Consider the following 142,884-nt stretch of genomic DNA (forward strand, 5'->3'; position numbering starts at 1 on the left):
ACCTAAGTGGCTTAATATCATATTCTTAACTTCTTAGAGAGTGGGCTATTGAGAGGGAGAGAAGTGGGTAGCCTATCATTGCATGTTTATCACTCCTATCACTCTTATTTTCTTCCTTACTCTTGATTTCCTTGTTTTCTTTGTTTTTCTTATTTTGTTTTCTATGTTTTCTCTCTTGTTCATTGTTTACTATGCACATCTATGGCTTTTTATACTGCCTGCCATAACAAAATTTACCATTTTTACCCCTTAACTACTTTTGGTCCGTTGTAGGTGTCCTTCCTGGATTGCCCACTGATCTATCGGTTGCCCAGCCACCACCACTACGCTATGTTAGCTGTGCCGTGCCTCATTCGCAGACAAAAGTAGTTTCTGTTTTGTTTTCTACTTCCTTTTGCACTCTCATTCGGATAAAGGTTGAGTTTCTCTCTTACCAACTCCTATAGCATGCACCTAGCGATTCTAACTCATGTTTACCTCTTTTGGGTGGTATGTCATCCCAACAAGACATTTTCCCCAAAAGAGCTTGAGTAGGAACCCCAAAATAGGCTTCCCCCTTCTCCCCACCGCCAAACTACACCCTCTCTTACCTTAGACCCGTGACCCACCTCCCCCGTATTGGTTGGATACAGGTAGGTGGTGCTTAAGCCTTATGCGTGCTCCACTTCCATATGAGTCCATTTCTTTTCTAGCGTTCATGCGTTTGTCATTGCCTACAGATTTGTCTAACTCTGCTGCACGTTCTAGTGCTTGTTTAACTCTTGTGGCATGGATGAGTTCTTGGTTCTTCATTCCTTGCATCTCATTTCTCCTTTGGGATGAGCATTGCCTAGGTGTGGGCTTTTTCTTCTTTAATTTGGCCCATGTCTCCTTTCACTTCTGGTCTGTGGGCTAGCTGGTGCTCCTACCGTGCCACTGCATTGTTCCTACTATGATGTTGTTTACCCTTGTTTACTGTACCACTTCTGGGCTTGCGAGCTGAAGTGTCTGCCATGCCAGTTTCATATGTTATTCCTTCCTTTAGTTTACACTGCCTAGTATTCCTGTTGGGTCAGTCCATATAACATCTTGGGTTTCCCCTACCCATTCTATTCATTGGGCATCCTCAACCCGTTTCATTCTTTGGGGCATCCTTAGCCCATTTCATTCTTTCCCATTTCTTACATTTCCATGGGCTTTTGCTAAATCTTTTAAGCTTCCTTGGCCTAATTACCACATCCTTTACTTTTGGGTTTATTGGCCTTTGAACCAATCTCATTTACTAATTCCTTTATTTGGGCTCCACCGGCCCGATTTTGCTTTCTTTCTATTCTTATGATTCTCATAGGCTTATTACTTCATTCTTTGGAGCCCCCCTGATCCCTTTTGCTTTCTTTGGGGTCTTTTTACTATTTTGTAGACCTATGGACCATTATTCCTACCATTCTAGTCCAATGGTTTTTACTTTGCTATTTTCTTTTTTTATCTCTTTCATATTGTTGGGTTTCTTCTGCCATTGGGCCCTTTTGCCAAAAATGGGCATCAACAATAAGTATATAGTATATTGTGTTAGTTTATCTTTTTATATTTGATTGTAAATGATTTGGGTTATCACTTCTTTATCCCAAATATATATTTTGGAACTATATATTATTTTGTAAACTAATATAAAAATTTGTTTGGGTCTTTGTGCAGGAAAGCGAAATAAAAATGAAGGATGCTCATATTGCAAGCTTGGAGAATTGTCTGAAGGAAGTCAAGGGTGGTGACACTAAAACGTGTAGAAGTCTCTTTGAATAATGTGTAAGTCAACTGTTAGGACATATGTGATTCACTTGTTAGGAATATATGTCACTATTTTATGTAATTGACTAATTTTTTGACAAAATGCACTTTACTCGTAATTGGGTAGATCTAGGATGTGTTTAATACTTCAAGAAATTGTGTTTCAAGATCAAGTGTTAAAGTCATACAAATCTGTCCAAGATTCAAGCTGAAGAAGTGTTATTCATTAAAACTCGACAGTTAACTCGACAGCTAGCTATCTATCGAGACTTGTAGAGCTGTTCAGCCCCGTGGCTCAACAGTAGCTCGACAGATAGGGTATCTGTCGAGGTTTATGAAAAACAGAATTCCAATTCTGTTTTGACTCTAATCCGTGATTATGTGTTTGGGTCTTCTTTTCTTACAACTCTAGACATATAAAAGGATTATTTTAAAGGCCGTCAAAGTGTTTACAAGATACACAAGTGTTGAGCAAAGTTTATTCAAGCAAATTGTGACCGGAGACAGAATTTGCCCTAGTTTATCTTTCTTGTGAAGAAGTTGTTGTGTTTGTGCATCGTAGGTTTTGTGACCAAGCATCTTCTTGATCTTCATCATTGGGATGAACTGAAGAACTTTGCAGCCAACAACCTTCTCTAGTGGGTGATTGAAGTCGCGTACTGGGATCCATGCAATTGGTTAGTCACATACTTGGGAGCCGTGCATCAAAAGGAGAAATTGTCACTACAGAACAAGTTCAATTGGATATTGGGGTAAGGGTTCAACTGTAGATTAGTATAAGGTACTAGGATTCCTTTACTTGTAATCGCTTGTTGTGATAATATTAGAATTTCGGGAGTAGTGATCTGAAAATCAACTAGTGGGGTTTTTGTCGTGTTGGTTTTCCCCATTCGTAAACAAATCACGGTATCAAATTTATTTTCCACTGCATACTTAGTTTATTGGTGATTTGTTTATGCTACCACGCATTTGCATGTTAATTAACTTAATTAATTCACTTGGCTAAATTAATTGATTAATTTATCACAAGGGGTCAATTCGTTTTTAGTCTATCATCAACAAATGATTAATTGTTGTTTTAAATATTACGGTCTTATTAAACAAGCAAAGATATTTCTTTTCTCGAAAAATAGGTTAATGAAACTTGAATTAAGATTAAAAGACTATTTTGAAATAAGCGTTTCAAGGATTATGTTTATTATGTTACTCCTCCATTTTCTTTGTTGGATGTATTAGCTTTTGATTACGCTAGTGACAGTGCACCTACTGTTTCTGTAAATCTTGAAACTGCTGTATCTTTTGATACCCGTTCCCTTGCGGGTTAGTTTGCAATAGACTCTTGGTTTAATAAAAAAAAAAAAGAAAAAGAAATAAGCGTTTGCATGTGACATTCAAATATTTTTGTGACTTTTGTCCTTCGGATAACAAAAAAAGTAAGATTTTTTATTTGCTTTTTAAAATAAAAATGAAGCAAGAAGCTAGCACCACCCCATTTCCTTATTCATGTTACAATTTACATGCATATTTCTGGGGAGAGGTACTATGTCCACAACATTTTCACAACAAATCATAGATGGTTAATTGTTATTGGTTCAAATTTGAACCTAACACTAAGATTACTTTTTTACTCCAACAACAACAACCAGTAACAACTTGTCATTTAGGATTTGTTATAAAAATATTGTGGACATATCATTTCTCTATTTCTAGGATATTTCCATGTAGTTTCAATTCATACATAAATTTTTAAAATGTTTTTACAAGTTAGTGTAAAGAAATTTATTGAATTTATTAGGTTTTTTCTATCACAAACATTGTTGCTATAAATTTTTTTATCTATTGCTAGGTTGGAAAAACCTAGCATTTGGTCTAGGCAAATATTGGATGGAAGGAAATCGTGCAGCAATGATGATATTCGCCATTTCTATTTTAATGCTCACATACAAACAGGCTACTAATCCCTCCAACGGCCTCTAGTAAACAAGGGAGAAATTTGCTTATCTAGTGTGGACACCACACGATAGCACATCTATGGAGATTCTCTTTATCATTTATGTTATCCTTACTTGAGTTTATTTTTAGTATTGGATTAGTATTTGAGGTTGTTAGGATTATTAGATTAGTATTTGAGATTGTTTAGGAGTTGTTTAGGAGAGTTTATCCTTATCATTGTGATTCTTGGAAGCTGCATATAAAGCTCCAGATGATTTCCTTTGTATTTTTAGACGATGATTATTATTATTAAGATTATTTTGTAGAAATTGCATTGTGTTTGATTGGTGGTGAATCCAAACACCTTAGGTGGGAAGCCTAGGGTTCTACTGTAGGACTAATCTAGGTGGGAAGCCTAAGTTGTCCTACATCAACTTGGTATCAGAGACCAATTTGATCTATCAAATTTTAGCAACTCAAAATCTATAGTTCTTTCGACCACTGTCAGTCCAGCATCACTATGAACTCCTTTCAAGCCAAACTAAACTCTACAGCCCAACCAGCAGTACAACCCACGATCATCAACACTCCAAGCATGCCTCACAAGATCTTTGCAATTACCACCAATCAAGCCTCATAAACAAAGAACCCAAATTCCACCATGTAACCCAAAAGATCTTGGTCTATTTGTTTAGTTTCCTTTGAAGCCTTAAGTTTCTTTTAGCTTAATTTTCCATCTCTAGTGTTTTAAGTTGTAGTTGTTCTTGATTACTGTTATTTAAATTAATTAAAAAAAAAAAAAGTCAAGTAAAGTCCAAAAGCAGGCAGAAATCACAAGAATGTTCCACTTCCACCACATGCGAGGAACCACAAGCCCAATTTCATCATTTTTCAGTAGCAAGCCCACCATCCAGTAAGCCCAGATTGTTAAGTCAACCCAACCAAGGTCTGGACTTTCCTATCTTAATGAATTAAATCTCACTTTCAAGTTAATATCAATATGTGTGCGTTTGGTTCCACTTTTGGAGCCCAAAGCACGTGTTTCTAAGCCCAAAACCTAAAATGTATGTTTGATAAATTTTTGCCATTACGCATTATCAAAAAGTGGCTTTCCCAAGTATGAAGGACTATGAGCCTGTTTTGTTGGGCAATTTGGCTGAGCAAATGCACTTTTTTTCTTTTTGTTTTTTGGTTGTTGATGAAAACGCTAATTATATCTTACTATGTAACTAACCTGTTTTGGTTTTATATCTTGGCATCAAGTGTTGATCTCACGCTTTTAAGTATAAAATCATTTACTATAGATTATACCATCTATATCTTACAAAAATGTGACATTGATTTGTTTTTTTATTTTATTTTATATAATCACAAACATGACATTAAGTGTGTGTTTAGCATTGGTTTAAAATGCCAACTTTTTTCACTATTCAACTTATTTTTGCTATCATTCATGGGTCCAATTACAATTTTTCGGTACTATTTGTGGATATCATTGTATTATTTCAACTACTTTTACTTTATTTACAGTACTTTAAGCAAAAAGTCTAAATAAGTTATTCCCAAACAAATATTAAATGGATGGTCAAGTACCAAATTGCCAATACTTGTATTTTAAATTTAATTAAAATTTGAGTTTCTCTTCTTCTTTTTCCTTTTTATTTGTAAGTTTGATCATATATTGAACAACAATTATATCTATATATATTTTTTTAGTTTTTTAATCTTTTATTTCAAACTTTTATTTACTGAGATTATATTATTATGTGATGGTACTTGGGGATGGTCATGGGTTCTTTAATTCTACGAAGACTCTTTTCATCTCAGGCAATATGGCCCAAAGTTGTGCTACAAAATTACTGGATATATCATCAATAAAGCCCATAACTCAGTAGGTTGCCATCTCTGGGATCCAAGCTCCAGCCCAGGATGAGTTCTCTTTGATAATATCATTTCCATCTTTGGGATTAATGGAAATCTAAAACATATTCAACAGGGACTAGGGAGTGGGCTTCGTTACAGGACCTTCTTAGAATGCTTTTAACATACATAAGACTAGATGCCATTCTAAGGCCCACCATTCAAAAGCCCAATAAAATGAACTCCCAAGAAATGGGGGAAAAAAACCTCTCAACTCCCTAAGTATTGAAATACCAGCTAGTATCTTAGAAATATTTTTTTGTCACTTGGGATTTGGCTAAAACCATAAAGCTAGGTCTTTAGTTTCAATTTGTACTAAAAGAAAGAAAGATATACTTCTAAAAAAAAACAAAGGCCTTAAATGATATGACATCACCTACAGGCTTCAAATCTAATTGGCACATATCTTATCTCCAATTCTTGTATTATTGGTTCGATCTCTACCTTCTCCTTAAACTATGTTAGTTTTTTCTTCCAATAATAATAGTGGATATCCCATCGAGGTACTTGGATGTTGGTCTCACCAATCTAAGACATGACGTAAACTCGAAAATCCCAGATTTAATCTAGCAAATGATTGATCTATGAGATTTTCAAGGTATCTCATGCATAGGGAATGAGAACAATTTTAGCAAAGCTTAGGACACCACTCCATTATATAACCACACCCCCCCCCCCCCCCCCACAACAACCAAAAAAAAAAAAAATGTAATAGTGGTTTATACACTAATCAATGACCCTTCAGTTTATTGACATCTCCACCCTTGTAATGGACTAATGAGAATAGTTTTAGGCTTGATCTTGGTGTCGTAGCTTAGCCTTTAAAATAAAGGTTATACAGTGAGGATTTCTTTTTACTTTTAAATCCCTCTTCTCCTGTAATTCGAATGTAACTAAACTATGCCATGATTTGTCAGCTTAAGAGCTTCTTTCAATTTGATTTGTAATGTCTTTTTTTTTTTTTTTTTTTTTTTTTGGTGGGGGCAAAAGATACCTAACAGGCAGATGAATCAAACGAAAAGAATGGCTGAACTGAAACATGGCACTACTTCTACATCCCAGCATGTCCCAGCAACAAAGAAAACATTAATGGGCCATGCATGTTGGGCCCATGATGAAAATACTAGAAGTCTAGAATAGCTTGAGGTTTCTCATCAAATCAAGCTACCCCAATTCCCTTTCCTAGTGAAAATCCAGCAGCTATGAACTTGTGTAGCTTTTAGATTCCTAAGCTACAAAAGCCCATCAAGGAGATTCCATTTTCCTGTTCCTTCTTTCCTCTTTCAAATATAGTCAACAACATTCTCATTATCATCTTTTGTGCAAATTGTATAGCTTTGGCCCCTCCCTCTCAATGAAATTTTTGGTTGGTCTAAAATATCCAATATCTTTTTTTTTTTTTCCTACTCTTTTCAGATAATTAAACCATATGTTGGATTTTTAAATACAAAAGGGCTTTCCTTTTGGTTCACAAAGGTATCAATGTTTGAGACATTTAATATATATATATATATATATATATATATATATAGCTAGTATTAATAATAAGTAGCATAAGTAAACTGTACCCCACATTTGATAGCAGCATATGAGCAAAAAAGTGTGGCTGGTCGCTTCCAATTTTTTGTTCCTTTGAAGTATATATGCTCATTTTCTACAAGCCTCCATCCATATCAACCTTAAAATAGTTGTCAAATTTGCAATCATTCAATACAATGAACGATTTGCAAATGATTTATTATAATAGCAAACGTGCCCTACAAATCACTAATTGTATTATTGGAAATCTGACGCTTATATTTTGGAAAATTGGTATGGTATGTGTGTTCTGTGTATGTGATTCTTTTATCACAATTTTTGATCTTTGATTTGTGCCAAATTCCAATTTTCTCGAATTATCGATTATTTCAATTTAATCATTACAGTTTCAGAAACACCTTAATAGTCAATGCTACTCTTACCAAGCCTTGCTGTCACTATATGAATCGCAATTATTAGATCTGTTGGCAATTTTGTTTTAACATTTATAATATTTGGCATAATATGTTATTACATAGAATTTTTCAACATCGAAACATATAGCTAGAAACACATTACACATTGAGGACCACAATGTGTCTATTTTTAATTAAAATTAATTGGTTGGTTATCACAGTCACAAGTTATGTTCAAATCTTAGATTCCCTTCTAAAAAAACATGAAATTAAGACTAACTATTAATCACTTCTCTTAATCTTCAAAAAAATTAGAGTTTTGTATATCGAATATGACATTTTTTTTTTCAGTTGGTGGGTTACATTTTGATATTATAGGACTAACAAGTGACCTAGAACTTGCTAGGCCGACTTTCTAAGAATATGTGTACAAAAAAATTTGTCACGTTATTTGCAAAGTAGTGGTCAAGTAGAAAGGTAGAGTTACAATAATATTAAATTGAAGTGTTTTTAGAATTCCAATGACTGTTGATTTGGAAACAAAACTGATATGGCATTTTTTTTTATAGATGCGGTAGAATTGTAGAAATATTACTTATAGACATATAGTTTAAGGTCCAAAATATCATAATTAGTTCTAAAATATTAAAACTTTAGTGAAAGCAATAAAATATAACTAGGTAATAATTGATCTTGATCTCAACACATTAAACAATTCCTTTACATATTCTTAAAAAAAAAACAATTCCTTTACATCACCTATACATTTTTTTATAAGCAAATGAGTCAATGAGTTAGAGGACACTTAAGAAACATGGAAATTTACTAAACAGGTTGGGAGAATCTGAGGTCCCACTTATCTCAAGAGGCAAACTACATAAGCAAAGTTTATTTAGCACTAGTTTTTTTGTCAGCAAGACCCGTTAAACCTAAGTCAAAAAAATATAATATTTCTAACTAGGACATAAATAATTCCCCACTTACACTATCCCTTAGCACAAGAAAAACTATTAACTCCGAAATTTAATATATTCATTTATTTAAATAAATCCTTAATCTTGGTCACCTCACACAATTACAATTATGGTGTTTATTATATATATAAAAACAATAACGCAATCACGAAGATTGCGAGCAAACTAGAGTCTATCAAACAACAACAAAATAAACTAAAATTTATACATATAATTTAGTTTAGTTTAGTGATGAGCTCAAACCAGATTTATAATTCAAAACAAAATTAATAAATTAATCTTAAATTTGAAGACTCAACTAGTTTAGAAATTCTATGCACACTACACTAAAATAAGTCTATTATATTAAATGATAATACAACAAAATTAGTATAGTGATATTAAACATAATATCACATCTACAAATAAAAAGTCATTGCAATAGTAACTTAAAAGTAGGAAATTATTACATTAATAATAATTAGTTGTAATAACTTATAATTTTCAGATGCAATTAAGGCTTTAATACAAAATTGCATTAAGAAATTTTTTTTTGCAATAACTTAAATTGAAGAAATCGTTGTCATAAATTGATACTAATTATTTTGCAATCTATTACAATGAAAAATTCAAAATGATATATATATATATATATATATATATATATATATATATATATATCATTGCAATAACTAAATATCAATTATTTTACAATCTATGTAATGAAAAATATGAAACAATTATTTATTACAATGAAGATATCGTTGCAATAACTTGGCCCAAATTATTTTTGTCAATTATTTGCAATCTATTACAATAAAATTTGTGAAATAATAGCTTATTGTTATAAGATATTCGAAACATTAAAATTTTTTTTTGCAAGAACAAATAAATTATTACATCAAAATTATTATTAAAATATTTAAAGTTTATTGTAACAAAATTTTATGTAGCACAAACCTATTATCTCAAATTTTATTTCAATACTTATCATAAACAATTGTAATGACTCAAGTTATTGCAACGGTTTTTTTTCATGTAATAAACATTTTTTTGTTGAATGACCCTTGGACTCGAAGAAAAATGTTCACCATTTTTATAAGCCAAATTACATGCATGCATGAGAACCCTTGTGAATCAAGACCAGGGAAATGACACATGCAAATGCAATGAACCCATGACTCAAGAACTATAGAGAGAGAGAGTGTGTGAGCGTGTGTTTTTGTGCAGATAGGGGCAGGTGAGAGGAAGAGATACAAGTGCAGAAGCAGCCAAAAGAAATTAAAGCAAAAGAGAAAAGAGATGAGGTGGTAAGTTTTGGTCCATATACATTTTAGGTGACCTTACGAAGGGATTGGTGACTGGTGAGGAATGTGATTTTTTTCTTTTTTTTCCTCTCTCTCTAAAATGTGATGGGGAAGAAGGATAAAGCACAAGAATCCAAAACTGTTCCTAGTTGTTGACCTAACGCCAATGCTTCCAATGCCCACTGTGGGCTGCAATAATAATAATAGTAAAGTTCCCCCAAAGTAGCCCTTTGATTGTGATGTTCATCGACAGTGACACCCGCACAAGATGCCAAATGCTTCTTAAGCTTCATGACCCAAATAATTTCCAATATTTTCAACCAAAAAAGAAAGGCAAATGTTAACAAGATGTGGATCTCTTTTAATAAAAAAAATTAGATAAGTAAAAGAAGAATAAAAAAAAACATAAAAATGGCCCTAACGTCTATTTTATTTTGTTTTTTTTTTTTTTTATGAAGTTGGTCCTACAACCTATAAAGTTGTCAAAAAAATAACACAAAGCTATAAAAAAAAAAAAAAAAAAGACAAAGCTGCTATTAAGGACAAAAAGTTGTTGTTAACAGGTACCTTACACTAACCATTAATACAAACCAAAAAGAAAAGCAAATGCTATATACAATAGTGTCCGTGGAATAGCTTATCTAGTTTTTTTTTTTTTTTTTTTTTTGAAAATGTGTTAAAATATATTTGTATCTTGAAAAAATTTGAAAAAGTGAAAAATGCGGGAAAATGTGAGGTTTTAAAAAACTGTACATAAGAACTAAAAACTAGTGTCTGTTTGGGACAAGCTGAAAATTTCAACTTATTTGCAATTTTATATTATTTTTGTTACTATTCATGGGTTTTACTTCACTTTTTGGTACATTCATAGTTCCCACTATACGGTTCAGTTAACTTTTACCTTTATCTATAGTATTTTCAGTAAAAAAATTTCAGTTTCAACTAAATAAGTTGTTCCCAAATAGGTTCTTAGAGTTTTAAATGAGCTAAATTATTTATGAATAATTTGGGTTTGATTAAAAAAATAAAGCTTATTTATGTTTATGTATTTAACAATAAATCAAGTTCAAGCTAAGCTCAAACAAAAAAATTAATTAAATTTTACAAGGTGGGAAGTAAATTATTTTACATATCTGAATCAAAATCATGAGCATTGTTAACTAAATGGTAAGCCTGCAATAAAAAATAGCTAAAATCTTTCTCTATTTTTTTTAATTCATATCAAATTAACCTTGTTAATGCAAGATTTATCATAATAATGTGATGTGCATATAATACCCTAATAGTCAAAAATACAAAAAGAGAACAATATTATTGACTATATATATATATATATATATATATATATATATATATATATACACACACATACATGTGTGTGTAAAACTAAATAATAAATAAATAAAAAGAGTTCTTCGAAACGGTCAATTGCGTGGCACAAACAGTACCACCTTTATATAAGACAATAGAGATAGCAAAGCCATTCTCTTTTTTCTTTTTTTTTCTTTTTTCTTTTTATATATATTTATGGGAATAACAAAGCCATTCTTACTTAACAGTGCATACAAATCCTTTGTTTGGTTTGTATATGACATCTTATGCGCTGTTTGGATTTATAATTTCCATAACTCATAACTCTGTTTTCATCACTCATAATTCAAAATATGTGGGTCACATAGCTGAGAAGTGTGTTTAGCATCATAACTCATTTTTTATTTCCATTACTCAATTCTCTTATTTTTGAATGATGAGTTATGGAAACTGAAAACACATTTTAGGTGTTTTCAGTTTCCATAACTCTGTTTTCAATAGCATTTTTATAATTAAACATACAACAAGAAACCCACTAGCCGCAACTTTTGACTTACTCTCCTTTTTTCTTTTTTTCTTTCTTCTCCACTTTTCTTTCTTCTTTCTCTGTTCTTCCATTCGGTCTTTCTTTCTTTCTTTCTTTCTTTCTTTCTTCCTTTTTGCCTTTCTCATCTCAGTCTCATAAAAAAAAAAAAAAAAAAAAATCAAGAAATAGGGTTGAAGGGGTGCGTTGCTTGAATTGGTCTGAGTTCGGTGGGTTGCTTGAATTGATGGGTTGCTTGAACTAGTGGGTTACTTGAATCGGTCTAAGTTCAGTGTTGAAGGACGGTTTGAATTTCGGTCTTGAATCGGTGGGTTGCTTGTCGATTTGGGTGTGGGTTTTTTCTTTTTTTTTTTTTTTTTTTTTTTTTTTTTTTTTTTTCCACTAGGTAGCTTCTGAACTTGATATGTTGAACTTAAAGGTAAAATTGCTGGGCACAAGAAAAGCATAGATGATGTGAGTGAAATATGATGTGTTTATAGCTGAAGGTGGGAGATTATCTAATGCCCGTGAAGGATAATAACCAGTTTTGACCAATGGATGTGATGCTGACACATTCGGTGGAGATGAACACAGAGAATACTATAGAAAGGAAGTACACAAAGTTGAAGCTTGCCATGGTTCAGCGAGTTTAGGTATTGGGAGTTGAAGGAAAATAAATAAATAAAAGAAAGTAAAAGCTGACCAAGTGACAGGTATGGGCCTACAAACAGTTGAAAAATATTGGGTGATGATAAGTTGGGTGCCAAATAGACTTTGTGTAGAGTGATGGGGTATTTTAATTGATAAGTGATGAGTGACGAAAATTGAGTGAGGAGTGATGAGTAATGAAAAATAAAAATCCAAACAGCCCCCTTAGTGTAACACCTTTTTTTTCTTAGTAAAATCAGTTTACACACGCACACACAAAGATTAAATCCTATATTATTATAATCTTATTAGCATTATATTCATATTTTTTTTATAATCTCGTTAGCATTATATTCATATTAATCAAGTATTATATGTAAATTAATGTTTTTTTTAATATTTTAAAGGTGAGAAAGTGAAATTTATCGAAATTATCATGTAATACTGTATCACCAAAATTTATTTGCTATTATCCAAGCATGCGTTATAATTATATCTAGCATACCATCATCATACATTCCAAATTACACGTGCATAATATAATAATAATTGTAAGGACACGCTTCCTTTGCGGCCCAATAATGTTGTTGGGCTCGCACACGAAAGATCCCTCACAATATGATTTGTAGAGAGTGGGCTAGAAAAGTTTGGGTTTGGTCATGAGGCGATGTTCCGGTCCTGATTTTAGAGGAAGTCCTGTAGAAAGAGGAGTTGGGTTTGAATATCTAAACCCTGTTGCGTCGCATTCTGTGGGATTGGGCTCCTCGGACTTGACCCGAGGACCATTGCGGTTTTCCCTGGTTACCCGACGGCGGGTCTTTTTTATGATCTGCATGTGTTATTAGGATGTTTCCACCCATGGAGCCCTTTTGTCTGGAGGTGAGATCCCCCCCCCCCCCTACCAGACTCACTTGCTTCTTCTTTTATACTAGCCTGTGTTCGCTGTCCTTCGTCCACGTGTAGGGTCAACCTTTACGAGACTGACCTTTGTCCCATCAGTCCCATCCCAGAATTGTTGGGGATGGTTGATAAAGCTGAAGAATACGGCTCTATCAGGGGCAGGGCATTAAATGGCAATGAGAGCAGCTTTCCCGGATATTCTTAGATTCCCTTTTCAGTTTGGCCCTATACCAATTTTACCCCTCTTTTCCGGTTGGATTCTGGATCTGCCGAGAACTGAACTGTCCTTGGCTGCCTCCCAAAATTGTTTTGTGCTCTGTATTGTAGAGCTTGGGCCACAGCTCTCCTCGGCTTGGGCCTTCGGATTTTCCAGGAGCAACTGGGCCTGGCCCTTAAATTATTGGGCCCCACAATAATAATCACACATCATGTAATAAGGTGCATAATTAATCTCATATAAAAATGCACCGTATAATTCAATTACATTGTTCTTATTATTGCATATGAAATTATGTTCTAGAAGCATATAGTTTATTATCCCATTTTACCACATTAAAGTTAGTTCACAAATTTTCCAATTGACCTTTTTATGTCTCTAAATCTACTAAAAAAAATATTAGAGTGCGACCAAAAATGTGAATTTCATACTTTCTTTGCGTAAGAACACATTAATGTGGCTTCTCTTTTTATTTTTTTAATTTTTTTTCTCTCTCTACATTTTAATAATATTCCATATTTTTTTTTTGAATAAAACTTAGGTACAATACCTTCGATTCTCTTTTTTAAGATTCAGTTATGTGGTTACTGTTGGAGCATTAATTTTAATATTAAATAATTAAAATGAATAAATGTTACAACATAAATGTAAAGATGTGGAAGTGAATATGGGAGATGAGAAGTTAGTGAAAATGTTTAATCCCACATTGAAAAGGAGAGAGACTATTTTATTCTTTTTAATTGTGGTGATTAATAGACTAGCATGAATTATCTCAGATATTGGGCTAGATACGTGCGTAAGGGAGAGGTGAAGGATGGAGGTATTGGAATTGGAAATGAATCAGCCTCTTGTATCCTCCTAAAAAACAGTACCTAAATATTATACCTAAGTCTTGTTTTTTTTTTTTTTTAATTACTTTTCAAAATTAACAAAAATAATAGACCGCCAACAAAAAACTTTAAAATTCTGAATTTTATAATCCATATGCATAGGAACATATTTGTTCAGCAATCCACAATTTTTTACAAAAGCTTATCATTGTTCATAATTTTTAATCATTTATAAAAAATATATATATTATTTAAAATCTTAGCGCGTGACAAAAATTCAGGAAAAGTGCAAAATTTATCCTTTTTGTGCACTGGACAGGAGCATATTAGAAAATAGCTTTACAATTTTATTTCCATAATTTTATGTAATTTTCCAAAAAAAATAATAGTGAAATTTATTATATATTTTCAAGGGAATATAAAAACAAAACACTGGTTTCTCTCAACTCTCAGAGTAGGGTGACCCAACTAGGAGGTCCATGGAGCACCCCACATATTACACGTTGAGACCAAAAACTATAAAAATTATTTTTTAATTCTATGGAGCAAAATGGTGTAAATATTACACCAAACGGAGGTCCCACGCACTCTAGGTTGCAAGTGGGTATTGTACGTGCAAGGGTTTTAAGCAAAACCCTATTGTGTTGACTCACCTTTCCAACTTTACATCTCACTCAGCCACTGTATAAATCTCCATTTTACATAATTTTTGCGGCATTGGAGAGCTTGTTCAACATACCATAATTTAATATAAAGAATCAAACCAAATTATACCAATTTGAGATAGATATTATAGCTAAAAACGCCTAGCTAGGTACTTGCAAGTTTCAAAACAATAAATTCATACATACCTCTAAGAACTTGTATTTATAAATCATGCCATCATGACCTAATTAAATAGTTATTGTTCATGGTGATACTTGCTTCTAGAGCAAGGCACATGAAATCCGTAGCTTACAAACCCTCACTAGATAAGAAGAATTATTGAGAGAGACATAAGGAAGAGATCTATTTTATATATATATATATATATATAAGCTACACTAAATGAGTAATGAGGTGAAATGTTACTCTTTTCATCTCCTAATTGGTGCAAATAGTTGGGCTAGGTCAAGCCCATAAACAGGGGTACATGGCCTAGTCGTTTTCACACCATTTCATATCAGTTTCCAAGCAAAATTTTATAGAAGTCATATTCTCCATGTTCACTTGCTCAAAGATGGAGAGGTCGTTTGTAAATTGTAGACGAGTGATTGTAATACCATATCTAGAATACAAAAGGGCTCTCGTTTATAAAAATCAAGAAGAATATATTGAGAACTACAAGTACAACATAGAAAATGTAGATCCATTTACTTTTGGAAGCTTGAAGCATTTCATTATTCGAATGAAAAAAGTTCCATTCCATGTGGTTATAGGCCTTTTCCATTTCTTGGTCAATTACACTATTTTCCCAAATATTCCTTCTAGGAATGAAAGTGTTTTGCCATGTAATTGTTCATAACTATTTTTGACCTATTTTTCAGTGGCTCCAAAATGTCTTTATAAGTCACATTACACATGCTTATCAATTTGTACTAATGTATTGAAGCATTCCCTCATTATTAGGGATTATCAAGATGAATATGTGATTTGCTTCTTTTAGAATGTAGTCTCTAGTCTCTTCTAAGGAGATTGCCTATATATATAGTCAAACCTGAGATAAAATCTAAATTCTCAATTTAGAATTTTACACCATGTTTTTTTTTTTTTTGAGTCAAGTGAGTTCTTGGATTCAAAATTCGAAAAGATTATCAATAGTTTTGCTTCACAATCCCTAAAAACCTCCAAATTCTCTCTCTCAAACTCGTTGATCTCTAAAGTGATTTTTTTTACCTACCTCACACTTATCTACAAAGGTTGTCTATCTTTCCATGAAACACAAAAAATATTTCTCCCTCTCTTACCTCTTTCGAGTGTTAAAGGTCTCTAATGCACTAAATTTCTATTCTATTTTAAGTCATAACACATTACTGTTGCTAATAGAATAAGAAAGTCTTCGAAAAGCCAAAACACAACTCAAGTATTTAATTTTACAGAAAAGAGACACGAGCTAACTAAACTACTTCAATTCGACATACTTCATCTCTCTCTTTAAAAAAAAATATATATATATATATATATATATTAATAACATTTAACAAATTTTGTGTATTGCATGACTTACAAGCTAGTAAAATTTAAAGAAATAAATTGTAATAACATTCAATTTGGGGGTCTTTTCTTTGATTGGTTTCATATTGAAACGAGTTAGGATTTATTTGATTTCCTCCTCAATCACGCGGGCTAAAAGAAAATCAATACCACTCTGCAAAAAATGAGACAAAAAGTGGTTTATTTTTTGAAAATGAGTCATAACATTCTTTTGCATTTGACTAAACTTCTTTACTTAGACCAAAAAAATAAATAGTAAATAAGTTTCTTTTTTTTTTTTTCCAAATAAACTAATTTATTTATTTAAATTATTTTACTCTCAAGCTATCAATAAATAATGACCCGATTGCAAGATATTTTTGAAAAATATGCACTTATTATTGTTAAATTATTATTTATATATAAAAAACGTGGACTGTACAATTCTCTGCAATAATTTTCCTTTGCGATACTATTATTGAAGTACGAATTTGTACCTTGTGTTGGCAAAATATCAAATTTTAGTTTTTCCTTTTATCAAAAAAAAAAAAAACATAAATGAAGAGTTTAACGCGTACCTTACACTGTAGTACTGTACATGTACAAGCTCTCATTTTGGCATTTTCTTTCTTTGGCTCCCACTCTCACCTTTTGAAACCAACATCAAAATTCGTGATTTACGGTTTTCTTTTAAACGCGTGGCCAAAACAAATAACATACGATAAGTCAGGTATTGCTCCTCTCCTCTGTCATGGGAAGGATCCTTTGTGAGAACATGTGTCACCATTCTTATCCAAACAACAAAAACATGTGTCACCATTAGAAAACACATTTTGCATCAAGTTTACCCTCCGTTTGGAACAGTTTATTTGACTGAGGTTGAAAATTTGTTGCTAAAATTGAGTACAATAAAACTATATAGTAAAAGAAGCTATCTTTTTCTCAGCATATCTCAAATGCAACTTTAAAGTTTAAAATTGTCGAAGCTATTACCAATATATTATAAAAAATATATATTGTAAATTGATGTGATTATAATTGCGATTTATAACACATTAACAATATAAATAAATAAATAAATACAAAATTACTTTTATGTTATTAATTACATGTCAATTTGTAATATATTTCTGTCAAGTTTAATTGCACTTGTTTCATTTTATGTGGACCATAAGTTTTAATTTAATACCTTAAAAGTTGTGAAAATTTTACCTATGCTTACTTTAATTTCTTTCAATTTAACATAATCATGCAAGAGTAATGTTACTTTCACAAATTATTTTATAATATTTTTACAAAATGTTGATGTGGTCAATCTCTTATTGGTTTTCATTTAGACACACTATTAATATCACTTTTTCATTTACTAATAATCACTTACCATATCAACAATTTGTAAATTTTTTTGTAAAATTGTTTGTATCTTTAACATTATTTATCTTGCAATGTTTGATATCATTTTAAAATTTTAAGAGGAAAAAGCTCAAGTATAATTTCTTTTCGATTGTTTGATAGTTACAATGGCAATGGAAGAATTTGAAATCTAAACGTTTTCATTAAAAAAGTTGTTGGTTAAGTACTGTACTTTAAGTTTTCTATTTAACTTCAATAATGTGACTGTATAATCAATGCAACACATCTTATTGTAAAGATAACTAAATTCAACCAAATTATTTATTAATCAATATAACTAGGCAATTTCACTTATTTATTCAACCAATCTGATATATAAATTGTAAGGAATTTCACTTAAAATTTGCTCTTATCATTAGAAAATTCACTTAAATTTTTCTCTTTTTGAAATAACCAAGCGAGTGAGATATTTATTTATTTTTAGAATAAAATAATATGTTTTTATTAATATTAAGACAAACATGCACCTTTTGGTTTTTTTAGTAAAAACATTCAAAATTTAAATCTCTCACCCCAACTATATATATAAAAGAAAAAAATATATTTGTTTAGCCCAATGGGAAAAAAAGTATATGTTTAGCAAATACAAGACACTTGCTACTAGCCTACCTGCCTAAAGATAAAATTAGCCCATGTAAAATCATTTGTCATATTTTGAGAAGAAAATCTATAGGCACAACAATTTTAACAAAAAATTTCACAACCATATATGACAAATTGTTAATATTACCTAAAAAAAATAATATAAGTGGTGGGTTCTAGATAAGAATCAATAAAAACTTGATAACTCTATTGTTATGAATTATTTTTTTTTGGTGACATTTTTGTATTGAGAGAGAGAGAGAGAGAGAGAGAGAGCCTAATTTTTAATGAATTGAGAATAAGTTGCCCATAAAAGTCAGTCAAAATGTCACAATAGCATTGTTTACCAAAATATGTATTAATCTACTGCTGTTTCGAAAATATATACCACTTTTTTGGTACTTGAGTTTGAAAAACTCGAGTTTTTCATGATGCTCGAATTTCATGGAAAAATTTTTCAACAATTTTGAAAATAATTTTTTCAAAAAACTGCATACTCAAGTTTTAAAAAGGTGGATAAATCCTTAAATATTTTTAAAATAGTAATAAATTGATATATATTTTAATAAACAGTCATATTTGGACATTTTAGCCCATAAAAGTCTACTTATAACTAGCTTGGCTTTGTCTATACTTCATAGCTCTTGGTATGATAGACAAATGACAAGGGAAGAGACACAGAACAGTGAACACCCTCTATTAATGGAACTGAAATCTGAACTTTGTGGGTAAAAAGAGGAAAGGAAAGAAGCATGAGAGAGTAAGCAGCAGTAGGGTACAATTTTACATGCTTTTGTATTGTCTGATAAGATGTTAACATTAGGCAAGCAAAGTGACTCGTATTCCCATGTGTGATGATGCTTGATGCGCCACTTTGCCTTTGGCCTTTCACTTATAACAGAAATGTACTGCCAGAGTTTTACTGAGCGTCCTTGGCGTTTGGCTTATTTTAGGATTTGATTAGATCCCCATAATTGAATTAAAGTCAATGAAAAGAAACATTTAAAAAAAAAAAAAATTTCTTACAACTTTATTTGTTGGGTAGTGTTCAAGTTCGACAGCAATAGGCTAAGAGAGAATTTAAAGGTTGCTAAAATATATAGTTTTTAATCATTTAAAATATTATTTTATTTATTTTAACATATAATTTTAATTATAATACACTTAATATTAAATATTTTATTTTAACATTTAACGTACTAAAATAATATAAATAATACAATAAAATAATATACCTAACATAATAAATAACAATCACAATCATCAATACATTAAAATACTATTTTTTTTAAAACCTCACATTATTTTATTTTATTTTTTAAGTTTAAACTACAGTGAGCTGCTAGTGAGCTCAAACTCAAAATTTTTATTTTTTATTTTTTGAGTTTAGCTTCTTTGCTATAGAAATAGTTTTAGGAAATTGGTTGCTAAATTGACTTTGTAGTCAATTTAGCAACCTTGCAACCTTACTGGGATGCTCTAATCAACTAAATGATTGAGTCTAAGATTTTCCTTTCATGTAATTTATTTTTGACATCATGCAGTTTTCGGTATCTTATTTATTTAAATATAAGAAAAAAAGCATTAAGTTAGTTTGTCTTCAAAAAATTGTAGGTTATTTGTTTATTTGGTAAAATGTGAGACATCAGATGGATTTAAGCAAAAAGCTGTTGTTAAATGGACAACCACCTGTGTTAAAATTTACTAAGAATTAAAACTGAAACAAGTTTATCATTATATAGACGAAATGTTTAGCACATTTAACCCTGTAATTGTAAAAGTAAAAAAATAGTCAGGCTTTAAGTGAGATTCAAAGAAAGGATTCCATGCAAAGATACCATAAACTTGAATGGCCTTGGTCCTAAGTCATGCTCTTTTGTATGATGAAAATTAACCTAGGATCAACTTAATTTTCTCTTTGTGTTGGTTGATGTTAACAAAATTATATCATGAAGTAAATTTAAAAAACAAACACACACACACACATATATATACATATTAGACAAAGTTTAGTGACAAAATTGGCATTACTTAATAAAATAAACATGACTATATATTTTGAAAATCTAACTGTTAAATTGCCTGTTATTTACGCTCTTAATACACATGTTAAATTTTGTATCAATCATATATTATTTACTATATAAACTATAAATTATATTTTATGCATAATTTTAAATTTCAAAAACTTGCTATTTAAACAATTTATTGATGACATAACTATTGATCTTTAATTTTCTAGAAATTTCGCAAGCATGAAGGATATATGAAAAAGATGTAATCCAGTAGTAGATTTGTCAAAATTTACCTCTAATAAAAAGATAACGAGTAAGGTTGTAGCCTTAGGTTACAACTAATTTTGTAACTAAATTTTGTCCATATATATATATACACACACGCATACATACACACAAAATTTCTCTCAAAACTAATTTATAGGAAAGTTCCTATAAATCTGTTCATAATTTAAATAACATTACTTAATTAATAATATTACTTGTATTCCAAGTTTTTGTGCGATACTGTTGGGAGTTTTTCTTGGACACGTACTTGTATTGTATTGCATTATGTGCACAAAATGCAAGCCTTTAAATAATAATTATATGACTTGTTTAAACCAATTAATAAATCATATATTCAAAACATATAGGTTTATGATGTTTTGAATATATGATTTATGTAGGTTTATGATGTTCTTTTTTTTAATCCAAAACTCTAGATTAATAATAACACAACGGTGTCATATGATGGCTTTTTCCTCAATAATATATAGAGGGGCCTTAATGTCAATCTATTATGTTAAAAGGGTAAAAAAAAAAAAAAGTTAAAATGATGGTATAATTTTAATAAGGATCTTTCATGACATTCCAAAATCCAAAAGAATAAGAACCAAACAAGTTACCCCAAGTCCCACAATTACATTACAAAAAAAACAATAGGTACAAACAAAACTGGCTCTCCCTTTCAAACGGTATTTCCGTAGAATAAAGCCACAAGCAAGGTTACAACTGTCATTCACCTAAGCATCTGACGGACTCCGTTTGTCCTCACGTGCCCTGGCGTCGGCCGCACGCACTGAAATCTCCTGTTTTGTCCCCTCCGTTCCCTATTCTTTTTTTTTTTTTTTTTTTTTTTTTTTTTTTTTCTCACCAATAATAATAATAATTATAATAACAATAATTTTAGCCATGGCCCAAAATACAGTTGTCATCTCTAGACTTAAATGTAATTTTAATAATTTTCTTTATTTTGGTTTTTTAAATTTATTAATCTTGCTACGTGGCTAATTGAGAATTATTTTGTTTTGTCAATGGTATAAAATATTTTGTGTTTCGTTTGACTTGTCCTGTCTCAATCTACTCCGCACAAATTTCTTTGCCTTGAGGATTATATGATAGAGATAAGTTTTTGTTCACTCGCCTTGTTTCATTCTTAGTGACGAATGATATATATATATATATATATATATATTCTATAAAAAAAATTTCGGTTACTGTTCACCCTAAAAACACTTTTCATATGCCTTGATACACTGTTTATGTCCCATGAACAATGCACCAAGTGCTGATCCCAAAAAAAAAAAAAAAAAAAGGGGCTGAGACACAAAATGTCCAAACGTGGACTTGATCCAAACGCTCACTTAATATAAATATTATGAGTAGGAAGGATTTTTCTTTATGTTATTTTATGTGTAAGAATTGTAATTTTTTTTTTGCTTTAAATAATATTCTATTTATATAAAAAATATTGATAAAATAAAAACCAAATTTATTAGATTTTTTTATTAATTATTAATTTTTGATAAAACTTATTTAAAGTATATACCTTAAGAAATTAAGATTTAAAAAAAAATCTTACATAAGTAAATAAAAGACTAGGTTTGAGAATTAAGATAAATTAATTCCACTAGCTTCTTTGGCTTAATAAAAAACACTCAATAAAAGTGCAAATATATTTAGAAAAAAAAGAGAGAAGAAATTAAATTGAGTCAATGGACAAAGGTTAAAAAAATTTATTATTTAAAATTATGAAATTAATTTTCATTTAAAAAACTATTTTTTTCAGAGACACAATTAAATTTGGACCAAATAGTTTTAGTAATTTCTTTTTTAAAAGTTTAATTAGTGCTTCAAAAAAGGAAAAAAAACCAAAAAACAAAAAAGGAAAAAGCTATACTTAGAAAAAATAAGTAATTATAGTTTACATAGGTGGGTCCCAACGCCACAGTTTTCTTTCGGCCGCTCACTCACTTTGTCCTCTCTCTCGTCTCCATTCGCCTATGTTGTACGTTAGCATTTGTCTAACGTGCACCATATATTCTTATCATTCACCCCCAACCCCACATACACACACACACACACACTCACACAACACTCTCCCTGCGTGCGTGTGTGTGTGTGTCTCTCTCTCTCTGTGTCTGTCTGTTTTATTGCACCCAGAGATTTAACATTATCTTATAAAAGAAAGAAAAAAACACTGAGATTAGGAGCTATAGTTGTTTGTGAGGTAATGGGTTAAGCAAGTGATCTTAGTGAAAGAGAGAGACATATATATAATATATATAAAAGTAGATATAAGATTAAAGGGTCGGTTTGGTTGCTTGTTTCTGTTTAGCTTTTGGTGTTTTGAAATATGTGACGCTTTTTGTGAAGTGGGTTTGCTTTGATTCTCTCGAAGGATCTATAACTTGGGGTGTTTCTCTGTGGTTTTGCTGTTTTGAAAACTTTTTGTAGTGTTTTTGAGTTAAAGGACAAGTTTTGATGGCTGGGAGTAATGAAGTTAACCTCAATGAGTCCAAGGTAATTTTCTGAATTCATATTTTGATTATCACTTTGATTGTTTTGATTGCATCTGTGTTGTTGTAGTCACAGTTTTGATGATCATGTGTCTTAAAATGGGAAGCTTTTCTGTTGGGTTTGTTGGAATATCGGATTCTGGGACTTTGATTTTTGTTCTTGGGAAGTTGAATGTTGTTTTTACTAAGTTTAGGTTGGGCTTAGAGCTGTTATGTGTGGGTCTTTGACATAAGAAATGGTATTTGTTCTTGAAAGTCAGATTTTTTGTGGCTTTGAACATTAAATTTGCATTTGTTATGGACTTATTGTATTTGTTTTACTATTACTAGTTTATCTCCGTGGTTCTTGGTGATGGGTTTATGATTTTGTTTGTAGAAAGTTGGAATATTTTTCTTCATGGACTTTTGCTTAGGCTTTGGAGCAGTTCCTTTTGTGTTTGATGGGATTTCAAATTCAATTTAGTTTTTGTTTTTAGTTGGATTAGGTTCTGAGCTATGGGTTTTTGAGGTAGTGATTTTGTTCCTCAAATTTCATTATATGTTAGACTGCTGCTTTAGCTAAGGTCTACAGAACATCGTTTGATCTGACAAAGAGAATACTCTGACAAATAACTTTGTGCTCTTTTGCTGCCAATCTAGCCTTTTGATGTCAAAAATCAATTCATTTTTCAATCTATTGTGTTTAATAACTGCCAATCTTGGCTAAAAGTTAGTTTGATGTATTTAATGGGGGATTTGTTGCAGTTGGGGATATATCCTATTGTTGTTCATGTGACTCTTGACTCTGAAATTTTGATGTTTTTAACATTTTTTTGTTCTTTTTCATGGTCTCTATAGATGGTTGTACCTTTGAATACATGGGTGCTCATCTCCAACTTCAAGTTAGCTTACAATCTTCTACGTCGCCCTGATGGCACCTTTAACCGGCACTTAGCAGAATTCCTTGATCGGAAAGTTCCGGCCAATGCAAAGCCTGTTGATGGCGTATTCTCATTTGATGTTGTTTTAGACCGGAGTACTGGCCTCTATATCCGGATCTATAGACTAGCCCATGGCGAAGAACCTCAGTTGAATATTGCTGATCTTGAGAAGCCTGTGACTGCTGAGGTTGTCCCAGTCATAGTATTCTTTCATGGTGGAAGCTTTGCTCACTCCTCTGCAAACAGTGCTATATATGATGCTCTATGTCGCAGGCTAGTGGGCATTTGTAAAGCTGTTGTGGTCTCTGTGAATTATCGCCGTGCACCTGAAAATAGGTACCCATGTGCTTATGATGATGGATGGGCAGCTCTTAAGTGGGTTAGTTCAAGGTCATGGCTGCAAAGTAAGGACTCAAAAGTTCATATATACTTGGCCGGAGATAGTTCTGGTGGTAACATTGTCCATCATGTTGCTTTACGGGCAGTAGAATCAGACATTGAAGTATTGGGCAATATATTGCTCAACCCTATGTTTGGTGGGCTAGAGAGAACTGAATCTGAGACGCGATTAGATGGGAAATACTTTGTTACTACCCGAGACCGAGATTGGTATTGGAGAGCATATCTCCCTGAAGGGGAAGATAGAGACCACCCAGCATGTAACCCATTTGGTCCTAAGGGTAAAAGTCTGGAAGGAATTAAGTTCCCAAAGAGCCTTGTTGTGGTGGCTAGCTTGGACCTTATTCAGGACTGGCAGTTGGCTTATGCTAAGGGGCTTGAGAAGGCTGGCCAAGTGGTGAAACTTCTATATCTGGAGCAGGCAACAATTGGGTTTTACTTGTTGCCTAATAACAACCACTTCTATACTGTCATGGATGAGATAAATAACTTTGTGTGTTCTGACTGTTAATAGACTTAACTTTACCTACAGGCAGCCATATGTAACAAATGCTTGACATTCCAGTTGGGGGTACTTAAGTGGTTGTGTGCAGTATATAAGATTGTGTAGTAATACTACTTACCGTTTTATTCATCGTGGTATTAGGATTCTGCTTCTTGGGTCTGGTTATCTTCTTTGTATGTGGATGCTGGGCTTGATTGTTGGGTGCAGAGGTATGGTTCAGCATGTAGCTCGACCTGAATGTTTTTTTGTGGTGGAAATCCTATTGTCTGGACTTTGATGGTATTGGTTTGATGAAGTTTTCATGGCGGCAGGAGCCACCTGACTAAGTTTAGCAGACCCACCAAATTTAAGATCACCCATTCTGGCTTCTGGCAATGAAAGGGAGAGGACAGGAGTGTAGGGGTATACATTTGGTGGCCGATCAATCGGGGATCGGTGCCTAGCTAATGTTATATATAGATATATATTTATATCTAATCTTATAAACATGGATGGGAAAACATCCGTGGTATTGTGATCCTGTATGTTAATATATATGTTCTAGTTTATATAAAGTGTTTGCTTGTTACTATTTCTTCTTTGTCAGAGTTTGCTTATTTGCTGTTTCCTCTGTCATTTAATTCTTTCCTTTCCCTATCATTTTTGGGTTGTTCTCTATGTTTGTGTTCATGTTTCACAGTGTACTTGGCAACTGTAAATAGAATGCTTTTATAAAAATTGATAATGCTCGACTTAAGCTTCCCTATGTATGCTCCTTGAATATTTTGTCGAATGTTATGAAAACGTGAATTATGTACTCGTCCATCCTTTAGCAATGTGCTTGTGTGGGGAACAAGATATGGGGACCTAAGAGTAAGACTAGGTTGAGTTAATTTACTTAATTCAAGCTTTTGCTGTGTGGTAGGAAAATTTTAGACCTATACAGAGGGTTTTGGGAGCTTTTTCGTTAGCATTATTACATGAATGAGGTGATTTGCTGATGTTTTGCTGATTACTTGATGGAACTGATAATGGAGCATATAAATCCCCGATACATTCTGGCGATAAGATGGTGCATTGTATATGTGATAAGAGTTGTGTAGTAAAAAGGCTGAAATGAAAACATGGCCTCGTGTTTTCAACAAGAAGAAAAACCGTACTGTCACTAATTCACTGTCCTAAACCACAGTTAAAACCCTATTCATATTTGCAGGGAATCTCTTTATTTGGGTCACCACAGAATTAAATTTCCAGAGAGTGAAAGAAGCATGGAATTGGTGAGACATCCAATGTTAAAAAGTTAAAACCAGTACTGGCAGCTCCTAGGTCTCATATAAGCAGCTGGCACCATTGGATGTAAGTAGAGGGGGCTCATGTTTCATATGCCAGGACAGAAATGGGAATAGAATCCTAGCTGCCTGTTTCAGCTAGGATGTTAATTCTAAGACCAATGCCATATCTGGCTCTTAAGAGAGACCATTTTGATTATGCTTTCCAAAGGGTTCCAATCAGCATTGGTGTTGTCCAGTTCTACAAGTGTGAACTTTGTATAGGCAACAGATCTTGTGATTGGTCAAGAGCAACTGTTATCAAGGATACATAATTTCTTGGAAGCAGACTGAGATCTGTTTGTATTAAGAATAGTGGATGGGAGGATACTGGTTGAATCAATGCACTATGTGAAAGTGGCTTCATATTTTCAACCTCCATGAATATTTCCTGGCCAAGTTAATGATGGCCTATGCCTTGTGGTGTTCTTTTGTTTTTGTTTTGATTCTGATAGTTTATATTATAATCTTCAAGCATAGGCCTAACTATTGGTGCTTATTGGTAGCAGTATCAAAAAATGAAGAAAATTAAAAAGAAGCATGATTAGGTGAAATATTTGATATCAAGGAGCATAAGTTTGACTGCTCATAGAAATATTGAAGTTTAGAAACGAATTCAATGAGCCATATCACATGAGACAATGAATTTGCTTATACTTAATATTTATATTTCTCCTATTTGGGTCATCAATTATATTTTGCTTTGTTTGCAAGTTTTCTTACAGGGCTTCTAATTAAGTTTAATTTTGCTTTGTTCAATCTTGGCTTGATTATTGACTAGTCCACACAAGTTTAAACTTGATCTTTCTTTATTAACTTAACAAACATAAATAAAACTGAATCTGTGTTAAGGTTTCAAGCTGCTAGTAAAGACCCTGACTCATTTGCAGCTCAAATGAAAAATGGAAGGTGCTTGTAGGTTTTATTTTATTTTGAAGAACTGACTAAAGGGCATTATTATATAGGGTGATATAAAAGATCTAATGTCTTATGTCTAAAATAATTAAGAGTGTGGCTTTCATTAGGTCCAAATATGGAGCAGGAACTGAGTGTTTTAACCAAAGATTAATGAATGAAGGCTTTGTTTATTGATTCAAATAGCTGTTCACGTAGGAATCCTACACAAAGAATAACAGTTCAAAACCAAAAGGGTATCCATACAATTTGATTAATGAATGGAAGCAAACTCATCTAATATTATTCTTGCCATTGATCTGATTGATTTAACCTTTGTTAATCAATGAATCCCTGTTCTAAATGAGTAATTTTGAGCTTGGGATGCTAGATAAATACAAAAGTTGGCTTGCTTTGAAAGAGAAATACTCAATATAGAGGTGGTTGGGATTTGGATGTTTCTAAGGGGCCACATGAGAACTAACCCTTTAAGCTGTTGGGATTTGCTTTCACAATGATAAAAAGAATATTAGTATAATGGTAACAAACAGCTAAGCTTTTGACAAAGACATGCAGCCCTATTTAATGAACTTGTGAGGTCCATTTTATTTATTTTTACTTGAAGCACATTGTCGAGTGATTCATGTTAACTTTCCAACCATAGAAACAATGGAAACTTGCTCAACTTTTTCTCAAAAAAAGAAAAGAAACAATGGAAACGACATTTAGGTAAATGTCTGAGAAAAAAGAGAAAAAAAAGAAGAAGCAATGAAGTACTCTTTGTTACAAAAATGTAGAGGCCGAAATTTTCAACTAATTATGAATTGTCGTCTCATAGTTAATGCATTACATTTATGATGCTAACTCCAAAGCCTCAGATGAAATAGGACGATACCTATAATTAATATTATGTTTAGTTTTTAAAAAAGGTATATTTAAAGGTTAATAGAATTAACAAAGTATTCACTTGTTTAATTTTAAAGTCAGTCAAGAGTTTTGTAGATCAATTGACACATTTTAGTATTTCCAACAGAGATATCTAGAGCAATCTTCATTGTAACTATTAAATTATTCACCAAAAAAAAACATTTAAAGTCACCTTATTTGATTTAATATATACCTTTAATGTTTTACTTATGTAAGGTACAATTTATTCAAACGCCACTTATTAAAATGTATTACACTTTTAAGTTTTAATGATAAGCTAAATAAGTCACAAAATTTAAGCCATATCATATGGACACTTAAGTGTCCCTAAATAGATCTTTAGGTCTATCTCTGTCACTACGATTATCTCAAATATTGGAACTCTACTAGAATCACATTCCTGGGCATCCAAGATCTTCTAATCTGTTTCTTTCTATATTAGCTGTTTTTATGTTAGTGTTCATCATTGTTTTGTCTTCCTAATAAAAATTATGAGCTATCAGATGAGACTGAAATTGGCTGAACCAAGTCCAATTAGGTCATATGTTTTACATAAAAGAAAAAAAATAAAAAAATTGGGTCATATCATATGTGGTTTGCCTGGCCGAAAACAGAGCTTGGGACTGAGGGCTGATATCATATACCTTACTTTTTTGGTCTAGCTGGCTGTGTTCAAATTTCTACCTTCTGTCCAAGTTGCATTGCTTGTCATGCATTTATTGCATTAATTAATTTTTTGGTATTTGATACTTTAGTTGTTTTAATTATTTAGTATTTTAACCTACAGAAACCAATGCATTTGTGAATTAATAAACAAGAAAACAAAAAACCAGCTGGAAGGTAGAGCATATAGTTTTGTAATATGTTAAACGAGAAGAGGAAATTGAGCCACATCATATGGTAATGACTAATTAATTTGAGCCTTTATAAGTTAGAATAATGCCATAACAAAAATTGGATGAAACATAAATGTGACAGTTGAATTGACAACATAGCTGTATTCCCCTTTTCTTTATTAGTAAGGAAAATGAGGACATATTTTTGAATTCATTGCATGGTAAGGAAAAATGCTTATATAGTCTTAGCATATAATGTAATGGTGTTACATTTTTTTACATTTATAATAAATTTTATTATAAATTTAATAAGTAAACTCCACTATTATTATACGAAAAGAGAACACTATTTACCATGTTATTCATATCTAAAAATTAGTCGGTGAAGAACAATGAATTTACAATTATATAGGATATTTTTTTTTTTTTTTGATGGGATATCTTTATATAGCTGTCGGTACTCTGTCAGTAACTCAGTACTACAATTTGACAATTTGTATGCATATTCAGACCTTTTTTTCCTTCTTCTTTTTTATGCAATGAATATTTTTACCATTAATGGTCATTGCAGAAAGTAGAAGCTATAATCTTGGCACCATATAGTCTATAGTCTATGCTCTATATGCCTATTACGTCTGTTCCAAGATAACCAAGATGTGATGGTGGAAATCCCAGATTAAAAATATTTCTTTTTTAAAAGAGAAGTTGAAAAAACACCCAAATCACTTTTACAAAATGGCCACGTACATTTATTATAAACTATATTTTATATAAATAATATTTTTATATTATTTTTTTAATATTCTTTTATCTCTACTGTTTCTTTTTCTTAATCTCCTTCTTCTTTCTTCTTCTCTCTCTCATGGTCAAATTAACACTCTATCACAAGCACCACAACCATCAAAACCCACAAACACCACCGATCTCCGTTGACTCACAAGCGAGTAGGTATATGGTGTATGCCGGGTCACTCACAAACTAGCGGATCCCACACATTGTGGGGCCCGCCTATGTGTGAGAGGCCCGGCATATATGCCGAGTACAACATATAATTTTCATCTACAAGCACCTATCTACACTGCCAGTATCGATCCACATCATCGATCCACATGCAGCGACGACGATGAAGAAATCGCCTCTCAAATCCACGATCCACAATCACCGATCAATGATCCACAATCAAAGCATCACAAGCACCATTCCAGTCGACCCACAGCCACAAGTTCACAAAAATGCTCTTTCTATCTCTATCTCTGTTGGTGTGTCCGTGCATGGGTGTGGATGTGTTTGATTTTTGATTGATTTTGTGGTGTGACTGTGTGGGTTTGTTTAATTTTTGGTTGATTTTGTGGTGTGTCCAAGTTGTGGTGGTGGTGGTGGTTGGCGGTGCTAGGTTGCAGTGGTGGTATTTGGTGGTGTTGAGTTGCGATGATGTGGGTGGTGGTGTTGGGTCTGTGTGGTTGGTGGTGGGGGTTATCAGTTGGAGAGAGAGAGAGAGAGAGAGAGAGAGAGAGAGAGAGAGAGGGGGGGGGGGAGAGTTACTGTAGCACTTGTGTATTTATGCACAATTTTACACATATTGATGTGAGTATTTTTTTGATCAAAATGTGTAAAATGAACCCTTTTTTTGTATTTTACAAGATTTTGCTGGTTGCTCTAAAAGATCCATTGGATTCTTGTGGATTTCCCCCCCATATGTTAAAATACTTATGCAGCCTGCATTTCCCAAAGTGAAAACATAATTATGATTTCAGCATCAATCAGAAGACAAAATCTTTTCAGATTAGACAAGATTACACGCACAAAATAGCATCATTAATCCATAAGTAGATTAGTTCAATTTAAAAACTTGCCTACACATTAAAAGAAAAGAAAAGAAGGGATGACTGAAACCAGTTAAAAGAAAAGAAAAAAAAGAAGAGATTGAACCAGTTACTCAGTTTGCAACAATAGCAACAAATGCTGTAATAGAGGTATAATGGTATTGCCAAAATTTATTGTTCACAAACTGCTCTGCTTATGTGTCTCAGCTACAATGGGTAATTATACAATGGAACGAATGACTTAAGAACGATGGTTAAGATGCATTATGCTTAATTAAATAATATTTTTATACAATTTTCAAAAAATAAAGTCAAACTCTATATATATATCCAAAAAATACACAATGAATTTGTTCTTGTAAGTCAATAAATCCTATGTTATGTAGCAAGCTATTACTTGTAAACAAAAAAGTAACTTCAATAATAGGCCCAAATTAAAACCAAGAATAGAATTAACTTGTGCCCTTAAAAACTCATTAACAAGATCCTATATAATACACTGAAAGTACAATAAATGAATACCACAATAAATGCATATGCATATTTGAATTTCACTTATTAAATTTATAAGAAGACCCACTATTCATGTAAGATACACATTTTTTTTATTATTATAGAGTTTTAACTTCTGACGTCCGCTCTTAATAATTGTGCTATTTATCATCAGAATAAGATATTAATTAGTTTTTTATGTAAGCAGTGAGCTAACCGAAACCCACAACATGCGCATTTTTATGGTACTTTCGGGAGCATTTTATAATTTTCCCACCACAATAATCTACCACTTATTAGCTCAAGTCTTTTGCCTTCATCTTCTCATTATTTATTTTATGTTTATTGGTAAGTTAATAAGTTACACAAGCTTAGCAAGCTTACAACTTCACCCTCTTTCTCTTACACATCAAACAACAGTCAAGCTCTAAACCTGCCAAATAACACCCACTGGAAATGCACTAACAACAACACAAGCAGATATGTACAAGATCAGCAGCAGCAAACTCAGATGAGAAAAAAAAGAAAAGAAAAAAGAATATAAGCCTTTGTAATAAAAGAAGGCTAAAAATCCAAATTAAACCCGCAAGTTTAAGTGAATTGTCATTTTCGTCCAAGTTTAATTTTTGCTATTTAGTCCTTACAAAGAACATATCTATCAAATTGGTTGATCTGTCCATCTAAAAGATTGCTATTAAGTCCAATAAAACGACATCGTATCTCTTATGTGAATAGTATCAATTTTATAAATGGCAATGGATAGAATGCAAACTTGAATGTTAAAGTTTAAGAGCTAAAATGAAAATCCACCAAAAAGTTAAAAAGGGTGTAATTTGGATTTCCACCTAAAAAGAACTTTAATTAGAGGTTCCAACTATATTCCATATGACTAAAGTCCATCTTTGATCTTCCGTAAATCAAGAAATACACCCCTCCAGTTCAATCAAATCATAAGACAAAATCCATATTGCAGCATTCATTAACATATATATAACAGTGAAAACAATTTTGACAGCATCCATCTTTATGGCAACGTATTATCAACACCTTTTTATTCCTGCACAACAGTTACACTCTTGTGCTAAAAAACATGGTCCTCCAACGTCTGTCATTATTCTTCCCCCCAACCCCACAAAGAAAACACAGACAAGACATAGACTGTATGAAAAGATAATTGAAAGAATTCAAGAGAATCGCGACCAATTGTGTACCTGAAGTGCAAGCTGTCTGATACCTGAGACATCTGTATTCTCTAAAATACCATAGTTTTGTGTCACACATCATAGTTTGCATGGCTGTAGCCATAAAAGCATATATATCAACACTAGATAAAAAGATGAAGATTTTTCACCAAATTTTAAGTAATTTTTTTTGGGTGAATGAGAAAGTTATTATTAATGGAAAGCTCCAAGAGCACAGACACATGCAACAAAAGCAACCGCAACACCAACAACTGCACCAAGGGTACAAAACACTCCTAACAGAACAAAATTTTAAGTTTCATTATAACAATCCTAGATTTTCTTATTGGATATGTATTATAACAATCCCAACTAATTGTATACCAGGACAATTTCTCTATATGCCTAACCTAGAATCTCTTTACTTTCATTGCTAACCAATAAAAGTAATTGCATCATACGTATATTGTAAATAACACCACTTACTGACCCAAAAAAAGGCATCAAGAAGGATATCTAACCAATTGTAACATTAAAAATTTGAAACTTGAATAATCCAACTCAAAGAACTGACCAGTAGCTTAAGATAATGTAGCCTCCTCTTTTATAATCATGCATATAATGGCATATTACATTTGAACAGACCAAATTTCTAGCATGCGTTTTTCCGTTTTCTTGTTAATATTTCTCACACAGCCAAGGAGCAGGAGAGCAGTGAAGAATAATAGACAATATAACCTCAAAAGAAAGCATAATATGGAGAGCAGATGCTAACATTATAAGAAAGTAACATATAAACTGATAAGAGGTTGTTTCATATATCGAAAAAGCAGTAAACGATTTGCCAAGATAGTAATTTCTACTGCTTTAAGAGACACTTTATTATCATAAGTAGTCTGAAAGTACCCAAATGACATTAAGTTTTCTCGTCAACTGGACTTGATTAGTTGATCCAAGATACAAAAGCATCTTGTCCCAATAACAGAAGACCAAAACTTGAACCGTTTGGCATTCAGCGTCCTCTTGCAACATAAGCAACAGATGCTGCAGCAAAAATTGTAGTTGCAGAAGAAACTACAGTCCAGAAACTCTTCCTCTTATTTGCATTTGCCACAGAGTTCTGTAGAAACTCAACCTGTTTCTTCGTATCCTCCACGATCTTCTCCTTGTTTTTGAAAGCATTCGTAATGGCATCCAACTCTGCCGCATATGGCTCAATTTCTTCCTCTAGCTTCTGCCCATTGATAATCACTTCTTCCTTACCATCTCTATCATCTCTTGAATCACACACCAATGCCGCAGTGCTCTTCACCATACTCAATGCCCGCTCTGAATTAATGCTTGCTGATTCCATTTTAGCCTTTAACTCATCGATTCCGTGTTGGGCCTCAACAAGGCTCTTGTGCACCAAATCCTTTTCCTTCACAGTACCTTCAATCCTCTGCTCCATCTGTGAAACCACTACCTCCATGTTTTTCACTTTCTTTTTCTCCTCATCTAAACCCATTTGCACCTGATCCCTCTCAAGCGCAACTCGATTGTAAGCATCCTTATAGTGACCAATTTCAGACACTAATTGTTTGTTTTTCTCTTCTTCATTTCTACAAGACTCCTGTAATGTAGAAATTACATCCCTGAGTTTACCAGCCTCCATATTCAGCACAACAATCTCACTCTCTCGGCTAAGCTTCACTTCCTCAATCTCATTCTTCTCTCGAATCAAATCCCCAATCCTTTGCTGCCTATCCTCTGATACCTTACTAGTGCTATCCAAAACCCTCTGAATAGAATCCCTCTCATCTTTCAACTTCTCAATATTTTGTTGCTTCTCCCTCTTCTCTTCCACCAACAAATCAATCTCCATCACCATCTCCTTTTCCTTATCCTTAGCCTCCTCAATCCTCTTCTCCAACTCCAAAACCTTAGCGCGCAAAACTTCCTCCTCCCTCTGCATTTGCATTATGAACTCATTCAATTCCCCAACCTCCTTCTCCAATTCACCAATCTTCACTTCTTTCACACTTCTCTGCCTCTCAACTTCACCCTTTTCCCTCTCAACACCATCAATCTCCCTCCTCAATCCCTCAATCAACCTCGCCGACACCTCCAATTTCCTCTGAACTGATTCTTTCTCCCTCTTAACCACCTCAACCGCCTTTTCTATCTCCGCCTTCTCCACCATTAGTCCTTCACATTTTCCTTTCAGTTTCCCAACCTCTTCCTCAATCTTCCTCTCTTTTTTCTCCTTCTCAACCACTTTTCCTCTCAACCCATTTCTCTCCTCAACCAGACCATCAATCTCAGTCTTAAGCAAATCCCTCTCTCGGCACACTCGGCTCAACTTATCTCTCTCATTTTCAAGACTAGCCCTGACCTCATTGACCTCTTTCTTCAAAAACCCAATCTCAGCCTCTCTCTCACACTTCAATTTCTCAACCTCAGCCTTCTCTCTCACCAACCCATCAAACCCAACACCCATTTCACCCATCTGGGTCTCCCAAAAAGCACAAACCACAACCTTCTCCAACTCCAACCCAATACTCTCATCACTGGCCTGAGTCAACTCAGCCTCAAGCACATTCTTATCCATTACAGACCGAGTTAACTCGGATTCCAAAGCCTCCTTGGCCTGCTCCAAGGACTCAACCTGCTGTCTGCGCTCAAAGGTTTCTTTGAGGAGCAGAGAGTTGAGTGACTTCAAGCTCTGCACCTTTTCAGTAGTGGAGTCATCCTTGGGTTTGGGTTGGGATTGATTTTGGCTTTGGATTTGGTTTTGATTAGGTGGGGCTTCTTCTTGGGAGTCTTTGGGTTGATGGGTCACTTTCTTTTTGGCCATTTTCTGAGGCTGTGGTGAAAGGAAAATGGGATTGAAGATTTGAGGATTAGGGTTTTGCTAGGGCTTATATGGTGGAGACCTGAGATGTAAATATATATGTGGATTATTAGAGACAGTGATGTGTGTGTTTTTAGAGGAAGAGAGTGGTGTAGTGGGGAGTGGAGAACCTTTTTTTGAGAATTCAAATTTTTGGGGCCCACAGTGTGACTATTTTTTGGAATTTTAAGAGGTCTTTGGAAACTGAAAAGGGTGGGCGATTTTGTTGGTTGGGCTTTTTTTACTTATTTTTTTGAAAGGTTGGTTGGTTGGGCTTGTTGTGGGGCAATTTGATTTGTGTGGCTCTTTGTAGAGTAGCAGATGGAGTGCTTTTTAATTTTTACTGGGTATCTACTGGAATAAGTTAATGTACCATTGCCTTAAGAAATAATTTTTTTTTTAATTTTTATTAAAAAAAACTATTAAAAGCAATAGTTTTTATTTTTTATACTTTTTATGAGAGTGGTATTATTTTTTTTTTTTAAATAGTCTATTAGAGCATTAGCATTGGAAAATGCTAATGCTATATCTAAGGGAAATTTAGCATTTGTAACTTTAAAATCATCTACATCAAGAAATGGCAAAGGTAAGTATTGTAAAATTTTTGCAATACTTGCTACAGTGCAATTCTAAAGATAGAATTGCACTGTAGCAGTATTGTATAAAAAAAAATAATATTTTATCTCTACTCTCTTTCCTCTGTCTCTCATCTCTCTCATTTTGTCTGTGCCCTTCTCTCTCTCTCGTCTCTGCTCTCCGTCTTCTCTCTCGTTTTTGCTCTCAATCTGCTCTCTCATCGCTCTCATTTTTTTGAATGGATTTGGTCCGTGGCTCCAGTGATGTTTTTTTTGAATGGGTTTGCTCTCTCGTCTCTGCTCTCCATCTTCTCTCTCGTCTCTGCTGTCTCATCTCTCTCATTTTTTTTGAATGGATTTGCTCCGATGGCTTCGGTGATGATTTTATTGGATGGGTTTGCTCCGGTGGCTCCGGTGATGATGTTTTTTTGAATAGGTTTGAATGGGTTTGCTCCGGTAATGATTTTATTTGAATGGGTTTGAATGGGTTTGCTTCGGTGATGATTTTTTTGAATGGGTTTGCTCCGGTGGCTCCGGTGATGATGTTTTTTGAATGGGTTTGCTCCGGTTTTTGATCAGTGGCCTGGGTTTCAAATCAGCGGTGTGGATTGGTTGATCGGCGGCGTGGATCGGTGGCCTGGCCTGAGTTTTTGATCGGTGGCCCGGTTTTTGAATGGGTTTGTGTTTGTGTGTGTGGCTTGGCTTTGTTGCTGGGTTGTGTTTGTGCGTGGCTTTGTTGCTGGTTTGATGTTTGTGTTTGTGTGTGTGTGGGTGTGGTGATGGGTTTGGATAGGTTAATCGTTGTATAATGGGTGTGTGTTGTGTGTTGAACCGGTGCTGGGAGAGAGGAATAAAAATGGCTGTTGACCCAGGAAAATGAGCTGAACGGTTGGGAAGAAATAATAAAGAATGGGTTAAAAAATAATATTTTAATAAAAATAGAGTTTTGGGATGTGGAGAAATTGTAAAATGGTATGGTATATTGATAAAGTGGTGTTTTAGAATGGTAAAATAGAATAGCATTGGAATTTTCCAATGCTAATGCTCTACAAAGGAAAATTATTGAATATTTCAGGAATACCATAAATGGGTATTAATTAACTTTTCCTTTATATTATACGAGTGATAAAAAATTAATAGTTAATTTTTTTTCAAAAAAATAACTATGTTAATTTTTTTTTAAAAAATTGAAACAAAAACCAAAAAGCAAAAAGTTAAAAAATTTTGGCCAAAAATAAAAACTTGGTGGGCTCTCCCAAAAGGGATAGTACAGTATAAGTATTGAGTTCAGTGGCAAAAATAGCCCATTACCATCAATTTTGAAACTAATTTGCTCAGAAACACTGTTTCCGAACTATATAGCAATGTACCACTTTTTCGGGTACTCGAGCTTGGTGAGCTCGAGTACTATGTTTTTTTAATCCACCTGGCACCGTGACATGGAAATAAGGAATTAAAAAAATAGCTTGGTACCCGAGCTCAGGAAGCTCGAGTACCAGAAAAGCCCGTTGTCCCCCTGTTACCCACAAACCAAACCATTTGTTAGAGTGCTACCCACACTTACACTTTCTCAAACTCCCTCTCAATCTCAGATATCACTTTCTCAAACTCCCTCTCAATCTCGCCATCACTTTTTCAATCTCCCTCTCAATCACGCTATCATCTTCCTCACGCTCTCATTCTGAGTCTCGTTCTTGTTCTTGCTCTCGGTCTCGCTCGCGGTCTCCCTCTCAGTCTCGCCGGTCTCGCTCGCGGTCTCCTTCTCAGTCTCGCCGGTCTCGCTCGCGGTCTCCCTCTCAGTCTCGCGCTCGCTCGCACTGTCACTGTCGGTCTGCATCTTCAGTTTGGATTCACCAGGTATGTCTCCTTATCTCAATATTTGTTTCAGCATTGGGTATTTGTGGGTCTTTGTGGGTATTTGTGGGTATATGTGGGTCTTTGTGGGTATTTGTAGAGGAGATGCTGTAAATGTTATTTTGTAGTTACAGAACCATTCTCTGGAGCCAGATTGGAGCATTGGGTATACTTAATCGTAGATTTTTGGTTTCAAAATTATCTTTCCATTATAGCTTATACAAATTGAACATTTACTCTACACTGACAAGAAGAGGCTTATGATACATGTGTCAATAAGCCAACTTATATTGAGGGTAAACCTTAACTAGGAAGTGACCTATGTGTGATTTGTGTTAATTTTCACTTGATTTTAGTAGTGTTTAAATTTAAAAATGCATATAGTTTTACAGACTGGGATTGGGTCCAGTGCTCTAGTGCATTGGATCCAAGCTTTGACCCTAGTTTTACTAAGATTCAACATGAAGTCCAAGATGCTAATGATGTAAGATAACGCTTTTTTTTTTGGAAGCAGACACGTGAATTGTGATTTGTGAGTTAGGGCCATATTTGTCTCTTAAGTCATAAACATGTACTGGAGCTGAAATGCTGAACTCTGGATTAGCAACTCAGTAAGCTCAAACAAGAAGAGTTGTTCAATTCATATTTGGAAACTCTCTAACCTAGAGAATGGTGTTGAAAAGTAATTCAATTGTTAGTATAAGATTCTATAAAATATAAAATTTTTATTTGACATATATTAGAGCAGTTCGTCCCTATATAACATAAATGTTTTGTTCATGCTGTCTCATAAAAAGCTATGAGTGATACCGAAACAGTGAGAATAATACTTTAGGAGTTTGTTGCAAATTAACAAAATTTGACATGGTTCTGCCCCATTCTAATTTCCTGGTAGGGCTGATTATATGCGATGGAAGGAATGGAAATATTCTTTACTTGTCTCAAATGTTATAGAGAGATGAGGAATGTTTATATTTGATTAAATTGCACTTTGTTTCTTAAAGTACGTGGTCATTTTGTTTTGTCTCTAAAGCTTAAAGTTTAAACATTTAGATTTTGGATCCGAAAAGTATAATACGCTTTGATATGCGTCCCTTTGTCAATACCCGTTGTTGGGGCCGTTGTTAAATTCCTACTAAGCTGAAAACAATGTAGTTTTGATGTACAGTATTAAACCACATCCTGTAAACTATGCTGTTTTGAGCACATAAAAATTATATTATATTTTTATTTTCCTAGTAAATTACTATTTTTTTGGTTTGTATTTTTATTTATTTAAATTTTCTCTCTATACCCATTGAATCCATACCCATCCATCCACAATTATTGCCACCAACCTCCATCAATGCCACCAGTCAAGTGTTGAAGAAACCCATCTTAGCAGCCTTGAATCCCATCAAAACATCTCTATAATCAGCTTTCAAGACTCTTAAGAAAGAGAATGATCATTGCATTATGTATAAGCAAGTTTGTTAGGTTTCTTTTTCTTGAAAACGAGTCCTCTATTTGTACTTGAGGCCCTTGGCAGTTAGGTGAGAGACTGACAATTGTTCATTTCACGTGTTTCTCTTCTTGGGCTTAAATGACAATTGCCATGGAGTTAAATGTTGTTTGTAATGGTTTCTGTTGGGGTTAAAATAATTCTGAAGTGGGATGAAATAGAGGCACAGTAAGAAACGTACAACTGAAAAGGTGTAGGTGATGTGGTGCCCCCAGTAAAAATAATTGAAAACTAGGACTAATGCTAGGCATAGTAATACTCGAATAGTTGAGGGCAGGGTGGAGCAATTCCCTCAACGTAGTTAAGGGCCTTGAGCAATTTTTGAAACACACATCTGTAAAAGCGACACATGGCATTGATGCAGTTAACTTTGGAATAATTGCCTCAAAGAAGTTGTAAGAAGTTTACTGAGAATAGTTGAAAATTTGGAAAGTGTCATTAACAATTAGCAAGGAAACACATGGAAGGCATAAATTGATAAATGATAATAACCGCTGAAATCTTAAGTATTAATAGAGGCATATTCTACAGAAAATAACACCGCGAATACACTAAAAAATTTGTTGAGATCATTTGTACTTAGTTTTGTAGGAGATATTGTAGTTCTTAGGAGTAGTGAAGAATTTATGTTTGTAAGTGCTTTCTGTGAACTTTGTGATCAAGTTTAATTAAGTTAGTTTCTTGTATCTAGTTGCTGTGCTTGCTTTCAATTAGTTTGGTTTTAGAATGATGACTAGTATATGGTTTATGTAGTTTACTTTGAATTGAATTAGTTTGTTTACTTATATTTCACTTCAAGCCAATTTATTTCGAATTAGATTACTTCAAATCCATTGCATTGGAAATAACTTAGATATCGGTACTTAGTTTCTTAGAAATTGTAGTCATTCTAGTCTTTGTCTTTCATTGTTACTTGCATTACAACAAGGGTCCTCTTAAATGAGGTGTTTCCAAACCTCAAACTCTAATCCACAAAGTTAGATCTCATTTCATGCCAAAATTTTGTCCAAATGGCCAATTTAGGCTTCTGACTTTTGACAAAGACAAAAATATTAGGTATATAGTGTACCTATTTATGTACCAGAACGGAATATTCTGGTTAGAATGGAATGAAAGTCAAAATATTACTGATAAATGCAAAACAAATAGATGGAAAAAACTCGAAGGGTCCTCCCTAACCCCCAATTGATTCGAGAGAAAGGCCGCCCTGTCTCAACACGAATCAGGAATGAGATGGACGAGGGTGGGAGACGGCCGAGAACCACACCGTGGAAGGAGGGGGGGAGGAAGGTGCAATGCGGGTTGTGTGACCAAGAGGGGCATAACCGAAGAACATGTCCTAAGCGGAATGAGGTACCGACAAGTGGTGGTGTCGCAGATTAGGTATGCTAATTTTAAACCGTGGCATTCTTCTAAATGCAACTTGAAACAAAATGCATGCTATATGCCATTCAATTATGTATTTTTATAACTTAAGAAAGATTGGAAAAAATTTGAAGGACTAACTATGACATATATCGTTAAAATATCATCGTTGCTTGTGTACATGTGGTTCATTCCAATTCCAAAGTTTTGGGACTAAGACTTTCTCTTCTTATGCTTGGTGTTGATGACTGCATTATTTCTAGTGTTGATTTTGTATGTGTTGGATCATTATGTGTAAAATGCTAATGCCCATTTCTTACAAGTGTTTTTCAATCGTATCATCCATTGGATTGAAACAAAAAATAGGATATGATGTGAATGAAGTGATAAGTATTCAAATTCAGCATGCTGAAGTCCCTATTTTTGCAAAATATTTCAACAATTGATGGTATTCTAATCAACTCATTTTCCCATTTATCAAGTGCTGTCATTTATCTACGACATTGTTAAAAAAAGTTGAAAAAAGTAGGACTTGTTTTGATTTTGTGTAATTATTAGAATGAACTTCCAGATACTAATACTATAGTCTATTTGTTTGATATTACATCATGAGCATGACTACTACGTTGCTGATTTTTCAAAGTATTGTTGTTTTCCAAAGGATGCTTCTTCACATCGTCTGGAGGCTTCAGGAGTTATGAACACCCCCTTAATGAGGTGAAGCCTGTGCCAAGGGTGGAAATTTCTGGTCAAGTGTGTGGTGTAACTTTCACCGTGGATGAAGAGTCGAAGAGGGAAAATGTCGGCATGCCAGGAGTTGGAAGTGCTGCCAACTGCTCATCTAACTACTAATATTGTTATAGTTTCCTTTTATGGCATGGCTATCATTATTAGTGGGCCTTGCCTTTGATCTCCTTTTTGTTATCAAACTACTCTCATCTTGAAAGGCTTGAAATGCTTTTATGGGTGCTTAGTTTTATACCCTTTTTAGTACTACCAAAGACATGATTTTATGTTGCTGTACATGTTGCGTAATGTCAAACTAAGCCAGGATCTCAAGTTTGATACAAGCAATAATATGATTGCTCTCCAAGACTGATCAATGGTAGATTTCTATTTGATATTTTTGTCCATTTCTATCGCTTCTTGAATTAGGCTTTGATGATGATAATAATTTCGGTCACATTCTTGATGATAATCAGGGCAGCTAAAGCTTTTCAATGCTTTCCTATTGGTCTGATTCATGATTTACAACTTTAAAGTAAATCATCACATGACGGATAAATACTGAAAGACACAAAAAGAAAAACTGAAAGAAGATACGAAACCATTCTAATTAATTCTCGCCAATTCACAAAAAAAAAAGAGAATTACCCATGTACTGAGCTTGGTGGACTCGGGTACTAATCTGACAGTCATTTTTTATCTGTTCTGAAATTTGGGTAATTCCGGAGTAGGCAGATTCGTACCCGAGCTTCGTGAACTCGGGTACTAATCTGCCTAGTTATTTTCAGTTGTCCCAAAGTAAGTTCAGGAAAGAGGCAGGTTGGTACCCGAGCTTGATGAACTCGGGTACCAACCTGCCAATTTTGCAAAATGGTCAACATTGGTTACCCAGCCCTATTTTTGAAAAATGACAGGTTGGTACCCGAGCTTGGTGAACTCGGGTACCTTGTGAAGTACCCGAGTCTACCAAGCTCGGGTACCAACCTGCAAATGAACAAAAGACACTGGGTACAATGTTGACAATTTTGAAAATTGACAGGTTGGTACCCGAGCTTGGTAGACTCGGGTACTTCACAAGGTACCCGAGTTCACCAAGCTCGGGTACCAACCTGTCAATTTTCAAAATTGTCAACATTGTACCCAGTCTTTGTTCATTGCAGGTTGGTACCCGAGCTTGGTAGACTCGGGTACTTCACAAGGTACCCGAGTTCACCAAGCTCGGGTACCAACCTGTCAATTTTCAAAAATAGGGCTGGGTAACCAATGTTGACCATTTTGCAAAATTGTCAACATTGGTACCCAGTCCTATTTTTTTCAGAACTACTTTTGGGCTGCAGGTGCTAGCCAATACCAACATAGTGATATACTTCTAAGTGAAAACCCATAATATAAATCCCACATCTACAATAAAGTCCAATAATATAAATCCCACATCTACAATAAAGTCCAATTCAGACACATATATATAGTCATGAAATAATGAAAGAATATTGTTACATGTCATAAAAATTGATCTTTCTCTTCTTCACTAATACTTCTAAATCGTCTTCTTTTTAGTCACAAACTTAAAACAACATATAAATTACATTCCCATCAAGATATTTGGACCCACCAGCCATCTAGGAGACTCTGGAACGAAGAAGAATCCCATTAGTTGTACAAGACATGGAGTAGTACCTGAAAATGAAACCAATTTGATTTTAATTTTTTTAATAAAAAGCATTCAAATAACTTGACAAAAACGAACAAAGAGAACATTAGAAACAAGAACATAGGAAGAAGGAATGAAATAAATACCAATAAAAAAAATAAAAAAAATAAAAACATAAATAAAAAGGCATGCATGTTGATTTTAAACAGATACCCAAAACGAATGCAACCCAAATAGACAAAAACAAAAACAATTCTAATCCAATTTCTTTAGGCAAAACCCAATATAACCCAAATATCAAAAAATAAAAAATAAAAAATAAAAAACAAAAGAACCATCAGTCCATGCTGACAGTGGAGGCAACCCACAGATTTCAATCTCTACCTTACAGACTCAGACTCTCTCTCAGTTGTATAGGTCTATATCATCAGTCCATTTTTTCCCGTAGTTAAAAAATAGAGAGAATGACAAGGGATTAGGCAAAAATGGAACCAAATTATGATCAGTGAAACTTCAAAGTGGAAATATTAGAGAGAGAGAGCATTTACCTATAGTGTGTTAGTTGAAAATACCAAAAATGGAACCAAATCCCCTTTCTCTATGATCTATTTCTCTCTCCCTCTGTGAATATCTTCTCACCTTAGAAAGGAGAAACTTCAATTAAACTTACCTACACTAAGTTCCAAAATCACCAACACAACCTCACAAGTCACAGCACCCACACAATCAAACTAGTTAAGTTCTTCACAACACATTATTCACCAAAAACTAAAACCCAAATAAAAAACTTAGTGGGAACCACAAATTCAATGAATTCTAACCCATTCCCATTATCACTGACCCTCATGCAAGAAAAGAAAACAGTCTTATCCACCTACAGAAACAGATAGAGAACAGCCTCAGATCTTAAATCATAATCAAACGGCCCAAAGAAATTATTGACCTGGACCAGGTCAGTCAGGATGGAAGTCCTAGTTTTGAGTTCCGGAAGACTAAAAGAATAGTTGAATTATCAAATACTGCAAAGCACGGGAGGTTCTTCTGAAGTTGGATGTTTGTGAGGAGGAGATTGCGAAACTGACTAGGTGACACCGTATTGCTATGATACGCAAACTTTCAAGTGAGCAAGCTGCATCGGGGATACAGATTGATCCCACAACTATCAGCAAGTATGCGCGTGGCCAGCAGATGTCATTTCTTCAACTGCAACAGCAGACAAGGGAGAAGTGTCAGGAGATTTGGGAACGACAAGTTCAGAGTCTTTCTGCCTTAGATCGTGAAAATGAGAGTGACTCTGAAGGAAATAGTGATCTTGATTCATTTGCTGGGGATTTAGAGAATCTTCTTGATGCAGAGGAATGTGAGGAAGAAGTAGGTAACTATGAGTCAAAGCATGACAAAGCAGATGGTGTTAAGGGGCTCAAAATGAGAAGGCGCCCATCCATAGCTCAGGCAGAAGAGGAAAATAAAGATGAAGCCGTTGAAGCTGCCGAATTATGCAAGTATATTGATGGAAGATGATGAGGCTGAGAGGAGGAAGAAGAAAAAGACTAAAGTTGTGAGGGAGGAAACAGGGCTGGCTTTGGGCTTGCAACCAAGTTTTGGTTTTGAGAACACAAATCGGATCAAGCAAATTGTCAGTATTGCCCAACCTGATGGGTCCTATTCTTCCAAAGAGATATTTAATAAAGACATGAAGGAGGTAGAAAATGTTATTGTGAAAAAAGGCACGTATGGAAAGCTTTAGGTGAAAGCTTTAACGAAAAAGAATGATATCACAAGTGTTGGTCTAGTCAGTAAGAAAATCAAAATATCGGGAGATAAAGTCAAGGTTTTTAAGGACAAGAAATCTGCAAGAGAGAGTTTTGTTTGTGGGGCATGTGGTCAGCTTGGACATATGAGGACAAACAAGACAAGAAACATGAAAAATATGGATTTTAGGGTGAGATGGGCAGGGGATGCGCACCCTCAAAACCTTTTTCTTTTTCCCAAAGAATACACACCCCACAACCTTAATTATGGACTAACCTTTTTTTTGCTGTGAGGTGGACTTATTCTAGTAATGATCTCCTTTTCAATAATAGAATCCTAAACTGAATTTATACATTAAGAGAATCATGAAGCACATGCAGGAAACACAATTCTTGTGTCACCCCAAAGACAATTATGTGGTCCATCTTATCTTAATTTGGTCCGTACTAACAATGCCCCCCTTCTTTCTGTCTTTTTTTAGTGGAAATCGCCATTTTGTTAAATGATAGATTTGTAGTAGTATCTCTTTTCATTTACAATGAATGCTGGGGGTTTAATAATGTGGATTTGTTTGTCTATAACGTAAGTTTACATTATTAGTGCAATTTAAAGCTATAAAAGTCTTCTATCACAAGGTTTGGGGTAGAAGAGTGAGGGTTTGCTTGAGTTCTTGTTGTGAAAAAAACTTGAGCTTTTTATAGCCATCCAGCACCGAATACTATAGGTCACAAGGAAAATCTAGACTATATTATTTTCTTAACGAAATAAGTCCCCAGAATCCATGTCAACGAGATATTAACATTAAGCCTAATGCACAGGTACGCTACCACAATTAATTTTTCTACTCGAAAAACTGAGTAGGATAGGTCCATTTTGAAAATTTTGACATTTTGGTCAAAGTCAAAGATCTCAAAATGCATGTTTGGTAATGCAAACATGCATTTTCTAACTGCACTTTTTCAGAGCACAGCTTTTTTTAACTTCAATTTTTTCCTAGGTGAAGCTTTCTCAAACAACCCTATTTTCAAAAGGCTGAAAAATAAGTTATGCAATACAAAAATATTACCTCTTCTGCTCAGCAGCTTGGAGCTTCGCTTCAAGGCGCTAACCAAGATCTTCCTCATTAGATGAGGACCGTGATGGGCTTCTGGGCTTTGCTCGAGCCTTGTTTGACAATTTCCCATCGCATTGCTGCACCCAAAACAACATGACAGAATAAAGCTCATGTAAGATTCACTATTCAGAGGGACTAAGAACAATTAAAAAAAACCAATGTAGGATTCATGACTACAAAAAACTATTTTAAAAAATGGGTACAAAACTAAATTTCTTATTGAAAAAGTAAGGGATAATTTAAATTCAATTCAACAAGTAATCATTTTTTTTTTTAAGGAAAGAATGTTAAAAAGCAAAATATTTTGAAAATGGAACAAAGAGACGCCCACCAGACGTGAAAAGGAAAGACCAGAAAGTGCAAAACAGAAAAAAACTCAAACAGAAGAAGCACCCAACTTTACCTAACAACCCCCCCCCCCCAAAAAAAAAAACCTTCAATACAAAGCTTTTAACTTTTAACCTCCCAAAAAAATTTTATTTATAAATAAATAACATAACCCATGATTCTTTGAGATTCAGGAAGCTTATATCCAAATCCTATTACCATGTTTGGTTACCAAGATAAAAAAAAAAATCAAAATTTTGATCTGGCTCCTGAGAAAATTACAGACTATACCAACTTTTATGAAACGATCACACCGTTTGGTGATCTCTGAAGATTTTCTGTAAATGAAATTCAGATTGATAAGTCTTCAAAATGTTTAATTAACTAATCAGCACGTTTAAAACAAGAATCTTTAACCACCTGAAGAATTAATTGGCTCAGTTAAGTTCCAAGTAATTTCACAAACCAAGAACCACACCAAAAAGAGAGAGAGAGAGACCTGGCGGCGAAGATCGGCGTGGCGGAGCTTCGCTTCGATATCTTCGACAGTACAGTTCTGCGGGGACTTAGACTCCGAGAGTCTCCGGCGAAGCCTGCGAGGCAATTTGGGTGGAGAAAGGGCGAAGAAGAAGAGGAGGACGAAAACGCCGTCGCACCACTGTCATCCAACGGAAAGTCCATTACCATCGCTCCTCCAACAACCACCGCTTTCCCTTCCCCTCTCCCTTAAAGGCGACGGCGACGGAGACCACGATTCCACTCCCCCGAGCATCATCGATACGCGAAACAGATCACAACGACGTCGTTTCAGTCTCTTAAGACAGTGAGAGAGCTGAGAGGTCGCCGTTGACGAAAGTCTTCTAACGTCGATGGTGTTAGGGTTTGGGGTTTGTATGTTTAGGTGTAAGTGAGAGTGAGAGTGTGTTCTGGGTAGGTGAGAGTGAGAAGTGAGAGTGAGAAGTGAGAGATAATAGTGTGTTTTTAGGGCTGTGTACCTCACATGTCAGCAGGCCAGGGTGGACTTAAAAAACATGGTACTCGAGCTTACCAAGCTCGAGTACACGAAAAAGTGGTACTCTGCTATATAGTTCAGAAACAGTGTTTTTGGGCAAATTATTTCCAAAATTGATGGTAATGGGCCATTTTTGCCGAGTTCAGTTAAATTTCCTAGCTCTCTCTTTTGGTTTGGATTATTATTTTACATAACAATTGTTTGTAGCATGTCCTTAACATGGAAGTGGACCTTACAAATGTGAGTGTGGTTTTTTTTTTGGGAAGTATCTTTTTGAATATTTTGGAAGTTGGCTTGATAGATGGATTTTTGTTCCAAATTGCTGGACCTGGATCCCATTTTATAGGAGGTGATATAAGGGAATTTGATTTAGGACAAAATTTAGCTACAAAATTGTTTGTAGTTTAAGGATACAACCTTACCTAATAAAATAAATATTATTATATATTTTGAAAATCTAACCGTTAAATTATATGTTCTTTGCGTTTTTAATACACATGTCAAGTTTTGTATCAATTGGATATTATTTACTATATGATCTATAAGTCTATATTTTATGAATAATTTGAAAGTACAAAAACTTATAATTTAAGCAATTTATTGATGAGATAGCTATTGATTTTTAATTTTCTAGAAATTTTGCAAGTGTGTAAGATATAAAATGAATATTGTAAGGACACGATTCGTAACGAACCGTAAGAGTGATGGGTTCGCACGTAAAAAGGCCCAAACAGTATCATTTGTAAAGCGTGGGTTTGAAAGGCTAGGCCTTGGTCGCCAAACGGTGGGTTTTACGTGATATCCATACATGGTTAAGTCGTGAACCGTAACAGTGATGGGTTAAGTCGTCTTCGCCTTAGGAGTCTTTCTCCTGGAGGCGGGCTAGGAGGCTCTAGTTTTTGGCCATTTTTCCCAGCCCCCACTATGAATTACTTACTTTTCATTTTATACTAGCCCGTGTTTTTTTATCCTTCGTCCACGTGTAGGATCGACATTCCGAGACTGATACTTGTCCCATCAACCCATACCCGGAGTGGTTGGGGGTGTTTGAAAAATTTGGAGTGTACGGCTCTGTCAGGTGCAGAGTATTGAATGGCAGTAAGGGCAGCTTTCCCTGGTCGTTACACCTTCCAGCATACCCTTTTCTATTGGCACAAATATTTTAGATTTTTTCCCAAGTTGTTTCTATACCATTTTTGCTCTTTCTTCTTGTGAGATCTCGGACATGCCGAGGACTGAATCGTCCTCGGCTGTATCCCAAGGCTATTTCGTACTTGTATTGCCGAGCCCAGGCCATCACTTTCCTCGGCTTGGGCCTTTGGATCCCAACGAGTAAATGGGCCTGGCCCACGAATCATTGGGCCCCACAATAGCCCCTCAAAACCCTGCTGTCCAACCTCTTGGTTGGAGAGGAGGATTTTGGTAATACCTAGCCCTTACCATAGCTCATTTAACTCAGCCTTTTATTAATGTTGGCGTCTCCTCATATGCCCAGGAAACGTACCGGTCTACGAGACATTCCTCTGAATTCATTCACAACGCGTTCATGCCGTTTGGCTATCCAAAACGTGCCTTTAATAGTTTCCCTTTACGAGACCATTCGAATTTAATGGTTATTGATGGTGTGGGGAAGTGGAGCGGGCATATTCTCGTTTACAGATTTTCTTGGAGACCTGGACATATTAAATACCTTTCGTTTCGCCCCTCATATAAAAAGAAACAACAAGAGGTTATTTCTCCTGTACATGAATCCTTTTAATCCCCCTGAAATCTGAAACCCTTAGACTCCTCCATAGTCTACTTTTACCCGCTGGTTATACTTTGATTTGTAATTCGTTCAAAATAGGCGCAAGTAATGAAGGAGCCATTCCCTTCTCAAAAATTCCATATTCTTATGAAGCTAAAGATGGCTCGGTCGGGGCGGGGATGGCAGAGGCTTAAGATATTTCTCACCCTCCTTTCAGCCAAAATCCGAAGCAGGGGCTCGTCGCGTCAGGCCTTTGGCGCGACTGAGCTGGGATCACCCATTATCAGTACCAGCCGCTCTCTTTCGAGCATAGCTAACATGGCCCACGAATCATTGGGCCCCACAGTACACATTTGTTTAGAAACAATGTAGATATTACAATGATAGTACAATGTAAACTATGAATTTTTCATTAGTTTATTTCAAATTTATTATGATCTAAATGGGCTTTTTAAAATAATTTTAGATGAAAAAAACTTTTCTTTGTTGTTGGGCTTACTATTTCTCCCAGATTTTAGATAAAATTGAACTGTTGTTAGGCCTTTTTTTATCTTTAAAAAGATCAAAATATTGTTAAGATGATCATAATTAAACTTATTTCAAGTGGGTTTAAAAAAAATTAACAATCAGGGGGGGTTAAATAAACTTCTTTGTTGTTAGGCCTTTTAAGTGACCAAATTTTTATTTAGGAGGGTTGGGGTTAAATAAAAAAAACAAAATATATTATATATAAAAAAATAAAAAATAAATAAAAATTGCTAGCTCAGGGGGTTCATTTGAACCCCCTGAACTATACATGGCACCGCCCATGCTTCCCCCTCTTGAATGTGCATGGGTCATGAATATGTGATCTTGAAATGGTTTTTCTCCTTTTGAAAAGGCACTTGTAAATGATGAACCCCCTGAACTATACATGGCGCCGCTCATGCTTCCCCCTCTTGAATGTGCATGGGTCATGAATATGTGATCTTGCAACGGTTTTTCTCCTTTTGAAAAGGCACATGTAAATGAGAAAAGGAGCAAGCTTCAAGTATTTTTTAGTGCAGGTTTGGTTCAGCTTCTTGGGTCCAAACTCCAAAAAGCACGTTATCAGTCTGAAAACGTGAGTTTTATATGTTTGGTAAAATTTTAGGATCGTGCGGCACCTATGGAGCTGCAATTGTAAAACACGAAAGTTGCTTTGAATGGTTTAAAACATTACTGTTGGAAAAGTTTTGCCTTTTCCTTAATTCACCCTCAACTTTTTCTCAAAAATCCAATTTTACCCTTAAAAAATATCACAATTTTGAGAAGCATTAGTCAAACAATCAACTTTTTCAAAAAACACTTTTTAACAGTTTTTACCAAATATTATGCTTTTAGGGGGGAAAAAAAGTCCAATTTCATAATATACTTTTTAAAAACGTCACTTTAAAAAAAAATATAATTACAAAAAATTGAACCAAACTCACTTTTCAATCTTTGGGCATAGCTTTCCTTGGTTTGAAACTACAAGGCAAGATGAGGCTACTTTTAGTTTTGTCTTTTCCCTTGAGCTGATAGTAAGAAGAAAGTTAAGAATAGTGGATATCATATTCTTTAAAGATATTGGTTTAGAAAATATTTTTTGAAACTTTTTATGGGAAAAATAATTTTTTTTGGACAATTTTTTATATTTCTTATAAAAGTGGAATAAATTTTTTTTTTTTCTAAAATAGTCAATTAATAAATACCCTAAGTGTATATTTTTTTTAATTTCTTGTACACGTATCATGATCTTGTTTCCCCTTTCCCCCTTTCCGCTTAATTCTTTCCATTTTGCTTCCTTGCTTAGTGGGTTGTGCTCAATTTCTCATGTGCTTGAAATGGGACATGGTCCAAGGAATTATGGATCTAAAATGAGTGGAAGAGAAATTTTTTTTTTTTTTTTTTCCATTTTTTTAGTCCTTGGGCAGACCATGAGCCCCTTGGGTTGCCTATTTTATGTAAGGAGGGAATTTGGGCTTTCGTGAGGAACACAACAGGCTTTAGGCCAGGTCCTTAGATGAATTGAAGTTTTGGGCCTCTCGGGCCTTCAAGCCCAATTTGCGCGGCGAATTTAATCTGGCTTCTATGCATGTTAGGTGTTGTGACAGATTTCAAGCTGTTAAAAATTTTGGGCCCAATATTTTGAAAAAATAGGGGAAGCTTTCTTGTATAAGGCATAAGGGTCCCTGTGTAGACTTAAAAATTCATTTTGGGCTTGTCTTGAGCCTTTAATAGATTGGCCTATGATTCCATTCCATGTTACATTATCCTGTGTGGTACGTTTAAAAATAAATAAATAAATAAATAAATCCTGAATAGAAGGTTATGATGACACAATTCTCATTAAAGATAGGAGTAATAAAAAACTTGATTTTACTGCTCAATTTAAAGACACTCTTTTTCAGGAATGATTTATTTCCTTCTTAAGAGTTTAAAGTTAGAAACAAACACAACCTTTTACCCTTGGTAGAGTCGTATATATACATTCATTATTGAAATTAACTTTATGAAAAATTATCCCCATAAAAAAAAAAAACTTTATGAAAAATTACCATTATTACTCTAGGTCTAGGAGATAAAGTAGAAAATCTAGTATGACTGTATGAGGGATGCATCATTGTTATGTTGTAAATTTATGATCACCCTATAGAATATCAACAGTTAAAAAAAAGATTACTTTCCAATATGTACCCACTAGACAAATTAAAGTTGCACATGCGTTAGCCAAAGGCATACAACCGGCTTTAAGAAACTCCATCTTCTGTTATAAAATATATTCACGAGAATGCAATCAATATGTAACATAATTGAGAATATTATTATCTCGTGTCCACCTTTTTTTACATCCACTTTTATGTTTTATTTTTTTTGTGAAAACAAAATTGGATTTTATTTAAAGTAAATGAGGTAAATAAAAAAACAGATTCCTCGACGAGAGGTGGAGAATCCTCCCACCAAACAATATCATCAGTCACATATAATGAGCTAAAATGTGAGCTACAGAATTAGCCTCACATCAAACATTACTAACTAAGAAGCACATAAACTTGTAGAATATGTCTAAGCCAAGAAAACTGCTTGTCAGACCTTGAGAGAGCTCTCATTACAAAAACATTATCGCCTTCGATAACCAGTTCCCTAAACTCAGCTTCGATAGCAAAACATATCGCCCTACGACAAGCCAAAATCTCAGTTTCTTCACTATCAAAAATTGGAAAACCCCTTGCCGATGGTGCAGCCATAACCTTTCATGTCTCAATTGTGGACATTACCATTTTACCTTTTAAAATGTGTACATTAATGCTTCAATTATGGATATTAAGGGTGTGTTTGTTTTGGGGGAAAATGATTTCAAGAAATCATTTTCCCCTAAACCCGCATGTTTGGTAGCAACGAAAAATGAAATTTTTCGGAAAATCATTTCCTGTTGACCAAAATTTACTCCTTTGACCCGGAAATGATTTTTCACTTTCATTTTCACTTCAAATCATTTCCGGGTCACGCGCAAAAGAGAGAGAGAGAGCGAGAGAAAGAACGAGAGAGCGAGAGAAAGATCGAACCCAGAGAGAGCGAGAGAAAGAACGCCGATCTAGCCAAATGTTCGACTTCGTCGGCGAACCCAGAGAGAGATCGAACCCAGAGCCCAGATCGCAACCCAGAGCCCACTTCGCCGTTCGACTTCGCCGGCGAACCTAGAGAAGGATCGAACCCAGAGCCCAGATCGCAACCCAGAGCCCACTTCGCTGTTTGACTTTGCCGGCGAACCTAGAGCCCTTCGACTTCGCACCCTTCGACTTCGCCGTTCGACTTCGACTTCGAATCGCACCCAGATCGCAACCTTCGACTTCGCCGGCGAACCCAGAGCCCTTCGACTTCGCACCCTTCGACTTCGCCGTTCGACTTCCACTTCGAATCGCAATTGAGAAATTGTTGGGTTTTGATGAATTTTTTTTGGTTGGGTTTTGTTTCGGTGTTTATCAATTGAGAAATGGGATTATATATTCATTTGGCAACCGAGGAAATGTGAGAAAATATGAGCAACATGTAGAAAATGTGTTTTCTATGGTATTTTCAAGAACACAACCAAATACCAGAAAATATTTTTCGAAATTTTTTTTGAAATGCAGCCAAACACATGAAAACATTTTCCTTTCCGAAAAATAGCATTTTCGGAAAATGAGAATATTTTCTGATAATGCTTTTACACGAACCAAACACAGCCTAAGTAAAACAATTGATATAAAATGAGTGGAGGAGAAATTTTTTTAATTTTTTTTGGCAACAAAGCTATCAATTATTGCTCCAAAAAACATTATGCTTTATGGTCAAGTAATTACTCATGTCAAGATATTTGTGGATTTATACCGTGGATTGAATTGATAATTTCTCTCATTTCTTGCTTATAAAAGGTATTTTTCTCAGTGTTGAAAATATACTTTTGTTGTGCTTCCATGCGGAAAAGACTACTACTATTGTGACAAGTTTAACCTAAATGAAGCTTTCTTTAACATATTTGGAACCTTTATTCTAGTATATATTAGCTCCAAAAGCTATTTAGCAACACAAGAATACATAATTTCATAAAAAGTAAAAGATTTAAACAAGAACATGACAACTACACTGAGACTTGAAGCTTAGTAGCTCACAAACATCTATAGACTCATAGATTTAAGGATGGTAAGGAGTTGCAGCAAGATAAAGAGGGACTTTCTTATGAATACTAAGCCCAAATACCTCACTCATGTCCAACTCCTCTCCTATTGCACTACCAAGAAACTCCCAATCAAACCAATATAAGAGGTTGGCAAGAACATACTCAACTGTTTTAAGTCCAGCTGACATACCAGGGCATACCCTTCTTCCACCTCCAAATGGGATATATTGAAAGTCTTGGCCTATAAAATCAATCGGATTGCTATTATTAGCATTGAATCTCTCTGGAAGGAACTCCTCAGCCTTGTCCCAGAATTTGGGGTCTCTTTGAATGGCCCAAGAATTGACATACACTCTTGTTTTACAAGGAATGTCATAGCCACCAAGTTTAGCATTTGCAGATGTTTCTCTAGGAACCAAGAATGGCACAGGAGGATGTAATCGAAGTGTCTCCTTGACGATACATTTTAAGTAGCACATTTGATTGACATCATTTACAGCCACCTTTGATTTCCTTCCAACCACTTGTCTGACCTCTTCTTGTGCTTTCTTCATGATATTTGGGTTTTTCATGAGCTCCGCCATTGCCCACTCCATTGTTGTTATGGAAGTATCAGTTGATCCCACAAACATATCCTGAATTTCAAACCAAATAAAAAGTTTTAGTCTATATTTATCCGTATGTGTATGTATATGTATAAGCCTAACGCTTGGTCTAGTCGTTTATAGGGCCGATTTGATGTATTTTGTTGCCTAAGGAGAAAATTTCAAGTAGGATATTTTCTTATATTTAAGTATTAATTAATTGCAATTTATTTATTTCTTTTTTTATTATTATTTTTCGTTAAAATATCTTCTTATTGCTTTTTGAGATACAAAAATTCTAATTAAGTTTAGCTAATATTTTATTATCTCAAAATTCTAATTAAGTTTAGCTAATATTTTATTCTCAATTGATAATATGACTAAATCACGTAATATTTTTTGTGACATATTTTATATTAAATAGAATTTTATCAATTTTAATTTTGATAAACTTTGAAGGAATTATAGCAAATATTGTTAGTAACATTTTGTAAGCAATACATGTATTTATAAAAGAGGCTAGTATTTTAATAGAATTTAGTACTTTAATAAGAGAATTTTCATTTATTTGTAAAACTTCTTTTAAAAAACTATATTTAAAAAAAAATTGTAATTTAACTAGAATAAAAGAAATATTAAAGTATAGAACAATAAAGAACGGGTTTATAAAAAGCACAACTGTGACTTTATTAAATAATAGAATCACCTTATAGGCTTATACTCTAAACTTGTATAAGTAAAACTAATTCACCATACTCAAGGAATTACGAATACAAATTATAAACTATTTATATTTTATATTTATATATTTAGTGATTTTCACATTGACATTTAGATTTGATTAAAATCTTTATTATAAGAAAAAGGGGCTACCAATAAAAACAAGTGCAGACAGAAGTCAATAAAAATAAAAATAAAGTAATTCTAGGACCACACTTTTTATTACACAAATTTTTAATAATTATCCTAAAATGTGATTGATTATTTATCACTTTTACATAAATTTACCACTCAATATTCTACCACGTTAGAGTTATAACAATGCAATTGCACAAAAGGTTCTGGTCTAGATTTTTTTAAAAAGAAAAAGCCCTCTAATTTTTATCAATCCCTAGCCTTCTCCTATCCTTTAATCAAATACGTACCACAAAAACAAGGGACCTACTTTGCAGTACTTGAACATGCAGCATTCAGGTGTCTGCCTAATCTGACGTGATAAATTAAGTTTATATGTGAAAGAAAAACAAAGTGAATACTATAAAAAGAAAAGAAAAAATTCCAAGTTAAGCTCAGCAACAAAAAGATTAAATTTAAATAAAAAAGAAAAAAGAAAGGTAAAGGGAAAGCTAACAAGAAATGGAACTGAAAGGTAACATGAATTTACCACCCAATATTCTACCATGTCAGAGTTATAGCAATGCAATCGCACAAAAGGGTCTGGTCTAGATTTTTTTAAAAAGAAGAAGCCCTCTAATCTTTATCAATCCCTTCACCTATCCTTTTAATCAAATACATACAAAAAAAAACAAGGGACCTAGTTTGCAGTACTTGAACATGCAGCATTCAGGTGGCTGCCTAATCTGACGTGATAAATTAAGTTTATATATGTGAAAGAAAAACAAAGTGAATATTATAAAAAGGAAAAGAAAAAAAATCAAAGTTAAGCTCAGCAACAAAAAGATTAAATTTAAATAAAAAAGAAAAAAGAAAGGTAAAGGGAAAGCCAACAAGAAATGGAAATGAAAGGTTAGAAGTGCACCGAGCACCTAAAAAAAAACTGAAAAACAAAATTTTTACTGTTTGATTTTTTCAGAATCAAAATGGAGATGAGAGAATATACCTTTTTATTTTGGACTTTAATTCTTAGAGATGATCACTGTTTTGTTTGGGAAAAGAAAAAAGAAGGAAGAGAGAGAGAGAGAGAGAGAGAGAGAGAGACCAGTAGGATTGCTTTGATGCTGTCTTGATTTAGATCAAAGTCAAGCATGCCATCTTCTTTAAGCTGGAGGAGAATTTCTACAAAATTTTTCTTATTGGACTGGCCACCATCTGTTGTCAACATCTTGTCCTTGTGCTCCTTAATCACCAATTCGAATAATGCATCTATGTCTTTGAAAGTCCTTTTCAGTCTTGAGGTTATACCTGTAAGCACATCTAGCCATCCCAAAAAAGGAAAATATTCTCTAAAACTAAAACATGCAGCTTCCTCCATTACCCTCATCCACAACTCCCCATACCTTCTCTTACCATCTTCTCCTTCATTTCTTTGTCCTAGAACAGTTCTGAAGACAATGTTGTTTGAGACAGTAATCAACATCTCACTTATATTAACCTGTTTTCCTTCTAGACATGAACCTCGTATCTTCTTGATCATAATATCAACCTCTTCTTCCCTCAAGAATTGAAATGATTGCACTCTATCAGGGCTCAAAAGCTCTTGAACACAAATCTTTCTAACTTGTCTCCAATACTCACCATAGGGTGCAAACGTCAAGTCTGTGCTTCCATTGAGAAAGATATCTACAGCAGTTGTTCTTGCTCGATTCGCAAAGACAATATCATGGCTCTTCAGCATTTCTTTCACCATTTCTGGGGAGGAAACTACAAGAGTTGGAACACAGCCCAAGTGCAAGAACATTAAGGGACCATGCTTGTTGGAAAGGGCTTGGAAAGAGCCGTGGGGAAGTGAGCCTAGTTGATGAAGGTTACCAACTATTGGTAGCTTTGGTGGGGATGGAGGTAAATTGAGATTTCCACCTTTATTGAGTCTAAGCAGAAGGAGAAGGATAAGAGGTAGAAGAAGAAGAGGAATAAGGAAGTGAAGGTTATGTGCTAGTACTCCATGCGACTCTTGCCACAATGACTGCAACAATTTTAGATCCATTAGTCTGTGTTATTTTTGAGAATGGAACTAACGTTTAGGTGAAATATATATTGGCACCTTCACACCTTATCTTCAATTACATTCATGAAATATAGATCGAATCATTGAGTTCCAATAATGCATACTTGAGCTGTCGTGCATTTTGTCTGTTGTGTGGATTGAACAGTTGCTATGGTGCCAATATAAAGCGCCAATGCCATTATAGTACACATTTGGTTTATTTACTTTTTTTTTTTTGTTTTTTTTTTTTGGAACCGTTGCTACTGTGCCAATAAAAAGCACCAATGCCCTTACATTACACATTTGAATTATTATTATTTTTTATTATTATTATTATTTTTTTTCAATCTTTAACCGTTGCTATAGTGCCAATAAAAAGCACCAATACTTCTATAATACCCACTTGGTTTATTGAGTCCCTTCTTTTTTTTTTTTTTTTTTTTTTTTTTTTTTTTTTTTTTCCAAGTTTGAACAGTTGCTACAGTGCCAATAAAAAGCACCAATGCCCATGCATACACATTTGTTTTATTGAGTTCCTTTTTTTTTTATTCTTCTTTTTATTTTTTATTTTTTATTTTATTTAATTTGAACAGTTGCTACAGTGCCAATGAAAAGCACCAATGCCCCTATGCTATACATTTGGTTTATTGGGTCCCTTTTATCTTTTTTTTTTTTTTTTTTTTTTTTTAAGTTTGAACCGTTGCTACAGTGCCAATTTTGTTTCAAACCAAATTGGCACTGTTGCTGCAGTGCTTTGGTTTCAACCTCTGCACTGTTGCTGCTTTTTTCCTTTTTTTTTCTTTTTTTTTGGGTAATATCTTCCTGTCCACTCTTTTATTTTATTTTTTTATTTTATTATATATAACGCTGTTAGTTAACACAATAAATTGTCACAATATTTTTATAATTGTTGATATGTTAATTCCTTATAAGTTAAAATAAAATACCATACTAGAATCATCCACAACTAAAACTAAAGGTATTATAAAAAAAAAAAATACTACATCTACAACATTTTTCACAACATTGTTCATTAGGCTTTTTTTTTTTTCACAAACCACAGTACGCTAGTTTTGGTTGTATTGTTTTTGTCGTTTCTTTTAAATATTTATATGTGTATGTACAGTTACACTGACTTAACAAATTCTTACAATAAAACAGTGTTTTGAACAGTATTTTTGGTTTATTGAGTCCCTTTTATCTTCTTCTTCTTCTTTTTTATTTTTTTTAGTTTGAATAGTTGCTACAGTGCCAATTCGGTTTGTTCGATTGGCACCGTAGCTACAGTGCTTTGGTTTCAACCTCTGCACTGTTGCTGCTTTCTTTTCCTTTTTTTTTTCCCCGCTGTTTTTTTTTTTTTTGGGGTAATATTGACCTATCCACTCTTTTATTTTATTATTTTTTTTTATTTTTTTATATATAAAGCCGTTAGTTAAAACAATAAATTATCACAATATTTTTACAATTATTGATATGTTAATTCCTTATAGGTTAAAATAAAATATTATACTAGAATCATCCACAACTAAAACTAAGGTTTTATGAAAAAAGAAGTGCTACATCCACAACATTTTTCGCAACACTTTCACAACATTGTTCATTAGGAATTTTTTTTTTCCACAAACCACAGTACGCCAGTTTTGGTTGTACTGTTTTTGTCTTTTCTTTTAAATATTATATGTGCATACACAATTACACTGACGCAACAAATTTTTACAATATTTTTATAATTATTGAGGTGTCAATTTTTTAAAGGTCAAAATAAAATAATAAAATAAGAGACTGAGACTAGTCACAACTAAAAATAAATGTATTATGAAAATGTTATAACATCTTCTTCTTGTCACAATATTTTCACAATCGCGACATCTCAGTTCCTTATAGATCAAAATAAAATAAAATAAAAAGAAATTCTATGTCCACAACATTTTTCACAATAATTTTGTAACAAATTTTATATGGCAAGGTATTTTTGAAGTATAAAAAATTGATATCAGTTGTGGGTTCAATTTAAAACCAATAACAACTTGTCATTTATAATTTGTTCTAAAAATTTTATGGATGTAGCATCTCTCAAATAAAATAAAAATATATCTATTCGGATCCTAAAAATAAAAGTATTGTGAAAATGTTTTAATATTTTGTTGTATTCTTAGACTTCTTTTTTAGAACATATAGTCAAATTGGGTGAGCCAAAATTCACTGTATGTTTCACGCACAATTTTCTTGTATTGTCTTTTTGTTTTTTTTTTTTAATACATAATTTTAAAACCAGTAATAATTTTTTACCTAAGATTTGTTGTGAAAATGCTGTGGACGTAAAAATTAAATAATAATATATCAAATTGGAACCTACCACAGCTAGAAATAAAAAACATTACGAAAATGTTGTGACGTTTTGTTATATTCCTAAACTTCTTTTTTGTATGATATTTTATTGTGTTTCTAGACTTCTTTTTTTGTTTAGTCAAATTTAGTAAGCCAAAATTCATTGTTTTAGGCATAATTTTCTTCATTTGGCTTTTTATTTTATTTTTAAATGCACGGTTAAAAGTGGTTAGCCCAATTTAAAACTAGTAGCAATTTATCATCTATGATTTATTATGAAAATATTGTGGACGTAACATTACTCTGAAATAAAATAATAAAATATCAGAATAGGACCCACCATAGCTAAAAATAAAAGTATTGTAAAAATATCGTGACTTTTTGTTGTGTTTCTAGACTTCTTTTTTGGTTAAGTCAAATTTAGTAAGCCAAAATTCATTGTTTTAGGCACAATTTTCTTCAGTTGGCTTTTTATTTTATTTTTAAACGCACAGTTAAAAGTGTTAGCCCAATTTAAAACCAGTAGCAATTTACTACCTAAAATTTATTATGAAAATATTATGGACATAACATTACTCTAAAAATAAAATATTAGACTAAGACCCACCATAGCTAGAAATAAATGTATTGTAAAAATATCATGACTTTTTGTTGCGTTTCTAGACTTCTTTTTGGGTTTATTCAATTTGTTGAACTAAAATTCATTGTTTAATGCATAATTTTTTTAGTTTGATTTTTTTTTTAACACATTGTTTCAAGTTTTTTATTTTTTTTATTTTTTATATATATATAAATAAACACACACACACAAATTGACGAAGTAACACTTTCCTCCTTTTTATTTGAGGTAGTTGCATTCCCCCTTGAACTAAAGTTGAATAATTTCATCATTTATATTTTGTAAATGAGCATATACCCCTATTGTTTCTCTCTTAGTTAAACCCTAACAAAATCTTATAATTCCTAAAATATTCCATTGTGCAATGTCGAATATACTCCTACTAAATTATAATGTCCCAAAAAATTTCTGTGTATTTTGAATTTTATGTGGTAGACTAGTAGTCATGCTTGGAAAGTTAGAATAATGATATATGATGTTCTATTTGTTACCTAGAGAACACTAATTTATTAGGTTTAAATCTTCTAGACTTATAATTTTATCTAATAGAAACTTTGATGACATATGTTTTTTGTTATTTTGTTCTTTTTTTAATTTATTTTCTTGCTTAATAGGGTATTCATTAAAAATAAGTAAGCTAAATATCGTAGTTAGACTCATAAAATAAGATAATAAAGAATGAAATATGAATAACAAAATCTTCATTGTAGATGATTGCAAGTATTTAATTTAATGAAGATCTTCAAAAAAATTGTAGCATATATTATCATTCATTGTGAAAATTTAAATATTATAGAAAGATGATGATATTCATTATCATTCTTTGTAGCATTTTTTGGTGAGTAGATATTACATTTAGCAAATAAGTTCTAAGAAATTGTCATAGTAAATAGATATTCAAACAGCTATTTTAAATTTAAGTACATGACTTTATACTTCTTCGAAAAAAAAAATTATATTAATTTTCTCACTAAAGGGCCAGCACGTGCCTTGCACGTGCAACCCACACGAGTTATTTAAAAGGCTAATTATATTGCTTTATGGCATTAAAAAAGAAGAAGTACAATATCCATAATATTTTCACAACATTTTTACAACAAATCTTAGGTGGTAAGTTGTTACTGGTTATAATTTGAATCTAACATTGAAATTACTTTTTTGCTTACTAATAACAACTAGTAACCATAGTATTTATTATAAAAATGTTGTGAAAATGTTATAACCATAGTATTTAAAATAAAATTATTACTTTATCATACACTCTTTAACACCATGGGCCAGATTCTTCATGTTTTACCCTGTGAATGTGTTTCTCACATTCATTTTTTTTTATATTTCCTTTTATATTTTAAATATGAAAATTTTTATTTTTTTCTTAAATAAAAATTGCAATCCCTAAATTTGCTTGAAATTCATTTTTCCTCTAACTTTATTTTTATTAAATTGAGTTCCCTAAGTTTTATATGTTGGAGTTTATGCCCTAAAATTCAATTTATTGGCATGTTATAAATAAATAATTTGTTTAGTTATATGAGACTATTTAGAAATGAACTAATGGGATATTATCTTAGTCCATGAGATGCATAGTATGTGATTTAGTCACAGAAGATATAAATCACAAGTTCTTTGTAAACTCAGAATTTTAGTTCGTAATCAGTGATGAAATTGGGCATTTCATTTGCGAAGACTGTAACATATCAATTAAGATGATTTGTATTGATCATGAAAGTAGAGATTTCTAGTTGATATGTTTATATGTTTTAAGAGTTAAGACATATTGAACTAGACCGCTGTGAGATTTATTATTCTCCTAATGACTGTCAAATGAATAATAAATCTCACGACTTCTATTTACATGAATTCTTAATCCTGAGAGAATAATGGACCTGATTATGAAGTGTAGATTGCTTTGATATATAAGGAGTGAGATCTAAAATAACGATCAAAACCTTAGTATGTTGGGCGACCGCATTTAATGTTGATGAAACATATATTCTCAAGATGGAATACATAATTTCTTAATGGAGACATAAAATATTATCTTGAGATAAGTTCAATGAGTTTGGTTATTCAAAGTGTTGGGCCCAATCACTTTAGTAAGGAGTTACTAAAGTATATATTTATGAAATTAAATTTAATAAATATATGATGAATAACTTAAAGGATTAAACCGGGTACTCAACGATCAAAATGTAGTAATCTTCAAAGTGGCAGTCAACAATTATAACTTTATATTACTATGAATATTTTAATAAAGGGGTTGCATGTATAATAAAGTTTTGAGATATAATTTATTAATAATACCTAGAGTGCAATTATATTTATATAGTGGTATTGAATATAATTAATGGTAACTTTGGACTTGTTAAGAGTTGACAAAAAAGCCTAAAGCCCATTGGAGTTAGAGTCTTATTTAGAGCTGTCCACGGGTCGGTCCGGGTCGGGTTTGTGCCCAACCCGGAACCGATCCGCCAGAATCGGGTGGGGGAAAAATCCACCCGCCGCCGACCCGCTGAGTAATCGGATCGGGCGGTTCAGATTATGAATGGATGGCGGGCGGGTCGGTCGGAGTCGTAGATCTGAGAAGACGGCGAGAAAACGGTGAAAAAAACACAAATCCGGCGAAGAAACCCAGATTCCGGCGATAGTTTTCCAGATTCCGGCGATATATCCCTTAGATCCGGCGATAATCTAACTGGATTTGATGAGATTTCGCAAGATCCGGTCAAAATCTCATTGGATCTAAGGGAAATGTCGCCGGAATCTGGGTTTTTCGCCGGATTCTGGAAAATTCTCGCCGGATTCTGGAAAATTCTCACCGGAAACTGGAAATTCTTGCCGGGATCTGGAAATACTGGCCGGAATCTGGAAATCTTTCGGTCGGTTCGGATTTTTCGGGTTTTAGGGGAGGAAAACCGAAACCGATCCGCCGGAATCGGTTTCTGGTGGTGAAGATCCGCCGCCGACCCGCCGGAGCAGTCGGGTCGGCCGGATTCGGGTCGGTTCCGGTCGGTTTTTCGGGTGGATCGGGTTACCGGATGAATCTGGACAGCCCTAGTCTTATTTGTTTCCTTTTGGTCCCACTCCAAACCACATACTAAAGTCTAATTGGAATGGCCTAAAAGGCTAGCACAATTAGATAATCAATTATATATAATAAGAGAAACATAGAAAATTTCATAAGGTTTTTTATTTATTTATTATTAAGATCATATAAGGAATGAAATGATGTGTATGTGAGTGTAAGACACTCTCCTATTCTCCATTTGGAAACTAGTTGAGAGACCACATTTCTTAGGCATTAAGTGGAATTAGAGTAAAGATTAAAAGTATTCCCAAGAACTTCTAATATTTTATTTTTGAATTTCACCACACCAAAGTACGCTCACTTGTTCTTGAATTCTGAACTTATATAATACATGTTATCAATTATGAATGAAGTAGATCCGTTAATTTTCAGTTGCGTATGTTTTGTATGCGATACAAACATGTATTTTTCCAACATTATATTTATTCGGGATTTTTTTCAAAATAACATCTATTAGTAAACAATTTTGTCAGTTAGCTAGGTTTTCAAACTATTTAGGAAACTAGCATCTCAAGACTAATAAACTTGAGTTTACTAAAGCAAATTGATTCTCTAATACTCGGTTTTGGATTAAAATCTTCATGAAACTCGAGTTTTAGAGACTTGAGTTTCAGGTCTTGCAAAGATTGTGTTCCCATTCGTCTTTTTTTTTTTTTTTTTTTTTTTCATTCTCCAAAACAAATTAGTATACCCAAACCCAAAAGCTCGGCCATGGAAGTTCAGAGAGCAGAGGTTGAGATTGAACCACCACCGATGGTGGCGATGATTGTTGGAGCCTTCGTCACCACTACCTGGGGCCTTCACCGCAATCCGAACCGAGAGATTGGGTTAGGGAGATCTGGGTTTGTGGAGTTGCAGATCTAGGTTTGTTGTTGGTTCGTTGTTTTTCATGCATCGCCTTTTTTCTGGCTTGTTGTCTTCCGTGTTTGCTTCTTGCTTTGTAGCTTCGCTTTGGTGTCATGTTTGCTTCGTTCTGTTTGCTTCAAGGAAGAGCATAATTGAGTTTCTTAAACTTGAGATGTTAGTTTCCTAAATAGTTTAAAAACGTTGCTAATTAACGAAATTGTTTGGGGATTGGTGTTAATTTGCAATTTTTTCCTATTTATTCAATTTAGGCATTCCGTCAAACTTGTTAAAAAATTTTCCATTAAATTGTTTTCTCACATGAAAAAAAATCTATAAAATTAATAAAAATATTTTATGTGAGATTGTAATGGATATTATACATAAAAGGCCTCAGAAAGTTATATGGAAATTTAATAGGAAGCCAATTACAAGTCAAATTGTTTTGATTTTATATATACCAGCTTGTTACCCCATGCATATGCATGAATATACTTAAAAGATATACATTAAGAAGTATAGTATAATTCTTACATATGTAATTTAAGAGTTGGTATCTCATGCGCTAGGCGCATGAGATATATATATATATATATATATATATATATATATATATATATATATATATTAAGATGCATATTATAATTTTTACATACATAATTTAAGAGTTGGTATCTCATGCGCTAGGCGCATGAGAGAATTTTCCATAAATTAAATATTATTGATAGTCATTCTTATTTTTTTTTACTCTTTAAAAGATCTTGTAAGACTATTGTTAGGTAGAAAATGTAAATTGTCCATTTTAAAATTTTTTAAAGCTAAATAATTCTAGATTCTTTGATTTTTGTAAACAATAACTCACATGGATGGATATTTATGATGTGATCCCACATTTGACTCTAAAATTAAGAAATAAAACTATCTTTAAAAATAAATAATTTGGGACGCATGGAGTAAAATTGCATTTCAATTGTAGACATGTAGGGCCCACCTGCTTGTGAGAGGCTGGTCTCATGCGCCTAGAGCATGAGAGATTTTTCCATAATTTAAATATTATAGATAGTAATTTTTTTTAACTCTTTAAAAAGTCTTGTAAGACTATTGTTAGGTAGAAAATGTAAATTGTCCATTTGATTGCTTCTCGCCCTTTTGATTGCTTGGCGTTCCAATTCCCTTTTCCTTGTCCTTTTAGCCTTTGAGAATCTGCTTTCTTCAATGCGTGAAGTTTATAGCAGTCAGGTCTTTTGTGTCCTCTAACTCCACAATGGTGGCAGGAGTGTTGAAATTGAGGACATCTTTGAGACTTTAGAAAAGATTTCCCTTTAACCTTGGGTTTAGCCACATATGGATTTTGAGGTTTTGTCAAAACCTTTTGAGCAATTCCATTTGGCTTCTTCTCCACTTTTACATTCTCAACACTAGGTACTGCTACCATTGGTTCCTTAGCTTTAACAAATTCCATCTCTTTGGGCACATTGGCTCTTGAACTACTTTCTCTGGAATATCCTAAGCCACTTTTGTAAGAAAAAGGCTTTTGACATGCAAGCACCTTGTCAAGTTTCTTGGAGGCAACGCGCTCCACTTTGGTATTAGCTTGAATCACTTCAAACTCAAGAAACTTGATCTTGGAGTAGGCCACGGTTAGTTCTCCATTCAACGCCTTAACTTCACACTTCGTTTCCTTGTACCTTACAAGTATACTCTTGTAGTCTTGTTTAGCCTTCTTCATTTTTCTGATGGTTGCCTTAGCCACTCTAGCATACTCTTCGGTTTTCTCAAGAAGAGAATTATAAGATTCTTGCAGTTCCTTGGTTCCTTCATCTTCATCATTGGATTCTTCCCCAATTCCCATAGACTCTACTTCGGTGTGCTCACCAAGTTCTTCCACTAGAAGGCTCAAATCTTCCAATGAGTCCATGGGTGCAATGGTCATAAATGTAACATAATTTCCTTCTCCATCACAGCTTTCTTCCGAATCAGAATTTGAACCATTTGAGTCACTAAGGGTAGTTGCAAAGACTTTACCCTTCGCTTTCAAATACGTGGGGCATTCTTTCTTGACATGCTCATGCCCTTTGCACTCAAAGCACGTGACCATTTCAGACGGTGAGGAGTCTCTTGAATCCTTCTTCTTGAAGTCTTTATTGTCCTTCTTGAACTTTGAGAATTTTCCTTTCTCAAAAGACTTTCCATCTCTCTTGAACTTTAGGAACTTACGGAAGTTCTTAGCAAGATATGCCACATCCTTTTCAACCTTATCCTCATCCGAGGAGTCTTGAGCTTCTAATCTATCATTGACTGTCTTGAGAGCAAGTGATTTGCTCTTCCTTTGAGATGGTAGAGATAGCTCATAAGTTTGAAGAGAACCGATGAGTTCTTTAATTTTAATCTCATCAAGGTCTTTGCTCTCTTCGATGGTAGTGACCTTTGCATTGAAACTCTCCGGCAATGAGCATAGAATCTTCCTTACAATCTTGGAGTCCTCCGTCTTTTCTCCCAAGTTGAATTTCCCAATCACCACTTCATTTAGCTTCCCATGAAATGAGTTGAATGACTCGTCTTCACTCATCTTCAGCTCCTCGAAGTGTGTGGTAAGCATTTGCAACTTGGTGTCCTTCACCTTTTTGGTGCCTTCATAGGTCGTCTCCAAGATTTGCCACGCCTCTTTGGTAATTGTGACATGAGAGATCCTGTGAAATTCGTTAGGAGAAATACCACAGAAAATAGCATTTAAAGCCTTGCTATTAGCATTAGCTACCGCAAGAGCTGCCTTATCCCATGTGGATTTGGCAGCCTCCGGCCTAGTCCATCCTATCTCGACAGTGTCCCAAACACTATCATCAATAGAACATAGAAATGCCCTTATACGGACTTTCCAAAAAACGTAATTGCTCCCATCAAAGTATGGAGGAGTATTAAGTGATTGAGATCGATCCATCTCAAAAAGAGTCTAGGATCACACTTAGGTAATAAAATCACAGCAAGTGTACCTGCTCTGATACCTATTGAAAGCTCGAAAATGTGTGAAAACACAAGAGCTGTTTAGACCCCCAAATTAAAATTAATGGTTCGGTTGATTTTACTCTAACTTAAACTAAGTGCGGAATAGAGTAAAAGTGAGCGGATAAACTATATAACTACTCTAAGCCATATTCATCAAATCACAGCAGTAAAATGAAAGCTAAAAGAGTAGAGAAGAAAAATGCAAATACAAGATAACATGTCAATGTGTTATCGAAGAGGAAACCGAAGAACTCGGCAAAAACCTCTCTTTCGCCCTCCAAGCGGTAAATTGATCCACTAGAGAATAAGTTGGAGTACATGAATAACAAAAGACCCTCCAAGCCTAGTCTACCCCATGTACTCAAGCCCTTCAAGCTCCAACTACCAACTGACTTCGCTAAGCCTTGTCTTCTTTAGCTCCGGATCACGCGATCCAGCCCAATTGCATGCACCAAACAAATGCCTTCTTCCAATACTTCCTAGCAGCACCAAAACCTCACTTTACACTCAAGATGGGTGTGGTAAGTGTTTGGGCTATCAACCTCTCAAAGATTTGGAAATGGAGAGGTAGGAGTTAAGGAAAACCACAATGGATTGTGTAGAGGATTGTGGGTATAACAATCTCTCACTCTCAAGGGTAGTGGCTAGGGTTTTCTCTTTGAAAAGAACTCATCAACATATGTGGGTAATGTGGGTGTATATAGTGTGAGTAGGGACATGGTGTATTAGATATGACAAATTGGCAAAATAGAATGTTTCGCGGGTATCTCGCGGGAAGGCCTTATCTGTGAGACACTTGCGAAAACTAGTTGTCACCATCTATCATGACTCTTCGCATTTTAGTCATGTGCTGAGCACATGCTTCACTTCGCGGGAAGGCTACTCATGAGCTACCCGCAAAAACTTCTTTGGTCTTCAATTTCCTTGAGTCTTCACACTCTCTCTCATATACAACCCTTACAATAAAATCCCACATAAAATACAGGGTACAAAATATTGAACATAATTACAATAAAATTTGGCATGGAATTAAAGCCAATACAAAATAGTTGTAAATCATAACTTTACAATATTTATGATATGATCCCACATTTGACTCTAAAATTAAGAAATAAAATTATCTCTAAAAATAAATAATTTATGACACATGGCGCAAAATTGCACTTCAATTGTAGAATCTAATTAGATTTTCTCTAAGCTTTAATTATATATATATATATATATATATAAGCTTTAATTATATATTTATATATATATATATATATATATGATTACTAGTCGCTAATCTGTGCAAAGCACGAGAAAACTAGTTAAGAGATTCTTAAAAATAGCATTAATATTTTTCAATGAATTTTTTCACTCTTTCTCACTTGGTAAAATTTATAATTTTCTCCATTATTTGATTTGTCTTCGCAAATGCATATTAATATGAAACATATAATTCATTAATTAAAAATTCCATTGTAGGAAGGCTACTGTTCCTTTTTTGAGAAAATAAGAATACTATTCTAATGTTGCAATATGGGTTTTTATGATGAAACTTATAATGTACTAAAAATACCAATTATGGTAATGGCCCAGTATGCCTAAATGCATATGAAAAATTAAAAAAAGAAAAGAAAAGAAAACAGTGAAAACTATACCAAGAGGAACAACGTTGACTTAAACTAATGCACAAGTAAGATATTTTGTGAGACACATGTTGTACATTGGAAATCTATTTTGTACCTGAGACAATTTTTGTTTGGTTAAGAAAATGATATATTTTGGTACCAATCAATACTCATGTAACATTTTGAAATTATTGTTATATATATACTAAACTTAATGTTTTGCAAAATGCTAAATGTAAGGGCACGTTTTGGTTTCTAAGCCTAAAAGATAGAAGGATTCAGGCCTAAAGAGCCTAACACAATGAATTTTTAGAATGGGCTGGAAACTAGGCTTCAATGAGTTGGACAACAATCATAATGGGGTTAAAGATGACAAGAAAGCAAAGATAAACAAGTTTCGTGCAAAGAAAATCTTCCTCAGCAAAGTTCGAGGAGAGCAGATCTTGTATAGGCCTCTTTTCAAAGTGATTACAAGTCCAGTTCTTATTGCTATAGTGTTTTTTCTATAGATTCTCCGACGATCCCCTGTAATTGGGGTCTTTCTTCTTTATATTACCCTATTTTCTTCATTTCAACCCTCCACGTGTAGATCAAGCTGCTGGCTCTTATCTTTGTCCCATCAACACCTTCCTGAAGTCTTTAAGAATAGCTGTAAGGCTGAATATCATTGTTCAAGTATCACCTCCACATTAATGCGGCCAAAGAGTTAGCTACAAAGCTTTTAATGCGGTGGTAGTAGCCTTTTCTTAGATATTTCTTAGCTTCCCTCTGTCTTATTCCCTCCTAATGTTTATCCTTACCAGTAGAATCGTCCGAAGTGTAGCTCTTGATGTCAGACCAAACATTCTGACCTCTGCTCTGCTTGGCCGAGGAAGCATTTATCCTCGGATAACCTTACCGAACCTTTATGGCCAGAATCCTTCCATAACTCACCGATTGGTACCTTTCCGTTAAAGCCTACTTGTCCTTGGACTGCTAAATGTCCTCATACAAGGCCCATGGCCCAATATACACTCCGGGGCCCTTCATCCCTACACTAAAGATACTTCAAATTTTATAACATAACATTTTGTAATTTTTTTTTGAGGAAAAAATAGTTTGTAAATTGATGTGATAATAATTGTGATTGGTAAATAGCAATAACATAATAAATAATAAACAAATATAAAGAAAAAAAATATGACCGATGACATTTATTTCTAGATGTTAAGTAGTTAGCATTATTTATATTTTTTTACTCTAAATAAATATCCTACCAACTTTTTTTTTCCTTATTTTATTCTCATTCACTTATTCTCTCTACCTTTTAAGTTTTTTATTTTTATTTCTTTTTTCCTTCTTCAAAACTCCTCCACATGTTTTTGTTAGTACAATAATAATAATAATAATAATAATAATAAAAACAAAAGCACTTGTTTCCATGTTTGGTAGATTGTTACAGTGGTAATCAACAAAATTTGAATTAAAGCTCAATAGTGCTATCAAATCAATTGGGCATAGGGACGGCAATGGGGTAGTGCGGTCGAATGATGGGATCTTCGCTTCCGTCCCGCATGATTTTGTCTTGCCTTACCCCATCCTGGTCCCTTTTTTTTTTCCTTATTTTATTCTCATTCACTTATTCTCTCTACCTTTTAATTTTTTTATTTTTATTTATTTTTTCCTTCTTCAAAACTCCTCCACATGTTTTTGTTAGTACAATAATAATAATAATAATAATAAAAACAAAAGCACTTGTTTCCATGTTTGGTAGATTGTTATAGTGGTAATCAACAAAATTTGAATTAAAGCTCAATAGTGCTATCAAATCAATTGGGCATAGGGATGGCAATGGGGTAGGGCGGCCGAATGATGGGGTCTTCGCTCCCGTCCCGCATGATTTTGTCTTGCCTTACCCCATCCTGGTCCCTTGGGGCTTTGCGAAGCCCCACCCCACCTTGTAATACTCTACTTCTTGTTAATTTTTCCACAACTATTACCATTTTTTTTTAGTAAAACATATTTCATTAATTTATCCCATCAAATTAAACTAATTTTTAGCAAAAACTGATTAATATTATCCAAGTGTTTAACAAAACAATATCAAAATAAAAACGAAAAATCTCATAATACAAAAACAATGATTCAATAGTATATAAACTTGTTTCTAATAAAGACAAAAGAAAACGTTAAAATTGGTACCCTATTTCCAACCTTGCTAGAGAGAAAAAAGAGGTAGAGAGCCACGTTGGGTAGAATAAAATAAACTGATGATATATTTGTTTAAATAATAGTGCTTTAGGATATGAAAAAATCACAATTTTACCCTTATCAAAGCTGGGCGGGGTGGGGTGGGTTTAAAAAGTCTAAACCTATCCTCGCCTTGCCCCATGATGTGGGGCTAAATTCTCGTTCCATTCCCGCCCCACCATCTTTACGGGGTGGGGAAAACCCACACAAGGTGAAGCGAGGTGGGGCAAAATCACCATCCCCAATTGGACATGTCAAATAGCTGTACACACATAGCATACTTAACAAAAAAACACACCAAACAAAGTTAAAAACAAAAGAAACATAGTACACACAAAAGAAATAGAGGGGTTTGGTTTTCGCGAGATAGAGAAGAGAAGAAGAAGAAGAAGAAGAAGAAAAAGAAGAAGATAGAGAGAAGCAATCATAGAGAGAGAAACAAACCTGAGGTAGAGAAGAAACAAAGAAATAAAAGACGAAGGAGCACTCAAAACAAAGGGGGAGTTTCGATGTTGATCGGATGGAGAGGCTGAGAAAAGGAGAGGGAGTTGCATTGAATGAGATAGTTGAAGAAGAAGAGGAGATGGGAGTGTGTTTGAAAGAGAGTTTTTGATCGGGTGTTTTGTTTTTGGGGGACTTGGGCTGAGTTTGCGCTTGAGAGAGTGTGTTTTTATTTTTTTTATTTATTTTTTTATTTTTTTTATTTTTTATGGGGTTTTGTTTTTAGGGAGAAGGAGAGTGTTTTTTATTTTATTTTTTAATTATTGATGATGTGTAAAATTGTGGAGAGTGCAAAGCTTACGTGACAAGCTCTAAAGAAGTCAAACAAAAGTCAAAGGTTCCGATTTTATAGTATATATAGATTATAGATAAATGATAGTGTGATCATCGAAAATAAGTGATCTAAATTATAGATAAAGGATAGTGTGATCATAGAAAATAAGTGATCTAAAGAAGAAATTGTTGGATTTCTCTATTTAATTGGGCTTCTACACTTACGTTTTTTCTTTCTTTTTTTCTTTTTAAGCAAGGATTCTACTAATTTGGGTTTTTAGTTTGTTTGGAAACAAAGTTGGACTAAAACTCAATTAATGTAGCTGAAGGCATGTTTATGTTTATATTTAATATGAGGTAGAGGGTTGGGCATTAGTTTTAGTCCATGATTAACTATTAATGTTAGTGACAAACCTTAGAGCATTTTCAGAAGGCTCTTTAAAGTCACTTTCCTCAAAATTTTGGAAAATAAACCCACAAAAATCAGCTCCAACAATCTCTCTAGTGGTATATTACATAATTTACATCCAACTTTTTGAAATTATATGAAAGGAGTATTACATTTGATTGGGAGATGTTGCAGTGATTTGAAGGCTGGATAAAAGTTTTGCTGAAGGCCGAAGTAAATAGCTGCTAAAGGCCACAATTTATCAAAAGGCCGACATCACGGTAAAATCCAGCTAGGAATCTAGTATTTATCTTAATTTCCAACGTTATATATAGTGTTTTTTTTTAAAAAAAATTGTCGGTTGGGGCCGGGCTCTGACAAGGTTGTCATAATTTGCAATATTTGAGAATCGGAAGAAAGACTATGAAGCTAATCACCCGTACATATATTGTAGTCTATGGACGTCAAAGATGTATTTGGACCATCTAATGGGCTGGGGAGTATAGGTATATATATCTCAATGGGCTGAAAAGTGTTGATATATATATATATATATAATGGCCCAATACAACTATTGAATGCGAAAATACTTGTTGTCATGGGCATGCATGCCCATACATGGATTGTAGGCAATAATGGTATAATTAATCAGATTGGTCTTTGTATCTGGTTTGATCGTAGATATATGTTTTGATGATCTAGACTAAATGATTTGTGGCAAAACATCATGCTCATATGATGAGGATTTTGAAGTTGATGAGTGATGAAAAACAAAAGATGATATATACAGATATTGATGTGTTGGCAAAAGCCGGAGATGAGAAAAAGATTGGAATGAATGGTTTTAGTCATGTGAATTGTGAAGGCTACTGACTTTGCTAATGAGTGATGTAGTTCAAATTGAAGGCACTATAAAGGACAAAGGAAATATTATAATGAACTTGTTATTGAGGTTTTAAAATTGGAGAGACCACAATTAAACAAAACATTTGTCCCTAGCTAGATATATGTTGCAGAATGCCAAAAAAAAAAGGGGCTTGTATGCAAACTCACATAGCTGAGAATGAGGCTTAATTAATCTGGTGAATTGAATTGCAATGGCTTGATTTCTTGACGTTTGTTTCAGTTGCACAGTTCGAAATTATTTGGAGTTCTAGACTCTTTTATATCTACTCTATCGAACATAAATACTTGCTAACAACTTCAAGAACCCTCTTGAAGATTATTTTCCAACAGCTTAATTGTGTATTGGATGCAGCAACTTTAACTGGATCGCTGGATCTTTCAAATTCTTCAACTTGAACTCCAGTTGATGCTTTGAGAGAGCTTGATTAACTCTAACCCAAGATGTACAATGCATGACTATCCAAAAACCTCAAATAACGTGCTCTAGGTCTTGTTTTATACCTTGGCTTAGAATTTACAAAACACTTGATGGATGATGGTTGATTGAGTTAAAATAGGATTCTTTCAGCATGATTCTTAATCAATCAACATAAGAGACAAGTTTCAGTTGATCGACTAAATGTCAAGGATGTGTTGAAATTCCTGACAATTGCAATTCTTCATGAGTTGCAACAGGCAAATGTTTTGATCTTCAAAGTCATTTTGAAAACACTCAAGAAACTAATTTTAGATTACATTCTCACAGTTTGCCAACCTAAAGTTATGAACTTAACAACTTTGGTCCTCTCAATTTTAAATTCTAGTTCAGCCTTTGTGCATATGTGTGACGTGCTCCCTTGCACACGTACGTAACTCATGACAAGTTATTATTGGTAGATAAAAAAATAATGTCAATAATATACTCAAATGAAAACCAGTAAAAGTGTTTATCATTTCAAATGTTGTGAAAATTTGTAAAAATTATTGTGTATGTAACACTTATATTTCTCCCCCATGACAGTGAACATGTCAGACTTTTGTTGAAAGTTAGTATTCAACTCTGGGGTTGAATGACAGATTGGACATTGTAGTATATTACTAGCTAGTTGTACACCAACTGTGCAGAAGAATAGACAGGTCATGCATCCTAGTTCTTCTACATGCATGCACCAACTCATTACTCATATTAAAAATATAATCATGTATATAATATAAGAAAGAGATTATGAACAAAGAAAAGCAGGCCATACACTTCAGATTAGGTCGACGTGATTGAATTAAAATATATGTGATACATGATACATCTAATGGTGAAATCTGTCGAGCTGGAAACTTTGAGCACAGAATCTTCCTAGGTCTTCTAAATTAGATCTTACTATTGATTTTTCCTTCTTATTATATCTTCCTGCAATGACTTTATCTTCAATTTTACTTAAACTGGTGTCCATCTTTTAAGATTCCTCACAAGCTTTAGCAGTACTTATTGAGTACTTATTGACCTATTCCCTGAGATTAATGATAAGATGGGGGTGTGGAAAACTATGGTCCTAATTGGGATATATTTGGAAAATTTTGATTGTGGCATAGTTTACTAGTTAGGACATTAACCAAGTGCATGAAATCTGTTATAATCTGATTTGAACTTTGGGGCTTTTGACCTTATTACTAGCTTAAAATGGTTAGCCATTTGGTTTGTTTCCAAATTTTTTTGATGTTATCTATAAACTAAAAGCAACCATCAAATTATCATTGTGAATTTCCAAAGAAAGAAAAGAAGACATCTAAAAATGACTAAATTAAATTTGTAAACAAAGGGAGAATAATAAAACATTAGGTACTCGAGGACCAGCAAGGAACATTAATGTTCGGTGCTTCTCATTACAGCTTGTATTTTATCCTTATTGCTTGCACATTTACCTGCAGATGAGGAGACATCCACCCTAATCTGATACAGTTGACCTTATAAAATACATCTGTTGTTGAAAGTTATAAATAATACTTGCTTCAATTAAAAAATCACCTTACCAACGTGATTGAGTCTTGGTCTCCATTTTCGATACACAGACATGCACATTGCTAACCATTGGTGCTCATGCTTAAAATATATTAATAGGTTTAGTGGTTACAAATAACAAATGGTCGGTGGTCGGTGGCTATAATTTAATTTGTGTATATAGTAGTACAGTGTCCTCAAGGGAATAATTCTAACAAAGTACCCAAAAAGTAAAAAAAAAAAAAAAAAAAAAAATGATGCTAGGAATACTATAAATTTAACTACATATAAGTATTATAAATTAATGTGTTCACTTTTATACACAAACAAAAAATTAGTTATGAAATTTATTTATTTCATTGTTGATGCAACAATAATCACATTGGTTGTTATGTCAATTCAAAAAAAAAAAAAAAAATTGTAATAAATTTAATAGTTATTTTAGTTTTTATTTTTTTCTTGCGAAGATGAGCTCCAAACTCATTAATTGAATTAGGTCATCGCCATTGCACAAGTAACCAAAAATAATAATAATAATAATAATAGTAATAATAATAATAATAATCTTGAGCTATGCAAGGATGGACATTAAGATAATACTCAGTTTATCTTCCCAAGGATTCTCTTGTTATGCAAATGCAATGATTTATCTCATCCTTTTCTTGGAAAGAAACGAAAACTTCGAAGATTTACCAAATCGATCTGGACCAATTAAAATAATGTCACATTTTCTATTAGACTAAATGAGAGAACTCTTTTTAAGAATAATTTGAACCATTAGAACTTCTACCAAAGTACATTGCTTTCCTTGTCATGTAATATGGGTTATATATTTCCAATGCCGAAGGATTCTCCACTTCTTAACTGGAGGATGACTCACAAATATCCGATAAGCTTTTACACATAATGAAAACCACCTTTACCTAACTCCTTAGGTTATTTCTGATATGAACCACCCAAAGGACATGTATAATTAAGACATCTAATCAAATGACATAAAACATTAATGATCCTTGCCTATGTGGTAAAATATGCCATCGTAGTGTAGCCTTATATGCCTGGAATGAGTGGCAGCTATTGTGGAACATAGTTCTACAAGATCAAAGAATATGTAAATATCTGAAAGCATCAACCAAAAGTAGCTATTAGTCGCTTTTTTGAAAGTCATCTTTTCCAAATATATATAATGGTGCATTGTCATCAACTATATAATAATCTTGGGGAGGAATTTTTGAGAAGGTCTGTGTGTGTGTCCACAAGTGCCACAGGCTATCCTTAGGTTTTTGAGACACCAAAGAATAATTATAAGATGATAGATGAAGAAGAGTTGCTATATATAGCATGGAGATGAAAGAGGAAGGGTTTATTCACATTCTTTGTCATTGCTCTTACAGAGGATATTAAACAAGCTCTAGCTCTAAAGTTCATAGAACCCTTCACCAAAGTTGACAGACTAAATAAAACTTAAGAAGAAAGAAATTAAAAAGCTGTTCTACAGATCCAAACCCCATTTCTCTTTCTTGCTCTGATTGCTCTACTTGACCTCACAATGTAGGAAATGAGCCACCGGCAGCAATAAGCTGTTGCTCCAGCTACAAGTAAACATGTAGAACAATAAGGCTTGGAGATAAAGAATCTGAATAGTGTTTTTGGAACAGTATAATTTCTCTACAAAATCTTCTACTTACCTTGAATAGTGTTTCAAGCTTATTTTTCACAAGGGAATACTCATGCTTTACTTGTTGCAGACATTTGAGACAACTGTGCCAAGAGTTTAATCATATAATCATTTTCATGACATTAAATTGGCTCAAAAGATGTCTGGAGATATGAATTTGTGGTATAGGGCAGTGAAGAAAATTACCCTTCATTGTTCTGCTCCTCGCAGAAATTTCTGAACGGAATGCAGACTCCTTGAACTCTCTGTGCACCAATACTGTCACGAAAGAACCCAGTTAATATGAAAGTCTAGTAGAACCAAAACCAAAGTAAAAGAGCAATTTTTCCTACAGCATACTCCTTTTGGTTCATTAAAAATTATTGATACTAGAAATACTATAATTTTTATCACATAAATCGTGCAAATTGATGTGTCATTAGTAATAAAAAAAAAAGAAGTAATTTAAACATTTATTTATTATGTTATGGAAGTAACTCAAATTATATTTATTATTACGTCAATTTGTAAATATATATTTCTTAGTAAAATTGATAGAAACTAAAGCATTTTCCTTGAAAAATATGACTGAATACAATCCTCATGATTGTGGCCAGGTGATAGTGTCAATGTGCTTTCCTTCATGTTTGGGTAAGGGTGTTGGAACTAGCTATATCCTTTGTACATCATTCATAAAAGGTCAACAAGTAAATTTAAGCTAGGTAAGCTCTTAGCTATCATTTTCTTGAATTGTACTTCAGATCTGAATGAGCCATTTTAACTTGATGGCTTAAGTCCATATTTCAAAAAATATATATGGCGATTCCACTAGTTTATATCATGGGATTGACGGAAACTTTTAAACTCAGTGGCAAAGAAAGCACCATAAGGAACATGTGTATGGAGCAGTGAAACTATGGGGACAGAAATAGGTGTAATTAACCAATGAGGCAATAACAACCGCAGTTATGAATGTGCTCCTTCTCATGCTAGACAAAATTGGTTCTGAAAGTGGAAAAACAATATGTACCTAGTAGGAAATGAGTCTAATCTTTCTCCCACCTATACACAAAAAATAACTACTTAACCTTGTTTAAGAAGATTCTCAAAAAAAAAAAAAAAAAAAAACCCTTGTTTAGGAAGTGTAATCTACTGAATTCTCAGGAAATGTGTTTCAACCAAGCAAATGGGGCTTAAAAGGAAAAGTAGGGAAACCTAGATTTACCTGGAGCTGCTACCCTTCAACTGATGAACATGGGCATCCACCTTTTTGTAATCAACAGCCTGCTGTTCTCTAAATAAGAGAAAAATCAAGAACCCAACTTTAAGACAATTACAAAGTAAAACCATACTCCTTAAACGAAAGTCATGAGAGGAAGGAAACAATTGTTGAAAGATGGGAACTTTAGTACTCACAGAGCTTTAGCTAGCTCATTAAGAAGTCTCTCAGAGTCTTCAAAGAAAAGAGACACAACTTCAACCACAAAATCAGGGTTGCTCTCATCTTGCAGCTGCTGAAGCTGGTTAAACTGCTCATTTAGAAATCCCTTCACATATAAAACAGCCTACCATCATAACCTAACCCAACAAGCATAAAAGGAAGAAGCTAAAAATATAACAAAGCTAGAAAAATATGTCTATTCTTTGCTTCCCTACAATGTGCATATAGTTCATAGCATACTGACCTCATGGAAGAGAGAGGCAGTGTGGTCTGCCAACTGCCTCTGCAACTGAACCACAACATCCATATTGTAGGTTTCTCAAGTTTTTGCCAATCACTTCCAGATCTTAAAAACGCCTTTTTCCTTTGAAAAGAGTAAAACGCTTAGACAGATGTAATAAGAGTTACATTGTTTAGGACTTAAAAAACTCTCAGATAAAGATTCCTGCCTCTGGAGTAGAGTGGACTATATATGCATACAGCAATAAAGTCACTCTCTTTTTACTTGTGTTTCTGTTTTCTTTACTTTCTTTTTCAAGTACTCTTCATTTATGAGCATAGTTAAACTTAAACTATGAAATCTAAAAGAATCACAAGATCCAAAACTTGATGCTATGTACCATTCACCTTCCCTTCTTTTTCTTTCAGTAATTATTGCTCTCTCTCTCTCTCTCTCTCTCTCTCTCTCACATTTTTGTTTCTTCAACTAGTTTTTCTTAATGTTTTTCCTTCCAAGTTACTTGGGGCAAGTAATTTTCAAAGTCTGTCCCTCTTTTCTAGTAAATTCCAGTCCGTTATAGTGAACACAAATCCTGTTATACGTGTTTTTTTCCCCCAGCTTTTTTGATCAAGTATGGTAATATTTAGCTTAAATTATTTTATCTTTTTTTCCTTTTAATAAACCAAATACTTTTAAAATATTGCCAAATGGTTTTGATGTTCTCAAATGATATTTTGCATTCAAAACTTATTGCATGTGCGTAACTTATTGATTAAAAAAATTTAGAATATATGAAGGCACATGGAATGATGGAATGCAAATGACATGGTTTGAATCTCACTGAAAAAAAGCTAATCTTAGCCCAAAAAAAGGATAAAAAATTGGAGCTCGATAATATGTCATGTGTACCATGATTTGTTTTTTGATATGGACATGATAAGATTTTACTGCTCCAAAGACAACAAGATAGCAAACAAAACCCACACTTTCAAGCTAAGCTTAGTGTGGGATTATGTGGAAGTGACTTAAAGCTATGTTACATCTCTTAGATCTTTTGATAGATTTTGTCTCTTCAAAAAGGAAAATGTAAAACAGATATATACAGCAAATAAGCAATAAAAGGTGAAAATTCAAAATATATTTCTTTCTTCAAACATTAAGTAGTTAGTATGATGTTTAAAAAAAAATAGTTAGTATAATATGTTACTAAAAACATGCAAAATAACACATACAAACACTACACTACATGACACAATTTAATTTGATTCAACAAGCTTTTTGTCTTTATCCGTAGACAACACCAACAAAAAATAAAAATAATTATTAATAATAAGAATTATAATCACATTCACAAACTCTTACAAATCTCACAAAAATAAACCAATAGAAATCTCTAAATGTACACCCAAAGATATTTTCACACCAAATAAAATCTTGTTTTTTAACTCTCTCATACACTAGCTATAACACCTCATTCTTTTTATTTATCAATATGGCACTACCCTTCTAATAGAAATTAATGAATGCACATATTTATTATCCTTCTAGTTGATGTAGAACTCTAAAAGTAATTAGCAAACCCTAACTTATCCTCTCATCATGTACTGAACTTATCATGATAGAGGATAGGACTCGATATAGTTCAAAGAGCATTATCCTGTTTCTAGTTTTTGTTTTTGTTTTTCTTTCTTACCTACTCCCCTTTTTTATCCCTTATCTCTTCAAAATCCATGCCTATATATGCTTTCAATCTTTTCAAGATTCTTTATAAATAGCTGCTGCTCTTTGTTTTTGTTGTTGTTTGTGCTGCTGTTTTTGTTTCATTGGGCACTACATTTCATTGGATGATTGATATTAACCAACTCAAAAAAAAAAGGGACATCTTACAGTGTAATATGCCCCACTAGGGCCACAACCTTAGTTCTTGGCTTTATTCATAAAAAATAAAAATAAAAACTTTAATTCTTGGCTTTACTCTTTCATGAAGAGTAAACTATATATACCATCTTTCATTTTTACTTAAATTATTGATGTGATGTTGACATGTTTCAACCTATGAAGGAAAAAAATTGGTGCAGTAATAATTTTTTGCGGGGGATTTCACACGTGTCATGATTTTAGAGCACTTTGTAGGGGCATGTATACATTGTACTTGCATTGGAAAGCACTAACGTCCACCTTTTGGTGACTAGTTTCTATTGCTAGCTACTTAAAAGTAAGCTATACAGTCACCTTGAATGAAGAAAACAACCTTTCACCTAGAGAGTAGCATTTGCATTCAGTTGAGAAATGATATTATTAGGGAATCTAGTAAAAATATAATAATTTCATGATAGGTTTCTTAAAGAAAATTCCTAGTCAGATTCTTTAGTAGAAAGCCTTTTAATACCCAACTAGCTAGGGTACTTGCATACATATATAGCTTGTGTAATTGATGGCCTTTGGTGCCACAAATAGGTGTTTTAATCAATGTCTTGACCCCCTTTTTAATTTTTTTTCTTCAGCCACTTATGGAACTTTCATCAATGTTTAACTTAGTGGGAACCAAAGACTTATTTGGTTAAGGGTAATCATGTTTGGGCCCGATGCTATACTCTCCCCTAGATTTAAGAAAAAAGAGCTAAATTTGGTTGGTTTTATAAAGATTTACGAAAAGCCATTTGTCTAAATGGTGAAATTATTGGCGGGCCCTCTCGCGTGAGTTAGAACTTAGAAAGTCATCTCCATGGACCATACCTTGAAAATGGCTTTTGGAAGTGAATTAATGTAGAATTTGGAGACCTTGAAAGCATGTTCAATTTTCTTCCCAAATTCTTGGGATCTAATTTTAGCAACTAAAATTGTTGTTTCATTGATGAAATGCACTACCTAAGAGATGGAGGTGTCGAAACAGCAATTTTAGTAGTCATTTATTTATTTTCTGGGTTTGAACAAGAATTTTTTTTTTTAATTTATAGAAGTTTTTTTTTGGGGGGGGGGGGGGGGGGTTGGTCATCATATATAGGTGTTTCAAATAGTAAGTGATAAATATTCTCAAAAAAAAAAAAGAAAGTTAGCGATAAAGCACATTAAAGGTGAAAATTACTCGAGCCCAGTCCAGTAAATTGATGAATTATTTTGAGCTGGCCATGCTATTTAGTTCCTAAAGTGCAAATTATAGTACCTCCCACTACTCAATGAAATTATCCACTTCTCCAATAAGTTCGGTTGCAAGAAGAAAAAAAGAAAAAAAAAAGGAACTAATTTTGATTGAATTAACCCCCATGTGTAATAGGCTTGAGCACTCCGTTACTTTCATATTTGATTTAAGGGATAGAAGAGAGATTTCCATAGTAATTCAAAGGCTAATAATTATGTCTCAATTGGATAAGAACTTAATCATTTTAAGAGAGAGAAGGCTTAATTTGAAAGTGATTGAAGGTATAACTTTGGTGATATTAACACATAAGAAATTTAATTGATTAAGTGATGAAATCTCACATTAGATAAAAGTAATAGAAGTGAGTATTGATAATCAATAGGTGTTGTTCCAACACATTGTGTGGTGTTCATGACTCCCACGATATATTATAATGACCAATCATTGCTTAATTTGAGATTGTATGGTAGAAAACTCACATATGAAAAGAAAGATCTACTAACATTTTCACGTGCTCCCCAACATAATATATTGCTACGCTCCTCGCCACCCACCATTTTGTGGGTAGCCAATCACATGGTAGGTGGCCAATCCTAAATTACATGGTTTTTTAAGGAAGAAACTCACACCAGTGACCCATATCCTTCAAATGTCTATACCACCACATTAGGACAATTGGAAAACTTGGCATTTACTTTGTTTGCAAAAATGTTGGAAAGCCATTGTATCAGCCCTTTCAACTGTTTCGACTAAAACAACCCAAGGCCTAGAGGACAAAACTCGACTGCATCCGTTCTGGCCAAAGGACAACATAGTTTCTTCTCCATAAGGCCTAAACAAGCTCCTTATGGTATAGCTACTTGCCATTTTTACAGGGGGTCAGCATGTTTTTCAAGCTTAGAGATTTCATTGATAAATTGAGTGAGTCATGGGACCACTCTCATTGTGTTGTGTGATTCCCTTTTCTCTTTGGTTTGATGAGCACCTAAAAGTGGGGTTCAATACTTGGTGGATTTCTTGCCATTAATGTAGAAGCCCAAGGCAAGCCATGAAAATACAAAGATGTTGGATAATTGGGTATCCAAAGCCATGAATGAACAGAGATCATCAAGAAACTTTGCATGAATGTTCTTTGTCAGTATCTACAACAATTGTACCTCGCAACCTTTATGATATGATGTGTTTTTTCGGCTCTTATAAAAGATTTAAATTCCCACATTTTCTCTCACAAACCAGCAAGCACGCATGCTAGCTTGCTAGTTGCTAGAGCCCACTCACTCTACCACATAGGACAATATATTTCCTAGAGTAATACTTTTGTCAGCATGACAATATATTTCTTATAATGGTAAGTTTATTATAGGTTTTACAATTAAATTTAATCATGTATTTGTATTGGCTAATAAATCACATTGTTTGATTTAATCGTTCTTGGTAAAAATAAGACCGACAATATGAATGAATTTAATTAAGAAATGTGCTTAAATTTTATCATATTTATTATAGTTAATTAAACATTTTCCTAATTTACATATTTAATTTTAAGCAAGAAAGAAAGCAGGCACACTAGGGACAAACTCTCATTTCCCATAACATTTTTATGAATCATACATATTTTCAAATTTGATTCTAAAACCACTTAAAGTGCGATTAAATTGATTGTAAACTTGTAATATTAACAAGGCATACATTTCAATCCTATCTCCATTCTCCATGTCAATCCATTAAAAACTAAACCTATGTAATCAAAGTAAAACTAAAAAGAAAAAAGAATGTTTCTGAGCCTAACATATAAGTTGCATGACTATTGAATTAAAATTAAAAAAAAAAAAAAAAAAAGGGCACATGATATGCATGTAAGAATTAAATGATATGGGCCCAACAATAATGCAGAGGTACTGTCTGAACCTTATAAATTCAGCATCACCAGAAAGTAGGTCGATTATGCAAGCAGTGAAGTTGCACATGGCTATGGAGAAGTTCTGTTACCTTCACATGACAAATTAAATGGTCCCCCTCTTATATCATGTCATTGCTATGCTCCATTTAATATATATACAAGTCGAATTCGAATCCTTCTTATAAAATATGAATAATCTATTTGGACATATGGCATTATCTCTACCCTCTCATTCTGTTTGTCCTTTCAAATCAAAAGAGATCATGTAAAAGCCTTTACTCTGCAGATTGCACAGAGAACAGTTGCTTATAACATTTATACTATTTTCTTCATCCAAATGTTATAGTAGACTCAACAGTAAAACAGGTAAAACTCAACCAAAAGGCTACCACACCAAATTAATGAAAAGGACAAACTTAGTATAAAGTACTACCACATTGACCATCCCATATCTTTTACCCTCTAGTGCTTTTTCTCTAAAGAGCATCCCCTAAGAAAAATAAGTGAATCTAGAACCCAAGAGTGTTGGCTAAATGGAAAAGTTACAATTCCTATTTTCTATTTAAATTTCCAGGAGTGAATGTAGGAAGTGTAGACAGTGGATCAGTCTGAACATTAAACTAAAGGCATCTTGAGAATTAACAATAACTAAGCTACGTACGCCTTAGAGAGAAAAGTAAGTGATTCTAGAACCCCAGAGTGTTGGCTAAATGGCAATTACAAATTTCTATTTCCTATCCGAATTTCCAAGAGTGAATGTAGGAAAGTGCAGATGCAGTCTGAAGGTTCAACCAAAGCTGTCTCGAGGATCAGTAATAATTAAGCACTGTGGCGATCATGGTTCAAGCTATGTATGCCTGTTGTTACACCTATGGAATTCTTAACAATAGAAGACAAAAAAATAATAATAGTAATACCAACAACAACAACAGACTATGTCTATGAAGTATCTAGCCAAGTTCAAATTCTACTTCAGCTCCTGTAATTATGCCTATCCCTGAGAGAGATCTATCCTGCCAAGTACAAAACTATAGACTCATGCAATGAAGTATCCCTTTTATGTTTCTTTCTTTCTGTTTTTCTTTTTTTAGTTTGAAGAATATGTCTTGCTTCAAATTGCCTTACCTTCATGGGTAAGAGAATCATTTTACTGACAAAAAAGCTCAAGAGTCCACGAAACTCAATAAATGTGAAAAACAGTTCATCTAAACTCGAGAATAGGTGTTAAAAGTAATAGTATCATCTAAGAGAAACCTGGGCAAACAAGGAATGCATTTTGTACAGTAATAAACTCTTTCATTTCCTTCTTTATTTCCTTTTTTTCTTTTTCTTTGACGAATAAATAATGTTACACAGCATAGAAAGAACCTTTCCACACAAATAATTTGTATTATGAATTTCAATCTACAACATGTACATGGGATTAGAAGGGAAGAAACCAGGCATTTGCAACGGCAATGCTTTGATGCGTCAAGATCATTTCACTTGTATCAATCAGTCAGTAGGTATTCAGTTGTTGAAAGAAAATAACCCATTTTTCTCAATTAGAATCTCACCCTCCTTTAGGCTGAGCTTAGACCAATCATCACACAACACTCTGAATGCAAGAGTAGATGGCATCAGTTCAGCACGATTTAGACACAATAAGTTACACATCAACCTGCAACACATGAAAGCAATATTAGTGGGATAGGGTTTAAACATTAGAATACCTGTTGTTAGGACCAACTATTGCAAGGCAATTAACAAAGTCAAACATGTTAACAAAAGCAATATATCTTCCTAATATAAATTGTGTAATAGAAAAGGTAATAATTCAACGAAGGAAAGAAACAAAAATGAAGTAATATACAAATAAGAGATATAATAAGTTTTGAAAGAAGCAATATATTTATCACTTGTATACTGAAATACACAAAGAAACACATCATCCAAATTACAATTATTTTATTTTATTTTAATTATAACTATTTCCCAAGAAAATTACTGCATGCCATTGTACCCCCAACTCTACTTTGTGGACTTATCCTTTGGTGCTTACTTGACATAATTTAAAGCCTTAAATGCTCTGTAAACCTTATAATAAAAACACGACATTTCTTGACAATTTTGCTTGATCCTATTTCCACTAATATATTTAGTAAGCCGTCGTTCAATTATACATCTCTGCAACAGCCCTTTGTGTCTGATTGTAGTATATTATATATCTCCTAATCCTACTACAAACCTAGTTTGTCTAGAAAGGTAAATATAAATATAATTAGCATTATTTATATATATATATATATATATATATATATTGTAGATTCCACATGTATCCAATGAGTTTTGAATCCACGACTCATGCTCCACCATATTCCTATAGTTGGGAGGTACCATTTGAACGAGGGTTCAACGGCATCCTTACTATATTTAGTATATATACTGAATAATCTGAATGATAGGGTTCCATTTGAAAGTACCAAATGATCAAGATATATTATATGTCCACCAACAGCAGGATCAGATGCATCAGTGGTTTTTTCATCAAAGATATGCATCTTTGGTTTTTGCCGTAATGCTAAAAATCATGTATAGATTAAGGGATGATCAAATATGTAGAAATTGCTTCAATTTCCTACCTTCCTCTGAGAAGGCAAATACACCAAGCATGTCATCATTGTCACCATCTTCCTCAGATTTCTCCCTATCACAGGGATTACTACTGCTGTCCACATCAGTAACAACTTCAGTTATATCATGAGGTGGTGCTTTACAATACCCCTCTTGAAAAAATTGCTCAAAGTCTAGAGAATTATGTACTAGTCCCTCATCAAGAACATTCATACTCATATCAGAACGGTTGGAACTTATATTTGAATTTTCACTGATCCCTCCACTGTTTGATGACTGAACTCCTTTTGCAATAGTTCTATCAGCAGAGAGTGAATCACTTGTTAAAGTGGAAAGACTATCAGTGAAATTACCATCCTGAACAAGAGAAGCACCGGCTGTAGGTTTTTTGGCAGAAATTGAATTACTATTTTTATTAATACAGTTATTATTCAGCAGAGGTGATGACAAAACTGATCTCCCTCCTTTCTCCACCTTATTTTCATTCCCAGATTGGACAATGGATGGATACAATTCCTGGGATAATCCTGATAAAAATGCCAGGAAATAAACAAGTTAGCAATGCATTTCCAAAGGATCAAAAGATGATACTATCACATTCAAAGGCTTATCTTACTATCATCTGAGTTTTCAGCTGCACCAGGTGATACCAACTTAGAGTGGCAAATAACGGCATCTTCTGAGAACTGTTCTTTAGCTCCATGAGAATCAGAAGATGAACTCGAGCATACTCCGCCAACAAGGCCCCTGCACAAATCAACCATGAAAGTTGATTTTTGGTTAAAATTTGTAAGAAAAAACCATTTTGATTATATTATATAAATAGATAACCCAGTCATACATGTGCCTCCACACCTCATGAGTGTCAAGGTTGTAGAGATTCTGCAAATAATTCCAGTTAAATGAGTCCTAAAGCAAGCCTGGAAAGCTGTGAAAAGTTCATCCCCAGAAGAAGATATGGGATGGGTTGAATCTTCACATTACAGGATGCAGAAATGGCCCAAGGACACTTTTGGACAACATGAGTTGGAACCCTACTCTATTTTTCACATATCAAACAATCATAATGAAATTTGGAAACACTAGTCCATGAGATCCCAAAAAATTTTCTCTATTGACAACACATAAATCACTCAGCATCCAAAGGGAAATATTATGGACCTAATCAAATTCTACATATATATATAGGGATGCATTCTATGAAATGTCTGACACCCCAAATTGCGTTGTTGAAATTTTAAGAAGATAAAACTTGTCACTTTTCAAAATTTGAGAAGATAAATCAAACAAAGATATAACTTCAAACAGTGAGTGAGATAGCAGCATGTATTGACTGGATGACCAACAATGCTTAGTGGAACAAAGATTTTGAAATCCAAATATCGTGGTTAGTAATCCAGTTGGGAGTATAGTACATTCCAACTCACAGCACGACCGCTAAATTACCTGGATCTGGATTGTCTGGAACTAAATCTAAATATCAATGTTGGTAAAAGCGTTAAGCGCACTTAAGTGAATATGCCTCTTAGAGCTAGGCGCAAAGCGTGCGCCTAGTTGAAGTAAACCGCACAGTTTTCAAATATAATATTCCATAACTTCTAATAGAAATATTCGTTACATAATAAAAAATAGTGATAATAACTCAAAACTTGTATATTTTACCTATTAGGTAAGTGTAATTGTATAATGTTTGTAAGTTCAACTTTTACCTAAGTTGTTTCAATTCTTAAAATTTTTATATAGTAAATTGAAAACAATTATCAATGGTCAATATCACAATGATCTAGTCATAGAAAGTTTAAACATGATAATTTTATATAATTCTCTTGTACTTTATAAAAGTACATAAACATGATAGTTATGATCAAATGGTGTATATAATTCAATCAAAATACATCTATAAGTCAAAGACCAAAAAAGCACAAATTGTAAATTAACCTTGTTCATATCTTATGACATGTAAATAAAAAAATAAAAAATTGTTTGTGTAATAAAACACCCTCAGGATAGTGGTTGTGTAGTAAATAATTGGTTCATGTCATTTCTTTCAAGATCAAGCAATTAATTTTGATGATCCATATCTATTTTACCAATAAAATAAAAAAGCGTGCCTAGGCATGCTTTGTGCTTCTTCAAAAAGCTCCAAAAAAGCGTGCCTAAAGCACTTCATTAAATGAGCTTTTTTTTGGCCTAGTGAACCATTGAGGGCTTTGGGCTTCAATCTTTGAGCTTAAGAGTGTGTAAAACACCCTTTTAGCAACACTGCAAAATATCTGATTACAGTGATTCGGATTCATTTTCTGGTTTTCCTCGTAAGTTCCCTCATACATTTCACATCTGATGGGGATGATTTTATCCTAACAATATTCTATATTTCTTAAAGAAAAAAAGTTGTTTTTGCCTGCACATGTGTAACACTGCCACCGATTCAACTTGAGACAAGCATAGTATTTTAGCATGCTTACTTCCTTGAATACAACAATCAAGGGAAAGAAAATCAATCTCTCTCTCATCAGCAATTTTCAGAAACTGCATCTCAACAAGACACGGATGACAGGCATCTGCCTGACACTAAACAAAACAGCATCTCATCCAATCCAGAAGCTAAATTGTGTTGCTTCCATCAACTTCATTTCTAATAAACTGCATTAGGATACTTAAGGCAAAACTAGCACTGCAGTGCAAAACAACCCTGTATTGTGATTTCACATCATCATTGCATGCACTATTTTTAAAAGCTTCAGAATTCACACCAAGGCCACAAAATGGAAGCAAGCACATCTTCAAGGACTACACACTAGTAAGTAGTAACCCTTAAGGCATAGATGTCCACCATAATGTGATCATTCTTCTCACTTGCAGATGTCCATCCTATTGAGCCAAAATTGCTCATTTCCACTGTGTGTCTGTACATCTCTAGGCTGAGGTCCAAGTTGGTTTTTTCGGGTAGGATGAGACAGAATATTCAGTGGTTTTAGTATGAGTTTTGTATGTCATGAAACAAGAAACAGAAATAAAAAGAATCTAATCTGAAATTTTGAAAATGGAATAGGTCTATAATTAAAACTTTAAACCGTCACTAACAGACAAATTGGAACAACAATGAAGAAGATAACTAAACACGCATGTAATTAAACTTACTTAAGGTTCTGAAGTTCCAAAGTTCGTATCTTAGGAAAATATTATAGCCAGAAGAGAGTCCAATATTTTAGGAGTTACTCTAGTACAGTTCCTCTGTACTAACCAAAATTTCTCATTTCAATAAAATGAACTTTTACTTGTAAAAAACTTTCAAGCACTGCTTATATAAATGAAACACATAAAAAGATGAAGAAAATTATACATTTTTTGATAGGTAGCAAATAACTTCATTCACCAAAATGTAACAAACAACATACCAACCAGAACACACATGGAGTATATATATAGGGTAAGAACCAAGTTACAACTAGACTTTTCCATGAAGTTACAGCACCTAATAAATTTTTATTAGCTATAATATTTAAAAAATCCTACTGTTAGATCACAATTTCTCTAAGTTCTTACAACGCACACCACATTTCATGTCAATTAGATGTTGTTTACCTTTTGATCCATAAACTCATGTTTTGTATATAATTTTAAAATTCAAAAAACTTGAACTTTTAACATTTTATTGATGATATAGTTATTAATTTCTAATTGTCATGCCTATAGTGTACAAGGAGAATGTAATCTAACAGTGAATTTGTCCCAAAAAAAATGCATCTAACAAAAAGTTATTGAGTCGCGTACATTGATATGAGTAACACTAGGAGTAACTTAAACCCAACCGATATTATATATATTCACGCGCACATATACAATATTTATCATCTCTACATAAAACATAACAGGAGAAACTTCTTTCTTTTAATCAGTTCGTTAAAATCACCAAGGACATATGAAGCATGCAAGAAAAACCACCTTGCCATTTTCTTTTGATAAGTAATAAAAGGTCTATTAGAATAGATGTGAAACCTCATGCATAGTTGCACACAGAATGCGTACATGAAGCTCTCCCCAAAAATGACAATATTCTTTAAGTACAGCTGAAACTTGAAAAGAAACAGAATCAATGAAATCTAAAACATAAGTGCATCATTGGTGTCAAGTGCATGGGAAAACTTGAACTAAAATCTCAAAAACATTTATTTCAACTCAATAAAGAGACCTCCGTAACAACAACAACAACAACAACAACAAAAACCCATGTTTGACAATGAAAAATAAATATGCAAAAAATCAACAAACATGAAGAAAAAAAGATCAGATAATAGTGGCAGAATCCATCCCCCACCTCCACCACCCCCCCAACCCAAAAACAAAAGTCCGCAAAAATGATGATGCCACATTGTCACCTATATATATATGTATCTATTAATTGAATTTAAATGTATAAATATAAAAATCTTTGATATTTACATTCCCAAACTTTTGTGCATACTTCACAAATTAACACTGTAAATCTTGCTTGATCAGATTATCAATTGTCAGAATTTTCTCAAGAGCAGCCGCCCAAACCAAAAGTAAGGCAGTGCTCCTAAAGAAAATCCATTTATGAAATGCCTATATAGTCATATAGTATAGTTTCAAATTAATAGAAGATTTTCTCTCTCTCTCTCTCACATATTGGGATAAAAATCCCTAATAATCTCCAGCCAAATGTCAGGCCCAAATAGATGAGTCAACACATCCAAACTTGAAAAATAAAACATTAGGACCACATCAGTCTCCTTGTTAATTTTCAATGTCCATACTTGCCTACTAGTCCAATAGTCAAACAACTCACCATATCATTTCTCCACTATGTGCCTCCAGAGACTATCATTCCCAAAATAAATTAAAGAACTAGCATTCTCCACCATGTTAGTTACATGACAAACATGCATTAAAATCCAAGAGATTTTTCTTAAAGTTCTAGAATGTAGATGCATACAAGGCATGTTTAGATGTATAAATGTATTCTTACCAAGCAAGAATATAAAATGGACATGTTCTATAGAAGCGCCATGCATCTAGCCAGAAATGCTTCACTACCAAATATTACAAGCTAATAACAAAGACCTTGTTATGAGTTTGTATTAACTATTACGTAACAGGCAAAACAGTAATGTCATTGTAATCACCCACATATATATAATATTTATGTGTTAGGGTAATTAACTTTTTATGCCCAAAAACACACTTCCTGATACATGGTACTAGACCCCTACTTTTACCTCTCGCCACACAAATCGAGTCACCTGAATCTGATGAGACATTACCTGTCAGAAGCTCAAAGCCCAACCCTCACCACTACTACTACAAATAGACAAGAAATCACCAGATCGGTTGCAAAGATGCTCTCTAGTGTCGATTGAACCTGTGATGGTTTCAACAAATCCCTCCGTCAGACTTAAAGCCCAGATGAGTTCTCTGGCCACTATGTGCTGTGTCACCTTTCCCTATCGTCCCTATCGTTGACAAATCAGTATGTGTCGATCTGAATTGTCTATGTTGCTTGGAGTCCACCTATTATTTATTTTTTATTGAGGTTTGTGGTAATAATGGAGTCCAAAGAGGGTATACAACCCAATTTTTTATTATATGCTGATATGATTTCCACTGCTTCAATTCCTCTCAATAGAAGCAATTATGCCCAGTGGCTAAGCTGTTGAGGTCTTTTTACTCAGCTGAAAGAAGTTTAATTATTTAACTGATGAACCTATGTCCTTTTTTTTTCTTGGGGGGGGGTGGTGTGTTGTAGAGGAAGCACAGATCAGGAATTGTTTATGGAACAATATGGAAGCTGTAATTTACTTTTTCTGCCCACTGCAAAACTTGACAAGGCTCAAGAGCTGTATTACGATGTTAATAACCTCAGACATATTTATGATTGCCACCAAAATTACTTCTCCCTTGCTTTTAATGATCTCTCTTTGGAAGATTATCATGCAATGTTTAAAGGTATATGTGAAGAGCTTATCCTTTACCAGCCTATCTCTGCTGAAATTAAAACCATGCAAAAGCAAAGAAACTATATGCATGTTGCCCATTCTCTCTTGCTTGCCTCCAATCTTTCACCTAGTGAAGGAATTTCAATCTCTCGGCAAAGTCCATGGTCAACTTAGACAGTCCTCCTTATCTAAGTCGCATTCTATTTCACTATCATCCAGTAAATTGTGAGAAATCCACTTTTCCTATTACAAATAGAATGGGAGGTGGTGGATTCTCTAAAGGTGGCCGTGGAGGCCATGGTCATGATCAAAGGGAAGGGGGCTGTGGTAGAGGTAAAATATCACTGTGTTTGAGAAAAAGTGGAGAGTAGCATAATTGCTACCCCAAATATTTCTAGAGGAACCCAAGTAGCTAATATACTTACCAAAGCTTTGTGTAAGATTCATTTGGATTTGTTATGTAACAAGTTGGGAATTGTATGACATATACTTTTGTTTTGATAAGTAATAAGGATATATATTCAAGAACACTGCCTCATGCGTAAAAACATAAGGCAGAGAGAACAATACAGATAGAGCAGATTAAGAAAAGAGAAAAAAGAAAGGGGAAAGACACTAAATGCAAAGGAGAGAGCTAAGGAACATAGGAGAGAGTCACTAGAGGTGATTGCCCAAGCCCTCGACCAATCAAACAGGGAGCCACTGAAAGAAGCCAATAATTGGTCATCTGAGCTTTCCAAGTCCTCAAAAGTCCTCCAATTCCGCTCCCTCCAAAGACACCACATTAAGCACAAAGGAGCTAGATTCCAAATGCTAGACGAGTGTTTTCCGGGCCAATTCCACCAACCAAAGAGAGTATCTACAACCGTTCTTGGCAAAACCCATGAAAACCCAAAAGATCTAAACACTAAACTCCACAACCTATGAGCCTTACCACAATGAAGTAGCAAATGATCCACCATCTCCCCATTACAACGGCACATAATGCACCAGTCAACAAAATGCATCCCTCTACCCTTCAAATTATCACCTGTAAGGATCTTATCCCACACAGCAGTCCACACAAAGAAGGAGACACGCCGAGGAGCCTTAACCTTCCATACACCTTTCCAAGGAAAAGTAATGGGCAAAGGTCTTCTTAACTTATTGTAAAACGATCGGACAACAAAATCCCCATTCTTTGTCAACTTCCATCGCATACAGTCTCCATTCTCAGTGGGAGGTAGACTTATACCCAAGGTGCGGAGAAAATCATCCACATCACCCATTTTCCAATCATTTGGTCTTCGAAAAAAATGAACATTCTAGCTTCTCCGTTCCTCTATCCCCAACTGCTCAAGAGAAGAGGCCACCGATGCCTCTCTATTGGAAGCCATCCCATATACATTCGGAAAAGTCAATTGTATGACATATACATCCTGGCTTGAGGGGAACTGGTATTGGTTTTTATTGTGGTATCATCGAAATCACCCACGCATATATATGTATATATATATATTAGTTATGTGTGTAGGATATTAACTTTGTATGCCAAAACACACTTTCCAAGACAAGAGACCCAACAAAAAGGTTTTCTGTTACTAGTTATGAACTACAGGCAGTCTGTGACATGGTAGTCCAGTGGGATACCACATGTAATTAGATGACACCTTGGGTTTGAGAAGACATTTCATCACAAGAACTGATATCACAGAAGGCCAATAAGAACGATAAATACCAACAACACTGATCAACATGATGCTAAAACTAATATAAAAGAAGAATGTGAGTGAAACAATTAATATCATTTTCCTGCTAGAACAGAAATTTCAAAAAAATAATTCCTTCTATCAACTGCTAATAGTTTAGTTATTACTTGATGAGAGATTGAGCACAGGTATGAAATGACAATTACCTGTCACCCCAATCAGACTGAATTCTGAGGAAATGGTCAAAAACAGGCAATAAATCCCTCTGCCTAATCTCAACCTCATGAACAGGAACCTTCTCTATTTCAATCTCTCCAGCAGTAATATTTTCAGTGAAATTCTGCTCATTAGCTCCCAGAGGACTCATCGTGGAGAAAGATATCTAAAATACAGATGAAAGAATTATAAACATAGTTGCCGACTGTGACGAGAAGTGTCTCACTATAAAATCCATAACGAGTACCTTAGATTTTTGCCAGATTGGTATCCTACCAGAGCTAATCTGCACCTCTGCATTGGAGAGATATAAATGAGATCGTTCATGAGGCTTTATGAACTCCTTATTTCCAATATCATTATCCTCACAATCAGAAACATCCATGACTGTCTCCGCAGTTTCGTTTCTGCCAAGAGTAATCCCAGAAATGCATTCCTCTCTCTCAGGCCAAGAACTTCTTCGGCAAACATCCCACCATTGAACCGGTTCAACTTTTACTCGCAACTCATCGTCTTGCATTTGCACAGAAGAACCTGGCACAGTTCTGGAAGCAGCTTCACTTGAATCTCCTCCCATTGATGGGAGTAGTTTATATTGAATTGTATGACCAGAAGGAGTGTAAACCAATAGGTGCTCCAAAGAATTGACTTTTAAGTGAGCAGGTAGCAGATCATGAGGGACAGAGTTATGAAAAACAGCACCAACAGCACCAGATGGAATGGAAACCTTTCCTGCTGCAGAAGAGGCAGCATTACTAACTTGGTTGAGCCACCCAGAGTTACTATTTTTAATTCTGCTGACCACAGAGAGGGTTACTGGTGGTGGGGGCGGGGGAGAAAGAGATTGTTGGTTTATCATTAAAGATGGAGTGAACCACCATGGTCGAGATACAGCCGGCAAAAGGGCAGGACCATCAGCATCAGAGTTCTGCATTTGGAGAACCGTCTCACCACCAAAAGGGGAAAGAGCAAAAATATGGCAAGTTCCCCTGGATGAAACAATGGCAACCCACTGACTGTAGTTACTAAAACAAATGTCTTGTATTACCTGCGTTAAGCACAAGGGAAAAGAGAACAATCATGGACATAGAAAACACAAGGGTCAGGAGTCAGAGTGGGTAGGAACATACAGCTGATGTCATGCCACGGTGGAGCTTGTAAAGGTGCACATAAGAAGAGCCCCAATCATAAGGTTGAGTTAATGATCCATTTCGTGAGCTGGATGGCATAATCCGGAAAATGTTTATATTGTTCCCATGTATTGAGGCAGTAACTAGAAGTGTTCCACTTGGGTCAAAACACAAAGCAGAAATTGGACTAGTATGGGCCCTAAATTGTGAGACAACAGCTCTGGAAACAAAATCTTTGACAACAACCTGCAATAAACGTTTTTTTTTTTTCTAAATAAGAAGACTTTCTCAGTTCTAATAGTAGCAGAAATCTGCCACATCCCTGTGATAAATGTATCTTTACTCTCACAAAATATTGAGCAAATTTGGGTATGTGTGTGTGTGTGTAACTTAACTTAACAAAAAAAAAAAACATTATTGAGAAAAATTAATATAAGTGACTTAAAACAGCTTTCTTTCGTCTGGAACATGTTGTGTAGCAACTATGAGATTCCCATGTAACATTGAGAATTATGGTTGTCAGATTATAAAACTAACCATTCCAGCATTATCTGTGTCTGGAGAGTGTGATGCAACCCGAGCAACTTTCCAACTTGAGTTTGATGACACAGGAGAATTAGAACCATCAGGTATAAGCTCTTGACAATATTTTGACAAGGTTTTATAACCCATGTCACCCAGATTTATTAACCCAGCAGCTAAATGCTTACTAGACTCCATGGCATATCGAGCAACAAGACTTCCACTGCCAGGTGAAGTTGATGGACTGACACCTGGAGGAGTAAGACTTTGTGGACTCAGGCGGCCTGTGTTTGACAACAATGGGTTGTTGGAAGCATAAGCTAACCACCTGGGGCCTACTGCCATGGGTCCATAGCCAATATTGACCCCAACCACTCCTTGGCCTCCCAATTCAGGGACAGGATAAGTGAGAACACTGAACTTATTCTCAAGAGTCAGAGCATCAAAGCAGTATATCTGGCAGAAAAACAAAAAATTAAAAGAAAATATGAGATACTAGAAAGATTTATATTACTCCATTTGTGAACTTACTCAAATAAAAATAACAAAATTTTCGCATCTCAACAATATAGCCTTCCTCCAATAACTGTTCTGATTAACAACCACCAATTCAGCAACCATCAAATTAATTCCTCTAGGTTGTTGAAGTTATTTAGTGAATTATTCAACACAGATTGTCATCCATTGTGCCATGTTTTATCAACGATAAAGGTAAGAGATATACTTCAAACACAAGCACAATATAGTAACTTTAAATACTTGGCGTAAGCTAATGCTTACTTGTGTTGCAAGACCCACAGCCACTATCTGAGGACTGCATCTAACCATATACACAGTTGACCGAAATCTCAGAACATGAACATAATTGTGAGACCTTAGTGAGTAAAATCGAACAGCTGTAGGAGAGATGACACTGCTTCCTATTTGAGGCTCCGTAAAACCATCTTTGACCAACCCATCTCTTGCACTTTGCATCAGGTCTGAGCTCTTTGATTCATCTGCAACAACCAAGAGTAAAGGATGGGATGCTCTGAATCCTTCATGACCCTCGGCTTTTGCAGGGAGGGGCTGCATCTGTAAAAATGTAACAGGATCATCGCGCCTCGAAACAAGTTCACTGACGTTAGATGCATCTTCAACATCAAGGACTTGGAAGCCATTGGAGTAACCAAGTAAGAGAACATGCTTAAAGGCAGAGGGACCAAGCTCTAATCTGTCAAAGCCAGCCCATAATACCTGTTTGGGCAAAACAATTTAGATCATGGTACTACAAATAATGCAATAGACCCATTGATTGCGTGTGTAACTTACCAATAAATAAAAAAAATGTAATGCACAATAAAGAGTCTACATACAAAGAGCAACCATAAAACCATGAAGACATTGATGGGGTGGGAGAATTAAATATTAGCTCAATTAAAGGACAAAGCTTATACTCTACCCTGCTAATATGGTTTTTTGAAAAGCAAATCTTCAATAGCCAAAGAAGATATACTAAGTCTCTTCTCACTAGTTGTGATTTGCAAATTAAAGCCATCCTCACCCCCCAATCTATACCCACTGCTCACACCTACTTGACACACTGAGAAATTAAAACTATAATCAACCCATTTAATTGACAGACACAAAGGAAAAATATTGATGGCCAGAAAACTGATGCTTCCAAATTATTTCTGAATTTCTATGAGCACTTCATATCTTTCAATATTGGACACAAGACAGAGAGAGTACCATGGATTTTACCAGGCAGTAACAGGCACTGATTGTATGTGTCTAAAGTCAACATGATAGTCATGAGATTGAATAAAAAAATTTCAGTCATGCTTATCCACAATTCATGAAAAGCAATATACCTCTCAGTCAGTATATGAGAGAAGATTCAGGTTCAAAATAACCAGCTATCATCATATTTTTTATTTATAAATGTGATAACTGGAAAATAATTAAAATAAGCATCTTCACTTCACTATGATGGATAACCAGATACCCTCTGGCTGCCAAATGCCACTTTGGCAGTATTAGCATCAATTAATGGAGTCTTTACTGACAGAGCTCTAAATACCTAATGTTAAAATGACCAAATACCAACAACTGACTGATGTAATTATTATGCTGTTCAAACAACTAAATTAAAAGTCATACTACATGTTGTTGGACATAAAAGTGAACCATAAACATAATGGGTAAAAGAATTAAACATTAGGGCATCATAAATTCAACATCACTTCTTGCCCCCAAACATATAAATCTCTTTTAAAACATCCTTTTCAACAAACACAAACCTAGTACCCTCAATTTAATTTACAATAAATAGTCCAATATTAAGAGCTAATAATAAAATGATTAAAACTACTATTAACTTACCCTTTTTTTTATTTATAATTCATTGGTTGGGGGAGGGGGATTTGAACACTAGACAACTTTATTGGAAACATCAGGAGGTGCCAGTTGAGCTACAAGGCTCTTGGCAACTATTTTTAAGTTGCTCTATTCTAGAAATCAATCGGTATCTCATTTATTTCTTTCATCAAATAATCAAACCACTCTAAATCCATCATTTCAACTAAAACAACCCAATGCTCAATTTGGTCACCAAGAAAGTGGTAGACTTCACATTATAAACAAATTCCTCCTCTCAACTAAAACCCAATCACCTATCTCTTGTTCCCACAAAACTTCAATAATGAAGCTAGTCCAAAAAATACAAAATTTTAAGGGAAAATTTAAAATTAAAACAAAAGGTTCCTCTACTACATTTCAATTTCCTCTTTTTTCCTAAACTTTCTCAGCAACCAAACATGACTCCTTAAAACATCAAATTCCTTCCACTTCAACTAAGCCAAAACAACACTAAAACATAAACCGAAGGCTTGCATTTCATTTTCAATTCTATCCATTCCCGCAATTCTCTCAACACCCAAACAGAACTACATACAAATTATGTTTACAATACAAACCATCCAATATTTGCCAACCATAGAATTATTTACTACATTTCACTTGCCCTAGTAATCAATCAGCACTTCAATTATTTCCAATGCTCCAACATATATATACATTTTTTTTTTAAATGCAATCTTCAGCTTCATAATATAACCAAAAACAATAACTAATTGCAAAAAATAAAAATTAAATTTCACTCCGAAACTTGAATTTCGAGTCTCAACATTTCTCAGCAGCCAAGCACAACAATTAAACCACAAAAATTCCCTCGATTTTCATTCTCTCTTCCATGTTTTTCTCCGCAACCAAACAGAATCCCCAAATCCCAACAAAAAATTCAAACTTCACAAAAAGAATCTAAAAAATAACAAAAAGGGGGTTAAACCTGGTCTTTATGGAAGTGATTATTGTCGCCGGAGATAGAAGCGGCGACGGAGGCGCTGGCGGAGCGTACACCGGAGGAGGCGGTTTTGATACAGGAGGATATAAATTTCAAAGAATTAGGTATAAAACCGTTACTGTGGTGGTGGTGGTGGTGGTGGTGGTTATTTTGGTGGTTAAGATTATAGCTATTGTTATTGTTGTTGTTGTTGTTGTTGTTGCTCTTGTTTCCTTTGTTGGCCTGGCTCTTCATCAAGTCAAACAAATACGAGATTCTCTCTCTCTGTCTCTGTTCGGTTTTTTTTTTTTTGGGAGGTTACCGGCCACCGGGAAAACTCACCGGGAATAATAATAGAAAAAACTCAGAAATGGGACCCAACGGCGAGAGTCGCCGAGTGTAGAGGATCCTATATTAGCATATACTCTTCCAAAACGGTGGCGGTGGTGGTGGCGGTGGTGGTGGTGTTGGTGTTGGTGGGTTTGACCTTAACTGACACGGTTCCTTCACTTTTTATATTGCATCTTGCAAGTTTGTATCCAAACTCTCTTCTCTCTCTGTCGCTGTCTTTTTCTTTTTTTTTTTTGGAGTTACTTTTTTTTTTTTTGGAAGAAAAAAAAATATATTTATGGGTTTATTTAGGCTTTTTAGAGAGTTGGATAGAGGATAAATTGCAGTGGAAGCAAAAAAAGATTAGTGAAATTACTAGGGTGTCCCTATGTGTGACTCAAGTCTCATCTATCAACTGTCAACGGCCACCAAATGAATAGTGAAGTTACGAGGTTATCCTTAAGTTAATTTGCGTAATCGTGGTATGTATGTAATGTAACACGGTTGAACAGTTCGTAACTATTGTTACTACTTTGTAAAAGTTTTGAGGTTAAAAGGTTGGTGAGTAATAAAAAATTAAGGATTTGGTGGGTTTCAATTTGAGTGAGTTAATGTGCGATGGATATTTGTGTAAATGGCTAGGATTTTGATTGTTAAACGTAATGTATTGATGTGGTGCATGTATACAAGTAAAAAGGAATAAATTTTGTGGTAAGAGGTGAGGAAAAGTAAACATTAATCAATGTGGAATGTGGAATGTGAATTCAATAAATAAATAAATAATGAATTTGCGTACAAAAATGGTGCATTCATGGATCTAGAAAGTCTACTAAAAAAGAATTGAGAAATTCATGTGGGGGGAGTTTTATTAAAAGTATTTTCTCAAAGTCATCAATTAAAACCTTTTAAAAAACTGATGATAATATTAGTGAGCATAGAATTTGAAACTCTTAAAAATGTATGTAGATAGATAATTAGTTAATATTATTAACTAATTATCTATCTACATACATTTTTAAGAGTTTTAAATTCACTTCTCACAAATATTATCATCAGTATGTAGATAGATAATTAGTTAATATTATTAACTAATTATCTATCTACATACATTTTTAAGAGTTTTAAATTCACTTCTCACAAATATTATCATCAGCTTTATAGAAGGTTTGTTTTTTTCTTAATTCTCTTCTTTCTTTTTTTTCCTTTTGTATTAAGCTGCTTAATGTAGATGCTATTAATATAATTATTGTCGTCACATTTTTTTTTTAGTTTATCTCGAGGAATCATTTTATATTAAAAAAGAAAACTTATTGGAAGTCTGTGCTAGATATCTAAAAAGGAACATAAAATTTTAGCAAATAAGGGTATTTGTGACTTTTTTAAGAAATATTATGCAAGAGAGTCAAGAGACCCATTTTGTATAAAATATATTCTATATAATTAATGATGCTTCATCATAATTTATCCTATAACGTATCACATCCCAAACTAGTACACATTTATATTGAGTTATTGACAAGTATAAAGATATTCTTTTCTTAGCAAAAAAATACCTCCTTAGAGTTTTTTTATTTTATATTTCATTAATTATGTGCCTTTGGTGATTGTGACTGTGAACAACCAATAAGGATAATTCTTTGCAACAATGTCTCTTTGGAATTATTTTTCTTTTTTTAGGATATGTATGTGTTTGTAGAGATGAAGATAAAAATAAAAAACAAAAAAATAATGTGAAAAGGGCTAAATTTGTCTTCTCAATGTAAATTTTGGGGGTGTAAAATATTTTTTGAAAATTGCGTGGAGGCAACTTATAAATAAACCAAAACGTAGGGTGTAAAGAAAAACAAAGAAGCCTAAAAATAGGGAACATTTTGGTTACGTCACGACAAGGGATGAGAATATCTTATACGAGATGCCGACCAAGAAATTTTTTTGATTTTCTGCTTCCTGTTGAATAATGATTGATGAATACATTTTTTATATTACGGCTACAATTATTTGTTGGCACCACCTTTCAAACATGCTTGAGTAAGAGAGAGAAACACCATGCTAATCCAGTAAGTTGCATATTTTTTCACCTTATAAAAAATGGGTGCTATTTGAATTTGAATATAAAATAAGCAGTGCTAGGAACATAATTTTGCCAATTGCTGTAAGTGGATATCTTATCTATCATCTTCATATAAATTTGCCATTTTTAATTCACCACTTATAATTTGTCATATTAGGATTATGGCAAAGTTGCGGTTATATATTTTCTCATATAAAATAGACAAATAAGTAGAATATTAAACACATATGATGAGCGTGTAACACACCATACATATTTCAAGCTTTATGAAAGTCAAATATTATATTGAGAAGGTTGTAAAGATTTTTTATTTCAACATTTAACTGCCTAGTTACACAATCTATTATTAGAATATATACTTTAAGTAATAACTTCTAATATATATCTTCTAATAAAAGATATATTTTATAGTGAGTTCTAATTAGATCATCTGGTAAATACTCTGATGGTTAAATAAGAGAGTTATCATTAAAAGTGGATGTCATAGTTTGAATTTTTTTTTTTTTAAATAAGATATATTTTACTTGATAATAAAATTTTAAAATACAAAATAGTGAATGGCTTCTCGTCAGATTGGCACAATCTAGGGCAATAAACAAGTTGAGCCTTTTTTGCGAGTATTGAATTTTTAAGCTTAGCTCGAGCTTAAATCAAGCTTACAAAAAATGTTCAAGCTTGGACTTGTCAAAAAGTCTAAAAACTTGAGTTATGTTCGATTCATTAATTAAATCGAGCTTAAGGTCAATATCAAGTTTTTGAGCACGAGATCCTATAAGTACTTTATTAAGTCCATATTGAGCATATTATTAAGCCTATTTAATATGGACAAGTGGTCTTAACTCCGAATTGACTAAAAGCTAAGTAAAATATGAGTTTATTTTTCAAACCCATATCAAAATCAAGTTTATTACCAAAGCCCATAAACTAGTCTAGACTCAACTTTTTTTTTTCTTTTTTTCTTTTTTTTAAATAGAAAAATTCCAACTCTTATTCAAAAATTAGGGAGGTTGTTGTAAATCAACCTTGAAGTACAATAACAAAGTCTGATGGTACATCTTCCATCCAAACTAATAAAAGAGGGGAGCGAAGTGCTCTCCTTGCTAAAAAATGCGCTATATTGTTGCAGTGATGTCTTACATGAGAAAAATGTACTGGGGTGGGGAAAGTGGAGGCATGCGATTGCACATCTTTAACTAGGTGGCCATACTGAGCTAAACTGGTATTCGCAGCGCTTTGATGAGCATTTCTGAATCTCCTTCTAAAATAACCTGACCAACACCAATTTCAGCTGCAAATTCCAGAGCTCATCGTGCTGCTAGTGCTTCCACTTCAATGGCCGTGGCAGGTAGGGGGATTTGCTGGGTGAGGGAAGCCAAAACCAGTCCAGCGTGGTTTCGAATGATGACCCCAATTCCAGCCCGTTGTTCTTTCTCGAATAGTGCCCTATCAAAATTTATCTTGTTTCATGATAAGTCAGGAGGTCTCCAAGATGCTACTGGTCTAGTCGATGGTGGAGGTGCTACCATGTGATGAGTTGTATACTCCAGAAGTCTCGTTTTGGCTTGCTGCAGAGGAGTTCTTCCCCAACCTGAGATTGTTTCGTCGATTCCATAATGCCCAACACACCATTTCAAATAGATAAGGATCTCTGTTTTCAGCAAAGATACACCCCCATTAATTCAATGAAGTTTGAACACTGTCTCGAGTTGGCATGGCTCCAAAGTGGCACCGGATCCCATATATCATTGAGCGATGGGCAAAGATAGAGGGCGTGGATAATGTCTTCATGGTGAGTTTTGCAAACCTCACAAAGAGCATCTGGGATAACTTGTCGACGTACCAGATTAGTTTTTGAGGGCAAGGCGTTCTTACAAGCTCGCCATAGCAGATTCTTGACCTTGCCTGGCACATTTAAGTTCCAAATGGCCTGCCAGAGAGGTTTCGAAATGTCTGAGGTTGAAGAGCCGGGTTGTTGGGTCTGAAATTCATCTTGAAGGAACTTCTACCCTGCCTTCACAGAGTAATCTCCATTTTGGTTATATGGCCAGGTCAAGGTTTCAGCTTGTGGAGTATGCACAGTGGGATTTTTTTTTATCATCGAGGCTTCAAAGTCCAGTAAGGAATTCTCCAGGATATCCTCCCTCCAAGTCCGAGATTCTTGATCAATGAAATTACTTACTGTTGCATCAGGATCCATATGTAGATTTGGTGAAATCATTATTGGCTTTTGTTTCACTGGAAGCTAATTATCACGCCAAATTCTAATTGACTACCCATCCCCCACTCTACATACTCCTTCTCGTCAAATAACCTCTCTACCTTTGATGATGCTCTTCCATGCATAGGACGCCGGATTTGGATTTTTTGCCTCCATTACTGAACATGTGGGGAAATGCTTCGCTTTAAAAACCTTGTAGAACAAAAAACTTGTGTCGTGGAGCGGGCACCATGTCTGCTTTGCCAAGAGAGTATCATTGAACATGGATAAGTCCTTGAATCCCATACCCCCTTGAGTTTTAGGCTTGCACACTTCCTGTCATTTGATCTAGTGTATTTTTCAGCTATCTCCTTTTTGTCCCCAAAAGAATCGACTAATAAGAACTTCAATGTCTTGACATAGCCCAACTCGGCTAGTTTTAAGCCTAAAATTAAGGCTCAAACTAAGCTTGATCATAATTTAAAAAAAAAAATGAATAAGTTTTTTATCGAGTAAAACCTGATCTATTTAGTAAAGATTTTGTTCAGACTTTGTTCACTTACCGCCCTAGTCACATATCTTTTTTCTAGTATTCATGTCACAGGCTCCACTTGTCTCTCCCTCCCTTCCCTAACAAACTAAAAGCAAAATAATAATCTTTTCCTATTACAAATTAATTTAGAACTTATTTAAGAATTTAAATTTTGTTGTTTTACTTCTTTAACCACTATGTTGATCATTTGTCCTAATATGGTTTTCACTATAAAGTAGATATTTTTTGAAGAATTTAGAAGGTGGATACAAAAGAGGATCACTTCAATAATAATAATAATAATAATAATAATAATTTTATTCATTTAGCCTCATTTTATATTGTAAATTTAGTATACCATGTTGATGGGAGGAGTAAAACAACATTGCCCATACAGCTTTCCTTCTTCTTATAATTATTCTTTCCCTCTCTTCTTTTATTTATTTTGGAATTAGATAGTCAACAACTCAACATTCATTAAGTCAACTTTATATTCAACACAAATTTTTTTTTTTTCTAGAAAAAGATAGGTACATTCCAAATTTTTTATATTGGTATTTGGAACCTATGAGATTATTGACCCAAAGTTTTCTATGTTTCTTTCTTCTTCTTCTTTTTTTTTTTTTTGGGCAGTCTACTTTTATTTTATTTTTTTCCTTAAAATTTCACCTCTTCCCAACCCCCTGCCACCCCCCCCCCCTCTCCCTCTTACCCATAAAAAAGTGCATAGATTGGAACTAACTAGGGAGGCAAAAACACCTAGGATAGTGGTTTACTCCTACCACCTCCTTGTGGAACTCTACACCAAAGTTTTAAATTTCATTTCAAAAATCATTCAAAATTAACTATTGAAACAAAATATTTCAGTACCAATATGTATTGGTATATCATTTATATCAATAGCTATTTAATAAATCCATACTTTATTATTTATGTCATATAATTAACCAATGTAAATTCATAAGCGATATAACATTAAAAAAAGAATCCCCTCAAAAAAAAAAGAAAAAAAAGACAAGAGTCAAAATTTCGTGCATAATTAAACAAATCAAAGTCCCATAAAATATTATACATAATTAGACAAACTAAAAGTTCATAAAATCTTATAAAGTGGACTTATTTCTTGAAAAAAAAAAAAAAAAGGAAATCCATACGAGCAATTTCAATCCAGGATGCATGTTCCTCCCAAATATGCTAGAATTCCAACAAAATGATCAGCATATATTGAAATTTTGGGTAAGATAAAATAAAGGGGTTAGTGGACCCCGTTAACATATTGTATTGTTTAGGAATATTTCAGATGAAATGGAATGGAATTCAATACGTTGCCCTACCCCCTTTTTGAACAGTCTTCTTGTTAGTTCTAGACCATTCTTTAGAATATAGACAAAACTTAGGTGTGGTATCCAATAAACTACATTCCTTCTTCCATTATAATGAGATGGAGTGAAGTGGTGGATTCAAATTCACTTGTGGGTGAGTATAATAATAATAATAATAAATAGCTCCTTAGGTGAAGTTACTTATATTCTTAATTAAATTCAATCATGTGATTGCATTAGTCAAGATAGTCCAACCGGTGTTATCTTTCTCTAACTACACTTATAAATTCAACGATATGCCTATACAACTCCTAAATAACCATATGAAATTGTTGTACTAATAGCTAGTTTGAACAGCATCTCTCTAAATATATAATCTATTAAGTTAAAAATTAACATTCATTACTTATCCTACAAGCTTGAGCACAAAACTTTATACAAACATAACACTGAAAGAAGGTTGTTTGGGCGTCCATTGAAAATGAAGTCATTCCACAATGTTTTACATGGAATTTGAAGCTAGCCAATCCTGGTGTTCAAGTTTCATTACATTTGAAATAAGACCTATACAACAGTTTATGGAAATGATCACACTTGAGACTCGAGACTGTTTACAAAAGACCCCAACGTTCGTAAACATATTTGATGATCACTTTCCCTGTTGGTAATGATCCCAGTCTAAAGGATGAGCTATTGCTTTCAAATGCAGTGGAAAACAATACTATGAATTCATTTCCATGGGACTTCCAAATACCCCTCAGAACTGCAAAATCATGAGGAACTTTTTTTGGGTCTCCTTTTTCCCTTAAAAGATTTACAGGAACTTTTATACCTACTATATACCATAGTTTTTTTCTCTATTGCTTTCAAGAACTGAAAGCAACCTGCTCATGTCGTTTGAGGTCACTCAGATACTTTGTTGAGTTGTATTCCTGTACATCCAACAGCTCTTCAGAGTATGTTCTTTGGAATGACCTCCTTTTACATCCTGTTGAACAATTTGATACAAATTCCTCACCTCTTAGCAGTATCACGACCTGCATTGAACAAAAGAATACCAATGAAATAATACATGCGTTGAGTAACCCTTTTATGCTCAATTGTGGCATATCCACTGTTTGAGGTATAGAAGGCTGACTTCAGGAACCCAGGACAGATGACCTACCCAATGGAGTCAAACACAGAGAGAGAGCATGCATATTTATTAAGATTATTTGTTTCCTTTTTACCTTTCTGTTCTATTTCTCTCTAGGAAAGATTGACTGTAACTAAAATCAAGATCAGCAAGGGTACATAAATTAAATAAGATAATGATTGAAAAGCGTTGTGGTTGAGGCTTTTTCTTGCTTTTGGGCGCTGAACATAAGTTTAGCTTTCATAAGCAACAATAATACTGCCTAGGGTCTAGTCCGGCTCTCTCTAGTCTTCTCCTCAGTTTTGGATGTCACATGGATAACAATGTCTGTGGTTCAGGGGTTTTGAATTGGTAAAACTTTTGGATTTTGTACATTCTATTTGTTCACCTTGCTTTCTGAATAGGGCATAAAGATAGTTCTTACTCTCTAGACAAAATATATCTACTGTTTGCTTCCTTTATGGTCTGTTTGAATTGAGAAGGAGGGATCAATGGTGTAACTCACTACAAATATTTATCTTATCATCCTACACATAAGAGATAGCATGAAATTGCGGGTTTAGTTTTATGGTTTAAATTGCAGCATGCCACAACAGGAAATACCAGTCATTTCCTTTTGCTTCCTTTATAGTTTTATGGTTTTATGGTTTAATACCAGTCATTTCCCTCAAACAAAAACAATTCAATTTTCAAAATTTTTGTCACTGAGATGGTAATCATGACACCCTTTGAATCTAAATGAAACATGAATCTAGGAAATATATGAATATGCAACTTAAAAAAAAAAAAAAAAAAAATCAAGTACTTGCCTGATTCATTCGAGGACGTAGGATGGGAGACTGTTCAATGCACATAGAGGCGGTTAAAACCACACGATCCATTTCTTCTGTATTGTAATTATCACCAAGAGAAGGATCAACAAGCTCCTTCATATCATTTTTATCAAGCCAAGGCTTGGCCTAAAACAGGGATGGAAATTGAAAAAGTGGCTTAAGGCATGAAATATAGAGACAATAGGTAATGAAAAATCATGAAGAAAAGAAAATTACCCAAATCACAAGGCTTTGCTGTAACTGATCCAAAGCTCGACGCCCGGTTATAAGCTCCAAAAGTAGAACCCCAAAGGAAAAAACATCAGTTTTCTCATCTACTATGCCATTCGTGAAGTATTCAGGAGCAAAATAGCTGTCATTGAAGAGATAAAGAAAACATTAAGCTGAAGAGAACTTTAGCAGCTTTCAAATCATAGTTAGGCTTACAGACCCAAATGTGCCTTCAAATTTTGGTACACTGTGGTGAGTCCATTGTTTGGGTAGCCACTTTGCAAGCCCAAAATCACAAATCTGGAATGAAATGCACTAAAAAGTGAGTGATTAATTCAGGGGGAAAAAATTAAAATTTAAAAAAGTTACAGGTGTATATAAGACCACTAGATGTCATAGCAGAGTAATATATGACAAGCAGAGTTAAATTTTACATAAATGTTCCAACAACAATGATACCATCATTGTTGGTTGTTCCCTCGTCTACATATAAAAGAAGCACATAAAAGGAAAAGTTGATAGCCCAAGATGGAAGTAGCACAAACAAGGAAAAGCTGATAGCCCAAGATGGAAGTAAGAGTAACAGCTTGCACTTACAAGAGGATGTGCTATTTGAGCTACATGCACCCAATGGGTTTTGAACTCACGACCTCATCCTCCAACTTGCACTTACAAGAGGAGGTCCTATTTGAGCTACAACTTATTGGAAATACATCATCATGTCCACCTGCCCGTCTTCAAACCATAAACTGTCTAAGCAATAGGTATCCTTCGTGTCTATGGATATTATATCAAACAAACCCTATCATGGAGTCCAGTTTTGGGGGAAAAAGATACATCAGCTAGCCTAATTCCTAAAAATCTCTTCTCGAATATAATAATAGAAATCAGTATCACCAAACTTCATGTTTTTTTTTTTTTAATACATAAAGCCATTGAGAGAGAATAAGCTCAAACTCTAAGACTGAACAAAGGGGATCTGGATACTCTTGCAGGCATGCGATTTTACATGTTTTAAAGCACATGTGAATAAAAGGGATGAAGGGTCAATTAATATTGAGAGAGAATGAGTCACCAAAGGGTCAATTCTTTTTATTACTGACTTCACTCATGTTCACGACACTCATGTATAAATGTTTCAGATAACCAGCTTCCTATATCTTAGGGTAGTTCATACTTGATATATACTTCCAAAAAATTTGCGCCATAGGCCATTCTAATACCAAATAAAAATGAAACAATACAGTAAAGATTTTTTTTTTTTTTTAAGAAAATAAATGGTGAAGTTGAAGTAGAGGAGTAGATGATGCCTGTTAAACATAATCCCAAACCCACCTCAAAAGGAGTGTTCTAACTCCCAAGCTATCATACGTACTTTATAACAATTATTTTTTACTCTCTACTTAGGAATATTTGACCATGCCACAGGGCCTAAAGGAACTTCTTGTGCCAAGTAAATTTGAGGAAGGATAAAAGTGGATGAGGACATTAAGCCTAAGATCAAGAGCAACTGCAAGTGCTAACTGTAACCTTTTTGTATTCCATGAGTTGCATGAAATTAGACATGCTATAAATATGATTATTGGCCATTTACTTAAGATGGTGGGGATTAAGCTTCACATATCAAGGATTCAAGGAATACACTGCACTCATGTTTAGGTTGCAATTTAGGAAATCTTTTCAACAAGATAGACTGTCAAATATTCAAATTTCAGCAATATCTTAAGTTTTACTATTTGATCATGGTTGCTTGTGTTCAAAGATACCTGCGGCTCAAACTCCTCTGTAAGCAGAATATTATCTGATTTGATATCTCTATGAATGATTCGCCTCTGACAACTCTCATGAAGATACAACAAACCATCTGCTGTTCCCAAAGCAATTTTATACCTTTTACTCCAATCTAGTTTATAATCCGTTGAACCTGGAAATGCAATTAAAGAAAATCCATAAGACCATAAACCAGACTGAAACTTTAACTAAAGAATAGGAGTATGCAAAATCTGAACAAACCGTGAAGAAGAGATCCTAGGCTCCCCAGTGGAGATAATTCAAAAATAAGGTGCATTCCTCCTTCGATGCCACACCCAATCCACTTAGCAGTATTAGGATGATCTATGTGGGCTATAATGCCAAGCTCAGACAAAAATCCTGATGTTCTCTCATCAGCTGTTCCCTTTGTCAGCCGCTTTACTGCTATCAGCTTCCCATCTTGCAAACGACCCTTGTAAACTTCAGCATAACCACCCTTTCCAATTAAATTTTCTACAGGAAATATGAACCATAAATCTAGATCACAAAACCTATGTCATAATGAACATGAAAGTACCATTTTGCAAGATGCATGCTACTATAAAATTGAAAAAAGTAAGCCAAAAGATTGCATTTTACTACAAACCACTGCTAAAATTTTGGGTTGCAGTTTGGAGTTCAGAGAGGCTGAAGTTCACCAGTGAAGACTTGATGTTGTGTAAATTACTCAGTTCTGAATTTTCCCTTGAGCTCTTGCTTTTTCCTTTTGATATCTTTGGGACACCAAGAGGAGGGAAGGAGGCTAAGCGCTTAATTGGTCCTTTCTTCCATATTTTGAAGAATCTGCTCCAACTAGAACTTGGGCCACGGATTTCAATTTCAGTAGAGCTGTTTTTGGAAGAACCACCATCAGATTCTGATCCTCTAATGCAGGCTTCTAAAACGCCTCTAGGAGATGACACATCTTCTTTTTCCTTTTCCATGTCTAAACATCTCAAGTCTACATAAGAAAAACAAGCATGAGGCAAGTGAAAATTCTACACAAAACTACAAACAGTCAAATATATATATATATGTATATATATTTGGGACGAAGGCTTTGTGGTGGTTGTTGTATAGATATAGAGAGCTGGGGAAAAAATGAAGTTAGAAAGAATTACCTTGGGCAGAAGCAGCAGAAGGAAGCAGACTGCCTTGTCTTCTAAATTTTACCTTAGGAGTGCCATCTGTCTGGATTTGTTTTGGTTTGTTGCCAGCAGCATTATCAACCACACTGAATAAAATATACTTCCAAATGTGAGCAAAGAATCACTAATCAGTCAAACGCGGGAAAAGAAATTGAGAGAGAGAGAGAGAGAGAGAGAGTGGGTGTGTGTGTGTGTCAACTTGGACTTGGTGACCAATTGAATAGATGAAAGAGAAATTACAAAGGTACCACAAATTTAGGAAATAAAAGTTAAGGACATCATCTGTGTAATACAGAAAGAGAAAAAGGACTTCGAATCAGGCCAAGAGAAGTACATTTATTACTCCTAGTCTGTTTAAATGATGACCGTAGAAAGGAAAGTTCAAAAGCGTCAACCAAACTTGTTAAGACCAAAATTTAAGAGAATGAAAGGAACTTTCGAATTCGGATATATAACAGCAAAATATACCAAAACGACAAATTCCCAAAAGCTGAACTCGAAACCTAGAAACTTGTAGATATGAACTAAGAAACAGCAAAGAAACCGTTAAAGTTGTGGTAAACAAGTCATAAGAACAGTTTAATTCTGCTATGTTTTCACATCTATATACCAAAGTAGGTGGAACACAAGAAAAATCTCCACAATGTTAGAAGAGATTTTAACTTTTAAGTATAAACAAAAACCTCAGAATTCAGAAGTATAGAATATTTAATTATTATCTCTAATTGCTTACATATAAGTTTCCCAAAATGCATAAGCAAATTGATTTAAAACATTCAAATACAAACCAATTCCATTGAAAATCTCACCTCTTTGCAGTAAAATACAATTTTCACAAGGATGATCAGCTAAATTTGAAGAAATATAAGATATATATATATATATATATATATTGATATAGAAAGTGGTGTCTTAGACAATTTCACCCCATGACCATGAGACACCGATGAAAACAAATACTAAAAACAGAACACATACCATAAGCCATGTAAATCTCAAATCTGCTCCTATAGCAAATACTGGAAATATTCATAAAAAGAACCACAAGCTAAACTTTTTAACATTAGGAAACATAAAATCATCTTAAACCCATATGTCAAATCTTTAGATTTACTCTGCTATCACACAAATATACAAAATCCACATAACCCATAAGCCTAAAATTATATCACAAAGAGGACCAGACATAAATAGAAATTTTGTATCTGCTCTGTTGTCACGTGAACATCCAAAATCCATAAGAATAAAAAGATATACTCACTAAGTACCAGAACAAATTGAATTTAGAGACTACTTACGCAATACTCAAATGAATGAAACAAAAGAGGCAGACTTACTGAATGAGCTTTCAAAAGATCACACACACTATGAAGATGAAAATCATTATGCCATCACATGCATATATAAAATCCCCAAAACCCATAATACCACAAACTAGCAGAATATAACATCAGAGGCTCTCTATATGCTCTGTATTCAACAAATATACAAAATCCACCCACAAGCTTAAACTCAAAAAAGAACAACAAATTCAAAAAAAGAAAAAAGAAATTCAAATACTTCAGAAATCACACAATACATAGTATCAGAGCCCCTATTATGCAACAAATATACTAAATCCACCCACAAGCTCAAACCCAAAAAAAGAACAATTTTTTTTTTTTAGAAAGGAAAGAAAAGAAAAGGTCACATACTCCAGAAATCACACAATTAGTATCAGTCACTATATACATATACACTCTATTCTGCAAAAAATATACAAAATCCTCAAAACCCAAATAAAAACTAACAAAATAGAAAAAAAGAATCAGAAAAACGCAAACATCACATTGTCTATTCAAGCTCAAGTACTGCACATACACATAAAATCCCACAAGCTCAAACCCAACAACCCATAGACCATAAAAAACTGAATATATATATATATATATATATAAACGAAGATATTAGACATACCCTACTGAGAGAACATGAAGGAGAACACAGGCATACCATGATGAAGAAGCTCCTCTACCATTCTCCATGGACAGACAAGAGAAGAAAGAGAAAGCAAACCAGAAACAATGTGATATACAGTGAAAGAAACACAACAAAGAAACTGCTACTATGTGTACACCAATGTGTTTAATTTATTTACTTTCCCTTCTATAATTCCAAATTCAGAAGCTAATATGGCAAAGCATCATAATATTTGTTTAAGATTTTAGTCATTTTGTGGGGGAAAAAAAGTCTCTGTCTTTTTCTCTCTTTCTTTTACATGGGTCCGTGAGAATCGCTGCTCTGCTTTACTGGGGTAGTGACATGTGGGGAAAGCTGTATAGCGACTTGTACTCTCGAACCTTAAACTTAGCACCACCCCGAACTGAAAGTGAAAGAGAGAGTTTCAATCAGAGAGAAAAGAACGTAGATTTAATGTTGGATGTTCTTTTGAGTTAAAATATGACACATCCGAGTACTTTTCTCCAAAATTTAATGTTGGGTTCTAAACTTTTGAGTTATCTGAGTACTTTTGCCCAAAATTTTCTTGTTGGGTACTAAACTTTTGAGTTATCTCAAATATTGCACCAATTCATAGTCAGCTTCTCACTTTTGAGAAAAAAAAAAAATCACAATTTTAATACGGTAAATCTGTTGCATCCCTTTCATATGAACTCATCAATAATTCTATTTTTATTAAACACTTTCATATGAACTCATTAATAATTCTATTTTTGTTATATGCCAATCATAATATGTCAACTTCATAATTAAAAAAATTTGTGAAATATTTTAATCATTAGACCTATTGTTTGGACATTTTTTATCCTTATTTTAGAACATATGTTTTTAAAATTCCAGAAAAATTTAGCTAGTGAACAACTCATAATTGTTTTGATTATGTCAATTGGTTCCCCTGATACCAAAGACTTAGATTAAGCCTATCTTCTGTTTATTTGTTATTGACTAATTACGTTGTTGAAATAGTTGTATGTGGACATAGTATTGTTTCATAGAATATAACTGAACATATTGAAAATGTCACTAATTAATTTGCTGGCTTTGGTAACAACTATTTAACAAACAAGGGAAAGAAAAAAAATTATATGTTTAAGCAATAAGCATTCTACAACTACTTAAAAAGGGGGTGATTCATTTTTTGAAATGAATTGTCATAGCTAGAATGTGTTTTTAACATGAAAAGAATTGCATGCTTTTATGATTTTATACAAAAAAATTTAGCGTACAATATTATAAGGTTTCTTGTCTGTTGTTATATATGTATTAGTATTTAAACTAAGGATGACTTTTAGAATGCATGTTATTGTGAAATATTCCAATCATCTCAAGATTCATGCCATCATCTTTCAAAATATTTGCTTTGATACCTAGAACGAAAAGAACAGTTAACCATTTAGAGAATTACTAATCCGATCCCCTTCCTAACCCCTAATGCTAAACCTTAGTTTAAGAATTTCTAAGAGCCAAATATATTGTTACAATTTATAAATGGTTTATTCATTGACTAATTCGTTTTTTAATTAGGGCCTTAATAATTTCTATAATTTTTTTTTCCAATCAATTTCATGCAATGGTCCCTTTGATTGGCCAGATTAATTTACCATTGGAAATAATAACAACAATTGGGTTAAAATAAAATCTTTGAAAATAACATTAAAATTTTGCATTATTAGCACCTTGTAGGTTTAGAGTGTTTATATTTAAATCATGGAATCCTTGATTGTGAAGGTTTCTTCTTTCTTGTACGAAATTGTGACCCAACAATTTGGTAAATTTCATACATCTTAGACAACCCAAGTTACCCAACCTAGTTCCCGATCAAATTCAGTTTGTCCAATTAAGAAACAATAGAAAATCATATGCTTACATATAGGTGCAACATGAAATATTTCATACGGCAGTGTCTTGATTATAAATGGAAGAGACATGAGAGGTAAAAAGTTATTGGCATATGATTCAGTTTGTCTAGTAAAACCAAAATAGAAGTCAAATATTAACTGAGTGGCGTAAACGTATATGCCTATGTGAACCATTACGGTACGTTTAGACTTAAGTGAACAAACTCCCTATGTACTATAGTAAATGGAAATAGAGTTTTTTTTGCTTATATTTTTGGTAACAGGGAATACCTTCATATAATTAATAGCTAACCATAAATCCGAATAGGTGTGCTATTTTCCTTGTCAAGAACGGTGCCAACCAAGTTGAAGATTTTATAATTGTGCGTGTTTGTGGTTTTTTGTTTTTTTTGGGATAAAAGGTTGGAAAATGTTGTATGTTTGGTCAGCATTGTTAATTTGGAGCTCTTAGTTCTTACTCTATTTGGATTTCTTCTAATAGGCCAATAGCTCTTAGTGACGTTGTAGTAATGCGCATGTACTAAAATACTTGAATTTATTATTCCTATCCAAATTAAGGAAAAAAATTTACAGTTTGTTGTTGAACTAACCTTATTTTTATGGTCATATCCTTCAATATAACATAGACAAGTAGGCACACAGTGAGATTGAATCAGATTAACTTGTGATAGAGGTTCAACCTCTTCCATAGTTGCCTTCTAATTGAAAGTTTATAAAATAGCACGTGTTGAAAGTTCATAAAGACAAAGTTTATAAAGAACAAACTGTTATGTGTATTTAATTTTGTGAAAGGGATAGCACTTGTGTTGAAATGAGAATGGTAAGATGGATTAGTGAAAATACATGAAAATATAAGATCTAAAATGAGGAAATCTGCTTAAAAAAGGAATAGGATGAAAATATGAGAGTCATTTGAGATGGTTTTGTCATGTTTAGATGAGATGCATCAATAAGAAAGACAGAGTTTATTCAAGTTAAGAGAACGAAAAAGAGGTAGAGGAAGACTTAAAATTAATAGATATATAAAAGTAGAGACCTCATGCGAGAGTGCATGAGGTTCTGACATGTGGCACTCTAATTTTGCATTTAGTCATTTTTACCTCTTTTTATTAAGTTTTTTTTACTGTTACCCAATAGATTATAGTAACGTATTTTTACTACTATATAAAATATGAGCTACTCTTGACAATTAGACCCAATGTTATTCCGATTCTCAAAAAAAAAATCAAATGTTATTCTCTACAAAATGAACTAACTTTTAAAAGTAGACCAAATATTATGAAAAACTCAAACCCAATTATTATCTTACATATTATCACCCAAGTCTAATCCTTCCCACATGTAAATCAAAGCCCAAACTCTTACCCACTTACAAACTCTCTTCCTCCACTCTCATGTATAGATGATACTTCTAGAAAATCACATTCTCATAGAATTATGTCTTCCTTTTTTTTTCTCAATTTCAATTCAATATGCTTTTTTCTATTAATAATGTTCAAAGAAATTCATGCTAGCCAATTATCTTTGTCATCAACCATTGCAACAAAAATTTATATAAATCATGAGATTCCAGAGATTGCTGAAATAATTGATAAATTCATATTTCTAAAATTTATAATAACAAAAAAGGCCTAATAAATAGCATATACTATTTCACAAAATGCCGTTTACATAATATTTTCTTTAAAAAAAAATCAATGATAGAAATGGTCAAAAACATGATCCTATACAAAAAATACCAAAAATACATTTAAAAAAATTTTCATAGGAGGATTTATCTTTAAAGAATATGAAGACAATAATAGAGATAAAATGCATCGAATGGGATCCTATAAAACAGGTTTGTTAATTATTTCAAATTATACTCATCATTTACATGAAAAAAGAATAATACAGCATATTATTTACATTAAATATATATATATATATATATATATATATTAACTTCAAAGTTTATTGCAGGATGTGAACTACTAGGGCATTGCAACAATTAGACGTGGCAAAACGAGCAGGTCGGGTCGGGTCAATCGGGTTTGCGGGTCAAATGGGTTGTGGGTCATTTTTAAATGGGTTAATCGGGTTGCGGGTCAATCAAGTTTCGGGTCGAGTCAGGTCGGGTTTACCCGTATTTTTCAAATAAGTTTTTTTTTTTTCAATTACAAAAATAAATCAATGACAACCTGTTTAAAGAGAATGAATAAAATCAATTATGCAAATGAATTGCACTTAATGCTACTTGTTAATATCTTTCCAATTCTGATAGTTTTGAGTATGACAAAAATTATTTATAGTCATAAATTCATAATGGAAAAAGTTTTCAATGTTAATAGTTCACTGTCAAAATGCATATAATTACAAGTTTACATCTTCAAAAAGAGATAGATCTTAAAACAAACAAAACAAGTAAGCCAGCAAAATAGCAAGTTATCGATCTTCTTAAGTGCACATGTTCCTATTGCATTTAAAATAATAGTAAAGTTAGATTACTTAGAAAGATAAATTAAACAAAAAAAGATTTAAAAATAAACATAACATATTAAGTAAAGAAGAATAAATAAATATTTTATAAGAATTACACCTCAATCTCAATCTACTCAACGCTGGTAGCAGATTCAACACTGCAAATATGAATATTATGACTATAAAAAATTAAAACTGTATAATTATGACTATAAAAAACGTAACTTCAAATCCATATTACCAACTTTTAGTACACAATGTAGCTTCTACATTTTCAGGTAAAAGATGTAATCGATACGGAGTAAGAATTTTTTTCCCATCTGGGAAAGGAAGCTTTGTGGTTCACTGATTTGGTTTGACTCAAATTTTCTAGGTTTGTCGTTTGTGGCTTTGTGCATTGTAACATTGTTCATTTGTTTGGACAATGGACTAGAGCTCAACTCAGCTGAATGAGATTTTTTATTTATTTTTTAATGGTTGTCTACTTGTCTTGACTCTTGAGTCACTTGACAGCCTTGGCCTTTGTGTTGTGTAACATGTTGAGGACCTTTTGTCTTGTCTGATGGCAATTGATTTGGCAAGGTAAGCACTGAAGCTAGGCTAGTAGCTAGCTTCTCAAAAAAAAAAAAAGAAGCTAGGCTAGCTAGCTTTTATTGGTAGTCAGTCTCTCTAATATATAATATATATTGATTATTAGTTTTGGTATTTTGTGCTTTATGCACTTAGTATCAGGATGTAATTTAAATATTTTTTTTAGCAAATTTTTTTAACGTATCGGGTCATGGGTTGTCTAGATTGGATCGGGTTGACTCGCAAAAAAATCGAGTTGGTTCACGAGTCAACCCGTTTTTACTTCGGGTCAAAAAAATCAGGTTCAAGTCAGGTATTTTTCGAGTCGGGTCGGGTCGGGTCAGAAAATTCTGACCCTTATTGCCATGTCTAGCAACAATAAGCAACATTGATATAGCGATGGGTTGGTATTACATTTCGTGCTTGCTTTGTAGAAGGAAGGTCAAACCAAAATCAAGACCATTTTGGTGTGCAAAACGTGAAACAAAAACAAATCTCCATTTCCCAAGGTTAGAGGCACTCACATTAACTACATAATACATACTCTTTAAATATTTATAATATATTCATTTCACTATAACTACTATACATACAATTGCAGACTACTTCAGATACTAGATTCAAATTGAAGTTTTTGATGCAACTGACAAAACAACTTTTGTGATATTTGATCGAGATGCTGAGAAAATCCTAAATAAATATGCAAGAGATCTTGCTGAAAAACAAACTGAGGTACAACTTATTTAAATTATTGTAAAACTATTGATCATAATATATATTAAATTTCTTATATATAGATTGATATTGGAGAAGGAATCCCACATGATTTGAAGAAAATTTTAGAAAAAAAAATGCATTTTCCTACTTCATTTGAATGGATTCAATCTAAAGGATGGTTTTGAAAATTACACAGTTGCTAAGATTTTTTATGCACCTTCAAATGACGAAAGGTACGGAAGAAAAACAAAAATACACAATCCAATATGCTATATTAATTCTTTCGCTACACTATTCCTAAATTAACAAAAAATATAATAACATTTACAAAAAAATTGTCACATAACTGAAATTTAATATAAGTGCAAATACTTACAAAAAATCTTGGCCACAAAAAATTTGCAAGTCCAAATTTTGTAAGATCCAATCAAGAATCTTCCAATGTCAATTCTTTAGTGATTAACGCAAATGATGCAACAAAATGAAAAAGTAATGAAAGTTCAAAAATTGAACAAATATGTACGAATCAAACTTCAAACGTTGAAGATGAAGAAATAGATTATGATAACATACCCCTTAACAAACTTTACAAGCGTCGCCATACCACAATAACAAAGTATTGAATAAACAAAAAAAAAAAAAAAAAAAAGATTTCGTAATGAAGCTCTTTATTACATCACATAATAAAGATCAATAATATGGAGCTTTTATCAAATTTTATTATACAATATTGCTCCAAAGTTGTTTTTATTGCTCATTACTTGAACTGAATAATTATAATGGATATGTATGTGCAATTTATAATCATTTCTTTTTATGATAAACTCATTATTAACAAAGTTTTATAACAAATATGCTATAATATATATACAACATTTTCCAAAAAAAAAATTATATAAAATATTACAACATTATCTGTGTATCGCATAGGCAACTTACTAGTAACATTAATAGAAGTAATAAAAAAGAACTTATCAATTAAGGACGTAAAAGAAAACATGACTTAACATAAAATAGAATAGAAGAAATGAATCCATGTGGCCAATCCTAAATGATCTGTTGAGGATCAATAGCCAATTCCATTAATTTAAGATTAAGGCTCGTTGTTGTTGTTGTTGTTGTTGCGAACTTGCAATAGCACCTGTGTTATTCAGAATGACTGAATTAGCTTCATTAATATTGAAAACGTGGTTAATTTTGTGAACATGAAATTCATATATGCATTTAAGATTGTAAGGGTATTTCACCAAGTAAATTCTTTCTGATATTGCTTCATTATTGTCATTATCATTGACATATATTTCAAGTTGGCATTGCTTAGGTGTTAGCAAATCTACTCACAGTGCAAAACTTCACTGCCCTAGTTCACTACTTGTCCACGATCACTTTGTACCTAATTCAGCTGCACGGTTGTACCAATGTTTAATCCTAAATACAAATACCATTCCTAACAACTATAATCTGTTTTTACCTGTCTGGCCTCTGTAAGAAACTTAACCAGGCAAACCCCGCTACCAATCCATGTTTGGAGGACTGTACTATTGTACTACAGTGATCTTGGACCCACAAATTTGTCTTTGTATTTGATTTTTGACCACTTATAATTAGCAAAAAAGAAAAATAACAATTAAATGAGATTATGCCAAGAAAGTGATTTATGAGAGTCTCTGTATTTTTTACAAATTAATGGAGTATAAGATCTATATTGAATTGAATAATATGCAAAATCTATTATGAACCTCCTTACTCGCTTCCAAAATTTGACACATGATCTCATCTTCTTGACTTGCTTTTTACATGAACTTTATATATGATTAATTAACATGAGTTGGTTTGGTTAGGTGATTTGAGAGCTTAAAAATACATTTTTAAAACTTAAAACACTATTTTACAACAACAATTCATCATAATTTTTTTACAAACACTAATTTTAAACCCAAAATGTTGTTTTGTAAACAACTTATACAACACACCCTATATATTAAAATAATAATTAAATATATTATTTTTTAACATTTTAAACTATTGAAACAAGTAATAATTTATCATGCATATGGTTATTTTTTGTTAATGAATCTTTACAGTCAAATGGTTATTTTATTCAAAGAAAGATTATAGATTTGATTTATTAGGATAAATGGATTCATTAAGTGAGGCTTTACCAAAAATAAAAGAAGGATTCTTTCATAATTTGGCACCCAAAAAGAAAGAGAAAATAAAAGAAAGGAGACATGGGGGAGGGGGTTGCGAGAATTATTATGTGATATATATAGTAGATACATAAGATACATTTTCAAGGGAGAAAAGGAAAGAAAAAGCAATTAGCATATATTTCAACTTTTTTTTTTTTTTTTTTGAGAAGGCATATATTTCAACACAATATTGATGCCATGCAAATTCTAAATTTTCTTCTTATTCTTTTCTTTTTTTTTTAATTTTTTTTTTAATTTTTTGAGATATTTTCAACTTATGATATATGCTCTTGATAATAGTTCTTTATCATCAGACCAAAACAATAATCGGTTTTAAGTGTAAACAGGAATTGAACCCTAGATCTCTTATTCAACCATCAGAAATTTTACTAATTGAGCTAACTGATACTCATTCTTTTTTTAATATTTAAGAATAATTGTATTAAGAAGAAAATAAAGGAAACGTGCTCAAACCCATCTCTACCTTTTGGCAGAAAATTGAATCAGGTAAGTTAGGGATGGTTATGAGGTTCATCCCAATTACAAGCGCTTGCCAAGAAGCAATGTTATGAGGCAAAAATATTTAAGTCCCTAGAAACATAGTAACAAAATTCTCAACAACATAAGGATAAACATTTACTCTTTGACATAACAGAGTCTAGGAAATCAGGTAAATGGGAAGCTTAAGTCTAAAGAGACAACTAATGCTCATTCTTGCTTCCATGTTTTGCTAGGAACCATATTAGACCAAGCTTAACAAATGCAAAATTCTAAGGAGGGGCCCTACATTACATTGTACAACGTTGCTCAAAGTCGAATTGCTTCAAAAACATCCTTGACAACATTCCACAATTCGAGACACAAAAAGAGGAGTGTAAGAATGTTGTTTTGTCCTTAAAGGCATGGACCAATTCTGTATTTTTCATATTCAACACAAACGCACTAATAATATCAACTATCAAGGCACTTTGGCATAATTTATAGATACATTGCTCCGTGATTTTCCCGGAGTTTTGACTGGAATCAATGTTGTTTGTCTCTTAATCTTAGCATCTTTGAGATGAATCAAACAATTTATTGATTTGTTTATTGCCAAATTGGGATTAAGGAAATGATTGTTTGTGTGCATATCACTGCACTTCCTGCTTATCGCTCTCACGCACGCATGCACTCTCGTTAAAAAAAACAAGAAAAACACACGCTTAGTAATTAAACATTAGATATAGGGATATAAATGATGTGATATATGTAAGATAATGTTAACTTAATTAGTAAATTCATTGTATGTGTATGTTTACTTCTCAAAAAAAAAAAAAAAATTAACTAGTAAATTTTTTAGTAGATTTGGGGTTCAAATTTTGTATATATCAAAATTTAATTAATGTTTTGTCATGCTGATAAAGAACAATTATTATACTTCTAAAAGAAAAATTAAAAAATTAAAAAGGTATGACATATACGATAAAAAAAAGGCAAAAATACAAAATTGATCCTCTAATTTTCACTCTTTTTCATTTCAGTCCTCTAATTTTCAATTTTATTAATTCAGTCCTCTAACTTTCAATTTTTGTTAATGCAAGATTCCGTTAAACCCCAGTTATGGGCTGCCATTAACTTTCAGTTTTTTTTTTTTTTTTGGGAATTAAAAGAAAAAAAGAAAAATCTGTAAAAAATAAAAAAAATTAAGGAATCATTCGGTTTTCAGAGGGGGAACACATTTAAGGGGAACAATCCCACCCTGATATGATAGTCCAATCAGCAACTTCTCTTCTTGAAGAATATCAGCGGTTGGCTGGTACTCTTCCTCCAGGCTAAGATTCATTCTTAGCTTTTCTAATAGTTTATTTTTTTTTTTTCTTTTCTTTGGCTGTTGAAGCTAGATGCCAGTGGATGATGGCTTTATCGTTGTCCTAGCTCTTCAGTTTCTCTCTTTGTAGTTTTCTTTTTTAATCAATATAACTAGTAAATTTTTTAGTAGATTTGGGGTTCAAATTTTGTATATATCAAAATTTAATTAGTGTTTTGTCATGCTATAAAGAACAATTATTATACTTCTAAAAGAAAAATAAAAAATTAAAAAGGTATGACATATACAATAAAAAAAAGGTAAAAAAGTAAAATTGACCCTCTAACTTTCACTCTTTTTCATTTCAGTCCTCTAACTTTCAATTTAGTCCTCTAACTTTCAATTTTTGTCAATGCAAGATTCCGTTAAACCCCAGTTATGGGCTGCCGTTAACTTTCAGTTTTTTTTTTTTTTTTTTCTTTTTTTGGAATTAAAAGAACAAAAGAAAAATCTGTAAAAAATAAAAAAAATTAAGGAATCACTCAGTTTTCAGAGGGGGAACACATTTGAGGGGAACAATCCCACCCTGATATGATAGTCCAATCAGTAACTTCTCTTCTTGAAGAATATCAGCGGTTGGCTGGTACTCTTCCTCCAGGCTAAGATTCATTCTTAGCTTTACTAATAGTTTATTTTGTTTTTTTCTTTTCTTTGGCCGTTGAAGCTAGATGCCAGTGGATGATGGCTTTATCATTGTCCTAGCTCTTCAGTTTCTCTCTTTGTAGTTTTCTTTTTTAATCGATATACTTATCTTTTTGTCCAAAAAAAAAAAAAGGGGACACGTTTTTGATTTTTTTTAGCATCTTTATTACTTTTGCAGTTGGGGAGGTGGGTTCATCAAATTGTAGATCCCACCATATTGTAGCAACAGAGAGATTGAAAGCTTTTAGAATCACGTGGTGATGCCATTCACTTGCAATATGTTGTGATTTCTTGGTTTGGGTTTCAGGTAAGGGGAACGATGCTTAAATGTTTTTTTCTTTTCTACAGATTTTTTTTCTTTTAATTCCAAAATTTAAAAAAAAAAACTGAAAGTTAACGGTAACCTATAACTAGGGTTTAACGAAATCTTATATTAATAAAATTTAAAAATTAGAGGGCTGAAATGAAAAAAATGTAAAAGTTAAAATATCAGTTTTATATTTTTGCCAAAAAAAAATAATTTGTGTTGGAAAACGGAAGCAGATATGGTTGGGGCTGGGCCAATTGCTGCTCTTACATTCATTGTCAAAAAGTCAAGGCATTGAATGAGGCACATTAATAGTTGCAGCAGAGCTGTGCGGATAATATGGTATCTTTAGATTAGCAAACAAATAAAAATAATATGGTATCTTTAGTTTTTACTTTTTACCATAACGAGGAAGAAGAAAAAAAAAGGGGGGAAATTCAAAAAAATTTGACAAATAAGGACTTCTTGGCCGAGACAATTTCTTCTATTGTGAGTGAATTTTAGTTAATTTTATTGGTAATTTTTTTATAGTTAAATAAAATATTTGGGGTTCAATTTCTGCTTATATTAAAAATCAATTGATATCTTGGTCTGATAATAAAAAACTATCATCAAGAACAGATAACATAAGTGATATAAGCACAGGTATACTGTGAGAGTTTAGAGTTTAGACTAAAATTTTAGTACATTACAATAGAAAGAAATTTAAATGAACATGAGTGATATAAGCACAGGTATACTCATTATGATCGATTGGTGTCTTGGTTTGATAAAAAAGAACTATCATCAAGAACAGACGTCATAGGTTGAAATTATCTATAAAAAAAAGACCTTTTACTGTGAGAGTTTAGAGTTTAAACTAAGATTTTATTACATTATAGTAGAAAGAAATTTAAATGAACATGAGTGATATAAGCAAAGGTGTACTCATATTACCACTAAAATGGTCTCAAGGCAATACAGGATTGATCTACAATTTGAATTTCCAACCTCGAGAATAATCCTTGACACAAAAAGGTTGTCATGTATAATTATATTAATTATGACAAGATTTTTGTAAAATTATTTAAACCATACCCCACTGAAAAATAATAGAACACTTTGAAACCAAGGAATTTAAATAAGAAAATAAAAATCGGATTATTCTTATTTTTTTTTTTAAGATAGGGGGTTCTTGATTTTATTAAAAAAAAAGTTCCTCCAATGAAGAGAATTGATTGATACCCATTAAGCTATTTCTGAATTCTGATCCACAATGCATGCAAATGCAATTGATGATGCCCTACAATGGGCTCAACTTTAAAGTACCTCTGTTAAGAGTGACTCAAAATGGCACATCTGCATGTAGCCCATTATCTGAAGCTAGGCCCAATTAGTTCTTTAGATGGTGAAGATTTTTTTGACCCGATCGAGTAAATCTGTGGTTCAATATCTAGCCCATCGTTGAAAAGACTAATGTGCAAAGCCCATGCTACATACATACTGATCGTTTAAATTGTACCAAACGGATACAAAAACTTTCATTTCATGTCAATTCAATTCTTCCATAAAGCGAGTTGCTATTGAGTGCTGGAGAATATTTTATTTATACCCTCATAAAAATATTATGAGATTTTGTTATGACAGTAGAATAATTCTAAGTAACAACATCGATCTAGTTTTGATTTATTTCACTTTTGATATATATATATATATATACACACGCACACTCATCCTGTTTCAAAATATAAAAAATAATTTTTCTTAAAAAATAACCATTTTCTTCCCTATCTCTTTCTTTCTTTCTTTCTCTCTCTATCCTCAAGAGCCTCTCCCTCTTCAACTTGGTAGGTGAGACTCAACTTGGTGGCAACAGGAAGTTGGTGAGTGAAACGGTAGCTTGATGAATGATGAGTGAAGACAGATTTGATTTTTGTTTCTCTTTTTTCTTTTTCTAAAATATATTTTTGGCTTTTAAAGTTTGGATTTTATTTATTTATTTTTGGCCCCTTACATTTTAAAATGTTTATTTTGACCATTTACATTTGATTTCGTTTCATATTGGTCATGTTGTCAATTTAGTAATCTGATTATTAAGTTCTCGTTATATTTAATTGAAACTCACTTATTATTTTTTGGATCATTTAGGATGGAGATAACTAATAAGATATAAGGAGCATCAACACACAGTTAGTTGTTGAGACTTGAACCTAAATCCTGAGATTTATTGGCTTGGTATCTTACCAACTAGGTCACTCGAATGTTGGTATATTTAATTGTTTTACTTTTATGAAATAATAGTTCTAAAATGATGTGAAATATATGAATTTTATTGTTGGAGGTAGAAAAACATATTATGGACCGTTAACTTACTAATAAAATGGATGATAGTGATCAAGGGCAGAGCCAAGGGGGGCGAGGGGGGCAACTGCCCCCCTGACCTTTCCCCAAAACTCCTTTAGTATAGGACTTTTGGATTATTTTTCCCCCACACTAAGAATTTATGGACAAATTTCAAAGACAACCAATTAACATCAAATTCTAACCTATAATTTCAGTATAACAATGTAAATGATACAAATTTGATAGTTTGATTCATACATATTAAAATGAAAACAAAGAGCCACTTAATAGCTTTCGAGACACCTACTGAATTAGAATCGGTTACCATAATGTTTTGATACAAGGAGCTGCCAAATATGTGTCTATCAAGTGTCAACTACCTGAAATTTGAGTAACTGAGATTTTACATTCTGTTGAGCTAATATCATGTATGTTTGTGAGAATAAGTGCCTTATGAGGTGGCTTGTCGTTATTCTTTGGCAGCACATGCATGAACTTGTTGTGTTGTCATGAGATGTGTTACACGTGTACTTTTATCAACAAAGTTTTACTAAATATCCATACTTTCAAATTATGTCTAATTTTTTCATGACATTAAATCTCTAATGCTTTCATTTTTCCACTAATCTTTTTTTTCTCTCAATCTCTTCGACTCTTTTATTGTTTCAAATTCTTTGTTTCGGTAACAAACTTTGAGGCTTTTTAGAAATGAAATGTTAAAAATTGATTAAAAAATGAATGGTTGATCAATAGATGAACGATTGCTTAGCTACGTACATAAAAATACATAAAAAAATAAAAAAATTATTGAAAATAAAGAAATCATGTATTGATTTCAAAATATGAAAATTTATCAAGGGAACCAAGTAAATTAGCATAGGTATGAAAAGTAAATTACAGTTTACATTTATATTTTTTTTTTCCTCACATTTTTATTATATTTTGCATAAAGATTACATTATTATATATTACTTTATTTATTTTAAATGTCTACTATATATTTTAGTTTAATTGTGTTTCCAAAGTTGCCTTATGATTTTGCCCCCCTGAATTGAAATCCTAGCTTCACCACTGGTAGTGCTAATATAAGAATTGCAAAAGCATTGTTCGCTGAGTTTCATATCACACTAAGTCATTCTCAAGTTGTTGCAAATATTGATTAACTCGTCGTTTTATTTTTGTTTTATTTGTTGTTTATGTGAATGAGGGTAGAGTCCGTTTTTGGGTTTAAGAATCTTTTTGACTTTGAGTTTTTTCTAATATGCATGTTTATTTTCCTGGATTAGTGATATTATGCACTATAAATTTGGTTTGAAATTTTAGAATATTTTGTAGGTTTTTTTAGATATATCTTTTTATAAAAAGATTTAACAAAGCAATGAAGTATAAGGAAATATTAATTCTTGGGGTTTGCCTCTCTTTTGTTGTGCCATTAGCTAAGAAGATTATTTATTTGTTCTTTAAAGTGAACTCCACATGCTTAATGAAATGTCTAAATTCAATTTTATGGATAGTTTAAATAGGTTGGATAAAGATCTTGCATTGGGTTTAGCTTCTATCTGCAGATAACCATTTGAATGATGAGAATATGAGGTATTTCTTCTCTTAAAAGCTCATTTAGTAGGTGAGGATGAAGTTTGCCTAGAAAGGACTATTGTAATAGTAGATGATTAACGGGTTATGGGATGTAATAATAGTGTTGAGCTATTGGGAAAACGCCACTTTTGGAACTTAAAAAGCTTTAAGCAATGAGTTTTTTTTTTTTTTTTTTGGTTAGTCCTAGCAAATAGTGGATATTATATCATCTTCTCAATAAATAAGATTAAGCTTCAACTTGGGTTGGTGTTTTATATGATAGTGTAGACATAATAGCATGTTCCTTTTCCATTTATCTCATGTTCACTTTGTTTTTCCCTTTACCTTTTTTAAACTTACAATTTTCTATCTTAAGTGGGGTACGTGTTTTCTTTTCTGGAATCAAACTTGTATTGTTGGGTAGGAAATAAAAGTTCTGAAAATTAAGTCCAATAGATGCAAGGACCCAAAATAAGGTTTGTTCTAAAATTCCTATAAAAAAAGAGGTTTGCTCTAAAACTTCTTATGCAATTTTCAAATTGAATATGGCCTCTTATTTGAAGATATGAGAGTTGACACTTTCAACCTATAAATTAATTTCTTGAGTGCCACCACATTCATTTGACACTCACCAATTATCATAATCTTACTTTTCTTATTGCAGTATGAGGACATAATGTCTTCTAGATTTAATTTTTCGGGCCTATATTCATTAACTAATTTGAAAAAGTTTTTCATCCATCTTCTATATCATTACCATTGTATCCTTGCACATAATGATAATGATTTAAACCTTTTTCACTAATCTATATAAAAAGGATTGTTCAAAGCAAATTTAAATTCACTTTTATAGTATGAATTTAACTATACATTCATGTAGCGTAAATTTTTTGTTATCATTTTCAAGTAAACTAAATAGTTTTAATATTTATTCAATTATCCTGTGCATCACACGAATTAGCAACTAATTAATAATAAAATTGAGAAATTCTTTTGTTTATCAAAAAGGAAAAAAAAAAAAAAAGAATTCAAGAAAAAGTTAACACTTTAGATGTATTTTGGGGAAGGATGGAATTAGGATTTGAACCCCGCCCACCAGGGGGGGGGGGGAAGCATAACCAAAAAAAAGTTTTGCCAGTGTTGATTTTAGAAGACCAAAAAATGCATACACATCATAATATCATATTTGTGGATGTATTCTAATATTAATTTTTAGGAATTTATCCTATGTAATGATTCAAATTATTTCTTGACTTGCAAAGTCAAGAATCTTTAAACTATATAAAAATTAATTTTTTTTATTTTTCTTTTTGATATTTATTTCTTTAGTTTAAAATTTTAAATTAAAAAAAAAAAACACATAAGCCACAACAATATTATTATTAGTAGTTTATTAACACAATAAAGTTACAACAAAATTAATGGATATAAGGTAGTATACTACTACATTCATTTTAAGATAACTTTGTGAATATAAGGTAGTATATACTATATGATCTTTTTTTGGTTTCCTACCGTATTTCCTCAAAACTTTCAACTAGAGATTAATCACTATTTGCGACGGGTGGGCTCATAGCAGGGTAAATCACTAGCTCAGGGAGTTTTTTCAAAGTGTAGTGCTTAGACTTGAACTAGAGAGCTCCTAGTCAAACCCAAGATAGTCATTTTGAGACTGAGTGCCCAACCACTCGGCCAACCTCATTGGGTTTTATATATATATATATATATATATGATCAGACTACAAAAACGAAAAAGAAAAAGAAACAATTAAATGCAAGTGGCTTTATGTTGGCCATAAGAACCACAATGAGTTGTAGCCATTTTTGCCACAATCCCCAAGGTAACTTTGTCAATAATCATTTTGCAAAACAGAGAGAAGGCATGCATTGAAGTCTGAAGGTTGTGAAGTTAGAAAAAAAAAAAAAAAAATAGAAGAAGAAGAAAGCAACAAAGATGCAGCTAGCCAGAGAAGAAGATGATAGTGGTGGTGCTGCACTAAAGGATTGTTTTGCTAAGGATTTGTCATTTGTACTTATCTTGTCGGTATTTATTTTTCTATACTGGATTTGTGATTGTCTAAAGGTTTTTCTATTATCTAGGTTTATGAATTGTTTTGTTAGTTTGTCTAATGGATTTTCTTGAAATTTTTGGGGCAATGCAGTGAAGGGACGGTTTGATTAAAGCAATTTGGAAAATTTCATAGGTCAATTTGTAAAAATATTTGGGGAGCAGGGCAAGTATATACAATTTAGGGTTCGTTTGGATTGAACTTATTTTTGCTGAAACTGAAAATTGAAAACTGAAAATACTGTAGCAAATAAGTAAAAAAACGTGGGTGATTTATTTGGCTGAAAGTACTGTAGCTCAGCTGAATGTACTGTAGTACATAAATACCAAAATTTTACTCTGATTTCTTTTTTCTACTCCTCACCATACCCTAGCTAAGCCTGTGCCTTCGGAGAGTTCCACGCCCACCAGAGATTGATGAAGGAAGACCTACATCAGTCCGACGCCGGCGAAGAGCCCAGGTGAGAAATCCATCTTTTGGAAGACAACCCCAGTCTGACGCCGGCGTCTTCTCTTCCTTCCAGAAATCCATTTCACCCTCTTGGAGAGGTCGAACAATCTTGGGCAACATCTCTTGCGCATCTGAATGCTTTTTTTTGGTTTCTTGTAAATTGGCTTGAAGATGTGGACACTAGTTGCTAGGCCTTTCCCCTTATTCACTGCTGGTCCTATCCTCGACGATGATGGACCTTCAAACTCCATTGCGTCAACATTCACAACTGGTTCACATTGGGGGTCAACAAATTCTATACTATTAGCGTAGTCCCTAGACCCTTCGGTGGTTTCCGTTGGTATAGGACCACTCATGCAGAATGCATTTTTTCCCGTTGCAACCGTGCCTCCAAACATGATGTTCCGGAGCTCACGATTTGGCAAAGCATGCGTTTTAAAGGTTTTTGCATCGGGACATGCCTACATGTGGATAACCAGTAGTTAGAACACAAGAATATAGTTTTAGACAGTAAAGTTTTTCACAATTATGTATTGATCAAAACTAACCGCAATCTTTCGGTTCCACCACTCATCAGGTGCGTTAAACATCCCAGTTCCAGGATCATAACCCAACCCAGTCTCATTCTCCAAACACTTGTTATAATTCTTCCACATTTTTCTCAAATGATCCCATTTGTTTTTAATCTGCAGCCAAGTCACCACTTTTCCAATCTCATCCAACTGCAGAATCACTTCACTAACCCCAATTTTGGACAAAAATCCAGTGGCCTTCATCTGGCCCTCCATGACTTGAACAGCACAGAACCATCCTTAGGGTCTTTCCAGTCAGCTCTTTCATCATTACTACCACCGTCCATCGATTTCTTCTGCTTAACCATTTTTGCTACAACTTCCTTCTATACTCATTGAGGCATTTAAATAAATAGTTCGGGTGCATTTTACAATCAGTTAGGCAAAGTAAGAGAAATGGTATACCCAAATGCAAAGTAAACTCACGTGAAAAATGCAAAGTAAACAATGGTATATCCAAATACAACAGAGGTAGTAAGAGAAATAATGGTATTACACGAAGGATCAATAAACCCACACTAGTGTCATGAAAAACACAAAAGAGAACCACACACAGAAGTTGAATACAAAAACTACACACAAACGGTTAAACCCAAAAAACCACAGATTGATGAAGCTTCATGGAAAACAACTTACCCATGAATGCAGAGACCCACAGTGGTAGCAACGATGACCCAAGCGGAGAGAAGGTGAGCTCGAGCGTTTGTTGAATAGAGGGGGTCTTTTCTTTTGGTTTTGCATACTGGGTTTGCTTTCATCAACTGGTGTGCTCTGTTTTGATAGCTTTCTGGTTGGTGGGTAGGTGAAAGACATTGTAGAGGATTCAGATGGAGTATTGAAGGGGATTGAAAGCATTCTACCACTGGTAATTGAGAGAAAAAGTAGAAGCCTTGAAGAGAATGGAAATAGCCGTTAGAATGAACTGCGTACCATTTTGATGTGCTCTATTTTGATAGTTTCTTCTTGTGCACCGTTTTCTTCAGCACTTTCAGCCATGAACAATACGCCCAAGAGGCTTGTGCGTTTATTGTTTTAGCTCTTGCATTGAAACGGTGCGTAGAGATTAATAAATGAAATGGTGCATAGAGATAAATGAAACGATGTCCATGAACAGTGTGTTTGGATAAATGAAACAGTGCGTATAGGAGAAAACTTGCGTTTCTCAGTAGCCTTGCGTTTCCTCCAGCTTCAGCGTGCGCGTGGGTCCCAACTTCAGCAAAACGTAAACGCAGATTGAAAACGCTGGATTAAGTTGAATCCAAACGCTCACTTAGGGTTAAAAGTTTGAATTTTTGTGTAGCCTATACATACTACTAGTTAATTTTTCAAAATCTGGGGGGGGGGGGGTCATGGCCCCCCAGCCCAAGTGTAGTTCCGTCTCTGCATGTAAGAATGCTCTAACAATGCCTCTTTTGGTTAAGAAGATGTTGAGGATATCAGAGATGGCAACAGAGTTTGCAGTGTGCATTCTATGGAAGCTGTGCAAGAATGTTAAGAGGGATGAAGATGATGATGATAGTGTTTTAGTTGAGGGACTTCAAGCTGGTGCTTTTTAGAAGCTTTTGGTTCTTTTGCAGGTTGGTAGTGATGAGACTGTAAAGGAGAAGGCCACTGAGTTGTCGAAATTGTTGGATCCTCATATAGAAAAGTTGGGCTGTGTTGATTCATCAATGTATTTCAAGTGTCAATAGCAATAGGCAGTTTGATTCCATAAAAATCTTTCTTTTCCTAGTGAGAAGAAATGGAGTATCTCTGAATACATTCTTCTCTTGAAGGAGATTTTTCTATTGACTATTGCTTCTCATTACGGCTTGCCTAGAGTGCATGGTACAATATAAAGCTTTTACTTAATACAATAATAACTTAATTTTTAGTTTTTCCTCTTTCGCAAGCTTGTGATGATAATATCAGCAATATAAGATTTATCTTTTTATTTTAATCGTGTATTAAGAGATACTCCATTAAAATTAAGATACTTAATTATTTTTTAATAAATAAATAAGATAATCAATACAGTACCTTATTATTTTTAGTTGTTAAAAATCTTTTAACACAGAGCATTAGCATCATCATCAGGTGTGCCGAATGCTAAATTTTTAGCATTTGGCACACCAAATATCAAAAACACCCTATCATTAGATATTGCGTAAGCTAAAAAAATTTAGCATTTATGTTCATACACTTAAGTTGAAGCATACAAACTAATGTGCTAAAAAATTATTTTTTTAATATATTTTTCTCTCCTCTCTTTCTTTCTTTTTTCTCTCTCCTTATCTCGCCTCTTCAATCTCTCTCTCTCTCTCAAACAACGTTGTGGAGATCGACTAGTGGTGGTGGTCCAACTATTGATGGTTTTCTGGCCTTGGGTTTCTTGGGTGGTCCGATTGTGGCCTTAGGTTACGATGTGAATGTGGTGGCTTGGATCGATTCTGAGAGGCAACAGTGTTATTGTTGTAGATGTGGCTTTGGTTGTGGAGGTGGTTATTGTGGTGGTGATTTTTTTGGGTTGTTGTCGTGGGTTTTTCTTTTTTTGTGTTTGTGGTTTAATTTTGATGGGTTGCAGTGGGCTGATTTTGGTGGGTTGTGGTGGTTGTAGTTATGGTGACCAGCGGTGGTTAGAAAAGATAGCTCCAAACATTTTTGGAGCCAAATATTGTCCTTTTTGAAATTGGATTAGGGATTTGATGACTGGTGGTTTCAATGCTTGATGAATTTCATAGGACAATGCTTCAACTTAATAGACTGTCAATGAATGAATTAGAAATGAAAAAAACTTTTCAATCCTAACAGCATTTAAATTATGAATATAAATTAGATTCAATCAGGAGTTGGTGTAAAACAAATTGTAGAATTGGTTTTTAATCAGATTGTTTGTGATATTTTATGTTTGCCTATTCTTCTATTTGACGACAACAACAACACACACAAAAACCCTAATGTAGTAATATTTTAGGGAAAATTGCATTGACCTATCTCTTGAGGTTTTTCGTTATTATACTTACTTCTCCTCTACTTTGGAATAAACCCTCAACTTCCATAAAATGTAAACTATTTGCATTAACCTCCCTTATTGATTGAAAAAATGCTTTAATTTTTTTAAATTTCCTATTTTACCCTCCACTCAACTTTGGGGTTTTAAAACTTTTTATTTAGAATTTTTAATTAAAAAAAATAGTCACTTAGAAAAGGTACGTGTATATACTAAATAATTTATATTTCAAGGGAAGTGTCTTATTTCAAACTAAAGGGTTGAATGCCAAACCTTTATAGAATTTAATCACTAATCTCTTGTTCTTTACTAATCTCTTCACCCAGAATGGATCATGAGAACCTTACTTTAATCACTTTGTAAACATCCGTACGATCTAGCCCGTTGAATACTAGCACCACAACCATTATATTCCAACTTGAAAAAAACTGATGTGACCCAAGCCCTACCCAAGGTAATCAAAGCCCAGTGAAGGAAGAATCAGAAATTATGCAGGCTACAAAAGAAGGGCCATTCATCATCTGCATGTAAATCGTAGTAATAGTTTGATTATTATTGGTAAATATAATAAAAAGTATAAAACTTAAGTAAAATACTTTAGGTGCTGTTCTTTAAGTTTTCTTTTTAAGATTTAGCTCTGTGATTACTTAACTAAAAAATATACTTTCCTATAAGAAAAAATCCACATGACAGAATTTTAAGAGGAGAACTTAAAAAATAGCACCTAAATACTGTTACTAAGTCTTAGAGCACTCTCATCAGGTGTGTCAAATGCCAAATATTTGGCATTTGACACACCAAACACCAAAAAACCACCCTCATGAGGTGTTCTAAATGCCAAAAAATTTGGCACGCGTGAACAGTAACGTCTCAAAAATAGAAGCGTACGGACAAAAATGTTATAAATTTTATTATTTTTTTATTATCTTTTCTCTCTCTTCTCTCATCACTTTAATCTTTTTTAATTCTTTCTTTTCTCTCCCATCCGCCTGAGTCTCTCTTCCTCACTCATTCTCACTCATTCTCACTCTCAGCTTCTCCTTTCTTCCTTTCTCTAGAGCACACCACCGTCCTCATCAAGCCGCCGTCCTCATCAAGCTGCCGTCGATCTCACCAAGTAGCAGACCTCACCAAGCCGCCGCCTAGCCATGACCCACGAACCCGACCACCAACGCAGCCACACCGACCCATCCCAACCGCCACAAGCCCACCACATCCATAGCAACCCATGGCCGGAGCTTCAAGCCAGGCCGATCTCTATGGCAGTGGTTCTTTTTTTTTTTTTTTTTTTTTGGTTTTGTTGTGATTTGATGGTGGATTTGGCATCGACTGGTTGTGGGTTGATTTTCATGGGTTGTGATCGGTTGATATTGGTGGGTGGCGACGGTTGTGGGTTGATTTTGGATTTTGGTTATGGTGGGCGGTGGTGGTAAATCTCTCTTCCCTCTCCCCTCTGTTCCCCTTTCACTCTGCCTCTCTCTGGTTGTGGGTTTTTTTTTTTTTTTTTTTTTTTTTTTTTTTTTTTTTTTTTTTTTCGCTGCAATTTGGGCTGATCTGATATTGGTGAGTAATTATAGTGATTGCGGGTTGATTGTGGCGGTTGTGGTGGTAATTTTTTGGATTTTTTGGTGAGTAATTGTAGTGATTGTGGTGATTGTGGTGGTTGCCGGTGGTGGCTGTCGGTGTTGTTGTGATAGTGGCTGTTGGTGGCTATTGTTGTGGCAGCGGTGGTTGTGCCGTTGATGATGATGATGATGATGAGAACTGGGGAGGAGTTTAATGTATTATTTTAATATGTTGTAAATATTATTTTAATATATAGAAGTGAAGAATAAAACATCTGATAAATAAGATGTTGTAAAATGATGTTGTAAAATAGTAAAGTAGGTTTTTGATGTGTCTTAATGGCATTTTTTATAGAAGATCTGATGGGAATGCTCTTACCCTAATAAAAATTGAGCTTTATACATCTTCTTGTATCATATGGTCAGGGACAGAGCCATTCTTTGGCTTTGGGGCAATGCCTCCCCCCTCCAAAATTTTGGAAAAAAGGTTAATAGTGTATATATATATATATATATATATTTATATATAGAGAGTAATTGATTTTAGTAAGGACAAAATTTAGTTATAAAATTGGATGTAGTCTAAGATTACAAAACTTTAATTTCCAAAAACTTGCAACTAAATTAGTTTATTGATGATGTAATTATTAATCTTTAATTTTCTATAAATTTTGCAAATATGGAGTATATAAGAAAAAAATGTAATTCAATGGTGGATTTGTCGAAATTCATCTTCAATAAAAAGATATTAAGCAAGGTTGTAGCCTAAGATTACATCCAATTTTGTAGCTTAATTTTATAATTTTAGCAATTTTGCCAAATAAAATTACACTTGCCCCCGTTAACAAAATCATTACCCTCTTAAACAAAAAGAAGAAGCTCATACAAAAAATATATCTATTTACTGATCTAGAGACTAGAACCCCAAAATACAAATTAGCATGTTCAAAAAAATTAGCCCAACCACAAAATGACCAAGAGAAAAGCTAAAGAAAATTTTGCCAAATCAACCAACCAACTTTAGACTTGGCCCTTGAAAATTTTAAACAATACCAATCTGTATTCAATACCACAATAGAATCCCAAAACCATTCCATCAAATTTCAAAAAAGAAAAAAAAAAGAGTAAAAACCTAATCAGAGACACTTGTGAAGGCCGAGACATGACTGTGTGAGGAGGCAAAGTGAAAATATCAGAACTGGTTAGAGATAGGCAAAGTGGGTGACCATTTCAATGGTATGTTGCAACTTGTGAGCTTGCATCTCTCTCTGGTGTCTCTGTTGTTGTTGTTGTTGTTTTTTTTTTTTTTTTCCTAGACTTTTCTTTCTCTATTTGAAATTTGATAGCATTTCTTATGGGAGTGGTGGCGCTTTAAAGACTAGATTGACTCCCAGAGTGTGTCAGTGAATATGTGGTGTTAGTGCGTGTGGTGTGTTATAGTGTATGGGGCTATTTTATTTTATTTATTTTCTGGTATCATGTTCAAAAAAGCAAAGTAGTACTGTAGTAGTAGTTATTAAAAAGTAATAAATAATAGTTAGTGAACTTTGTGTTTGGCATAGTTAAAATCCACTAGGGTTATTCATTTTTAATTTTTAATTTAATTTGATATTTGATTAGTTAAGAAACTATTTGAATTGTAATGAGATCAATGTTGTTATTCAACTATGATCAACATAATTACTTAATTAGAATGTGATTTTGTGTTAGACTCTTTGATAATGTGTATTAAAAGGGAAAGAAAGATGAAAATTTTATTACAAAATAAATTATATGTGATTTTTGGGATTTAAATAAATGTCGAGTTCCATCATAGAATAGATCATGGTTGTCGAAATCGTGATCTGGATTGTAGGATCGCACGATTTTACGATTCCACTTCATCAAAACGTTTAGAATTGCACAAGGATCGTAAATATTATAGGATCGCATGGGATCCTACTGATCCTACCAAAACGTAAAAATTAGTTGTTGTTGTTGTTGTTTTTTTTTTTTTTTTTTTTGTTTTTTGTTTTTTAAGTTCATCTTTATAAGTTGTAATTTGTAATCTCAAGACCAAAACATTATACTTCATAAATATATCAATTAAGTGGTGGGACTCATATGGAGATGACTTTCTTGAATTGAAAATTTTCGCTATAAGAATATTGAAATTAACATATAGCTCTTCAGGTTGTGAAAGTAATTGGAGTACATTTGGAATAGTAAGACAAAATGACTTTGGTATATTATCCCTTAGTTGAGAGTTCTCTATTAAAATTAGTACAACTTTAAGTATACTCAAAAAGGAGAAAATTGTTTTTAAAAAAAATGAATGAGTTGGTATTCGTTATGTAAAACTTGAAGATAAAAGAGAAAATACCTAAACCATCAAGTGCGAAAGAAGAAATTGGTTTGAAGAACTTGTCTTCGGATGATGAGTGGTTAGTAAAGGGTGTCGACCAGAAGATGATGGTACAGATTTTGATGAAGATAATGAAGTAACAATTCTAATGCCTTCCTTTATAGATTATAATATATATATATATATATATATATAGTTACATGTGTATAGTGTGAATATGTGACACTATTGTATCATTTGGTTATCAATGTTAGGTGATGATAAGGGTTTAAGAGTTGTTATTGAAGGAGAAAGTCTGCTAGTATTTTGGTACTTGGTTTCTAATTAAACATTCACTAAACTTTTTAAATACATTGCGTTAAAACTTAAATACATTTGTTTCATTATTATAGACGTAGCGATGTAGGACATGCAAATTACATCATATGATCAAAATCTTTACTTTTTTATGGAAGATTTATAATTTATGTGATTATTTAATATACAAAATCACTATCAATGTGTTTTTTGTTTCAAATCTGAAAATAGGTAGGATCTTACAATCCACGATCCTACCTACCTCTTGCAATCCTATGTAAAATCTCAATTTTGACAACCTTGGAATAGATGGTATAGATTGAAGTTCTAATGTATTAATAAAAAAAAAATATTGAAAAAATGAATATTTTGTATTTTCTCTTTTATTGATATTTCTTTAATATTGATTGGTAGCTTGGATTTTCATGAAAAAAAAATTATGTTAATGTTTTGCCCCCCTCCCCCCAAATACAAGTCCTAGCTTCGTCCCTATATATGGTTCAATGTAATTATTTTACAACCACTCCTGGAGCTGTTTGGTAAGCCCTCCAACTCTTTACCTAGCAAGTTTGAGGTTGAGACTTGAGAGTTCTTTGACACGTCCTATTAATTGCTTGGATAACCTCATGTCATTCACGAGCAAGGTTCAAGCAGGTCAAAGACTCAAAGGCAGTAAACATAATGTGTTATACATCTAACTAAAACTTAAAAAGGAACTGGATGATTCAATTGGAGATGATGTAATTTGGTCTCTCTTCATAGTGGTCTATTGAGTCCAATGCTCCTATGCACTAAACCGGTTGGAATTTGGAACATGTCAAATAATTGTCATGTATCCACATCTTAATAGGTGTGCACTAAGCCCAAGTCTTGCCCCACTAAGTTTATAAGAGTATTCACAGCAGTGAAGCTAAAAATTTAGCTTTTTAGCTCTACCAAAAGTTACTTTATCTATTTTAGTTACATACATGCTACAGCAATGAATCTATTTTAGCTTTTAACATAATAAAATAATATATCCATTACAATAAAATAATATATCCACTACAATAAAATAATATATCCTATACAATAAACAACAATCACAACCACCTTCAACTGCCACCGTTACCGCCACCACCACCACCACTGCCGCCACCGCCACCGCCGCCGCCGCCGCCACGTGACTCCATAAAATTAGAAAAAAAAATATAAATTTCCCTGCACACAGAAAATTCCCAAATTAACATTTTATCAAAACTTTACATGTAGCTTAATCTCATTAAAATGACCACAAGAAATCCTTTGTGTGCTTCTCTTTGTGGTTTTGTGCAACACAACAAATTATAGAGACAACAAAAAATGTAAACTTCGCTGCACAAATTACAGAGACTACAAGCACTTCTATTATAAGAAAACTACACAACAAATTCCTGCAAATAGAAAATTCTCAATACATTCCAATACAAATACATTCTGTCCATTCCAATACAAATACAATCTGTCCATTCAGATGTTATACCCAGCAAAAACAGCAAAAAAATCCCATAGTGCCAAATCAAAAATCACATTCCTCACACAGTTCAACATCCTTGCAAACAATCCAAAATAGTGCCAACTGCCAACACGCCATATCACATAGCTATATTTTTCACATAACACCAAGTTTAGCCGACAACACACCATTTTTCACCACAAAATAACACCATGACACAAAACCAGAAAAATTAAGCCAAAACAACGAACACCCGAATGAAAAAATTCACCGATTCATCAAAAAAAAAAAAAAAAATTCACTGACCCAACAACAAACCATTTTTCACCACAAAATAACACCATAAATGATGACACAAACCCAGAAAAATTAAGCCAAAACAACGAACACCCAAATGAAAAATTCACTAATTCATCAAAAAAAAAAAAAATGAAAAAATTCACTAACCCGACAACACAGCATTTTTCACCACAAAATAACACCAAAAATGATGACACAAAGCCAGAAAAATTAAGCCAAAACAACGAACACCCAAATGAAAAAATTCACTAATTCATCAAAAAAAAAAAAAAATGAAAAAATTCACTGACCTGAAGTGGATCGGTTGGGACAGCGAGGTCTGAGGCGGTCTGAGAGAGATGGGTGGCTGGGACGGCGGTGGGTAGAGCCTCGGCTGGGACGGTGTCGGTCAACTTGAGAGATGGTGAGATGGTGAGAGTGAACCGGATCCGACGCCGGTCAGCTTGAGAGATGGTGAGATGGTGAGACGGTAAGAGTGAACCGAGTAGTTTCAGAGAGGTGAGATGGAGAGATGGGAGCTTGAGAGTGATGAGAGAGAGGGCGCTGCGATGAATAAAAGAATGAGAAAAAATAAACAACCAAACATTATTTTAATCGGGGTGCTGAATAAAGAATGATTATTTTTTTTAGATGATTGCTACAGTGCACATCTATAGATAGATGTGCACTGTAGCGATTCATCTAAAAATTATTGCTTTACCTCCTTTGCTGCGTGGCCCTTTTTGGTATTTTTGTAGAGCTAAAATAGCATTATAGCTATTTAGCTCCACTGCTACAAATGCTCTAAGTGGTTATTCATGCAAATGGTAAGTTTTGTAACAAGTTAGTGGAGTCATAAGATTTCGTGCAAATGTCAATGGGTAATCCAAAGTAAATCCCAAGTTTTTTATTTTTATTTTTTATTTTGTGATGACTTAAATCCCATGTTTACCTATTGTATGCTTTTAAAATTGGATTGGGACAATTTCGAAGACATCCAAATTGCTAACAAAATTTTAATACTTCCTAAGGACCTACTTGAGAGGCCTAATAGAGGACCTAATAGCAAAGAGGCCTAATAGAATAACCTAAAAAAAAGGCCAAACGAAAGGATCTAACACGGGGCTGAACACAATGGCCTAGCTAACACACAGGACTAAAAGAGTTGCCAAACAGACCAGTAATATATTTAATGTTTTTAGACTTACTCTATTTATCTACATCTTGTGTCTGCTGTCCAAACACACTATTCTCTTTAGCCAACCTAAGGAGATAACTAGTTATCATGCTAATTACTAGGGACGGAACCAGAACTTGAAGTTAGGGGGGCAAGTTTCCTGTTAGTTGCATGTGGTGACTCTAGCTTCCGGTTTAGTTGTTTAATAGCTAATGAGTTTTTTTTTTTTTTTTTGTGTTTTTTATGTGTGCATCCAGCTTTGGACAAAATTATTTTGTTTAAAATTTTTTTAAGGGCCAGGTTGTTTGTTTTAGGTAAAATTAGTTGATTGAGTTTAATTGTTTTTAGCTTTACTATTGGTAATTTTTGTTGTTAAATAATTTTTTTGGGCTTGTTTATTTTGCTTTAGATTTTAGATCTGGTCTTTAAAAGGAGGAAAATGCTAGAATTACAAACTTTTTTTTACAAATTATTAATGTGGTAAGTGGTTATTAGTAAGAAAAATGCGATGTAAGTAATGAGCCTAGATGTAAAACAATAAAAGTTTACTCCCACAACAATTTGTAAAAATGTTATAGAAAATTTTGTGGCCAGAGTAGTACTCTTAAAGAATCAATGATAATATTAAGGGGGGCAAAGTGTGACTTTATAGAATTGTAAGGACACAATTCTCTGGCGGCCCAATAAGGACGTTGGGCTCGCGCATGAAAGATCCCTCACAATATGATTTGTAGAGAGTGGGCTTGAAAAGCTAGCCGTTGGTCACGGGGCGGTGCCCGGTCCTGGTTTTAGAGGAATTCGTGTAGAAAAAGGATTTGGGCTTGAACGTTTAAGCCCTACGGCATCGCATCCTATGGGATGGGCCTCCTCGGACTTGATCCGAGGACCATTAGGGTCTTACCCCGGTTACCCGTCGATGGTTTTTTTTCTGTAATCTCAGGTGTTGTTGAGATGTTCTCACCCAGATCGTCTCCCTTTTTTGGAGGTGGAATGGGAGTCCCCCTTCGATTTACTTACTTCCTTCTTTTATACTCGTCTGCGTTAACTGTCCTTCGTCCACGTGTAGGGTCAATCTTTACAAGACTGATATTTGTCCCATCAGTCTAATCCCAGAATTGTTGGGGATGGTTGATAAGGCTGCAGAGTACGGCTCTGTCAGGTGCAGAGTCTTATCTGGAAGGGTAGTAAGGATAACTTCCCCCAAGATATTTTGGATCTCCTTACAAATTCGTTCCTATATCAGTTTTACCCCTTTATTCCGGTGGGATTCTGGATCTGCCGAGGACTGAACTGTCCTCGGCTGCCTCCCAAAACTGTTTTGTGCTTTGTATTGTAGAGCTTGGGCCACAGCTCTCCTCGGCTTGGGCCTTCGGATTTTTCAAGAGCAACTGGGCCTGGCCCTTAAATTATTGGGCCCCACAAGAATAAAATTGCTAAAATTGGTGACTATATATATTAATTAAAAAAAATAGGGGAGGCCATTGCCCCCCAAGTCCAAGTTTCCCTCCGTCCTTGCTAACTACCTAGTTTAAGGGCGGTTGGGATTGCTTCCCTAGTACACATTGCCTCAGTTGACCTAACAAGACGACTAGCTAGCAAGTCTACTATTAGGTCTTAGATCGATTCACGCTAAAGCTATCTCCCCATGCTCTACAAATACCCCTTCACTCAATAGAATAAGGTATTCCTAGCAATCCCCTTATTCAATGTATTTATTTATTTTTTTTTCATTTTCACTTCTCATTTTCTCCACTGGTTTTTAGACTTAAATTTTCTCATGAGCTTTGCTGCTCTTCCTCTTTTAAGCCAAGAACCAAAAATATTAATCTTCTAGTGGACTAAGACCTGATTCTCAAGAATCTCAGCACCCAATCAAAAATAAATAAACAAATTAATTTATTTCATGTAAAAATTAAACTAAAATTATATATACATAAGATTTAGGATAAATGGTGTATACTTCGTCAAGGCTTGAAGCCCAATACCCATATTCAACCATGAGCAACATAGGCCATCTTCAAATAATGGATTCAGACCCACTGAGTTGACACTCAATTTTTCTTACCCATGGCCCAAGTCCATGGCCAATTCTAAGTCTTCAACAAGGGAAGTAGTGGTCTAGCAAGTAAGAGAGTAATTTTTAATTAATTGCTAACATGTTAGCCATCCCCTTAGTCCATGTATTAGCTTGGAGCACATTAACCAAGGGATTGGCTCAAGTCTACTCATACATAACTTTTCGTATTATATTATATTTTTTTATTTTTTTTTATAATACAAGTTGTTATTCATTACATTAAATGCTCCCAACTACCTTTTATTTTTTTTTAGAAAGTATCTTTTTCTTTACAGTTTAAACCAAGTATTACTTTCACCTTGATAATTTCCCAACTAAGAAATAAAACCTACTCAACTACAAGGCTCAAGGAAAGCCCTTTGTCCTATACTCCTATGCAAAGCATTTTGAATCCTTCATATCTATAGATAAACACACCCTCAATAGAAAAAACCATGATTTTTCGGCCAGCCAAAGACATTTCTATTATTCAAAGCAAATTATACCCATTATAACATATTATATATCGATATATTTTTGATAATTCAATAGTTGGAGGTGAAAAGGTTTGAACTCTAAATGTCTATGTTAAAAAAACCAAGAAGTGTTAACTAATTAAAAGCTCTTGGCTCATACTATATATCAATATAGATATAAAAATTCCCAAAATTCATCGACCACTTATTGTGCTGCTTTATGCTCAATCTCTCATAACCAACCACAACCTAATTGGTTTTAAAACCGCTAATACAATTCATAAGTGGAACTCCCAACGAAAATTCTGACCTCTGTGTGGAAATTTCTCCATGATTGTCTCCTGTGAATTCGAACCTTGGCAGTAGAGGTATACCAGCTATTGTCACTTACCCTTTGTGCAG

The 142,884-nt window shown here is 33.7% G+C and overlaps 7 protein-coding genes across 8 annotated transcripts; 1 reads left to right on the forward strand and 6 right to left on the reverse strand.

Moving 5' to 3' along the window:
* The first annotated feature begins 22,749 nt into the window (after nt 1-22,749).
* Nucleotides 22,750-25,605, forward strand: LOC115981659 (gibberellin receptor GID1C-like). The gene is made up of 2 exons (XM_031103948.1): nt 22,750-23,205; nt 24,039-25,605. The coding sequence occupies exons 1-2, from the start codon at nt 23,167-23,169 to the stop codon at nt 25,029-25,031; spliced, it is 1,032 nt and encodes a 343-aa protein (XP_030959808.1). The 5' UTR covers nt 22,750-23,166; the 3' UTR covers nt 25,032-25,605.
* A 7,635-nt stretch (nt 25,606-33,240) lies between these two features.
* LOC115981639 (myosin-6-like) lies at nt 33,241-35,447 on the reverse strand. The gene has a single exon (XM_031103921.1). The coding sequence runs from the start codon at nt 35,319-35,321 to the stop codon at nt 33,498-33,500; it is 1,824 nt and encodes a 607-aa protein (XP_030959781.1). The 5' UTR covers nt 35,322-35,447; the 3' UTR covers nt 33,241-33,497.
* A 10,293-nt stretch (nt 35,448-45,740) lies between these two features.
* Nucleotides 45,741-46,982, reverse strand: LOC115980125. The gene is made up of 3 exons (XM_031102408.1): nt 46,722-46,982; nt 45,848-45,972; nt 45,741-45,799 (listed from the first exon to the last, which is right to left on the reverse strand). Exons 1-3 carry the CDS (start codon nt 46,907-46,909, stop codon nt 45,741-45,743), a joined length of 372 nt encoding a protein of 123 aa, XP_030958268.1. The 5' UTR covers nt 46,910-46,982.
* A 6,581-nt stretch (nt 46,983-53,563) lies between these two features.
* LOC115979498 (cytochrome P450 71A1-like) lies at nt 53,564-57,172 on the reverse strand. The gene is made up of 2 exons (XM_031101548.1): nt 56,165-57,172; nt 53,564-54,276 (listed from the first exon to the last, which is right to left on the reverse strand). Exons 1-2 carry the CDS (start codon nt 57,107-57,109, stop codon nt 53,656-53,658), a joined length of 1,566 nt encoding a protein of 521 aa, XP_030957408.1. The 5' UTR covers nt 57,110-57,172; the 3' UTR covers nt 53,564-53,655.
* A 19,017-nt stretch (nt 57,173-76,189) lies between these two features.
* LOC115979248 (histidine-containing phosphotransfer protein 1-like) lies at nt 76,190-78,590 on the reverse strand. The gene is made up of 6 exons (XM_031101232.1): nt 78,215-78,590; nt 77,946-78,076; nt 77,755-77,823; nt 76,737-76,808; nt 76,561-76,633; nt 76,190-76,464 (listed from the first exon to the last, which is right to left on the reverse strand). Exons 1-6 carry the CDS (start codon nt 78,275-78,277, stop codon nt 76,417-76,419), a joined length of 456 nt encoding a protein of 151 aa, XP_030957092.1. The 5' UTR covers nt 78,278-78,590; the 3' UTR covers nt 76,190-76,416.
* A 5,913-nt stretch (nt 78,591-84,503) lies between these two features.
* LOC115979767 (autophagy-related protein 18h) lies at nt 84,504-99,251 on the reverse strand. Its single transcript, XM_031101827.1, has 9 exons — nt 98,684-99,251; nt 96,136-96,591; nt 95,371-95,811; nt 94,834-95,079; nt 93,951-94,751; nt 93,694-93,869; nt 86,459-86,589; nt 85,851-86,369; nt 84,504-84,889 (listed from the first exon to the last, which is right to left on the reverse strand). The coding sequence occupies exons 1-9, from the start codon at nt 98,930-98,932 to the stop codon at nt 84,885-84,887; spliced, it is 3,024 nt and encodes a 1,007-aa protein (XP_030957687.1). The 5' UTR covers nt 98,933-99,251; the 3' UTR covers nt 84,504-84,884.
* Nucleotides 99,252-105,575: 6,324 nt separating this feature from the next.
* LOC115981864 (receptor-like cytosolic serine/threonine-protein kinase RBK2) lies at nt 105,576-112,628 on the reverse strand. Of its 2 annotated transcripts, none has more exons than XM_031104277.1 (9): nt 112,239-112,628; nt 110,220-110,332; nt 109,706-110,059; nt 109,321-109,572; nt 109,074-109,231; nt 107,528-107,607; nt 107,314-107,449; nt 107,074-107,223; nt 105,576-106,166 (listed from the first exon to the last, which is right to left on the reverse strand). In XM_031104277.1, the coding sequence occupies exons 1-9, from the start codon at nt 112,268-112,270 to the stop codon at nt 105,996-105,998; spliced, it is 1,446 nt and encodes a 481-aa protein (XP_030960137.1). In that variant the 5' UTR covers nt 112,271-112,628; the 3' UTR covers nt 105,576-105,995. The 2 variants fall into 2 exon arrangements, with proteins under 2 accessions (XP_030960137.1, XP_030960136.1); XM_031104276.1 differs by having other exon boundaries at nt 112,203-112,628.
* Between the last annotated feature and the right edge of the window lie 30,256 nt (nt 112,629-142,884).

The sequence above is a fragment of the Quercus lobata genome, chromosome 3, assembly GCF_001633185.2.
Source record: "Quercus lobata isolate SW786 chromosome 3, ValleyOak3.0 Primary Assembly, whole genome shotgun sequence".
NCBI lineage: Eukaryota > Viridiplantae > Streptophyta > Magnoliopsida > Fagales > Fagaceae > Quercus > Quercus lobata.

Excerpts from the sequence above, each read along its gene's own strand:
- LOC115980125 (XM_031102408.1), bottom strand. The coding sequence starts at position 46,909 with ATGGTAATGGACTTTCCGTTGGATGACAGTGGTGCGACGGCGTTTTCG. Across the intron at positions 45,973-46,721 it reads ACGCCGATCTTCGCCGCCAG|CAATGCGATGGGAAATTGTC; the intron begins GTCTCTCTCTCT and ends TTTTGGGTGCAG. Across the intron at positions 45,800-45,847 it reads CAAGCTGCTGAGCAGAAGAG|GGTTGTTTGAGAAAGCTTCA; the intron begins GTAATATTTTTG and ends TTTTGAAAATAG.
- LOC115981639 (XM_031103921.1), bottom strand. The coding sequence starts at position 35,321 with ATGGCCAAAAAGAAAGTGACCCATCAACCCAAAGACTCCCAAGAAGAA.
- LOC115979498 (XM_031101548.1), bottom strand. The coding sequence starts at position 57,109 with ATGGATCTAAAATTGTTGCAGTCATTGTGGCAAGAGTCGCATGGAGTA. Across the intron at positions 54,277-56,164 it reads GCATCAAAGCAATCCTACTG|GATATGTTTGTGGGATCAAC; the intron begins GTCTCTCTCTCT and ends TTTGAAATTCAG.
- LOC115979767 (XM_031101827.1), bottom strand. The coding sequence starts at position 98,932 with ATGAAGAGCCAGGCCAACAAAGGAAACAAGAGCAACAACAACAACAAC. Across the intron at positions 96,592-98,683 it reads ATCACTTCCATAAAGACCAG|GTATTATGGGCTGGCTTTGA; the intron begins GTTTAACCCCCT and ends TTGCCCAAACAG. Across the intron at positions 86,590-93,693 it reads CAGTCTGATTGGGGTGACAG|GGGCCTTGTTGGCGGAGTAT; the intron begins GTAATTGTCATT and ends TGATTTGTGCAG.
- LOC115981659 (XM_031103948.1), top strand. The coding sequence starts at position 23,167 with ATGGCTGGGAGTAATGAAGTTAACCTCAATGAGTCCAAG. Across the intron at positions 23,206-24,038 it reads TTAACCTCAATGAGTCCAAG|ATGGTTGTACCTTTGAATAC; the intron begins GTAATTTTCTGA and ends TGGTCTCTATAG.
- LOC115981864 (XM_031104276.1), bottom strand. The coding sequence starts at position 112,270 with ATGGAGAATGGTAGAGGAGCTTCTTCATCATGGTATGCCTGTGTTCTC. Across the intron at positions 107,450-107,527 it reads AAATTTGAAGGCACATTTGG|CTATTTTGCTCCTGAATACT; the intron begins GTCTGTAAGCCT and ends CTTCAATGACAG. Across the intron at positions 107,224-107,313 it reads AGCAAAGCCTTGTGATTTGG|GCCAAGCCTTGGCTTGATAA; the intron begins GTAATTTTCTTT and ends TCCCTGTTTTAG.
- LOC115979248 (XM_031101232.1), bottom strand. The coding sequence starts at position 78,277 with ATGGATGTTGTGGTTCAGTTGCAGAGGCAGTTGGCAGACCACACTGCC. Across the intron at positions 77,824-77,945 it reads AATGAGCTAGCTAAAGCTCT|AGAACAGCAGGCTGTTGATT; the intron begins GTGAGTACTAAA and ends TCTCTTATTTAG. Across the intron at positions 76,634-76,736 it reads GAGGAGCAGAACAATGAAGG|TTGTCTCAAATGTCTGCAAC; the intron begins GTAATTTTCTTC and ends CTCTTGGCACAG.